Genomic DNA, 144,179 nt, shown 5'->3' with positions numbered 1-144,179 from the left:
CCTGCCCCGCATGGCGTCAAGGTGAATTTAAACGCAAATGACCAGAAAATGAAAAATTTACCCCAAGGGTCTAATGTCATCCCTGAACCGGACTCTCTAGACAGGGACGCCAACCCGGGCATTTCGTATCCAATTTCACAACAAACCAAGTTGTCCGAAAAACTCAGCAAATTGTCGGATATTATTCAAGGAATTCAGTGGACTGGAAAATTGGAGAAATTGTGCCCCTCGGGATTTACTGAGTCAGCGGTGTCGACCTGGAAAAAGCAAGTTGCTGAGGGCAAAGTCGTCCATCTTCAAGATGGTTGCGGTCGGATGCAAAATCGTCTGCTTACACTTCAAGATTCCAGCAAAGCGTGCGCCAGATACCGACCGAACACGGATCAGATTCAAGGAGAAGTCTACTCCTACCACTTGAGCAGAGTTCTAGGGATGACCAATGTCCCTCCAACTGTCCTAGCCCGTGTGAAGAGCGTAGAGCCCCAGTGGTCTCACGTCAATCAAGAGATCGCCATGTCACAGTGGGCAGACGACAAGCTGGTGGTGCTAACCAGGTGGATTGAAAACCTGGAACCGGCTTACATTCCGAAAGAGTTCCGCGAAGACACTCGGTTATTACAACCCACTGACTCCCATCTTACAAACAAGTCAGTGGCTGAATTGTGCGAGCTCGTCCAATGGTCAGATTTAATCGTGTTCGATTATCTGACGGCAAATTTGGACAGAATTGTAAATAATATGTTTAATCAACAATGGAACTCTCAGATGATGGAGAGTCCAGCTCATAATTTAGAAAAAGACAAAAATTCCGGAAGACTGGTTTTTCTGGACAACGAATCGGGCCTGTTACATGGCTACCGGTTGTTGGACAAATACGCTTCCTACCACGAAGCGCTCTTAGAATCGGTGTGCGTGTTTAGACAGTCGACAATTGACAACGTGGAAAAACTTTTTTTGGAGGATAATATTGGAGCGGTATTGCACCAGTCTTTCGTGCTCAACGAGAAATTTCACCAAGAACTTCCAGGGCTTCCTGAGGCAAATGTGAAAGTTCTTAATCAGAGACTAGGTAAAGTGTACGACAAAATGCAAAGATGTCGTCTACAGAATACGAAGAGATAGTACTGGCTATAAAACCTAGATAGCAGGGACTATTTTTTTGAAATATGTTAAATTTTATTTATTTAATATAAAAAAATCTAAGGTGTTCGCAGGTTAATTGTTGTTATGTATTTGAATTGACTACGCACTGATTTGTCGTTGCAAAGTAGGTTTTTTCTTGCCCGTTAGAGCCACACTCCAGGGGTTATTAATGGATTTAGCTCCACGTGAAATGTGCATCCATTCATATGGTAATACCAAAGCAGAAAGATCTAACTAAGAGAATGTATGGAAACGGAAGTGTTCCTAATATCATTTTTATGCTCATGTCATGATCAAAGTCCACATTTTTCATTACAATTACATTTCAGCAATATTCATAAACAGACGCCACATACCATTCAGTCTTCATGCTAATGTGTATCAATTTTTCCAATGTCTCTGCTTTTTTTTTGGCATAATTGTAATATTTTCCTGCTCCGTTTTTTGCTCTATTTTCCTGAAGAAGAAAAAAAATGCACTCAACCTGTTAACTACATTTGCTATGTAGATTTATATTTCTATTCAGCACCAAAATGACCGGCTCAAAATTTACTGGATTTTAATTTAATGACAACCATCTTTATTTATTCCTCAATTCTTGTAATGTCATTACAATATTTGTTAAAAGATTTTCACAAAGGTGCTCTGAATAACTGTTTTGACCAGCCTTTGGTCTGTGTTTGCTTGTTTTAGAATCGTCACATGTATTAAGAAGGTTCTAAATGCTCCTTGTTGTAATCCATTTTATTGTGAGATCAACATTCCAAGACTATGATATATGCGTGCAGCTGATCCTCAGCAAACGTTTTGCCATTTTGCTCCAATACTGAACGAATGGGGTGTATTTACAGGGCATGCTTATATGACATCTTGGGTTTTCTATTAATTAAAAAAAGTTGCATTTTATCTATTTCATAGTGCATAATGAACTGAGCTGTACAAGTCGGCTCTATTCAGCGTCACAATTATACAGGGTTAAGTTGTTGTAGAAGTGAACTCTCTATGTGCAATTTTCTAAGAGACACTGTTCTTTCATCTTGAGTGCATGAAATTGTGAAATGATGTATATGACTAAAAGAGTGTATATGCGTGTATGATTGTGCGTGTTTGCGTCTGAATGTTGAGTGCCAGAGTGTGTGTTGGGTCTCATTGTTTGCATGCCAATGCAGTGTTATACAAAGTTGTATATATTGTTTGTGAATCTCCAAATGAATTCCATGCTCCTAATGTTATATTGTACAAAGATTTGTGATACGAACAGAAGAGGCACTGTGAAACAGTGTTTAATGTTGCCAAGGAGTCAGTGAATCACACCACTGAAATAATAATTAATAAACAAAAACATCTGTGAAAGAATGAACTATAAATTATGTATTTTGCCTACTTTTATTGCTTTCTGCATTTATTTGTGTCGGTTTTGGGTTTGTTCGCAAAACATAAAACTTGCAGCCATTAATTCTGAAGACTCTTTTTTTGGTTTAATCTATAAAATTCTTATCAAAATTTGCAAAATCGACGTGCTTGAATATTCGCGTGAAAATGTTACGATTTGTTCCTCAGAGAAATCAACATAGTGACATCTTATCTATTTTTGGTGCAAAGAGAACATTACTGTTGCCGTCGTCATATACATATCTCTGGAGATTAAATTATCGCTTGGCACCTGTGTTCGCCATTACACTTGAACTATATTTGCCATTCGCAGAAGTATTTACGTATGAGTGTGGCATATATAGGCCACTGTGGTTTCTATGGTGATCTAATGGCCTACTATATACAGTTGCCATGCTAGCGTTAATCAGGTATGTCATGTCTAAGACCTGTATAATCTTCTTTTTCTCTCCAACGTACATGACACCAAATGTGTCCTCCAGATTATATCCGGTCTGTCTTCCACCCTCAAGGAAATGCACCATTCTGTCTTCCAAACTCAGGGAACAGTACCTTTCCACCTGGATAGGTATATATAAGCTTTACTCCATGACATGTTTCCTGTTTTCCGGAACCCGTTATCTTTCTTGTCTTAGGTTTCGCCTCACTTCATATGGTTTCATCTGGATTGACTTATTATACGTCAAATTGCATTACAGTATACCTATTGACCAGTTTCCTTTATACGCGTATCTCTGTAAAACAAACCGCAGTTTGCAAGCGTGTGCATATGGCGCCAAAATGTGCTAAATGTCTAATATCCAATCAGCCAACCAAGTTTTAAAGTTATTCTCCTGCAGATTTGATTTTATAGGCCTCCAAATATAAGGTCTCAGTGACTAAGACCTTCCTTATATTTGTTTCCTGCTCATGGTTTGATCCAATGCCATGCATACGGCTAGGAACTACTTTCGTAGTTCTTTGGTAATTTGTGTTATACGTTGTATTGGGAATTGGCTTTGCTATTATTGACCTGGTATACGAATGCAACATGTTAAACCACACGAATGTTGTATACATACATAATGTATATAAAATTAGAATGTATGTTGTAATTTCAAGTGTCACTGAGAACAGAGAAACCCAGTTTAATGACAAAAAAATTAAGACATAACATGCTCAGTGTTAACAGGTTCATTTAGGACATTATACTCCTTAATGTGATAATTGTATTACGACACTAGCATGATGGCTGTAAAACACGTACGTGTATAACGTATGTGTTATGGTTGTAAGATTGTTGTTAGACCACTGTAAATATTCAAGGCAGCATACACTGCCCTTATGGCCTCGCACGCGTGCGTACCAGAAAGCAGACACGCATAGGCTATGCAACGTCTTACTGTCGACTTTTTACATTTCATAATCATGCTAAGATGTCAGGCATTCACATGGGCTGAAAACCCTATATATAATGCACCTACGTTTATCAGCATGGATACACAACTAATGTTACGGAATGCTCTCAATGGCATTTTTATTATTTATTATATACGATCCAAAAACCTACAAAATTATCTCGCCTAAATATGCATTATGTACCATGGTCTCACTTATATAGGGTATATAGCTTTATTCAAAACCTTATACTGTAGCCTAGACAGTATGCAGTACATGCATGCGGCGAGCGTCTACAGCACTTAGTTATTCATTGTCTATACTAAATACATATATTTAGCTCGTGCTACTATTCAGCAGAGCACAAGCTGCGCATTAGATCGTGACAGTTACGTATGACAGATCTGTACTGTATTGGCCCAAAAATACGCCTTGAAGAAAGCATTTTAGAGGAAAGCAAATGCCATAAAATATCACTTATGATCCTACACCTCACAGTTTCCCAAAAGGATATCACCTTATTTCTGAAACAAACCACTGAAGCGTCTTACTAATTGAATAGATCTGTCGGAATCTGGCTAAATGTGTATCTTAGTCATGGTCCAAATTTTAGGTCATTTACGGTATATAGTTCACACATGAAAGATCCGCAGTGGTATAGTGTGTACAATATGTGGGTTGGAGAATTTCAAAAGAAACATTGCAAACCCATTTATTCTCATTTCTATTTATCTGACACAGTATTACACGGGGTGTTGGTTTGAATCATTGCTTGAAATATAAGTGAAAATTAATCAATACAATATTAAATATTGTACACACAATGTATAACGGTTTAGCGTGTAATGTAAATTATTACGGTTTGTGTATACAGGTATCGCTCTCCACAAATGTGGGTCACATACACGTTACGCCTCCGTTTAAAGCATTTTTTTTCAGAAGCACAACAAAAATTTTGTCATCAAAATGAAATCTAATTATGAAGATGCTTTCAACCCGGCCGTCATACGAAAAGTAAAAAAGGCGTGAACGTTTCGTCGTTCCCCTCGGCTATATAAATGTTGATATGATTTGTCGCTCTGTTTGAAAGTCGACCCTCACAAATGTAGCCTAGATACATGCTGGGTAATTTGTGAAAATATAAACAGTTTGGGAGAGGTACTGTAACAAGTTTTAATAATTCTTTAGCTAAGCATATTTCAGCGATTATGGTTATCATGAACTGTAATACTATGGCAATAAAGATATATTATGCTTACTTTGTACATAATATAATATAGACCAAGACAACTAAATACTCACTTAAAGATATGTGTGAAATATAGTAGAGATGCAACACGCTTCACTCAAATGTTTTCAAGGCTTTAAAGAATTACCCGTGTCTGCAGTCTTTCCAGCGCTGGCAGTTTATGTAGACAACATTCAAAGCATTTTAAATTTAAGTATGTGAGTTTTAGTTACATTGTTATGAAAAAAAAAATCGATTTTTCTAGTCGCTTTCCTTATAGGTATAGTTTTATTAAAATCTGAATGTGACATTAAATAGATGACATTAAAACACACGAAATTTAAGCACAGATTTTGCGGACATGTATACCAATATATACAATGTATAGATAGACTGTAAATGTATTTATAGCATAGAAGGCTTACATTTATTACATGAAATTAATAAAGAGCTCGCGCATATTCGCACGAGACAAGCCTAACATGAACTCTGCGCGACATACATAACAAAAATAAACAACGTCACCCCATTTCTTTTAAACCACCCATAGAATGGAGTGTGCCAAAGCGAAAATCTGACAGCCTACAAATCCAACTTTATTTCTTATACATGCCGGATTTCATTGGTGATTAAAGTAAGGTCTGCGTTAGTCTATAGCACTGGCTGATGCAAAGTAAAACATCATTTATCTTCTTTTTTCAGTTTCAGTCATTGCAATAGCCGAGACTTTGTATACTACATCCATCATGCAGTTGATCTAAACGAGTGACAAAGTGGATGAAAGCAAAACCATACGTCTTACTTCTTCGTGAATTATCTTCAATATTGATTACCTCATATCCTGTGACGCTGTTTTTCTGGTGCCACTGAGTATTTAATTTTAGAACTATTTTCACTTGTGATATAGACTGTTGGAGAGAAATGGATGACTTTGGTTTCATTACAAAGGTTTATTGGTTACCGGGTATTATTGGTCAAGCGTCTATGTCGTAAAAGAGACCCACAGACTAAAACAGAAAATGTTGACATTTTGCCTATGTGCAAATGATCGATTGATTTCATTGGTTGATTGTTGACATTTTGCCTATGTGCAAATGATCGATTGATTTCATTGGTTGATTGATGGAGTGCGTGTACACGTATTTAATACAGGTGTACCACATGGTTTAATGGTCCCCATCATGTACAAATCTCTGCCCCCCCCCCCCCCCCACCTGCGCACCCACCCCCATCACTCCCCCACTTTTATAAAAGAGTGTTCACTTGCATACGGTGGAGACACATACTTGAGAGCGTACGAGTATACTCACAAATACCATGATAAGATATTCTGTCTTAGTATTACACTTCTGAGAGGCAACATATGGACTTGCCCAAATTCGAACCGTCTAGTCTATAGAATCGATTATAATTTGACACAAGCCATGTATAGCTCTAAAGTGATTTATCAGCACGTTGGGTCCCAAAAAAGGTAAACGATATATTCCCATATCCATCGTTACCCATACACGTTACCGTAGCTGAATTGTTACATAATCACTGGTATGGCGAAATCTATCGAGATTACAGGTTGTTTCGCTTTTACGAAAGAGTTCGAGCGAATTTCACAAGGATCTCATATTAGTAAAATGTGGTGTGAGATAGAGAAACATGTGTAAGGGGGTGAGAAACTACGTATAAACTATATAGGCATCTATAATACACCGTAGCCATAAATGTCTCACCTACACACTTCCTCGCCTGTCTAGAGTATAACAAGTTAATTTATCAAACCCAGAAAGGCGAATTACGAAAATATACCTGCCCTTCACTTCTGACAAAGACAAAGATCGCAACTCTGCCCATACAGCCTCACTGATTCACCTTCTCATTGTCAACATTGTTCTCGTTCACCTTAGAATTTTTTAAAAAACCTTTTGCAATCCGCATGCTGTTATATTACAGAAAACAGGTTTCACAGAGCCCAGGATAAGTTGACGAGTGTCTGTTGAGACGTTCACTGACTGTATCTATTAATAATTATGTATATGTCTAAAAGTACTGGGAATAATTATATAATTGGCGTATCACTTATCTTACGACTATACATCACCGTATAATCGCGGGGGGGGAGGGGTTGGTGGTCGGGAATGTCCATGAGATAGCTTGTAGCAAGGATGAGCGATTGTGGTCGGACCTGTTACCACAGATGAATGAAGGGAGCTCGTTGTAAAGTGGATTTAGCAGCAGGTCAATCTTGATGATCACGGAATCAAATTAGGACAGTATACCATGTGTGCATAGGGCCTACTATAAAAATAGGCTACTTGGAAAGTCCTGTAACAACAACAACAACAGCTGTAAAATATCTCTGTATTCAGTTGTATAATATCTCTGTATTTAGCTGTATAATATCTCAGTCAGTATCCAGCTGTTTTCAACTGTTGTCCAGCTACCTGCACAATGATCCCCGATTAAAATGGTATATGCCTTTTTCAATATATAACTTAATATAAGTGTTATATACATCATCTATAATTCTAAATATGAATGAACCTTATCAGCTGTCCGGGGTATAACTGTAATGGTGTATACTACCTTTTGACACGCAGTGGCAAATCTGGTCCAAGCCAGATTGACAAGTGTCCTCTGGCAATACATGAATACTATACGTTATAACGTTTCACATAGTATCTATTATTTTATTTCATTTTAAACCACCAACAACTGGCAAGTTACTGACGATATTTCTGACCTGTGACGTGCATGTATACACACCGCATTGTTGGGAGGCAACGTGGTCTTCAACGAATGTAAAAAATGCGTCCACATTTGTAATTTTGAGAAATGAAATAACATGAAGTGACAGCATCTGTTGGAGAGTAGCTTAGACACATGCTGTTTACATGTGCATGCGTGTCTATGTGCAGTTTAACTCCAGATGTTCGCTGCAAAACTGGACACATGTCCATGCATGTGGATGACATCTGGCAAACCAGCGTACGTATAGAACAAAAACAATTAATGTCTAATAGAAGAGAAAAAATGCATTGTACGCGATGGACAATTAATTACCAATGTAATGTTCATTTTGTAGGCAAAATTATCATGTCCAGACAACATGCGCCTTTTTTTTCACCACGGCAATTTACTAACACATTAACAGAATGGTCTACTACAATGGTTGTGGATGTTGGGGCGGGGGAAGAGGGGTGTTGCATTTATGCACGGTTTTGTTTAAAACGATTTTTTCCCTAAGGTGGACTTTTCATGTAATGTGAGGAAAATGATTGTTCAGTCACAAGAGAGGTCAGGTAGGATACAGATGGTTCTTGTGTTGTGTCTGATGTCGATATACCATATTAGAATAAGCGTCGTCGATATACTATTTCAGGCAAGCAGCACTTCGTATTATGACAATGAGGAAAGTGTATCACCAGTACACATTCTTCTGGTCTCCCTTTTAACAAAGATATTCTGTTACCTTCAGTTTATGATGTTATTATTTCTGTTTTTTATGAATAACATTTATTCCATGCTGTTTGTGCAAAGCAGACAAACTCTGTAACAAGTATAGAAAAAAACACAGATATACAATCTAGCACATACAGTAAACTGTAAACAGTAAACAGTAAACATGCACGTGCATAAATGCTCGATAGACACTGGAACGTTAAGTTACATTTCTGTGATGACTTCCGGTTCCTTTCCTAATAAGGTGTTCCATACGTTTCGGTCATAGATGCTTTGCAGCCCTTGATCTGTTGTTCTGTCTTGGTTGCATTGAACAGGGCACAGTATAGTTATTTGATGGGTGTTTGACAATAGTTTGCATGCACTTTTTGTAAAACGTTTGTTAAATTTAGACGCAAAAAAAAATCGACACAATGACAAGCAGTTTTAGAATGATATACTTTGGAGGTAATGTAGTGACTACATATACGTTCATTAGAATTACTAGTTATCATCAGAGGTTTATGAATGTCTTAACTTCCTACGAACAACACCAGGAAAATAAACGTGGAATTTCCGCTTTGCAAAATAGTCTATTCCCCGAAAAAGGAATGAAAGTTGTAAAAAGTAAAAAGATGAAGAAGAAAAGAAAAGAAAACATGAACACAAACTCCAACTTGATGAATCAGACGTGCTTTTATTTATTCTTTGCTAAAAAGACATAACTGAATGGGATTTGACATGAGGTATTTGTACCTGGCGAAATTATTTTAAAAAAACAAAGCCACGTCCAGATGTCATTGATAAATCTTATAGTTGTAGATGTTTTTAGGGACCACTGTAAACGACCGCGACGTGTAGATGTCAAATGTGAATGACCATAATAGATAACAAATGGCTATTTCATTGTTTTTGTCTAAAAACACTACGGACGTATCACATAAAGATCGGGCCACACAGAGCGAGTGTAGGACTGACGGTCATTTAGTTGTGTGTTTAGAACTGGTTTACATACCAGGCATGCAGTCATTTAAAACGACTCATCAACGTATTATTGTGAAAAAATAAAAATACTAAATTCAGCGCATTGTCACTAGGTATAAACGACAGCCTCGGGCTATGTCAGTATTCCCCTTAAAATTATAAGGTGTGAACGTTTATCACTTCTCGCTGTACCTCGAGGAGATGTCACGTGAATGTGGTTTACACCGCGGGAATGTCTTATGAATCTTCTGAAGAACTGTACGCTTAAAAAGGAAAATAGTTTAAGAAGACTCAGACGGATGTATATTAAATGTACAACGACCGTTTTGGCTTTGAGTTATTTTCACCCATTAGCCACAGCTATATCGTGGTGGTTTCTGGAAGTGCGCACCTTTACGTGGTGAAGTCCATCGCCATCCTACCCAAGCCCATAAGTGACTAAACCACACATCCTGTTGGGTCTTTTTTTTTTTTTAAGGCATAAATAAACTATGCACAGATGTGGACCTAAATATCTCTCCACATATTACTAGCGGAGAAAACAAATGAGAAACAAATGTTAGATTGGTTTTATAACCGGTTAAATCATGTCGCACAATACCCAAGATTGCCAGTCCTTTAATGTTATATAGATGTGAGAGAGTAGCCGCGAAAGTTAATTCCTATCTGATCGAATCGCCATTCATTTAATGAATTGATGTTAGAAAGTAGCCATGAAGTTAAACACGACTGGACGAAGTATCCAATTTTTTAATGTGATAGATATTGGAGAGTAGCTGCGAAGGTTAAACGCTATAGCTGATGCAAAGAGCCAACCTTCTAATATAAAGTTGACATTAGGGAGTGGCCGCGAAAATTATATTAGCTGACCCAAATAGTCTATCCTATAATGTAAAATCGATGTTAGAGTATTGCGCAGGTTACACACTAGTGGACCCATTGAGTCAATTCTTTAAAGTGAATTTGATGCAAGAGAGTAGCCGCGAAAATCAAACACTATAGCTGAACCAAATCGCTAATCCTGTAAAGTGAAATTATTGCTAGAAAGTACCTGTGTAAGTTAGACAAATTCGTTGACCAAAATCGTCAGTCAATCCAAAATGTACGTTAGAGAGTAGCCGCAAATGTTAAGCACTATGTGACCCAAATCGCCAATCCCTTAATGTAAAGTTGATGCTAAAGAGTAGCCGAGGAAGCGAAACACAAGATGACTCAGATTTTGAATCAGTTTAGTAGCTGACAAAACTAATTTTTCTCCAGACTTCAAGCAATCAAATAAACAAACTATCTGATTGATTATAATATTGTTTAAGTCTGATTAATTGATTGGACAATCGTTAATTCAGTGACTGGTTAAATGATTTGTTTGCTGTCTACTTCATTTTCTTCCAGTATTTGTTATTACTTATGGCTATCCGTCAGATTTGTGCAGATGAAGGAAACCCGACAGTGACGCGGGATACCACTCGTACCTTGCCTAGGTACATGGTGACAGTCAGCATGACTTAACGGTTCCAGTGGATGAGGGCAATTCTACGTTCGGATTTGCTACCTCACTGGTCAAGGACCACGGGACTATTTACAGAAACCCAATCCGCTGGCGAGGGGAGGACTGTCTACTTCATTAGTTCATTTACATCTCCTTTATGCCCGTGTGGAATCGAAAACTTAAAGTTTAATCAATAAGTGCATGTCAAATGTAACGAATCGTTCAAAAACCTTTAGCTATTGTTCCTTTTGCTGTTGGGGTTTCCAAAAGAGGAACGAAAGGAAAAGAAATTATGCAACATGTATTAAAAATTAAATTTTAATGCAAGCTAAACGAAGACTGTCACTGGCGAATATTTAAATAAAACCAAAAGAAAAGCCACAAATATTTCTGGATTCAAAGACTCTGGAGGAATCTTAAAATTCCATGCATGCTATAAGGTTTAGTCGCGAAACATACAGAGTGACACGTCGGGATAATTTTATAATTGATGCTTAAGAAAGATTGGTAAAAAGCCTTGCTAAATTCTTCTATGCCTCAGGGAGGGACAAAAGCTCAGCCCTTTGTCGGATTTATCAACAAAAAAACAATTTTACTATCTCTGTATAACTTCTTTTCTTGGTCCCCTTGGTCACCATAGCCGGAAGTCTTACCGTTTAGTTGAGGTCCTAATTGACCTCGACCGTTGGCAGATGTATGTTGGACAATTGAAAAAAAAGGGAAAATGTTAATACAGAAATAATATTCATATATGAGAGGCACACGATTGTGGAAAAGATCAAAGGAAGTACATTGTTTTCGCGTGTCCCTCTGCATGAACGGCGTTTGTTTCTGAGTCACGTGACAATCCCTAATGGCATTATAATATCAGACAGACGTCGGCAGCTATTTGATCTTGCGGTTTCAGAGCTTGTCTTATAGAGCTCTCAGAGAAAATGCACCCTCAAGGTTAAACTTTTGTTACCCCAATTTCTAGCACGCTAGTAATTTAAATGTCGGCTGTCCTTGCCTGTAGTGTTGAGAGAGAAAGGTGTCAGATTTGCAACATTCTTTTACAGAACGTAACAGCCGCCATGAAACCCAGTCGACCGTGGAAGAGAGTTTGACAATTCAAAGCGCGAATCTTATAGCAGACAAAAAAATGTGCCCATTACGTCACCAGCATCACACATCTTTTTATCCATGCCTAATTAGGGAGTTGAAGTTCTACCACCCAAGACGTTGTGACGAGGAACGCCTCGGAGGAAGATGGTATAATAGAAGCAAAGCTGTTGACAGTATTTGAGAGGCTCCCTTGTGGTCTCGTCCCTAGACGATAACCACATTGCCAGGCGAATGACTTTATAAAAACACAGTGCCATTTGTCTTTAAACAAAATCGCGAGCGCGGAGCTAGTACTTTTGTAACACGTGTTCACCGCTTCAAACAACCTTCTCGTGCATTTCAATGCATATACCACCTGAAGAGGGAAAGAGCCGATTCTCCAGCTCTCACCCTTCCCTGGCGCCTTGGTAACAATACGAGGTCGACGAAGCTCCTGTGTCCATTTGCATTTTATCGTTGGTTGAAGGACACTTGGTTTTATTCCAACTATATATGGGTATGTCTACGTCACACGTGAGAAAGTTCTTCAGGAAGCTGCCAAAGGTCGGTTGTTTATCCGGCTCCTCTGTTCCCTCCACCAATGAATCGTCCAATAAATCCAATAAAAAAGCCATCATGAGTTGAACTTGAACTCACTACGAATGCATTGGTGAAACGCGCCTGAGTCATTGTGCTGCGATAGCCCGCTAACCATTTGGTTACTGAGGCCTTTTGATCGCACCAAATAATTTTTTAAATAATATATAAATATTTGAGGTATATTTCTTCGTGTTTTGTTTGATATGTGATTTACGCTGTTCTGAAGATTATTTTACTGTTACGATGAGAGAAGTCCGGTAGAAGCCATCCGATCTTGCCTTATTTCTATTCATGTTAAGCTACCTTAATGAAACAAAAAGTCACACAATTACGAATGTACTGAATAACAGAAAGAAGAACAACACCCCATGTAGTTGACTTCATATACAGATAGACGTATAATACATCGTAATTTTTAATAGTTGAAAATAACAATCGATAATATCACAAACTTTACTATAATTTCTGATCAATATTTGTATGGTTTTCTTGCCTTTCGACAAATCACAAGTCGAAAAAAAATGAAGAGGTATCATGCTGATAATTCTCTATCTTTTTGTATATATTTTAAAACACTTATGTTGTTGATCAGTTGGTCTAACACTTGAATGTATTTAGAAAATTGATATGCAATCTGGGTTTTACCGCTGAAGTTTATTACATGCACATTTTATTCTGAATACATGGTGTATGTCCCAGTGGAGCGTAAAGATAGTATAAGATTCAATTACACAATAATTCCACTCACGTGAAAACCAAATATCTCACGCCTTATTTTGTTTTGCAAATGATCATATATTTGCCTGAAGCCACTGTTTTAAATCTAAAGCAGTTATTAATTTACCTGGCATATATATCTAGTCAACATAACCAGTGCTTCTCCTTAGCTTATCCATTAAAATTTTTTTTTGCAAAATTTGTTCCTTATCGCATTTGAATGAATTAGGGGGCATAACGTCAAAGTTCAAACACGCCTGGCTTTTTCAATACACACAAACAATTATACTTTTCGTCATGAACCGAAAATGTTGTATATATTTCATGTAACTTGTTAACATCCTCCCAACTTAAATTTAGAGAAACAACCTTATTTTAAGGTTTTTGTGTCCCTGGCTTGTAACATATATAGTTGCCTTCTTATAGCGTCTAAAATGTCTAACACCTTGTCTTTGCAATCATAGTTAACGACGTTCCGCCATACGTCGGTATGCCTCAATATGCCGTCTCGCACAGCTCTCATCACAGTTCATGTAACCATCTAAACTTTCCAGGTAAACACCTAACAATAAACAATCGTCGTATTCATTAATCACGACTCCACTGATTAACTAATCAGACTATTGCGAAGACTTCAGGTGTTTTTCATCGGCTACTTAAGTCGGAAATGACAAAAATTAACATGCATGAGTATTATACATGTATTTATAGACATGCAGAACTGCATTGTAAGGAACGTTACCAATATCCGGTTTCAAGGCATATATATTTAATTCGCTGCATCAGAAATAAGACGTCATCGCCATCTTTGTTGTATTTATTAGTTTCAAAACGACGCTGTCGTTGTAAGTTTAGTGGATTCTCGTGCAAGCACCTGAAATTCACCCATCTGCTGTCAAATCACGTTCTGACAAAAATTCATATCTTTTACTTTGACTCCTGCGTTGTACGCTGCTGTTATTTTAAATCATGCCCCGAGGGTTGACACTGTACGACATTAAGGGCACTGGGTGCAGTCTTCCGTTGAGGTACAGCTAAGAGCTAACATTATCAGTTATGATCAGTCATGGTGACTTCGGATAAATAGACAAACGGTGCGTTTGTAATACAGTCACGTCTCCAGCCGTCATTGTCGGCTGGCTTTACGCAATCAATTAGGACGGTTTGTAATCATCTCTATGAGCTTTGTTTTTTTTTTAATGTTCTTGATGCGGTTTCGTTTAGTTTAATAGAATATATATGGCAAGCGTATGTCATCACTGAGTAACAATACGTGTAGTAAATTTAATAGCTTTTGACCTTTCGAAATCCTATTAAAATTCCTGTTTGTCTGTACAAGTATTTCTCAATTTCCACAGCCTATTACCTAGATGCCTCATGAAACCAAATATCCCGTCAGGTTGCGGTATAGATGCATCAACAAGATCAATAGAGATTACATCTGTGGTTTCAATCGTTAATGAACACATCTGCAATGCATAATTAATTAACGTCTGAAACGATCTGCACGACAATAGATCAACGGATAACCCAGTGGAATAAATGCATTACCATACCGCTCAAAAACGTCGAATTAATATTGATACAATCTTAAATAAATGATGTTGTCACGTATTATCATAACGCTTGCTTCAGGGGTTTTGTACAGTGTATCATTATATAACGTTCAGTTTTTCTTCGTGTCTGGATAACGGATTATTGCGGAGATTTACATAATATATTAACGATAATCATTGCGCCAGAACGCCATATGCATCTACACGGACATTAAACCTATAACACAATTTTTATAAACTTGTTTTCCTTCTGAGTTCCCTTTCTTGGCGCATACATGTATGTTTACTCCAAACTGCCATCTTCATGGTTTGGAGATAGAGCGTTTCCAGGACTCTCCTTGGCCGAGTGTTATTAAATGGGTTCCCTTGGTAGCTCTTGACTGACCCTCGTGACCACATGTATCGTAATCATGCGTTTTCGAAGCTTCCACATGGTTATCCCCTACCTGAATGAGCAGGTTCGCGGGAACGTGGTTCTCTGCACTCTGCATGGCTCTACACATAAACCCAGTTTTCAACAAATGTGTTAGATTTTTAAACATCTACATGTACATTCTATACAGTTTATTCGAATCGCAAAATTCTGAGCTGATCGTAGACATAAGTGCGTGAAAGTGTATTTTTGACACAGCTTAAGTACCATACTACTTTGCATGCAGCAGTACAGATCTGTGTTAAGTTATCGATAATCTCCAAACAATATTAATATTTTGTGAGAAGGTGTTCATGGTAACAACATTTGACAGCACTGTGAACTTGCTACTCAAGTAGCACTTGGGGATTTCTTCGTCGCGACGAACAGCTAGTTGGAGGAGTATAATTACTGTTTTTTTGTTGGGAATTAGCTTTCTTGTTCTCGATTGTGGGGTACATCTTCGAAGTGTACATGCTTCGCAGTCTGTGCAATTATTTCGTCTCAAGTAATATGCCGAACAGAGGTGCTGACAACAGATGAAGGGATTAAACGCGTGTGAATATAACAGGGCTTTACCACATTCCATACACGCATAAGATGAACGTGCGTTTTCCAATTTAGCGTTAACCACGTACAAATGTATTCAATTCAACATTGGCATGCCTTTAAGGGCTTTATATACAACGCTTAATTCAGCCAGTAATTGTCGGATTACAGACTTTAGACCCGTATAATGTACTGAAGAGTAGGCCTATAACAATGCTGTCAAGAAATGATGGGTAGCACGAGGTTAGGGATAAGAAGTTAAGACTCGAGACTTCTTATAGCAACACCTTAAGAAGGACCTGTCATAAACAGGGCCTACTTGGCACTTGAAACACACCCATCTAAGCTCTCTGTTTTATCTATGACAATATATACCAGGCCAAAACCATTCGTGTTAACAGTGGCACGCTTTCAAGGATAATCCACAGCTCTTCAAGCTAGCATTTGTTAGATTACATGCACTAGACACACATTCAAGAAGGACTTACATCTTAGTAGCATAAGCTTTACAATGGTGTCAACAAATGATGGGGGACCTAAGAGGTTTATTTTCACTTCGGTACATTAAGAGACACTGGGCAACGTCTTTTCTGTATAGGCTTACAGACATTGTCATTTGAATTACCTTTGTCACATGACCCTTGATTAAAGGTAAGATCTCGAATGACGTAACAATTACATGTAACTAGATCTCAATCCCCTGCGTGCAGCGAAGGTGTTTTCCCCCCTCTTACAGCCTTAATTTGGCTCATTACGTGGGAATGGAAAGGCCATGACCCATGCGTGTGTAGTCAGGATTTGTGTAAGGGTGTCAGTTTTTATAAGATTCTTTCTTATTTTCTAACTCTAACCTACATGTAACAGGTAACAGGTATATGACATGAGCCTAGCGTGTGAACGGTCCCCTCACCCAACGGATTAGACACCAGTGCCTTGTGACACATCTTTTACGTTCTATTCGCCTCCCATTAGCTTAATCAGCCAGAAATTCACTTCAATTAAAATCGTCCACGTACTGAGATTTGACATGTGTTTTCAGAGACGTTACTGTGAACGCGGTCTATCAATTATCCAACCCCCTTTTGTGGTCGTTGAAGGAAACGAAACCAATTTACAGAAGATAAATTAAAGACGCTCTTCTTGGAGAAAGTTTCTTAACAATCGCTATAGCACAGCATGATATAAACCTTGTTCAGGTCTTCACGTGTTGCTTCCTGACTTTTCGACAAGTAGAAAGAACTGAAACGAAGATGAAAAGATCTACTATTCTAGATAACCCAGTGGTATTTTGCTCATACATGCCAATGCCCCTTTCAGTTTACACATGAGGTTGACCATTCCCACGGAAATTGTAGCAGGCCGTTGTAACATAATGAAAGAAGTGCAACATGAAAGTACCATAAAGTTTATGTGAAGAAAAAGCATCTTTCACGGTTCAGTACAATGCTATGGGATCATGTTCCACTTGGAAATGCAGTTAGAATCATGTTTTGTTTTACTTTATAAATATAGCACAAGGCTACGTCTATTTTCGTTGGGCGGGTACTTGTCAAAGCATACGCAGCTCTTTGCTTCAAAGACGTTGAGTTGTTGACCTCCTATCAAACACGAGCCCACAAAAAATATATACGCCGAATGTTAAAAACGCCAATAAAACTGTATTTCCGTCAAAAATCGCCTTTGTTAGTGTGGATATAAAATTTGTATCACCTTTGATCGATGCCGATGTCTCCAGTATATGATGGTCACTTCTGTAACTTGACACCCTAAAAGAGCGTCCGTTTTAATAGGTCCATATATCTATTGCCAATATTAGTTTTTCAGCGAGGTGGACACTTTGTCCACCGCAATGAAAGCTGTTTTATGGACGATAGTTCGTGTTAATCATACAGTCATTAATGTTTACGCCTTGTTTACCGCAGAAAACACGTGCAATGACCGATTGGTGCAGATGGTGCCAATTCAAGCACAATAGACTACGAACCATAAATCAAGATTTTATTGCCTCCGCTACAGAAGAACGGTGTTCCAGTCATGTTGTCAAGCATGCCGGCTGGATGTTCTTAAACGTTTATGACCGCATTCTTTATACCCTTTTGAAGCTGTTTATCGTCCATGAAAAGATGTTTAATGGCGGTCATGCTTAGTTTGCCTTGCAATCTATTAAGCTGTTCGGAAGACTCAGGAAGCTGTGTTTGTTTCCGTGATCTCTTTAGCCTGGTCGGACAAATGTACCATGCTTTGTTTCACTCTAAGCAGCTGGGACGATGATGTTGATAATTATAGAGGAAAATAGAAAAATCTTGATATCAAATCCACACATGCGTAAACGTCAAACGTTACATTCCATTGCCCTAATAACATTTTTCTTTATCACATAACATTAGTCAAATAGCTCTTCGGATTTGGCAGATAGACAGCAAATTTTGCGTTAAAATATATTCATTCGGGTGTTCACAAGATTATTATCCATAATAGTGTCAACAAAACAGAATAATTAGTCTTTTTTGTTTTATGTATCCCCTGAAACAAAATGATTGCCAAACGGACAATAAGAACGCATATATACTAATAAAATCTATGATTGTTTCAACATTAATAATATAAATGCAAACGTCTTTAAAACAGAAGTTATCCATTCCTCATTATGGTTCATTATATATATTATAGTAAACGGTATATTCTATGGTATAAACAACTGAACAGGTTAAAAAACCTATACACTCGTAATATTATTTATTTTTTTATTTATTAATTTGATGTTTTACGCCGAACCAACAGTATATTAGGAGGCATTTGTAATCTCCTTCTCAGTATATATTACTGAATGTGAAACCACAAGAATCTTCTAGTCAAAAATCATATTTCTAGCCAGTATATCATCATTGCACGGTTTGGAATAAAAGTTTTTTCTAATGCGTGAATTTTCTGTCCTTATTACTAAACTTAGGCTGCTGTGTTTATACAAAGAGCACGCTATGGGTGTGCTGGTAGGTTTGACACACAGACGCATGTGGGCAGGTGTAAATGGATTTGCTTCGAGCTCGGCAATTACTTTAATGGTAACGTGAAGTCTTTGTGTGTAATTCCATTGTCACTGAAATGTCCAAGGGAGGAGTTAAGATCGCCACGAGAATAGATAACGCTTGTCATGATGCAATCGAGCAAGTCATTATATTGCCAAGATTCTGTGAATAAAGAGGTAGTTGTATTTGTAAGCCCAGCCATTAGCGGAAACTTTAAATATGTTGACGGCAGTTCCTCCAGAGTTACTGTATTTACCCGAGAGGACGTTAATTAGGAAACGTTACTAATCGATACGGTTACTTTGGATGAATTTGACGCCATAGGTGAAAACGGTATCCTTCTAAACCATAAGGGTTTACCAAAGCAAGAGTTCCACTGATAAGTTTTACGATGTTCACAATATAGTCTTCATTTAAGACCACATGTCTTCCACCAATACTTGCTGATCATATTTGTACTTCACAAAGTTTGTCAGAAACTTTTAAAGTTCCGTGGTTTACCCCTGGTAATTCGGTTTCCTCCATCCTTAATATTGACCTTCATCGTGTAAATGAAAAAATATTGTATGGCGTTAAACAAAAATCAAATCCACGATGTTGTAAGTTTTCGTGACATTTCGTTCATAGGGCTGAGATCAGGTATATTAAAGGAGGAAACCAGACAGAGCCCAGCCGAAACCAACGACGAAATCACCTTGGTCGATCTCCCCCGAACTAGACTAAGACAAACATACATTTCATACTCTCATCAAAGTGCAACAAAATTCAAAATGAAATCATCTGCCGTATACATACTTTCATTTTAAATTTGTTAGTGTTAACTATATAACTTTGTTTAAATGACAAAGTCCTCTCAGAGGGAAGCTTATGTGGTTTTCAGCTGAACAAATTTCACTGTGCTAATTATAAAAATTACATTCAAGCGGTTGAAATAGTGATTACGATTGCTATGATTACCAGTTCAACGAAGATTTCATTGCTCTTGTTTCGAAGGGAACCACTTGGATGAGTTGCATTTGATTTATTGAAATTCTGGCACTAAATGGGAAAGCATCAAGAAGTTTCATTCACTCCAGAATGAGAGAAAAATTCTTGAAAAAGGCTTTAAACAGCAACCAAACAAATTCGTTTGTGGGAGTGTTGTAATTACAATGGCAATCAATGTCTCGTGTGAGACACGTATATATATGAGACGGGTGTATCCATAATGGCGTCACGTGCCCTGGCAATGGACAATGGAGAACAGTAAAGTTGTGAATGACCACTCCTAAGGCCTGACGGTCAGTACCACCCAGTGTTTGACAACTACACTCAGATAACAATCTGACACATGCCGTAATAGTCAACAAAATTACAGAAAATCAACTTTATCGCACCATCTGCAGTTAATTCGCTGGGTTCGGCAATTCCTGTTGTGGGACAGGAGTGACCAACAACGGGCCGTGAGAGATTAGGAGCTGTATTGTAGTCCTACTCACAGGTTATTCGGTCAATACGACATGATAATCAACTCGTGGACCAAGCACTATAAGTCATGATTTCTATTCGCAACAGCGGGGCATCAGTCGTGACTTTCATTCTTATCACAGGCTTAGAGAGTGTTGTTAGAAGGATGGGTAGAAATGTAATTGTACTACAGACCCAAGGCAAAGTTTAACATTTTATATGCACACGAGCATAGTATGATTCTCATCAATGTGAGACTCATAAAAGGACATCGATATTTCTGGGCTTTAATTTACCAATAGGATCATCAATACTTTCAAAGTGGAATATGAGAAATATATTTATTTATTTATTTATTTTTATATACGACGGCGGCCAGCATTATGGTGGGAGGAAACCAGACAGAGCCCTGGGGAAACTCACGACCATTCGCAGGCTGATGACAGAAAGAATATATATGTACATGTTACAACAAAGCCAGGAGAAGAGAAAAATATTTGGTGCTAAAAATGTTTTGGGCAATTAAAGTACCTTTCAACATAATAAAGCAGTAAAGGGTCGAAAAACAAATGGAGCGTTTAGACATGCCCAAAACTAAATGTACATGACAATAATTCCAAAGTTCTTTTGGTTCCTGAAAACTTAACGTTGATCCACAATTTCGAATTGGTTAGGCTTTTTGCATGATGAAGATAGGCCACCGGTGAGGCGCCTCAGTTATAGGGAAAATAATGGTAAGCAGGTTTAGGTCTAACAGGACGATGTGTAAGTGAGGAAGAAATAGGAAACTGGTGGGGCGCCTCAGTTACAGGTTACATGATGGTAAGCAGGTTTACGTCTAATAGGACGATTTGTAAGCGACGATGAGATAGGCCAACCATTTTAACATCGTACATGATTTGGGTATCAGGGGCCGATCACAAAAAGCTCTTTCTAGACTTTGAAAACATGTTTTAAAAGATGATTTTAGATCATACACGAAATAAAAATACGAGACTACAGTATGGATTATGATCAGGCCTATCTATCACTAAACTTGTTGTAAACAAGCGCATCGTGATATTGGTCATACACAACAGATCTGAAGACTTTCCCCTAATACGAAATGCCGGCGTATGATCTTGGACGGATATAACAGATCTGACATAGTCGTTCAAGGTATGATACACATATTTGCAGATTCATGTTGAACGTTCATTTCAAACTAATAGACTATCTATAGCAGACTCATAGGGGCCAAATATAAAGGCCCTATAGAGTAAATCGGATGTGGCTTGTTTCGATCATCTATTTTAAGGGACTGTGTTTGAATCTGGTGGCGGCCGTTTCGCCTGAGTGATCACAAAGAACGATTCGACTCACCCTTCCGTGGCATTTAACGAGCTGCACTTTAGGCCTATAGCAACTACAACAACAGGAGAGATGTTACTTCCCGTTTTATGTGTTTAAAATTTCTCTCGAAGCGCCTGTACAGTTCATAAAACTGCAATTCAATCTGCCAAATGCCAAGTGGCTTCTTTTGAAGAAAGATAAACTGATTCGACTCTTAAAAATTCTCGGACTTGTCCACCGGTTGGGCCTGTTCCCTATGATACAAATTTCATGCCTCGTGTGGTCTAGCTTGAAAAAAATGGCTTAATCAAACGATTGTTCTGTTTGGAGAACTTACTTCGAAAAAAAGATAAAAGAAGAATTACTTTCGGCCATTTTCCTTACAACAACGGGTGAAGGGTTTATATCGATCGAGGTTGTAGAGTAAGAGCATGGTACCGCATGTCAACAAAAGAAATAGCCAACAAGGTTTCACTCTAATTACACGAAAATAATTCTGCCCGTGACAATACATGCGCACATTTCCATATGAAGTCAAGTCCGGGATAATCTGTGAGCGTCTGGCCTGGTCATGGCGGAATAAAAGCCTCTAAACATAATGGCTGGTAGGAGCGCGCGCAGCGTTCTATTACCGTGTTGCACATAGTCCGTGTTTTAGCCTCAGTCAGTGTGAGGACAGATGGCTAGTCTGATCAGAGAGAATTGCTTGAGCAAACAAAACAGCCAAAAGTTCACGGTAGCTACAAAGAGTGTGATTATATATCAGATATTGCTGGACGTTCGATCGACATGTCGATAACAACTTTGATTGACAGAAGAGCATGGAATGGGGAAGCAGACGACAGAAGATCGGCGGTGCAGTTACTATAGAGACGCGTGCAAAGTCAAGGTGAAGCATTAGCGTGACAACAACAGAAAATTTTGTGATTGATTTACTTTTGATACAAGAAAGTCAATATTTAGGATGATTAAATCAAAATGTATTATCACAGCTTTATAATCATTTTATCCCAATGAGTTATTCCACGAATTCCACCTGCAGTTCTAACCGTTTTTTTCATCAGTAAACCAGCAGAGATTTGAAAGAAAATGTTTCAATCGACTTTTGATCAACTATGAATTTCAGCAATAGCTAATACATTGAGATCAACTGATTTGATACGGAACTGTATCTGACAGCTGTTAAAATCTGGCAAGTTGTTATAAATTTTTTCACGCAAAATGGACGACTCAAAAAACAATTAGTAGACAATCTTCCACACACCAGGAATAATCAGTTTCATGCGACTGACATTTAGATTCAAGAACAAAAGCTCGCAACGAAAAAAGCATTTTTTTTTTCAAAAGAACAAATACATACGCACGCGCAGCTAAACAACACATCTTTGTATGCGCTGAATTGACGAAAACATTTTTCTCCTTTTTTTCTGTACTCATCAAAGGCAAGGCGTGAAGAAATGCAGACATGCATTCAAGATAGCCCCAGAGTGATGTGCCGCATTTTCAGTATATACATATATATGCACAACTACTTTTAACATTTTAAAATTTGGGATGAAACGTTCAAAGACAGGCGAGATCGATTAACATAACTTTCCCATAAACTTATTAAGTGGGTGGGAATCACAGGGCTAAAGTGTACGTAGTCTTTTTTTTTTTGTTAGGAGGTTCAAAAGCTCGTCCTAGCACGCGAAGCACAGAGAGTGAGCGTAAAGTGCAGTTAGCGGCTGTCACATGTTCGCTGCTCGCCAATGTCCCACTGTTCCCAATCGCACCTCTTATTTGCAGCGGTCAATCCAAACTACATTGTGACTTGACCAGGGCCCGAGGGGTCATTTCTCAGCACGGACATGTCACCTGTCTCCAGACACCAACAGAGTCTCTGCTTGACCGATTCCCCTGAATAAAAGCTCGCCATTGTTACATTCTCAGCGGAACTGTGGGACTCGCAGAGGCCTATTCAGTTTTTGATAAAGATTTACAGATTTACCTGATAAGCACAATGGCATGATTTGGCTTGTCGATGAACACCTCAACAATTCCATTTCATAAAATAACAAGTTAATGCAAAGGAATTTAAAATTGCATAATACTAAATTCTTTGTCGGACTTTTCCAGTATCGAGAGACAGTTCGTGATGACAGCCACTTATCCCTCAAATAGTTCTTTCCGGACTAAGACACGTGGGGGGTCTTCACACTTTTCAAACTTTCTTGAAATACGTATACACCTACGTCAAATTACATATTTGCATTAAATTATTACTAAACCGAAATTTTGTGAATTATATTTTTTATGGCGAAATGAACATATAAGTCATTTTGAAAATGTAATGTGAATGACCACGTCATAGACAGTAAAACCGGAGCAGCCGTGACATAGTAGCGTGACAGTTGGCAAATAGTCACACGTAACCGCTATATTACGGTCTCTGGTCAATTTACCTCAGTCAGGATGTTATTCTAGCTGTTCATGTAATTTCTTAAACAGAAGTCACGTATAGCACCATGGCTGAAGTAGAATTAGGTAAAAATATGCGCTCCTGATGATGACATAACAAAATGCTGAAATATTGAATCAAAATGAAGCCTTCGTTTTTACACTCCTTGTGTATTACGTGAAACTTATCAGTGTGTCTACTTGATTTTGGAATATGTAGTGATGTTTCTTGCAATGCATTAGACGTCATTGGTCAAGAATTACTCAAAATGCTGCTGCGCTGTCATCACATTTAGTAAACGGTAACTTAGCAACTCTGCAAAGCGACAATTGGACTTCAGTGTAGACGCCCGTACAGGAATGTCTGCACATAGTAACGTTTTTATGACTGCAGCTTTCGTGCATTTTTTCTTTACCCAAACGTAGTAATAAAAACAAATATACAAGGCGTGAGTTACTTGATATACCAGTTCACTTTTCCGTAACATGTCCTTTGCAAACCCATATGATGATAATATAAAAATGAAATGTTCGTGTTGGATAGAAAATGCTTTTTAAAAAGATATTAATGACGGCATTTTTCCAAATAGTTTGTAGACTGTGGCAAGTCACTGGGAAAATGTTGAGAGATGTGTTAAGTTTCCATCGTCGTATTGGGAACGTATGGTTTAAACTGTTCGACATTTTGGTTTTCTGTTCGTACTGGACAAAGGTTTAGGTGATGTCCTTTAGTTTGTAGTCAGTCATTGGGAAAGAGAAATCCCCTCGTCGATGTTATTACTGGTTTAATCCTATTTGAAAGCTCGATCCTTAAGCTGACACACCTGTTCAGTTAACAATCAGAAGTACTGCTAATTATAATAATCCGATTAGCTCCCGAAATTAAAACCAAAGCAGAAACTTTGCTCAGATTATTTTGGTCCCCGGTTGAATGACTGGAGACAAAAGGTGATTCGCAAGTTTCGAAATGGATTCTAAAGAAGATTAAAGAATCGAGAGGTTTTAATGAGGTTCAGTCTTCTAAACTCGGACTTCTTCGTGTACACAAGATTCACTAGACTCTTCAAAATACAGTAGTTAATTAAGACGGGACACTGCATGCTTGGAAATTCTAATAATAAGGCGTGCAGCGCCCACCAAATACTCATTCGAATTGACATAGACTAATTCAACACGCTTTCTATATGTGCAAGCATCGTTCAAGTTGCGTGTATAGAGTGAATTTAATACGTAATATATAGAAGGATATTAAGAAAGTGTTTGTGGTTATTCGTTATTTCCTTTAATTGCTGTGTAAAATAAACGAATTGCTGATGTTGTTACAAACCCCAGGTGGAAGATGCAATCTCTCGACCCTGTGGAAGGTATACACGTATTATATGTACGGTTCGTGAGATTGTTAGTGGTTTTACATACATTACGTACATGTTTCTTATTTGATGTTTGTTTACAAATACTGTTTCAGTCTATTGGAAGCCGAAGATCGCTGATGCAGGACTGGACCAGCGTTTCCATAGAAACACATGCACCATATGATCAATATAAACCAGTATATAAACACGTTTATAATACAAAGGAATGAAAAACGTGTGGTCAAAAACTAAAGACAGTGTTATTAGACAGAACACTTAAGTGTGTTTTCAGCAATATGAAATACGTGTTTAGTAAAACGGAAGAAAGAGTGCTTGGGACGATTTCAGTCGGTATTGTAACATTTATCAGATGCAATTTCACGAACGTGCAGACATTTTACTGGGTGACTGAATGAAAAGGTGAACCATTTTGTAATGGTTCACTGACTGTTTAATTGGTGGAACAATTCAAGCTGAATCTCTGACAAAGGTACCTTTCCCGCATGGCATCCAAAATAACAAAAAGTCAGCGATGTGTGACGCATGAAGTACAGAGGAATTCAGATCTGAGACTTCACGTAAAAACGTATTTGATAACTATGGCACGTGGAAAGCCAAAGTTCTCAATTCTTTCTAAAAAAAACAAACAAACAAAAATAAGATAATATCAATCGAAAGGCGTAATCCGTAACAATGTACATGTAGCTCAAAGACGAAAGCTGAAATGTATGCACGGCCAAATATTGCATGATGCATGACTGCTGATGACACCACCTTGGAATCATTACGCATGCGTGGATATCAATATAAAGATCTGCTTTCTTTGGCAGCATGATCTGCACAAATATGACTTTTACCTATAATTTTTTGCACCTTGGGCTGTGTGTTTTTACTAATGTACGGAAAGCTATGGTACTCTAAGACATATATCTTGTTTGGGTAGTGTTGTAATTAAAACAAAGATCTTTATCAACTTTCATCGTTTTTTTTTTACTCTTCTTTTACAGCATTCTAAAGCAGGGTGGTTTCTGCTAAACATGTGAATGATGTATGGGATCCAAATTCAAAATAATCGGATTTAATTTTGCGCTTTGACAAGGTCAACACTTAAACGCCTAGACATATTTTATGTTACCCAGATGTTTGTAAGACTATATGACAAACAATATAATACAATATGCTACATATAAAAATTATTTGCAGATACGCTATAATGGATATCAAGCAAGTATAATTTTGTTCGATTTAAGCTATTCGGTTCGTACCTCTCTTGCGAGAAGTCTTCCTGTATCGTTTTATATACCCACAATAAACTGTCGACGTAAAAAAAAAGAAGAAAAAAAAATGTGTTGAGCTCATTTAGTCTGCACAAACAGATCCTGATTCCCTTCTGGTGAAAGAAGTTACCTGCTCCATAAAAAATTCACAAAACGCTACAGAAGATGTCGCATTTAAACAGAATAAGGGCAAACTCAACTTGTATCCTCAACTAGCAATCATCATTATGAAGGAACTTCACACGTGTCCAACTTTCTTAGTTTGATTTTAATCAGTGTAGCAAACGCTTTAACTGTCCCGCTGCACATCCAACTGAACAAAATAAACTTTCAACCATGTCTAGGAATCGTTCATTGTACGAGCTTAACATATGGCCAACAGTCGAATGTGCTTAATAACTTAATTTTAATACCTATGATAAAATGGCTTTGGTGTCCCAGTGTACATGCGGTATAGGATGGGATAGTATATGCCTATAGAGAATTTCTCATTTCATTATAATAAGGTGAAACTTTTCCCACCTTTGATCGGGAACTGGTATATAGGACTCATATATAGGAGTCTTTATGCACCTGGCCAGCAGTAGAATTATACCTTGGACACCTTACAGTTGATTTGAATTCCTGTAACAAACGGCTTATCTACCCAAATACGCTGTTATGGTATAATATATGTATATATCACAATTGAAAAGTGTGCTCTTAAAATGTGATTTGGCGTACCCAGTCTTTGTACGTGTGTCCAACAACAAAGGATGTCTTGGATGCCTTAGTTGCACGATACGTACGAGTACGGTATGATGAGTCGCGGGTATTATTATCAATAAGACGTATTGACAGGGTTTACATTGTATTTGTTGAAATAAGGACAAGGCGGTAACTTCTCATAATGAGTCGTAATGAGCGAAAAGCACAGCACCGTGAAAACGTAAGGTTATTAGATAAACCGATAACCCTCTGGCGCAACAGGACCTCCATGCATAACAGCCCACACAGTAAACACTTTAGAGCCGCTGAATTAAATGAAGGCCATCTTGATGAAAGGGCATCAATTCTGGAGTTACAACATGCATGATGATAGACAAGCAAAAATTTGCACAAAATGGCGACCATCTGTAATAGGGATTGCTTTGGTGGCAGACAAATCTCACAGGAAGAGAATGACCATAAATGTCATTATACCCACCATCCCTCCAAGTTAAGAGTTATAGGGCTGTGTACAGAAGATTCATTGGGAATTTACTGACCTGAAAATGTATTCTCTGTTTTTTAGTTTTTTCTTAACTCATAAACAACACCTGCGCTTACAGAACAAATAATTTACGATGACATCGAGATACAACTTGCATTAAATGTGGCACTTTTTGTAATACTTCCTGAGTCTATGTCAACATGAAATTAAAGCCCCTTAGGTATTTCACAAGAAAGCAAACACCTATGAAAGTGAGCATGGAAAGTCTTGAATGCACACAATTAGAAGCTTTACTTTGCTGTATACTTTCACAGTGCTTGAGAAGTCAGTGTTGCCTGTTTCTCTATTTATACAGCAAGCATTTGCCATGGGCGAGGAAACAACCCAGTGGTATGTGATGTAAAATATTTAGTATTCAGTGGATTGACAACTTGTTTAGGGATTCATAATTTTACCATTTTTACCATGAAGAACAGAATTAAATATAATCAACGTTTGTTATATAAGAAGGCGATCTTAATTTTGTGAAAAGCAGACGAGACCACCCTATATCAACGGAAACTCGTGAGTTGAAAACGGCGGCTTGCTAGGTTTGGAGGTTTGGATGTCCCGGTTATAGTTGTGTTAACTGATGGTCTCTATTATTGACATATAATAGGGTGATACGAGGCAGCGAGACTGCAAGAAGTACCATTTTAATGCCCTTGATGATGCTAACACAAAGCACATAACTTCAACTAACATTGGTCTTGTGCTGACACGTCTCTGTGTATAAGCCAAAGCGACCACGTGGAACCAGACAGGGATGGAACATTGGTTTTCAACACAAAGGAAATCAGTGTGCATGTAAATAGATTTGGTGATAACATACGAGGTCCTCTATTCCCTGTCAACAGGAGTTTAATAAGTGACACTATATATATATATATATATATATATATTGAACATGTGAACTATTTTAACTGAAACTGGTTGTGTTCAAATGAGGTAATGCTATATTTCTCATAATGAGAAATACATAACTCAAGCTGACATTCAGCAATGCTTCTTTGATGTAAGAAATAATTGGACAATTTTAGAACATCTGAAATGGGACAATAGCTCAAAGGCAATTCCGTACAAAGAGCTCACAGTTCAAAGAAGAGAAACGCACTTTCTTGAACTCGCAGGTGAAATTGATATAAACATGATATACATAGAACAGCGGTTTAATGCACAAGTTAATTTAGTTTGCACAAGATAATGTTAAAGGGTTTCAATCTATGTAAAGTACAATGCGAAGGACAGCGGACAGTACTTTTCATCCAATCAAGTACAGCGTATACAGTGCATCCTAACCCGGTGCGAGGTCTCCCATGATCGGCTGGTTAGCGGGCTATAGCGCAACAGAACGAATCCGGAGCCTATCACCAATGCGGTCGATTCTGTAAGACGGACCGGAAGATAGAGACCACTTGATCTCCTCAGTAACAAACGACGTGGGTGAAGAAAAGTTATTGTACAGGAAAATGCCTATTTTGAATAACTGTCAGCGATCTTGTATCCGTTGGATTTGTATAATTTTCAGCTTTCCAGACAGTCTGAGTATTTCTGCAGAGTTTTTGTGACATTATTTTTGTACAACTAGGCCTTACTGATCGTTTAGCGAAGTGGCAATAAGTGACTTTTTCCTCAATGCTTTAACATTGGGCGACCGCTTGGGCGGCGCGAAAGGGTGGTCACGTGACCCCCAACTTCCGACCCGTCTTACAGAATGTGAGTTAAAGTTCAGCTCATGCTGGGTTCCTGTCCGGTTGTAAGGTAGGAAGGTCCTTCAGCAAAATTAATGTTTTGAGCAAATGAGCATAATATTTACAGGGAGATATGGTGAGATCAAGTGCTTGCACGTAATGCGTACTATATATACATAACAGACAGACAGCATGAGGTGTCACAACGAACATACAGTCTCGTCTGTCAACAATGTATGAACTCTCGCGGGATTTTATGTTATTTTATGTTACCCACCAGACCTTGCCAGACTTGAGATTCTCCAGGCGGCCAGACTTGAGATTCTCCAGGCGACCACACACCTTTCTCGCTTTTGTTCATATTTTCACACCTTTTTAATGTGCCAGGTACGAATTTGCAACAGGATGCCAGTTAATCGAACTAACCTTGCACATCACTGCACGCGTCCGTTACTGTGATGTGCAAAACACCGCAAGGATACGGTCTCCTGTTAAATGTCAGAAGGAGTTGTCTACAGCCAACAATGCGGAACATCCCCTTGTATAATTGCCGACAGACAACTCGTGTTGTGACATTTATTAAATTCTCATTTTAATGAGGCGGAGAGGAACTTTATTACAGTTTTTCTGACAGCCAAGCCGTGTGACAGATACGAGCCATAACCAAATAACTAATGACAGCTCCGCTTGACGTCTTTCAGACAGCCACCTCTCGTAATTATTCACATCTGCGCAGATCTTTGAGATGGGTTGGACATGTTCCCTGCTCAACTTCCATATTAATCGCTCTGAATCGCTACATTCGCTAATCTCGTAATCTCGTCTACCAATAACCTGCAGATGGTCTTGGGTTCCCCCCGGGCTCTGCCCAGTTTCCTTCCTCCATAATGCTGGTCGTCGTCGTGTAACTGAAATATTCTTGAGTATACGTTCGGCATAAAACTCCGATCAAATAAATATAAATAAATCAAATCATTAACTTGGAAATTATATTGTCTGCATATATATGCACTGTCCTCAAAGTGTGAAAGATGTAGGCGACAAGTAATTTCCAACTGATATCAACTCATCAATGAAGAGCAATAAATATCATAACATCGCGATTAACAAAAATATAATCGAAGCATCCACTTATAAAGAAATTGCCAGGCGTAGTCTTCTTCGTTTCAACCCACTGGCAAACGATGTAAGAGTTTATTCTTTCCCAGACAATGTTGACTTTGCCCAACTTGTAGGGGAAATGGTGGTTAGCCAAGTTTGTTTGCAAGGTACCCTGTGTTTGTGTAAATTGTGACGATATGATCTTTATTATTCAATAATATTTAATACTATTAATAACTAGGTAGTATGGAATAAGCATTAACGTACAGGAAATATTTTCTTGTAGCTTATACAGCTTTGGAATCTTTCCGGTTAATGAGTTCCAGGTTAGTGAATGAGTATTCAGAACTGTATTTTTGAAAGCTATGTGGGAAAAATGAAACAAATCTCTGATCTAAGTACTGAAGGCATCCTGATATACACGTCATCTGAACAATTCATTTAGCGTGCTCGTTTTAATTTACTTGTTTTACAAAGGACGCTTTTAACACGACTTTCTCGAGTGTTTCGCTGAGAGTAACCAATTTATTCGTGATCGACAGGTTATAGTTGTACTGGTGTCACATCATCATAGACCACACAATGGTGTCCATCATGTTAAAGACACCAAACACGACACCTACACAGAACTCTCACAGTCCCACCTCCCATCTGGTTATTAATATAATTGAAGACTAAACCAATAGCACAGTTGTCTCAGGTTGGCCGTGGGTATCCTCTGAACTTTGTTCGGTTTCCTCCCACCACAATGCTGGCCGCCGACCTAAGAGTAAAACGTTCTTGATTACGGTGTAAAACACCAATCAAATAAATAAATAAATAAATGAACAACATTGTTGAGAAACATGACCATAAGTCACCAGCTTCAAGTCAGGAGGTTTGTCAGGTAGCAGGCGACTTTAGTTTAGGCCTACTCTAATAGAAGCTTACGTGATAAATTTGAGTATGTATACCCTTAAGCACCTTTCAAATAAATAAATAAATAAACAAAAAATATTACATTCCTCATAGACCAACTGTCTTAAGTTTTATGTTATTTATAGTTAAGCACATACATGCTCATTTCCAGACAAACGGCCTCACAAATACTTAGCTTCATACTCACACAACATTTTGAGAAGGGCTTTGAAAAATTAAATATCACGCTTTAAATTTCTGGTATCTTCTTTGTTATATCCGTGTACGCCTCGGTGGGATCGGTGACTTGCGTAGACTGTCTGTACAGGAGTTTAGACGGAAGTCGGCGTGAGGGGTTGTATCCTTAAGGCATTAAAATTGCTCTCATCCAGAGAGGGATCAACCATATCTGGTTATCACCTCAAATGCAACATTCCTTTGGTGTAACTACTGTCACAAAATGTAGTCTATATATACATGTACATATATATAGCAATAGCAAGACATGTCACCAAACGGAAAGGCCTCCAGCAACTACGACAACACCTTTATATGTACCGATATGTACATATAAACATATGTATTTCACAGATAGAGAAACTTCTGGTCACAGCACTGCATTGTGTCAAGAAGTCCCGTTCGGGGAATCCCCATATAAGCTTGGGGGGGGGGGGGGGGGGGGTGCCGCGAGGGTAACATGGACACCCCTCCCGCGATGAGTTATCAACAAGCTTGTCATTTCGAGTTGTACACTTGTATCCCACACAGGTGGGCCTACCCAAAAGCATTTTACTTTGATACACATCTATGAAAGGCACTCCATACGTGCCAGTTAAACGCAAAGGTTTAAGAATGTGAAAACCCCATGACTATTTCAATCAAAGGGACAATACTCCAGTCACTATTTCCACATGTAAGAAAAAATATATTGTGTCTCATTTGGTAATGGTCAATGTTCGATTAAAACGGAATGATGCTTCGTCCTTAGCTAACCAGTCCAGAAATTTTCACCCAAAACCCTGTTTAATTATTACTTTCCATAAAGTGGTAGACAGATAGACGGACAAATACGCGCCGACATAAACATAATCCTCTGGTTATTATAAAGTTCTACGTAAAGTTCTAAGTATGACCGACTTGATATTTAACCCACATCATCATGACGACGAACGCTAAAAAGTATTCACAGATGTCATACAGTTATTCACAGATGTCATACAGTTATTCACAGATGTCATACAATTATTCAAGATGTTTTGAACGTACGAGTTGGATGCTCCACAGACATTATTCCATAGATATTGGACACAATTCATAAAAATTTCAGCATCATTGGTGCAATATTATTAAATCATTAATAAAGTGCCTGCCTGCCAGAAATGCGTTATTTCGCTTGACTGTACCTAGACTGACATGTGGTAGACCTGTACGTTGCTTTGACAATATATATATATATATATATATATATATATATATATATATATATATATATATATATATATATATATATGTACCGTGTTTATAAACAGTTAAAGACTTAAATCATAAATTGGATTTAAGACTTTAAAGGAAAGACTTCAAAAGGTGGTTGGTACATTGTTCTGGACTAAAGAATCAGTGTACACATTTTAAACTTCCTAGATCTAAACATTTTAATTGTAACTATGTTTGAATTTTTACTTATAATACTTTTCAGGTATTGGTTAGGTGTAGATCGGGTTTGCCGTCAAAGGAATAATTGCATGGTGGTCAAGGGGAAGCTACTCCAATAACAAACGGCGGAAAAATAATTTCTACCACACGTAGACCGCAGATATGTTAAAAGCACCATGCTTATGTAAAGCTATAAAAGGGGATAAAGGCTTATAAAGTGTGTATACAATCCTGTGAATCCGGTATACAATTCCAACGTAATGCATTTAAACTAAAGTCAATCTATGATACAACCTAGACTATTTATGTACATGTACCAGCGATATCGAATAGATGAACACATGAAGATCGACTAAGGTCTAAAGGTAATTATACCTGTGTGTGCTAAGACAATGTCCTAAACTACAACGTGCAGATATCCCTTTTAACAAGATTTCTAAAACAACATCTCTTATATGTATCATTAGGAAATATGTCGATAAAGATGAATTCTAAACCTAGAGAACTTGAGGCATATTAGTAAAGAACCACGTAGACGGTGTTACATTTTCGGGTAACTTCTCACAAATTTTAGTCGGTTTGCCTGTTTGCATATTCGGGTAATTTGTTTACATTTTCTGGTAAAAAAAATCTACATTTTTTGGATATATTATTTTGTATAGATTCATGCGATTTTACAAATCTTGCAAATTATTTTACATTTTCGGGTGATTAACATTTTCGAAATCTACAATTCCCTTTAAGCCAATATAGCTGAAAGTGTTTAAGAATAGAACAACGTTATGTTTGTTTCAATTTATTTCATTTATTTATTTGCTTGGTGTTTTACGCCGTACTCTATTTCACTTATTAGTATATCACAGCGGCCAGCATTATGGTGGGGGGAAACCGGGCAGAACCCATGGAAACTCACGACCATCCGCAGGTTGCGTGCAGACCTTCCCGCGTACGGCTAGAGATGAAGCCAGCAGGAGCTGGATGTTTGCTTCAAAGAAAATGAATTGTGCACCTCACGTAACATGTGCAGTGCGCACAACGTGTTTTGGAACATATGATGCATTGAGGGGGATTCAGTGCATGGTCAAGGTTGTTTGGTGTGCCAACTCGGCGCAAATCACTCCGGAGTCACTTCACCAATGTGGTCGCTGTGAGTTCACTCTCACCATAATGCTGGCCGCCGTGTTAAAAGTCAAATAGTCTTGAGCACGGCGTAAAACATCAATCAAATAAAGAAATAAATACAATACTGTGAAATTCTGGATAATCCTGTTTGAGAGGCCTTGGTGACAATGTCATCGAAACTCGTGTGTCCGTTTGAGCAGTCGTCGAAGACCACTTGTTATCCCCCGGTAACTTTCTAAAGTCTTAAAAGTGCAACACTCAAGTTTGAAGAGAGCATATATACTGATAATGGTCATGGGTAGGCTATATATAGACGACCTTACAGAAACGTCTTCATTGGATACAACTTCTTTGAAATCGGCTGTAAGATTTAATTTATTTATCTATTTATTTAATCATCTCGTTTGTGTTTTACGCCGTACTAAAGAATATTTGACTTATACGACAGCCGTCCGCAGTCCGGTGGGAAGTCGGTTTTGAGAAACTAAATACAAAATGTTAACCCTTTCACCAGGTACTAGTGTTTCTTAAATACAGGTAGGCCTATATACAGAGCAAACGGCTCTCCAGGCTGGCATAGAATACAAGACCAAATGCAGATAACATAGCATATATCGTCTAGACGAAAGATACTCCAAAAACAACATATTTAACAGAAAGTCTGTTGTCTGAGTGATGATAGAAATATTTCAGCGTATTCTTCTGTTAAATATACCACATATATTCTATAGAACAATAGATTATCTTGAATATGACAGTGTTACATACTGTAGTATCACTAAGACAACAGACTTTCTGTTGAAATTAACACTATTGTGGCTGAATGGTATAGGCCCTATATACCAATGTACATGTATTTTGCATGTAACGAAAGGAAGGCTAAGGCAAACTTGTTGCATGAACCTGTCTTGATTTATTTTAAAACAAGTTTTGATATGTACATGTTTATTGCACACTGCAAATCAACCCATCATCACAGAAAATGTTGAACAGTTCATATTCACACATAATAATTGTATGTACACAGTTAATTCGATGTACAGCAAGATTCTAATTTCCATTGGTCAGCCATTCGACAAAATCAACGCATATGCATGCGTAACTGTATACAATACACGGAATAATCGGTCACATTGTGAAACTAAACTATGAAATCAAACTGCAGTTCTGTTTGGTGGCTTTCTTTGTTACAATTAATTGAAGAAACATACGTTAAAACACGAGTAATTTTATATATGTATATTGGAAAAGCGTAAAATTTATGATTTAATGTAGCATGTATATGTCGTGTGGTTTTGCCCGCCAGTTCCATTTTGATCATGTAGGTATCGTATATATATGTATGAACTGGCCATGCTTTGTGAAGTATTTGTATATAGGCGTTTCCCGACAACAGGAAAAAAGACTGTGAGGTTTAACTTCCAAAACGACCTCATTTGACACGTAAAATATTATTGTAAACCTGAGAATACAGCATTGGAGAACCACCTGAACAACAACAACAACCCCATTCTCAGTTCAGCCGTTGTGAAGGCCTATATAGGCCTATATATCGTATGTGTACGTACATATTCCTACTAACGGTTCGTTGACTTTCCTATCCAGAAGTTCCCCTAAAGCCTCTTGGCGAAGTTGAGAAATTATGGGAAACTTTCTTTGAATCTCAAATAAATGTACAGTCCTTCACGACAAGCATCATAAGGTCCAAGTGTTCTCCATGTAACGTCAAACTTTTTACACACACTTTTTATAAAGAACGTTCCACAGATTATGACTTCATTGTGCACACACTTTCAATATATAGTCAAGTTAACACATATTATTAGTTCCCCACAAACAATAAACTGCATGGGAAATCTGTGACAAACTCCAAGGGTGACAACTTCGCCACAAAGTTATTTGCCGTGCTTGCAGTTCTAAAACAGCAGTCTTAATTCCAAAGCAAGTCATACAAAATCCGCTTTTAGATAGGCGTAATTCTTAACTTTGAAACAAAAAAACAGCAGTCTGTTTATGCAACATACATGTACAAAATTTGGAATGGTTTCTGGGCTCATCTAGAAAATGTCACATCCGAAGACCTCTAAAAAACACAAACAAATAACATTAAAGGTGAACTGCAATGCTTTGAATCTTTACAAATATTGTTATCAATTTGTAGTCGTTTTCTTTGTGAAAATAATTCATGAAGTATTTTTAATATGAATATTTACAATTATCCCATGTAACCTTGTATGGAAAGTGGTGATCGCTTATCTCTCGTTTTTATTAACCTACCGACCTCAATCATGTGTACAAAAATATTGAACGTGCTTTCGTGGCGTGGTTGACAGTTAGATAAATGAACCATGGCCGTTGTGGCTTCACCACATTCCGAAATCGAAGTGGGGAACAGTCCAAATATATTCAGTTCATTTTAGATCAAAAACATAATACAGCTACAAATTGCTATAATCAGGTATAAAAAATGTAACACAATCATCATGTATTTTATACTCGGATAGCTTTGAATTTCAGACCGAAAGTATTTGCAGTTCATCTTTAATTGCTAATACTCTAAAATACAAACAAGATACACCCATAAGAATGTAGTAATAAACAGAATAAGCTACATGTATTTGTATTTACATCATCAAAGCAATGTTAGATGAAAGAAATCTACATGTACCATGTATCTATAGTTCTGTATCATCTACTGCCATACTGAAGCATATACTGCACTGTGTATGTATATTTAAAAAAAGTCATTATTGTTTACAAAGTCTAAAATGAAGATAAATAAAATTACGAGAGATATTAGATAGACTTGTCCCTGGGGACGCCTCAAACACCTGCCCGCAGGCCTCGATTCCATTTTACTGATGTCAATTGTTCCTTGCCCACTATTATGAGGTCAGACTGAAGACAGGACAAAGTTACTGTTACATCGTAAACTGTGCGCTGCGATTGTAACAATGACCCAAGGGCCTGCTGCACACCAGCGCCACCTGACAAGTTTAAAAAATATGCCGTCTCCCCTGTTTTCATTGGCGTACTATAATGAGAGTATCACAAAAATTATTATGACCAATCTTAACTGTAAGTCATCTTCTTCTAAATGACCATGATCTAACAAGGGTCGGTTGTTATAACCCATATTTAGTAAATTATCACAATAACCTGTTGTAAATTACCACTATTATAATCCACACTGGAAATTATCACTAAATTGACTCACTTTGTAAATTATCACTATGATGATCCGTATTGGATATTATCATAATATAGACCCTTTTTACAAGTTCATTATGGCTTAAAGGCATAGACAATCGATGCTGATTGGCTGGCAGTGGAGATAGGGCTGCCTAGGTTAAACTGTGCAGTTTTGGTCACACCTGGATAAATCTGCCATACCTAACATTCAGCTTAGGCTGGGAATAGCATGGATTTGCTTATCTATAACACCAGCCGATCAGGATCGATTCTGTATCCCTTTAACCAGTAATACTGTTTTGCCTTTTAGCCTCTTTAATGCAATTTCGAGGAGCCCTTGTCAATCATGGTCTAACCTATGCATAAGTAGGTAAGGTATTTCAAACAATTTTTATTGGTCAATCCAATGATGCTTCATTTTAATAATTTCTTTCAACACAGCCTTCAGTACACTCTAGCCCACATTACAAATACAATGTATGTAATTGGTAATATGAAATTCATCATTGTGAGATATGGCCTAAAATGTCAATAAGCCTGGACAATATTTATTTATTTATTTTGACTGGAGTTTTATGCCATGCTCAAGAATACTTCACTTAAACCCTTGGAGATAATGTAATGTAGCCTGGGATATTTTTATGGTTTTCATACACAATATAACATCGGAATTGCCCACAAAGGGTGATGCGTAGTTTCCTCTGGTTTCTCCCTGCTTTCCTCTGCACACATAATTTAACCTGACCACTATGACTCTTAAATAGATTTAATACAAACAAAATGTGACCTACAGTATAATTACGGAAGACCTCAAATACCGGGGAGCAGATATTCACTTGCATGGCCCAAATGACAATGTTTACATTACATAAAGCTAGATGTCACTTTACAAAAATAACACAGGCTGGTATGTCATCCCTGATGCCCATGAGCGCGTAGTACGAGGATGAAATCAGTTAAACTCAACCGACTGTGACCGGCTACTGAACTGTTACATCATGCCAGAGCTGGTACACAGTCATACACTATAGTAACCCTGACTTAACACTGTATGTACACATATACCGCTGTACACAAAACATGTGACTATTCATTAGTGTTATTTCTGCACACATGGGCACTATAACCTCTTTTGATTTACAATCTCAAAACGCCAACTGGCAATAATGCTCTGCAATGATAATGACTACAACTGAAGTCTAACACTGCCTATTGATAACATATATGATTACATCTGAAAATGTCACACTTTTCCTGTTCCATCTGTATGTGCAGCTGTGATGAAGAAAACAAGAAACTCACTATTATACTCAATACAACAATACAGGCGCTAGCCACTGTATTGCAAAATGTGCCTTGGTGACCAAAGTGAAAACACACATGTTTACTTATCTACAAACCTCTAATAATTTACTGGTATTTCTTCTTTTTGGTAAACTCTCTTAAAATTCTGTTATCTTGGTATTACTGTTTAAAAACAATTTTGCAATATTTACAAAGTACATGTATGGTACATATAATACAGCCTGCCATTGTGACCATGGATACCATATGTATGTATATAATAAGGGCAAACCAGATGTGAATATTTGTTTTACAAATGTACATTAATATGCATAAAAATAATAATAATAATGATGTCACAATAATAATTTCTTTAACTTTATGCAACAATTACTTCAATAATGTGCAAAAAAAAAAATGTATGATTCAAACATTCAGATCTTTGTCAAGTTTTCAACATTAAAACATTTACAGTATATATGATCTAGAAACTGTAAAACCGTTTAACAATTTAAGCTTATAGGGGACTAGCATTATTTTATGGAAATCTACCAGACTAGGGAGACTGAGGAAAATCTTATTTATGCTTACTTATATGTGTTTTTACAATCAACGGCTCAACACAACACAGGCCTGATCGACTTTGCTTTAGAGTTAAGATGTGTGACAATCATAACAATAAATGCAAAGACGACTTTTGGCGTGTATGATTTCTACACCTAAATTCATACTCCCCAAGCTTTTAACTATGTCAGGTGCTGACATACTATATTTCTCAGATGCGACAAGACATGGGAATGTGATGACACGCCTTAACTTTGAAAGCTTACAACAATGGTAACATATATAAGGTGACACCAGTCTTATTTGTGTTTTAGAGGCAAGTCAACACCAAGCAGTTGAAAAACGAATTACTCACAAAACTGAAAATCCAGGGTTTTTTTTTTTTTTTATAAATTTGTCTGATCTGAATGATCTGATGATTTTTTTCAAGACATTCCAAACATGTAAATATGTGTTGGATTTTGCTTGGAAAATTGCTTGGATGGTCCACACCTCCCACATCAGATGATTTTCAGGTTTTATTTTTATTCCCTTCTCCAATATTGAAAAAAAAGATTAATTCTACAACAAAAAGATGGTGTGGCCTATAGCCTACAAAACTTCATGATGAGGCCAGTCTGACCCACAAATGATTAGCTTTAAACTCCACACAGCTGGCATCTATAAACTACGTTTTCTTCAAAAGAGAAAATTGCTGGATATGTAGCACTGATAGCCTTCAGCGAACAAATAATCATTAATATTTTTTTCAACTTTCGACAAAATTGCCTTCTGTAAATTTTTTAAAAAATTTGTCATAATTCTTTTTTTATTTTCTTTCTAAATAAAACAGTTCAGTCTAAAGCCATATACGCTGCAGCTGTCAAATCTCATGCTGGCATAAAATGCATTAAGTGTTAAATAAAAAACATGTCACTACTTATCTATAATGTCTAATGATATACATGTATCTGACCTGATGCAAACGACTAAAATATCCAAATCCTGTATCCTGTAATGATCATATCACTTATAATTATCATTTTCACAGATAAAACATTTAACATAAATGCATATTTTTGAGGCGAATAACAATGGGTGAAAAACAGAAACAAAACATTTTTTGCTAAATCTTGATGACAGGTTTCTCAATACTGGAAAGAGGGACCTAATATGTGTAAATCAATGCTTTCAAAATGGATAGTTACAGGTGTTTTGATCATGATGAGCTAGCCCAAGAATGCATGAAATTGGTCCTCTGAAACTCCCAAATCTGTTGACAATCTGAAAAAAAGAAAGCAAATAAACCATTAGTAACTACTTACTACTGAAGTAAAAATAGCATGAAAAGTACAGATTTTGTGCGATATACATTGAGTATTCTTAAATTTATTTATTTGATAGGGGTTTTACGGCGTACTCAAGAATATTTCACTTATAAAACAGCACTCGGCATTATGGTAGAAGGAAACTGGGAGTATTGTTAAAGGGATATAGAATCAATTCTGATTGGCTGATGTGAGAGAAAGGCATCTCCAGGCTAGGCCATATGGTACATTTAACCAAGCGTGACCAAGGCTGCAAGATTTAACCCAGGGAACCGTAACTCCATTGTCCGCTAAACAGCACTGATTCGGTATAACTTTGCATGTTATAAGTCACTCTCTCCTTCAGTCAGTCGATTGGCTGGTTGATCAAATGTTTGTTGTCCTTACATTTAACTTACAGCGTATGACTTATAAAACATTTTGCATGATTCTATTCTACCTGTTTCTGGGAGTTCTATTACCCTAGAAAGGAGTTTTGCGGTTTGTTTAGATGAAGTAGGATGAAGAAGGTTGGACGAAATCGTCCAGGGCAATGACACTTTCATTGCCTCTCACAGTAACTTTTTGGGGAAAATTTTTATGTCATTCACGGTAATTATTAACAATATAACCACTGACACTGGTCACTACAACAGCCTTACCGGATAGCCTCCTTGGTGAAAGGTGTGGGTCCACAGGCACAGACCAGAAGTTTCTCTGTCTCAGACTCAGTAGGAATGAACGACTTCAGCAGCGCCTCTGAGATTCTCCCAGTTAACCCAGACCAGTTCTCATCAGGCTCAGAGAGAACGTACTCCACAGTAAACCTGTAATAGATACACCTTCCTTTACAAAAGGGACCTTAACATTTACCTTTAAAGATTTTATGAAATGCTTCACATTTATTTCTTAATATGAAGTTTTGGATGTGGTGTAGTATATAAAAAAGTTCTCAGCTTTCTCCTTGGTGGGTAAAAGAAAAAAAAGTTCAGAAAATAAAATGGCCTGCTATTGTTATAACAACAGTAATAGCTGTCAAAGCAACTTTATGTGGGGAGAGAGAACTTGAATTGAAGGAACTAATCTGGTTCCCCGTTCCCACTATGTTTATCAATGATGTCATTTCCAAATATTCCTGACTATTGACTGAAAGCATGCATAAAATAGAGGGCTTATTTAATCATATACAATATACCTCAAAAACGAAAAAAAAAAAATTTCTCATCTATCTTTCTTCATTTTCCTTAGAACCATACTCTTCGTTTTATAGTAGCTTTTTTGTATCCTTTGATTTCGACACACAAGAAGCGAAGTCAAGGAATTTGAAATTTATGGTAAATAAATGTGCACATTAGGGTTTCAATGACAGATGACTTCCCCTGAGTCACATTCATTGTTTTTAATTAAATACATGCATGCAAAACATGAGCTCGGCACATGCAGTACTAATCCCGCATGTTAGGATATCACCTTTAAAAACTTTAGCACTGATTTAATTTATATTGGACGCTAACCACTCTCGGTGTGACATAAACCATGGCTGTGCTCAAAATGAAATCTTTGACTTACCGGACATTTTCCTTGGATAAAACATCTAGCTGATCTTTCCACAATATATCTTCTGTCTTCTTATTGAAAAACATCAGCTTTAAACACCTTTAAATAGAAGTGAAAATTCTTTGATGAGGATTTACCACTATTATTATCCAACCTGATTCTTAATGATATGTTTATCATTACCCATTTGAGTGGGTAGTATCATTTACATGTAGAAAGTATATGCATAAACACATACAATAAGTTCACAATAATTCTACGGAATTTTTCACCAAATAATCATTCTGCTGTATTCACTGTACTACAGAAAGATGACTAGATGGTGAAAAATCATGTGAAGTTATGTATCATATCACATATCAAAGGACTTGAACTTTTCTACATCTTAGTGCAGAGTGTTGATTTATAGTTGGTATCCAAATGTAAGCTTGGGAGTGAGTGAGTGCTTGGGGTGCTCAACAGTTTTTCAGTCATATGACGACGAAGGAATCATTAGGGTGCATGTACGTGCAATGTGCCTCCTTGTTGCAGGACGGATTTCCACCTCTCTTTTATTTAGTGCTGCTTCACTGAGACGACTTACCGAAGGCAAGTAAGCCGCCCCGCCCAAGCCATTATACTGATACGGGTCAACCAGTTGTTACACTATCCCCTTCATGCTGAACGCCAAGCGAGAAAGATACAACTTTCTCTTTTAAAGTCTTAAGTGTGACTCGATCAAGGATTGATCCTGGATCTACCAAAGCAGACGCTTTACCAACTGTGCTATCCGGGCCGGTTGTAAGCTTGAGTTTTTACATGGTACCGTACTTGACAATTTTTCAGTCATGTCAATGAAGAGTCATTAGTGGTATGTGTATATACTGTGTCTCCTTATGCCGTTAAAGTGTGGTTGCCATTGAAGTATCATGCAGAAGACACCATGTGTGACACCTGTTAATATCACCAGGTGAGAACAGTCTGTCAGACAGAAGTCACAATCACAGTCACTACTCACCTGTTAGCATTACTGTCATTAACTAGGGCCTCCTGTATCAGTCCGACCATTGGTGTGAAACCCGTCCCTGCTGCTAACATGACCAGGTGAGAACAGTTTGTCATGCACAAGTCACAATCACAGTCACTACTCACCTGTTAGCATTTCTGTCATTAACTAGGGCCTCCTGTATCAGTCTGACCATTGGTGTGAAACCTGTCCCTGCTGCTAACATGACCAGGTGAGAACAGTTCGTTAGTCGGGACACCAGGAAGTTACCGTCGTAGTCACTGACTTCAAGGGTATCACCTGTGGTTTAGAGTACAGAAAATTCCTTGTATAATTTTTTTTTTTTTACATATTTGAAAACAGTAAAAAAAGGTCAAATTTACACTTACATTACCATCATTAAAATGGGCCTCCGAAAAAAATGACTCTAGAAATTAGCAAAGGTATCAAAAAAAGAAGTATCATAAATTTAACAACCATGCATATGTACTGTACATGTACATGTAGGGTTCTTAAACATGTACATTTCTCAAATGTGAAATTTTAAACGTTACAGATGTTAAAAAAATATGATGGCTTGGAATGTCAATTTCTCAATAGCATTAAAATTTAAACAAATATTATAAATGCTAGCAGAATGTCATATCTAGGCTCATTATTCTGAAGACCCTTTTTTTGTTGTTACCTTCACTGAGTTTCCCTATCCAAGGAGTTAGCGCCCCCTGCTGGTAGATTTTTATCATGAGATAGAAGACTTTCCCCTGTTTAACTCTCTCATCCTGCTCATTTTCACTAAAGGAAGGGGAGACAACTGTGTAGCTCCGTACCACCTCCACACCTGAAAAAAAGGGGAACAGAAAATATTAATACATTATGTATCTAATACTGGTACTCATCCCTATTTTTATTTTTTTAAATGCTACAGGTTTGGGTCATTGTTGTAGGGTTGGCTTGACATGCTGTTTTGTTTTTTATGTTACTGCACAGAATCCCACACCCATTTTGTACAGATAAAGAATGCAACATAGATATCATACAAAGTTAACACTACATGAAAAATCATACAAAATTACACGCATGTAAAATAGTCATATTTATGAAAAATACGACAAAAACTTGTGAAATCTTGTGAATTATGGAGATTTGTGAGTTAAAACTTATCATATTAAAACTTGAAATTCATTTCACATTTAGCTTAAGTTTTCAATGCTTCCACCCTTCAAGGGTATGTTATCACATTTTAAAACTTTTAATGAAAGTCTTCAAAATTAAATGTCTGTATTCAGGATTTTCTGATACAGGAAGGCACAGCAAAAGTGCTCACATATCTATTTCAAGAGGATCAGGTATTAAATCACAAGAGATTGATACAAAGCTACTGTCATACTGCTTGTACCTTCAATTTCATGGCGTATGTGGATGTGATATCCCAGTGGTACTGACATACGGGACCCCTCAGGGAGAGCCACACACAGTAACTTGGTATCATGAGTTACTGGCGACACACTCAGCAGTTTACACTGCCTGTAGGCTATGGCTGAAAAACAAAGCAAAAACAGAGAAATTATAACAAATGCACAAGCATATTAATTTTCAATTCTTTTGAGCTTTTTAGAGTTTGTGATATTTCAAATATACCCAAAAACGTGTGACAGGTGTGTGCAAGATAACACTATTTATATCCCAACCTGTACACCTGTTCCAAATCAGTCCCAAGGTACATTTTGGGAATGATTTGGATCACGATCCAAATTATCCACGATATGTCTATACGCACCAAGAAACGCAGCTAGTTCACAAATATTAGAGCATTACAGATGAAAGAGAATCAAATTATAGCATTTACATAGGAGAATGTTATTTTAGCGTTTATAGGGGAACAATATTACAGTGTTACAAGGAGAATGACATTACAATGTTACAGAAGAGAATGCTATTACAGCCTTACAGGGTGGAATGCTATTACAGCATTACAGAGGAAAATGCTATTACAGCATTACAGAAGAGAATGATACCTCACCATTACACAGGAGAATGCTATTACAGCATTATACAGGAGAATGATATTACAGTATTTCATAGTCAATGATATTACAATTTAACAAAGAAGAAAAATATTACAGAGATATAGATACAGAGAATGTATCTCACTTAGAAAACAACCAATCACATGGGAACTTAGGCACTCACTAAAGCTGAACTCACTAAAACAAACTCAACAAAAAAGTTGTGGCACATGTCTTTGCATATTAGAGATATGTAAATACGGACTGGTTTCTAGAATTCTGTTAAGTTCACATGTGTTCCTACCTGAACAACACATTTTTATAGTAACTCAAGTGTTTAGCAATATATCGTTAATCTGCAAGTTTGATACAGTTTATTGATCAAGTTTGTCTATTTGTCAGATTTAAACTACACTTGGTTCATGCATACATGTACACGAATCAGGCATCTCTCTGTGTACAAAGTTTGATACAGTTTATTGATCAAGTTTGTCTATTTGTCAGATTTAAACTACACCTAGTTCATGCATACATGTACACGTATCAGGCCTCTCTCTGTGTACAAAGTTTGATACAGTTTATTGATCAAGTTTGCCTATTTGTCAGATTTAAACTACACTTGGTTCATGCATACATGTACACGAATCAGGCATCTCTCTGTGTACAAAGTTTGATACAGTTTATTGATCCAATTTGTCTATTTGTCAGATTTAAACTACACTTGGTTCATGCATACATGTACACGAATCAGGCATCTCTCTGTGTACAAAGTTTGATACAGTTTATTGATCCAATTTGTCTATTTGTCAGATTTAAACTACACCTGGTTCATGCATACATGTACACGTATCAGGCATCTCTCTGTGTAAAAGATTAACACTTACTTCTGTCTTTGGTGGATATAAATGTGTTGTTCCTGGATAATGGGCTTCCTAACGATGACCAGTGTTTCCCTGATACAGTTTTCTGTGCCATGATGTCCACTTTACCCGTGTCTTGTTGGACTTTGACTGAAACAAAGGCGCAAAACCCATGGATGAGCTGGTGACTGCTAACTATGAGCCATAAGCAAACTGGAAGGTACACGTATAAGCATCAATCTACACTGAGTGTGATCAAGCTTTCCTCATCTCACTAAAACGATGGAAAAAAAATAGTCAATCCTCCAAACCATCATCACGAAGTAAGTTTGCATCAGCTTCGTGTAGATGTAGATTTAACGTCACTGCCAAGGGTCTCACATTACTGACCAGCAAATCTGTCCATGCATAAAAGCACGGCTCAACATCAACTGATATATGAACCACTTTACTATTATGAGAAGTAGTAACAGATAAATAATAGTGGTCAGTATACTTTTAGTATACATTTTCACCTTAAGTGTGCAAAAATCATGTGATCAAATAATATCAAATATTTCTCATCTAATGAAGTGGTACATGAAAGCAAAATGAGCAACAAACCTTCATAATCACTGTCAACCTCTGCCTGAAGTTCTGCAAAGGTAAACATGCATATTTATATTGACAGAAATTTTAATCTATGCCTGTAATAATGAACACTTTGATATTTTATTAGACTGATGTTAACCGTGCACTGACAAATTTTTGACTTACATGTATTTGATGGTTGACAAGTTAATGGGGGAAAGAAACCAGAGTACTGGATGTAAACCACCAACCTCTGCCAGGTACATGTACCTGACAAACCTCCTGACTTAAAACCTGAATTAAAACAGAGCCAGTTAAGTTCACACTTGCAGCCTCTTTGGGCAAAGGGCCTGATAGTCGCAGCAAACCAGCACATGAACACGAACACGAACAGAATCAGTATACTATCACAAAACTACGCCTATATCAGACCCCTAAACTTCCACATCTTTCAACCTTTCCTTTTCCAGGGACCCAAACCATTCACTGATACACAATACATGTACCAACCAGGCTGAAGGTTTTCCATGGCAAGCCACAAGCCAGCCAGTTGCACATATTTACATGTAGTATTCGGGCGCCTCCGTGGCTCAGTTGGTTAGCGCACTAGCACAGTGTAATGACCCAGGAGCCTCACACCAATGCGGTCGTGGGTTTCCCCCCAGGCTCTGCCCGGTTTCCACCCATCATAAAGCTGGCCGCTGTCATATAAGTGACATATTCTTGAGTACAGTGTAAAACAGCCAACAAATAAATAAATACATACATGTACATGCAGTATTCCATCGCTATGCCTGGACCAGTACATTCATCAATTTAGTGCTGAAGAGTAATATGCTGATATCGTGACCAGGCACACACATACACATACATCTCTGCATCTAGACTATGTCACAGCCTCACTATATTTGATTCTTTATTTATTATTTATATAATGGTTAAATGTCAGGATTTCCTTCACTGATAAAAACGACATCTCACTGGCTTTTTTTCACAACACCCTGCTGCCATGATGTTACAAAGACACATTTTGTTTTATGATGATCCAATCCAAGTTTAGCAGAATGACATCATAATACAAGTTCAGTCAACATTAAAGAGCTGCTTTTGTGTTAAGGCATGTATGTCTTAAAGGCAAAGTTAAATGATAAGGATCGAGATAGTGGGAATTACTTTCTTAAACTGTAGAAACACCGCATTGTATTAAAGCCATTGTTGTTAGTTCGAAAGGATAATATGGAAACAATAGTTTTCTGCCGTTTCCAATTTTGCCTGGTGTGACGTCATGCAATAACACTTGATGTTGCCCATCACTGACTTATAGTAACAAATGATGTACTTTCAAATGCACATGAGGTCATTCCAGCCTAACTGCCTCACGTGACGTCACATCAGCCTGATTCATCGTCACATTAGGCGTTCAGCATGAAGGGGATAGTGCAACGACTGGTTGACCTGTATCAGTATAGTGGCTGGGGCGGGGCGGCTTATTTGCCTTCGGTAAGTCGTCTCAGTGAAGCAGCACTAGATAAAAGAGCGGTGGAAATCCGTCCTGCTACAAGGAGGCACATTACACGTACATGCACCCTAAGGATTCCTTTGTCGTCACATGACTGAAAAATTGTCACATCAGGAATATTACTTCGTCACACCAGGAAAATTTTATGGAAACTACCGAAGATTTTGTTTTTCATGACTCTTGACTTATAGCGTTATTCAGTGAATTTTTTGAATTGTGATTCCACAGAGTATCCTTCATATCAGCTTCTCTCAGGACTGAAGTAACACTTTAACATTTCTTACATCACGCAACAAGACACGGCATCATACAAGACGTCATGTACGGCGTCAGGCTGTGAGAGCCAACAGGTAAAAACATTGCTTACATTTGTTCAAATACACAAAATAATGATACTGTCAAAATATAAATAATAAATAGAATACTGCAGAGTATAGGTTGAATATCATAAACATTTTTCTCACGAAAGATGGAAATAATAACTTACTTGACATTTTGTGTCTCATGGCTTATCATTTTCACCTGCCATCTGCCACATAACAATATTTACGATATTCAACCTTCACTGTACAGTATCCTCCATTCATCCAGTTAGTGTTTCACTTCACACTCAAGGACATTTCACTTATGCAACAGCAGCCAGAATCATTGTGGAAGGAACCCCTGCTCTGGGAAACTCCCAAGCATCCACAAGTTTGGTCTCACTATGCAAGTAGTAACATCCAGTTCTCCATTAGCATTCAGCAATTGGCAATTAGCATTCTCTTGCTACACCTTGCACTAGGTGAGATGAGAGATTGCCATCTCTGGCTGTGGTTGATTTAAACTGTGTCAAGGTGCATTCTTTTTTGATAAACACAGCGCTACAGATAACTTTTGTCAGAGGGAGTACGGTACTCCCGATTTTGAAAGAGACGGAGTACGTTACTTTCGACATTCCAAATATGCTGTACTGCAGAACATTTTCTTCAAATACTCAGTGCTTCACTATTTTGGGTCACCAGTAATACACCTGGGGAGTTTGAAGTTGACTGAGTGAAAAGAGATGAAGAAAAGACATACACCAACATGTGCATACATGTATACATATACATGTACAGAGGTTCTTTCCTATGTATGCAGGACTAACCGGTATACTAACAGATGTAGGCCTACATATAAACTGCCACACATTCTAGAATAAAGTAATTATTTCATGTCTTCCACAAGAGGAATGAATTTGAATGAAATTAATACATTTATTTCTCATCAACCTGTGTGGGGTTTATTTCAATAACTCCCTCACTGCCAATTTTATTCCGTACTTTTCCTTCCTTGTGCTTTGACAGCAGGGTTTGCAGAATTATTTTTGTCTATGGTAACCTGCCCGATGCGACAGGTAAATTTTCTTTTACCTTTCTAAACATTTCTTGACCCATACAAACTTGTTAACAACTGCTGTCTTTGGGCCAAAAGATGATAAAACAGTTGTTGATATAGGCTGAAAACTAACACATGCTGGAGAACGTCAAGCACACAGTTCGCTGTGGAAATTTAAGTTTGATTTTGGCAGGGCTGGCTGCTTTAAATCTCGCATGTACACTAGCTTTTGGGAACTTCGGCATGCAAACAAGTCTTCGGGCGTATACAGTACGCTCTGTTTTAATTTTAGAAGCGTATCATCTGATTGTCTAAGCGTATTTCCACCTGTACGCCCCTTATCTGTAGCTTTATAAACAACTGTCATTAACACTACAAGCAAAGTGTCTTTCCTGTACCTGTGTGTAAGGTGAAGGTATGGTCATTAATAAATGCAGTCAGCAGGAGTTCTCTCCCCTTGAGATCCACTATCACATGCTCTGGTTTCATCTCCTTAGACTTGGTGTATACTACGATGGTCACTCGGTCATCATTCTGGAACCAGTCATGTCTGCAACCAGAGAACAATCAGTCACTCAGGTGATATATAACATGAGATGAACAACTGTGCATGCAATGTGAGTAATATCCTGCATGAGATGGCTATTGGATGAATACTATAATGCAGTGGTGTCAACAATTACACCACTTACTGTAAATGACGGTAAACAATTAAACCACCAAAGAACTGGAAACGTATACAAAGTATGAAATTAGGAGGGAATCATGGAAGCAGCTAACTGCCACCAGTATTCAATGATGTTCGACCAGCCTAGATAGAGATAGCACAGTTGGTACAGCATCTGCTTTGGGAGCATCAACGGTAGATCCAGGGTAAATCCTGGGTCAAGTCACACCTAAGACCTTAAAAGATGAAGTTTTAACTTCCTTCACTGGCGTTCAGCATGACAGGGATAGTGACTAACGACTGGTTGACTCGATCAATGTAATGGCTCGGGTGGGGCTGCTTACTTGCTTTCGGTAAGGCGTTTCAGTGAAGCAGCACTAGATAAAAGCGAGTTGGAAATCCGTCCTGCAACAAGGAGGCACATTACACGCACTCTAAGGATTCCTTCATCATCATATGACTGAAAAATTGTGAACAGGTTGAAGAAATACCTATGGTAAACATTTAAACCATAATTCACTGTGACATGTGAGAGTACCTTGGAGGTGTGGGTCCAGATGGAGGTTTTAAACCGTTCAAGTTTGGTAAGGCAGCTGGACCTGTAGGAGAGAAAACCAGACCATGAAACCAATGTATTATCCTGTACAACTGTTTGTTCATTTATTTATTCTTACGCCGTACTGAAGAATACTTCACTTATATGACGGTGGCCAGCATCATGTTCGGAAAGAACCAGGAAGTGTCCAGGGGAAACCCGTGAGTATTAGCAGGTTGCTGGCAGATCTGCGTACATCATATGATCACAAAGTTAACATATACAGGTCAATATACATAGTATTGTAAATACATATATATATATATACATATATATATATATACGAGAATCAAAAAAAGTTTGAAACAGGTTTAATCACGTTAATGTCTTGATTGCACTCAACATGCACTGCCACACTAACACAGGAAGTTTTCACTGAACTTTATACTTTATAGCCAGAAAATATGCCAACCATGTTATGCACCAACTTAACTAATTCAATTATTTCAGTAACAAATTACTAATCTGATTCACAGATACTACTCACCATTGGGTATTGTTAAACTTTTTCTTGAAGCCGAACTTCCTGCTAAATAAACAAAAAAAAACACGAACGTATATAATACATGTAGCACTATTCATAGTATGCTATTTGTTTATTAAGTTGTCCTTAACACCCTGAAAGGTTTATGTTGGGGTTTAACATCTTTTCAATAACATTTCGGTCATATCATAGGCATGAGGATTTCAGAAACAATTTCTGCAATAGGAACCGCTTTACCTGTAATAATTTTAGTATTAATGGCATTTCATCAAATAAATTTTGGTGTCTGGTGTTTCTTACAGATCTAATTTTTTCATTTATTCTGCGCTCAGACAATTAACTCTATTGAGTGTTTAATACGCAGGGCAGTTGTAAAGGTTAGAGTGACCTTATTGTTAGTCAATGAGCTCTCTCTCAGATGTTCATTGTGAAAAGCTGATTCTTCAAAGGATTGATGTCACTTTACCACATTACACCACCTTCAAGTTTAAAATTCCCCTGAGCAGTACTGAGTGAGGAGCCAAGTCTTTTTTTGTGGGAAATGGACTTTTCATTCCATGAATTTTTAACCTAGGAACCGACACGGAAACAGAACGATCGTTTCCGTGAAATCCTCAAGCCTGACATCACTATGGTGTGTCCTTCTTGCAGACCAGACCCAGTGTCAAATTTAATATTTATGGTGCTGCCTCACTGGAACACCATGCCAGATACAATGCAGCACTAAGTCACATTATATGGACATTGAGCCAACCACTACCGGCACTTTATAGCTTACTGCTGAAATCAAAGATAGGCTGTACTAAGGTTACTGATTTTAAATCTTTTTGGTGCGTAACCATGGATTTAAATGACTGTTTTCGTAAGGCCCCAATCGTCAGTTCAGAAATTAAGTAGCCTCCTGGGGAGATGTCAAAACAACTTTACTGTGGGGGGTAATTGAAATGGGGGCATGAAGTCCTAGTTACAGTTAACATATACATGCATGTAAGTATGTTTTAATGTATGTGAACAAATTAATGGATGGAAAATATCCACAATACTTAAAATCAACTTTTACAGCTGAGTTATGACATATACTAACTTAATTACGTGGGCATAATGTGGGTAATGTGTAATGTTCTCACTTATCAAATGCTTAAGTAGACTTAGACGTGTAGCATATAAAGATGTCAAAAGCAAATTGAATGCAAAAGTGCATGAATAATAAAGTGAGCCAAAACAGACAGATTAAATGAAAAGCACAATTTACGGCCCACATGTATAAGTGTCAACCACTCGAATTTGTGAAAAATCTTCTGAAATGTATTTCTGGAAGCTAACAAATAATAACCCTACATGTAAATGGAGAAATGCACCAATTATGTGAATAAGCTGTCAGAGTTATGCTAAAAATTATGAATTTATGGCCTACTGGATAAGCCTCACAAATGCTTTCTTGTAAAATTAATCATCGAATAAAGTGTTGCATTATATGATTGGCTTGTCGTGACTAACAAGGTTTCACATGCAAATGAATAATCTCAAAATCACAAAAGCGAGCCCCCTGCGGCTATCTGAGACAAATTGGACAGGAAAGTGTTTCTTTTTTTTCAGCTTGTTCCTTTTTTTAAAAATTTTTAACCATATTCCAATAACATCACAGATGCATTAACTGATATTCATACGTGCTTGTACATGCATATGTATAAGGGCAATATAGCTGGTTTACAATCTAGCAAGTATACATAACAAATCCATAGAAGTGCAGGGACAAAAGTCTACAAAAAAGAAAACAACAAGAGGTAATGGATCAGGGCCAATTTGATTACCTGACATGCTAAATACAGACTTAACCCCTGATTGATTTCTCTGAGACTGAAAACCTAACTATTTTTTATGGCAATCTGTCTTAAGTTGCTCTCCAAGGACTGAGTGAGATCAAGAAAATCTATGTTTTTTAATTTGAACTCTAATGACCTTCACATAGATTGATGAAACCCAACATGCTGGCAGCATACATAACTTCTCTATAGCTTGCTACGAAGGTTAAATTTCCACCTGCGAAATGCTTTTTAAGGACTCTGAATCAAAAAAACTAGCAATTTATACATAATTCATAAATAATAATAATTATTTATAAATAATTCCAAGACTAATTGTTAACCAATTAGGATCCAATATTGCATCCCAGGTAAAATGTATTGTTCAGGCAAAGAGGACAGATGAACTCCTCAGAAACCATGAAATAACCTACTCAAATCATATAACATTGTCTAATGTGGTAAACCATGATTTTGTCTGAGGTCAGATTTGTTGGGGATTCAGACAACGTCTGAGGCACATAAATCCAAAGCTATATATGCCCAGCACAACGGTCTGCCAAAGCAGACTCTTATTCAAAACCAGCTGTCAATTAGATGGCACCGATTTGGGTCAATCGTTCATCATCGCCAATTGCCTCAGGAGTAAACTGTCTACTATGAGATTGAAAGAGTTGGCAACTGTTGCCAAAACTAGGACAAAGTAACTGTACCAGAATTAAGTCTCACAGTTAATCTTCAGTAGCAAGAGTCTGTTGCTGACAAGATTGTTGAAAATACCAAGCACATACATATAGTTGGTCATTGCTACGTATTTAGTTTCAACTCAGCAGATGTACATTACTAAATTTGGTCACTCTGTTTGCCAATTGGTTCGTTGATTGGTAGATCAGTTGAAATCTTGGACATTTTTTAACATCAGCTATTCACTTGATTATAGCATGACTAGGTACAGAGGCTTGACAGCAAGAAGTGACATAACCTTATCCGAAGGGTGTTGTTCACTATATTTTCAGGTATAGTCTCTTCAGGACTGATCATGCTGGAAGCAATCTTTATTGCATAGTATTATTTATTTCATTCTGTTTATGTATAATCCTTGGTATAAAACATAACCCACATTTAAAACACATTTCACAAGATACCTGTCTCATGTTACCACTTGACTTCAGAAAATATCCACAGTTCACATTTGCACAGATGAGTCACATGCTGAAAAATTAAAATTTATGGGTTCCACAGTGCAGGAGTTCATATGATATGTAGCAATATATTATCAGCCTTGACACAGTCTTCTTCTGCTCAACAGATGTCAAAATGAAGCGACTTTTTGCAGAAACTATAATCAATTTAGGATTTCATTTCCTAAATCGTCTTTTAATTCTACAACGACTACTTAAGTCTTCATGTGTATGGCGGTGAAATGGTCTTCAGCTGGACGAATTTGTTCCACATTAAATCACATCTTGCGAACCAAATGCAAACGTAACAGTTTTGCGATGACAAAGAAATGATGATTTTAAGTCAAAGAAATAAAAAAAACCTGTCAGAAGTGATGATTTATTTTGCAGAGAAACTTCCATTTGAAAGATTCGGTTGAGTGTGAGTGCGAGTGCATTGGGTTTAACGCTGTACTTAACAATTTTTGAGTCATATGACGACAAAGAAGACCTTAGAGTGCATGTAATGTACCTCCTTGCTGCAGGACGGATCTCCACCACTCTTTTATGTAGTGCTGCGCTTTACTGAGACAACTTATAGGGTCTGCTGAAGGCAATTATACGCCACTCCATCCGAGCTATTACACAGATATCGGTCAACCAGTCGTTGCACTATCCTCTTCATGCTGAACGCTGAAGTTACATGTACAACTTTCTCTTTCAAAGTCTTAGGTGTGACTTAACCCACGATTGGTCTAAAATTCTCAAGATGGCTGCCTCGACCCACACCAGCTATTCGTGCAGTATTATTATTTTGTTCTACATGTTATTCGGTGAAATCTCCTACAACGACTGGGAGCATAAAACACTGCTCAAAAAGAGGCGTTGTTCTTCAAGACGGCCTCTGGCTGTATGTAACTCATAAGGTTGGACTGGTAGTGGTGGCCAGTTACGGACATTATCCTATGTATTCCAACACCAGCGTCGCTCAGAACAATGGCTGCGGCGGAGACAGTGCTTTGTGTACTGCCGACTGAGTCCTGCATCACGGGAGATGTCTGCCATCATCAAGCACAAGCTGTTCACTCCCATCACTTGCTTGTAATACCAGCAATCCTTTTAATACCAGCAGGGGTTACTAGTAAGAGGACGCTGAAAAAATGCATTGCTGTCCATCTAGAAATTACCCAGATAAAGTACCAAGATGTTTGTTTTGGATGTCACCTCTTTATATCTCATACACGGGATAAGTGCCTACTGGCCACATGATGTTGGTAATGGTAAATATTTTACCTTTAAACTTAACTGCTTGACCCATTATATGTTCTCACAACACAACCCAGCTCCCATATTTCATTAGCGAAATGGAACCGTCCAAGCATCCATAAAACATAAACGGCAACTGTGTATAGATTGTCAACTTGAGCACACCTCGCTCACCATTGTTTTTACAGGTACATTAGAATAATTAATCAAATGGACAAAAAAAATTCAGTTATCTGTACTATCAGGGATACCACTAAAATTAAACTCACAGCTGTTTACTGTTCTGAGTATGACGTAAAAACCAATCAAATAAATAAATAAATCAAATAAGTTTAGTGTTCTGAAATGAAATAACTAAAAAAAAAAAAAAACAACATATACATGTATATTATGATTATTTCAAAACCATGAAGCTTTGAGCTTTCCACACGGACAGGCAACACACTAGCCTGCTCCACCTTTTCCTTTATCTACAGAATTGTCGCACCTGTTCATGTGAAGCTTTAACTGTCTGTATATATTATGTTGTCTGTGATTTATCTGGAAACAAAACTCATCTGTTTGTCTATGCCGTTTCATGAAAATGCCACGGGCAACTACTGGACAGTCTAGCCAGCACATTTATCCTCAGGTGACGTATGTATAGCATCAAGCTAAAATACATATCACGTCATCTCTAATTTCAGAAGTTCCAGACTTTGGTAATAGCAAAAGAGGTTGATGGTACAAAATATCCCCTACACTTCCAATACATGATTTGGAGGCAAATTTGATAACATTTATCTAGCAGACTGACAAGGCAAAGACCTTTACTCAAAGACCTTTCTCAAGCCAACTGTTTTGACCTTTGTTAAACGTAAACTGACGTTCTGTCTTTGCACCTCTTGGTCCACCGCTCTAGCCGGCAATGGTGGTTATATTGCAATAAATCGTCCCAAGCTGACCTGATCTGTAGGCGTGAGTCCGGCCTAATGGCAAGCTGCTGGACTATCCCCTGCCAAACATTTACTCAGAGATAGATTGTTTATTGATTTTTTACTTGAGGCAGCACTCCACGACAAAGATACGCACCTACAGCGCACATCTGCATAAGCATTATCTCTTGTTTCCAGTTGATGTGGTCAGGCTTCCATTAATTTCTGTCTATTGCCAAGCGTGAGCACTATAAAGGACTTAGAAATTGCCAGTGATCTGCCTTGGCCTAATCCGTTCCTTATTCCACGCATGCATTTGCTGTTTCCATAAAAATGACAAAATGGTAAACAGCTCTCCTTGAGAACAATAGGCATGGGCTCCTGTTGTGATAAAGTCTTTTTTCATTCTACGCTGCTTGTTGGATAGTGTTATCTCTGATAAATGATGCCAATGGACTTGTTCTAGCCTTCAAACTAGCCTCAATGGTAGGTTTCAGAATGGTGACAAGATTGGTCTGTTTTCCAGGAACAATATTAACAACATTGTCAACCTTTAGAGAGAGGCATTAAATATACTTTATGTCCCTCATATATATCAGGCAGAGTAAAGCACAATCTATTAACCGTATCTTCTCAATAATTGCAGACACTTGCTAACTGAGACACATTGAAAGTAAGATCAGACAAGTCTCCCGCCAAGTGCTCACTGCGTTCAACATCGCCGTGCCAGCTGACCCAGCTGGGTATTGGCCTACTCTGGCCTAGAAAGTCATGAACATTCATCTATGTGTGTCATCAAATTAGCTTAACCAGGCTTTAAATTTTACCAGATAAATGCCTTCAAAACCCAGTGATATACGTACCAGACGACCTTGAGAGAATATTGAGCTCTGAGAAGTGGGTTTTGCTGTGAATGGCATCGGTTATTTTGCAGAAAATATATAAACAATGTTCGCTCAGAAAAGAAACTCCATGTGGTTAGATCCAACTGAAAAGATGACAGGCCTGATTTCCCACTTTCCCGACCAGAATACAAACCATGTAGATTTCATCTGGCACCTGCAGGTCTGGGACATGCGAGGTTCTGGAAGGTCGTTTGCAGACACAAATAAATGTCCTAATAAATGTCTACATTAAAGAGAAGAATGGTCAAATTCCCAGGTGTAATTATCTATTAATCATTCTAAAGGTATGCTCAAAAGTTACGAATGATGCACGATATGACGCGGCCTCAGTAAATACAATACCGAGTACCTCAACACCCATCCCTGGGAAATATGCCTCAGTTCATTCTGACTTCAATTAAACTGAAGTATCTTGTCAAACTCACAGTTGAATGTGAGTGACACAAAATATAAAATGTGTACGTGGATTACAAAAATCAAAACCCATGCACAACAGCCTCTACAGGAACTGGTTTTACAAATTACTTCCAGATTATAACAAAAAGCAGAATTAAAATATTACAGAAATTCATAGCTTGTATGTATCCTGCTGATAATATATTTTTAAGAAGCTTTCCCAAATCGTCGGTGGGCTTACAGGTACATAAAATGGCTAATGGATGAATGATTACCTACTGTGAAAAAAACTTTTGAACCAGGTTTTATTTTTAATGTGGCAAAAAAAGCTTTTAAACAGGGCTTCATCAGCAGGAGCCAACACCCCATGCCTCTGGCCACATCAAGAGTCCCAAGAATGGACACAAACTATTAACATTGATATTCTTCATTAAATTTCTCGTATTTGGGCAAAAACACAGTACACAATACAGAATTTAACACTGAGCGAACTTTGACACTGGCCCGTAGGCTATAAAATCTCCACAACTGTCCAAGCCTGGCATGCCTGGAAACACGTATATCCGTTTCTGACGTAGGCCTACATGCATAAAGTATGTCACACACCACATATAAAGGTTGGTATTATGGGCTCTGGAGTATCGTGAAATAAGTAAGTAGCCGTGTATGTATGTCAAACTGTGCCAAACTCTGATTTTCTTTAAGAAAGGTGTGTACTGAGTCAATGTTATCGTTGTTTCTGGAGAAACAACGATAACATTGACTCAGTATTTATTTCTCGCGTGAGCTCATATAGTGTTTTACTGCCAGCCAGTTTACACAACGAAATGAACTCCAGTTTTCCAGACAGTCTTTGTGTAAGTTGTAAATGCCCCTAGTTGTTATGAATGACAAATAATTAGCTTTCAAATTTCCAGAACCACATTTTGTGACAAAGTCATGTGTATCCAACGAGAGAGAATCTCCAACCTTCAGTTGAACACATGTGTTACAAGCAAAAATTTCGGAAACGTCTGTTTTTCTGTAATTTTGTAGTTTGTATATAGGTCTACCAATGTGTACAAAGTTTTAAACTACATTGGCATGACTGAAAAATAGCCGTCCAATCACAACAAGTTATATCTTTTCAAAACCTGGCTGATTGCCTCTCCCTGTCTTGCCAAGCTGGTGAGCCTCACTGAGGTGTGACAAAGATGTGAACTTCTGTCATTGATTTACTATCGATAATCCACTACTCCCCCCAGAGAGTGTACAACTTAAGACAACAGCCCCTGCAAAGCATCATGGTATGCATTTTCTAAAAATGCGTCTGAAATTATTGAGACCGTACAGGATTTATTTATTTGACTTCCATTTTACGCTATACTGACTCCAGTATATTTCACTTATACGACGGCTGCCAAAATTATGAAGGGAGATACACTGTATATACCGGTATGTATGCTTGGGGTTTAACATCGTACTTAACAATTTTTCAGTCCTTTGAAGACGGGGAGTCATTATGTGTGTGTGTACCTGTATTGTGTCCTCTTGTGGCAGGGCAAGTCCATGCTGCCACTGAAGTATCATGAAGACACCCGACATGATGTTGAAAGTTCAATGTGTTTCTACATGTATGCATGTCAGGGGTTTAATGGCATATTTAGCAATTTTTCAGTCATATGAAGACGAGGAGTCATTAGGTATATGCACAATGTACCTATACTGGTAATGCGCTTCTTGTGGTAGGGGTCCATGTAAAGTCCATGCTGCCAAAGTGCTGCCACCACTGAAGTATCATGCCGAAGACACCAGACATGACACCTCACGCAGCCACATTATATTGACAATGGAACAACCAGTCGTGTTTCCTTACTCTACAGCCTCTCAGTGCTGAGTGCCAAGCGAGGTAGCAGTAAGTCTTTGGTATGGTCGGACCCGGCTTTGACCTCACATCTTCAAAATGGATGCTTTAATCATTAGACGATCAAAGAAATCCATTATAATAATACATGTATATCCACTGTATACTGTACAGTACATGTAGTTACACAACCAATACCAAGCCTGACATGCTTATATGGGCATTCTCTTAAAGGTCATTGCAATCTGACAATTCCTTGTCTTGTCATCAGGTAATATTATGTTGGCTCTGGTATCCAGTGATTCTAAAAACAGGGTTAAATACTAAGCGAAGCTGTGACCAGCATCTCTGCTCTAGGGCAAAGAGGCCATGAAACAGTGGTAGAGTCCCGAGAAGTCAGTCAGACAGCTGACAGATGGATAATTACGACAACATCTATCAACCCGAAACGACAAGACAAAAGATAATGGGCCAATGTAACTAAGAATAACAAAATAAGAAGAGCAATGGCAATGTGTACTCTTCACATGTAGATAACATATACATGTAAAGAAATGAGATAGATGGAGAATGAATTGAACTGGGCAGCTTATCAATACAAGGTTCATATCTTTGCTAAATATTCACAATCTGCTTATTACATCTACATGTAACTACATGTAGGCTTCATTTGGTACTTCAGGATATTTTCTTAAAGACAGCTGACAGATTGATTTTTATACTTATACTTGTATGCTAGAGTGACCTTGACCCTTGAAATACATATATGTACACATTCAATTGATAAAGGTCAAGGTAGCCTCCACTCAAATACAGGGAACCTAAAATTCTATATACATACATACATATGTAAGTGTGATTAATACTAACATATAAATTAAACCACAACAAACTGGTGGTAATCTTAACCATCATGTGATCAAACATTAATTTATTTAATTTATTCAAATCAATGACTGTCCTATGATGTGAAGAGACCAATGGTGTACAGGTACAGATTACACCTAAAGAGACGGCATGACACATTGCACAACTTGCTAGACCCGCTGATTTTTGTATGTGATGAAGGTCGTTTCTTATGCAGCATGACAAAAAAAATCACCATGCAGACAAAAACATATAATTGCACAAGTAGTTATCCCCTTTCCCTTCCCAAAGTCACTTTGTTTCACATGATCAAGTAGAAGTAGAAGTTTCTAGTGTTTTGTCTTATGTATATATCTTTTTATTTGATTGCTTGATGACATCCTGTTGTTTTCGCACATGAAAGAGCAACTTTCAATGCAATTTATGTACATTTATAATTAGATTTTGGAGACAAATAACTACATTGATTGGAGTGGCCAATTTCAAGGCTTCACAAAAAGTATGATTTTATCAGTCTACACAAAATAATATAATAATTGTAGAATATGCTTGAATAAACACCTTGCAAATATGTGAAAAGGTTGAAGAATTACAACAGTATAATACAGGAACAGTGTAACCCAAGAATTCTGTATTAACATGACACCAGGCAGGTTCATGGATGGGGGATTCCCCAGTACCTAGAGTACACTATCATCCTTCATCAGGTACATGACAAATACCCAGCCTCAATAGCCTCAGGCAAACCAGCCAGAGCTGGCTTCGCACAGATGAAGACCTCTTTGGTCCAGGGCTTGACTTTCGCAGCCTGGGCTTTCTTTAACCCTCTGATGAGCCACTCAGAATCATACAATTTGCACAGCAGTTTTTTTTTTGTTTATACCCCAATAAACCTAAAAAATATTACATTCAATCCTTGAAACAATTCTGAAAAAAAAAAAAAAAAAGAACAAGGTAATTATCTATACCAGGGATTGTTTTCAATGTATTTTGCATGATCAACGTGTTATTTGTTCATGTATCTCAGTTTGCTACTCACGAACCTGCTTATGCATAAAGAGATGCTACAATCATAAATCACAGTTGTAATGATCACAATGATAAGCACTGCTTTTGCAACCTTTGAGGTGATATATGATATATTTATGATTCATATTAGTCAGAGCTGCATGTCTCATACCCGCAGTGTTTATATCCTTCTGAAGATAAACCGCAGCACTCTACTCGAGACTGATACAGTCAATATGTCCATGCCTGCCAGCAATATAACCATTACATAATTTATGGCTGAAATCTTTGGTCTAGCAAACAGACTATAGAGCTCACAACAACCGGAAGCAATCAGTCCAATTGATATCCTGTGTAAGGAGGTCTCTGAGTCAACTGAAGCATATGGTTTACCCTGGGTAAGCATGCCCATCATTAAGATAATGGACCTCAAGACAACTGTCCTTGCTCGCTTCTGCTTTGACTATCATCATTTGCCAACAAAGCAGCTCATTGCATATGCCATGAGCATATGGACATGTTGTAACCTAGCAAAGGCTGGTGGTTTATACTTTGAGCAGTCAGATTTCTGCCACCCGGAAACATAATTGCCCTAAAATACTGTATTTCACCTAAACATTGATACGTAAAAAGGCACATTCAAAAGCAAGTGAAGACCTTAAAATCAAAGCATAAATAAACATGTCAGTGGTGAAAACTTTTATTGCAAGAAATAAATTAAACGTAGGCATAAATTGGTAAAACTGCTTGCAAGAATGTCATAAGAAGTTAGTATCCTATAAAAAATCCAGGCTTTCCTTGTGTTCAGTGAATGCCAACTTTGAATAACGTTAATGAATGGATGACATTTTCCTTACCTCTTTTCCTGGGTGATTCTGTGTTCAGTTTTCCAACGAAACATTTCTCCAGCATGGATTCAGCGTTTACCCACTTGTGGATCTGTTTAAAATAAAACAGAAATGGAATTGGTTAACAGCTCAGCTCATTACATGGAAACTTTTCAACGAGCAAAGACTAGTTTAGAATTTATTTATTTCATTGTTGTTCATAACACCATATTCAGGAATATTTCATTTATGCGATGGCTGTCAGTTTTATATGGATGGAGGGAACAAGAGTGCAAAGGTTAATTAAACTGCTAGGATAATAAAGAGAAATGGTATTGTTAAACACTCTCTTGAACAACTTTGGCAAGTTAAAGACAAACTGTCCCACTTGTGGATTATAAGCACACCATGTAAATTGGTGGAAGACAAGTGAGCTTTGAGAAGAATGTGGGATTCTACGAATTCCCTGTCCACATCTGGGTTTGAATCCACATCTCATGAGTTCTAGCAACTGAAATGCAAGAGCCTCAACCATTCACTACGGCCTGTTCCCGGTTAATTTATAGTCAAAACCCCACATCCTTATCCAAGAAGTCAGTTCAATGTCCAGTGTATAATTTGCATGCTTATCGAGAGATTATTTCATAATAAATCTTACAGTCATGCTTTTCTTAAAGTGGTTTTGATGCTTCGGTGCAGATTTGGTCATTTAGTTCCAATTATTATTAATGATATAAATGAGTCAAATCAGTTTGTATGATGACTGGAAAGGTGCAGCTCATCTTCACTTGAACCCACCTAAATTATCTAAGCCAAAATTAACAGGCACATGTAATTTGTAAAAATTACTCAAACATTCCAGAATCTTTTAATGGGTTATCAAAGTAGCAGATACATATATACAGAAGATCATCTTGGTCTGTACAAAAAGATTTTAACACTGGAATATTCAGGTTTATGTATCAATAAAGTTACAAGTATCTAGGGCATACATATGGACTTAGTTTTTGTCCTCTACCCGTATTGTATGTTTTGACAGGTTTGAGTCTGAGACGCTATATTTTCTACAAAAGGTGATCAAGAACATACGATTTACTATTATTAGCAGTAATTCGAGCTTCAATACTGCCGATGTGTCACCCAGCAATATATTGCCAAGTACACGTGTGTAACAGTAATTACATGTATTTCCGACATACGTTTTCACAAGTAAAAACTAGCATCAAATTTCTTTATTTCACTGTGGCACTGAACATGTAATAGCACTAATCTTGGAATCGATTTCTTTGCTTAATGTGTGAAAATACTGAGATGATCAATACACAGATTCTGAAATCTCCTTTTAACCATGACACTGTCTTCAGACACATCAACATGCATCAGATTCTACAAGAGATCTGCTTCTATATAAAGCTCAGGGTTCTTTTTCTATCTTTTTTTTTTTTTTCCACTGGCAGCCTTGAGTTTGCCAAACCTAAATTTAACCAGATGAATGCTTCAACAGGGTTGGTCTGAAACCAATCAATGAACCATACGCTGTCAGGCATCTATTCTGACGCCCAGCACCTGAAGGAACCAGATATCAGTCAGACAATGTCAGAAGGGAAGCTGTCAGACGTGGCATGTCCTTACCACTTTGGTAAAGCCAAATCTGGGTTTATTGGGCAAATTCTTTGAAAAAGGTCATAGTGGCAGCCAACCGAGAATGCCACGCTTAGTAAAGAAATTCACGGGGTTTGAAATTGAGGGGGATAAAGACGTTCTCACCTTAATTCTCAGACAACATATTGAGAAAATTGTGAGAGTCATGAATTATATTGCCCAATAGGGCGATTTGTACAAGGAGTAACAAAAACAGATTCATTTTCTTTGCTCTTTTAAAACATAAACAAAATTAAATAAATTGGCTATACCGAGTTTATACCTTCAACCTTGTGATCATTCAATCTTGTGACAATGACTCAAGTACAAGAAGTAACAAAAACAGATTCATTTTCTTTGCTCTTTTAAAACATAAACAAAATCAAATAAATTGGCTATACCGAGTTTATACCTTCAACCTTGTGATCATTTAATCTTGTGACAATGACTCAAGCACAAGGAGTAACAAAAACAGATTCATTTTCTTTGCTCTTTTAAAACATAAACAAAATTAAATAAATTGGTTATACCGAGTTTATACCTTCAACCTTGTGATCATTCAATCTTGTGACAATGACTCAAGTACAAGGAGTAACAAAAACAGATTCATTTTCTTTGCTCTTTTAAAACATAAACAAAATTAAATAAATTGGCTATACCGAGTTTATACCTTCAACCTTGTGATCATTCAATCTTGTGACAATGACTCAAGTACAAGGAGTAACAAAAACAGATTCATTTTCTTTGCTCTTTTAAAACATAAACAAAATCAAATAAATTGGCTATACCGAGTTTACAAAAACAGATTCATTTTCTTTGCTCTTTTAAAACATAAACAAAATTAAATAAATTGGTTATACCGAGTTTATACCTTCAACCTTGTGATCATTCAATCTTGTGACAATGACTCAAGTACAAGGAGTAACAAAAACAGATTCATTTTCTTTGCTCTTTTAAAACATAAACAAAATTAAATAAATTGGTTATACCGAGTTTATACCTTCAACCTTGTGATCATTTAATCTTGTGACAATGACTCAAGTACATTCCTCTGGGTTCCAAATTACATGATCTAGATGCATACAAATTTTAGACCAGTGATGCGTCTGTGCCAGTAGTCAGAGGGAGCAAATGAAAAATTCTTACACATATGTGAGTTGCTTATTCTGGCCATAGCAGCTATAAATTAGACCAATAATGTGGTACATGTGAACCGCCCGCTGCGGGCAAATTTTACTTGTAACAGTCGTTTTCTATGTCACAATGAACCTACAAAATGTTCTCTACAAAAAAATATCACGTCCGTTTCACAGAAAATTAGTTTCCTTGGCATAAAGAATACTGGTACTGTCTATAATCAATAGAATAAAATGTGCTCCCTACATCCATGAAAAAACATAACTGGTATCTTACACTCTGGCTATATAGAAGATTCCAACAAGACCAGAAAATCTTTGCTTAAATTTTCATGAGTTTTTACAGTGAATGACTCATTGAACTATGCATTAGCTATTAAATAATCATGTACAAGGGGTAGCATAGCATCATTTTAATACATATAGATCTCCAATACAGCTACCAATTTACTCTTTGAAATAATGACATCTTGTGCAAACTCTCCCTATTGTACACGTACATGTAAATTTTATAACGCTTCTCTGGCCCAGTCAGCTACTTGATCCTGCCACAGTCAAAATGGCCATCCTGCATGACCGCTGTGGTGACAGTTCAAATCACCACTGTCACTGGTTAGGCTGAGGCTTAAAGGCAAAGAGTATACTAGCATGAAGTACATGTCAGATGAAAGACCACTAAATATTGTCCAGGAAAATAGCATGATTTTCCTGAACAAAAAAAAACAAAAGAACTTTTTTCGAATTAGTAAAATGTATTTAAAACTTTGGATTCTACCGTGGGATTTTCTGACCATCCTAGACCCAGTGATGTTACTTCAGCTTTTTGTGACTTGACACATATAAATTGCCATATTTTACCATTCAAAATGCATCTTATTTTAACGGATCTATGAATGCATTCAAAAAATGTACTATTTCAAGCAAAGATATTTCTGTGGCATAAACAGATACCCTCAGGGCCCCAACAGACCACCATAGAATCCTATGCTTTTAAAGGCATTCTACTTGTTTAAAAAAATTGTAAAAAAATGTTTCGGTGGTCTTTCATCTAATAAATACTTTATTTCAGAGTTTCCTTTGCCTTTAATAGCCAAAAGGTTTGTTAGAAACTTGGTTCAAGATGGTGGTTGATGATAATAACTCGAGCTTCCTTAATTCTGACTGCTATCATATGGGTAAAAAATCAATGAGGTATTAAATGCAACGCCACTGGCATTCCCAATTATAATGCATCAGTGTTCAACTGATAAATACATACACATAATAAAACATGACTTTGAAGGTACAAGTATAAATGATTCAAAATGCTAACGACTTTTTGATATAAATGTTGTTTTCAAGATCAAAGTCTCTGGGAACACATATAACGCTTCTAGTTTCTTGATCCAGAAATCAAAATGCATGCATGTTCAAATCTTACACACTGACAAATGACTTTCAAGGTGTAAATTCTGAAATGCAACCTCATATTTGATACAAGGTTTTCAAGGTCAACAGAATCTTTTTGCATAAAAAAAATGCTTATGGTTTCTTGATTACCAATCATAATCCATGCAACTGCAGGCTCAAACCATACACACACTGACAAATGATTCTGAAGGTGTAAATTCTTTAAACTACAGACTAATCCTTGATACAAAGGTTGGTTGTTTTCAAGGTCAATGTCTTTGGGGATATATACAATATGCTCTTGTGTTTCCCATTCATAATGATTGCACGCTCAAATCCTATACACACTGACAAATGACTCTGAAGGTGTAAATTCTTTAAAATACAGACTACTCTTTGACATAGAGATCTCTTGTTTTCAAGGTCAATGTCTCTGGGCAATGGTTGTGAGTGCAGCGGTTTAAGAAGTGTTTGTAAACTGATGGTTTTATAGCGCCAGTAATTACTGTACTCTTGGGCAGATGTCTTCACCATTATGTTCCAACACCAGGCCCAATTTAACCATTGGCCCAGCAAAGGTTATCTTAACACGCATCAAAAGAAACCAATCTCGTTCGAGAGGAGGTTGTGGGAAGAGATCCTATAGCCATTCAATTCTGGTAGTCTTCCTGCACCAATATTTCCCAGGTAGCTGATTACCGGAAGGCCGAACGTGCCTAAGGGGTTCAAATTGGGCTTATTAATCTTCCACTGGGTGCCGAGGACTATAAGGTCGGACGGAGAGCTTTTAGACAGGTCAGGAATTGCACTGAACCTGTAAAAGAAAGGCCGGCTTCGTGGCTGCCACTACCGCGATTTAGAAACCATTCAATAGTATACATGCACAACCATCCCTACCATAAAACAAGAACATCATGTTTTTTGATGTCCTATAATCCACCAGAACTTAAAAATTCGCCAGTCTACAAATTGAATTGCCCTTCTTCCCTCTGCCATAAAAAGTATGCCAAGATGGTTTGTTTTGGATGTTGAATTTGCCAGCATGAGTTACAAAAGTATTCATTTTTTTACAAAATCAGCCTCTCCACAAATTAAATTGCCTCCATGTTACTTTTTTTTTCACTGATCAACACAAGTACTTCAATCCAGTCCTGTGTTCCAACACATCTTTGCCAGACGAATGGACACAACACTGACTATGTCTACATGGTGTACATTCTGACATATATATGGTATATTTAGATAAAGGTAAATCCATAAAATGTCCACATGTGTATCGACTTGCAATCTTTTGAACAGGATCAGATTCCACAAAGCCTTTTCTGACTTAAAGGATTAGTGTCCAGATTGGTAATTTTTTCATAAATAGCAAACCCTGTATATATTGTTAAATTGAGCATAAAAAAAGATACTGATAAAAAGTACAGTAATCTGAGTAAAATGGTATTAAAATCACTAGATAATGAGGCTGGATTTATGCCTTTTTTCCACCATTACTCAGTAGTCTCCACAGAATGACGTCATACAAGTCCAACCCTTATGAGCTGTCAGAGCTTTAGTTAGTTCAGTGTTAAAAAGCCACACAAGTTACAGGAAGCATAGGAAATGTCTCTACAAAATGATTTGCTAATCTGCATATGGTTGTAAAAACAGGTCAGTGAAGAAACCTGCAGTTAGTTCAGTTTCTAGATGATTTTGCCCTAAGTAAAGCATGGGTTCACAGCATAAGACAAAAGGGTTTTATACCCACCAAACAGCCAAATCTTTGCAGGGCTGGCAGGAGCTGGGATAAGAAATCCTGGCGGGGAGATAAATTTTAACAGCAGGGAAGAAAAATTAGGCTTTAAATGTATGTATATATTCTCTGCTGACAGGGCTTGGTGGGTGTAAAACAAAGCGGGAATTTATTCACCATTAGTTTGATCAATCTTCGGTATGCCAGTAAAGTGAAAGTAAAGTAGATATGACCACGTGATGGTTTCTAATGAATGTCGCTGTTCCATTGCCTGCGTCTCTCCTGTGGACCAATGAGTTAACTTCTAACAAATTGTGAACTGTGTACAACAATGCGATGGATGTTTGACAGCTACGGCAATGCTAGCGGTGTCTGACCTGCCACAGAGGACGATTAAAACCGAAAACAATCCAAGGCTAATTGTGTTGTTTGACTGCGTTAATCAAGAATTAATGACTGGGGTTAAAATACTGGTTGTTGATTAAAATTACTCATCAAAGGTGTAAAAAAATGTGACATCCCTTTGCATACTGTTCTGGGTAGGAGCGAAAGCAATCTTACATAATGATACTCCATCCCCAATTGTTTTAATCTCTGATCCACATTACAGGGATTTCCGACACCCCAGGGAACAAAAGAGGATTCAAGCCGCCCTTCATCATAACTGTTTGATGAGTTTGAGTAACTCCGGCCATAATATAACTAGGAAAATTAACCAGTTGTAAGAATTTTTTTTTCAGTATTGCCTTGATTAAATGCACAAAAATTAATTTCCGCAAACCCATTTTTTTTTTAAGTAAATCCACTTGGGGAGTAGAATATTTATTGCGAAGCGGACAGAAGGAAAGAATGGTAAATATTAAATGTTATATACACACAAAATGTAGACTGACAGTGTAACACAGGATAAAGCTATAGCTTATCAGTCCATATTGTCAGTGCCGTTGAAAATGCCTGGACAAAGATCAAATTGAATTTCTGAAAACTCGAAATCTGAAGTCTAACCAGAGATGCCAGAGAACTTCAAAATCGTCCACTATGGGTTCAAATTAACATGACAGTATATTTGCTTCCGTGTAGATAGAATCCATCTTGAAAATGACATCGATTTGATACAAATTCCCAGATGGTTTGTATTTTAATACCAAGAACAGCTTGATTTATTGCCATTCACTAAATGTCAGCCTGGTTCATGTACTATTTACAGTGTTAAAATGATTCTAAAGTTTGAAAGGCTTATAATATGCAACCCCTTTATAAATTTTAGGGTCTCTATTACCAACTTTGAATTGTGGCACTTGAACACATAAGGGTGATATTACTTGTTAAAGGTATAATTATTTGAGCTGTTCTTAATAATACCAAAAATTTAATTGGATTCATGGTCAATATTTTGCCCCAAAACTCAAGTATAGCCCTATTAATGTAACATTAATGAGGTAGTTAATATTCCTGGGCCCCCCATAAATAAGCCTTAAAACTGTATTTTAACTTTGGCTTTGTGGAATTGGCTCTACAGGCCTGATCCAAATCAGGTTGATGATGTTTTTTAAGGTACAACTAAGCCCTTAATGTACTCCACAGACTAAAACAGTTTCATAATTATCTGAAATGGCCGAATCATTTAAAATTGTTACACATGTATAAAGAGGGATGGTAATGAGGTGAACAAAAATTCCTCATTAGACAAAGGAGTCCATAGGATACAGACCAGCAAGATATTAAAAACAGAAGGCATCACACGGAAAAAAATACAGCACACCATATATATTTTCCCTTTAGCTTGAGTATAGCCAAATAAGCTCTAACATCAATGCCATCAATGCTCTAACATCTAACTTGGTCAAAACATTATAAACACAAAATGAAAGAAATTTTGTTCATCAATTGCTCTCAGTAAAATGGCAGACAGAATGCATGGAGACTGGCTAAATGTCTTGTAAATGAACAGATATGACTTAAAGCTGGACTTTAATTGCTTGAGTGGTACTGTCCAAAAATTCAGGAAACAATTAACAGTTTGCCGTCATGTGTCAATTTTTACCCCCAAAATCCCACTGATTCATCTCTGCTTGCCTGTAAGTGACAATGGATGTTTGAGTTGGAGAAAGGATAATAATAGGTCTCCTATGTCCCCTATGAGAAGCTTTCAGTAACATGTTATAAATGCATAGGCACTGCTGGATTATCCATGCCATTTGCAGGCTATTGCTCTCTTAAGCATATGATTGAGGGGGAAATAAAATGAGAGAGTGTATTAAGACAGACAAGATTAGGGAAAATAAATCATTCCACTCTTGAGTTTACTGCTTTGTAACACGCAAGTCAAGAGGGGGCAAACTAACGCAATAGATCGACCAATGACATAATATAAATGTCATGTGTTAAAGGTAAATACAAAAAGAGCCTTTTCTTAGAATTTGGAAAAAAAAAATATTTCCTGAGCAAAGAGTTCCCATTTTTAATACTCATTACATCTATTCTGGATTATGATCACATGTAACAATGGTTTTTAATGTAACACAAAAAAGACAATTTATTTTGTTTTCTTGCTTTAAAAGCTGATGATCACATTCTTTTTGTTTGCCTTATTATTGCACAACAGATTTTTCTGCCCCATCAGTCTGTTTGTCAACTCTATCTTTTAACATGTGGCTTCAACCGTGGCTGTAACAACAATTTTTATGGTATATATCAGCTATTGTGAATTCAGGCTTAATTGTTTTAATCTAATATTAGTTTAAGAATCAACCCACCCTTTTATCTAGTGCTGCTTCACTGAGATGCCTTACCGAAGGCAGGTAAAGCCACCCTGTCCGAGCCATTTTACTGATACGGGTCAACCAGTCATTGCACTATCTCCTATATGCTGAATGCCACGCGAGGAAGTTACAATTTCCTCTTTTGAAGTCTTAGGTGTGACTTGACCCAGGATTGACCCTGGATCTACCACTCCCGAGGCGGACGCTCTACCAACTGTGCTATCGGGGGCCGGTATTATAACTTGAAACTCTAGGCTACTCTATTACTACTCATTAAACAACCCAAAAAATATGTATACAAGTACAAGTATAGCTCTGAAAGTGAAAAATTTAGTGAAATAGTTCTGAAAGTTTAAAATCACATCTTGAAATGGAGGTGGAAGAATGGACTTAGTTTTAGATTTAGTTTTATAGTTGAATATGCACAATGGGCATATGAGTTTCAGTGTTATCCTCTCGGTTTGAATGGGATTTCTACTGAACAAAATCAATACATCTAGTTGATTCTAAATGGTACATACCTCATCAAACAACTGTGTCCCGTCTTTACCCACACCTCGCATCAGTTCATCCACACCTCCGGGGTGGAAATCCATATATGGAGTCACATTGTACACTTTTCCTGTCAAAGGAAATATCAAAATACACATGTACATGTACGTATTATTTCAGGAAAGGTTTTAAATTTCATTAGGATGCCTGCGTGTTCTAAATTATTCCGGGAAAACAGAACACCAACCCTTTTCCATCTAGTTCACCTTAGTGATACATTATATTTACAGCATCCAAATTCTTTTCTAAAGTATCCAGGTTCACTTATATGGGGGTATCATATGTAAGTAAATATCGAAATGAGCTTTTTTTATCATCTTTCTCGCCGTGTGCCTGAGGCACAAATGATACATCTTAATTTCCTTCTGAACCTTCTTACGTCAATTCACAGAACCTTGATCAGTTCCTTAGCTTTCTCCAAGGTTTGTCCAAGTTAAATAATTTTTTGTGAAATTTTTTCAGATGCTTATGTTATATATAGCAAATTTAATCAAAATTAGTTGCTTAACATTTCAGACAAGTAACACAAAACAGTAGGATGGTTTTACCTTTAGCCATAAAAGAGTTCAAACTTGAAACTTCCCTTTTAAAACTACAATGATATAAAATTTTAACACACATTTTGTCTCATATGCTGTATATACCTATACATGTATGAAATTAAAATTTTAAAGAATTATTGCTACAAGTACTTCCTTGCTTGATATCTGCATATGGTATGGGCCAAATACTGGCAGAGAGACAGACCATCTGGGATTGAACCTGGGATTGTTGAAGTTTGCGTCTCAATATACATCAGAGCTGGCTGTCATTATCTCTGCCTCTCAAGATTAACACTTTGTAGGGTTGCAAAGCCATGGAGAGTATAAATTACCTTTCTAATAAATTAGAGGGATAGACCGAGATTTACAGTAATTACTGCACAACACTCTGCTATTAAGGTTTTACACAACTTCAGATACATGTATAAACCTTTTCTTTGTTAATCAACAGCAAGTATAGTGATAGTGAGTGAGTGAGTGCTTGGGCTTTAACGTCGTACTTAACAATTTTTCAGTCATATGACGACAAAGGAATCCTTATAGTGCATGTAATGTGCCTCCTTGTTGCAGGACGGCTTTCCACCGCTCTTTCATCTAGTGCTGCTTCACTGAGACGCCTTACTGAAGTCAAGTAAGAGTCCCGCCCGAGCCATTATACTGATACGGGTCAACCAGTTGTTGCACTATCCCCTTCGTGCTGAACGCCAAGCGAGGAAGTTAAAACTTCCTCTTTTAAAGTCTTAGGGTTGACTCGACCCAGGACTGACCCTGGATCTACCCCTCCCGAAGCGGACGCTCTACCCACTGTGCTATCAGGGGCTGGTACTTACTTACATGATAGAATGTCATGCAGAATTCAACAGATCACATTGTATGAACAGGGCTTACAAAACAGAAATAAATTGTCCTACTCTCAACTGATTTCGTCCAATTTCACAAGTCGACACATACATTGCACACCATGTGAATACGGTTTTATGCTAGTCTTAGGCTGCTTTTTTAGTTTAATGCAAAATCTACAAAACACAGTAAAGCTTTTAATTCTGACGTTTATTTATAACGTCAATTCTTACAAATTTACAGGGGTCATCTGAGCAGTCAACATGGTGAGAATTTTCTGAGCCATTTTACTTCAGGGGTTAATGAGACAAGGTTTAACACTGACCAAAGGGAACAATTCTGTGTGCTCACATAATACTTTAGGCCTCCCTGGTCGGGCACATGTACCTTGGTCAGTCCTGCAGGGCATTTTACACTGACCAAGCACCCATGCAGACACAATTCAGTTAAGTTATACAGTTGAAGGATTAGTTGGGTTACATGGTATTGGCACAGCTCTCCATCACTGCCATCCACAGCAGGGCTATGTAGACACAAACGTTCAGTTGTAAGCCAATGATTAGCTGGTCCTCATTCAAATCACGCCAGGCCAAACATGAACTTTACTTAATTACGCACTACACCCTGCCTCTAGACTGACTTTCAACATCTTGAATTAATTCAATTTTTGTCGGCTAAATAATAGAATCTTTCTACAGCATCATGGCGCCAGCCAGCTCATTCCTGAGACGACACCAAATACAATTAAGGTCTGGTGTACATGCGTTCCACGGATCTATACCTATACAGTCTGCTCTAGGAAGGAACTGAAAAGGTTGTCTGGCCAAACAAAAGGATCCGCATGTGCTTGGGAGGCAAATTTACCACACACTTTTTCAACTGCCAACACAAATCTTGAAAATTACATGTGTGGTGAAAAAAAACATGAAATAACAAGTCTCCTGTAATCTGAGAAGCCTAAGGTGTATGGTATATCAGACCATATCTTATCAAACCAAACATGCAGCCATAATTAATACACCCGAATATTTGACCGGTGACACGGACAACGTTTCACCAGCACATTAAACGAACTATACAGTACATCGCGTGGTGTTCACTGTAACATAACATACGTGACACCGAGCATGTCGAGGTTCTCAATGGCAGGCGCCACATACATGTACTGTGGACACACACCACATGAGCCAAAAGAAAAAGTAAAATTATTGACAGGAGTGATAAAAATACTAAAAACTACTAATAATCAACATCAAAATCATTTGAATGAATAATTAATGTGATTTAAAACCACATCGGCAGTATTACAGCTATATCAGGGTGACAAAATCATTTGAATATACACATGTAATATTTATTTATCTGATTGGTGTTTTATGCCTTACTCAAGAATACATGTATTTCACTTATGCAAAGGCGGCTGGCCTTATGTTGGGAGGAAACCGGGCAGAGCCTAGGGACCCACAACCATGCATTTGTATATCTGATGTAAATCTATCACACATATTTGTACGGCATGCAATGCTGAAGACAGCTTTAAGTGAAATATTCTTAAGTAACACCAATCAAAAGAAGAAAAAAAAAATTACAAAAACCGCCAGCAAAGATCCAAAACATGAGAAGAGTAAAATATAAAAATGTGAAACTTCCACAAGTGTGGAAATAGTTCTGCAACGGTTTCAGTGATGTCTTAATTCTGTTGCAAATTATTTGAACATTACACCGAATACAGCATACATGTATAATTTCATTTGCTTCAATAAAAAATCTGTGATGAACATTAACTGACACAATAGTAATAATCATTGAATACAGTTAATGAAACTGGGCCCCACATTGATTATGCAGTGCTTTGACAAATAACTTTGCTTTGTCAACAATATTCCATTTTGATAATGGCAAAATTTTTTTTCTCCATTTTCCAAAGTTACAGTAACTTTTTTCTATACATCCATCAATAGTTTACTTCTTTCATATTTGACAGCAAGCCTTCTTTCCAAGAGGCATCTCCTTGCTTTAATTGAAAAATTTCCTCTGTTTGACAGACATTTTCTTTTCTGCTGACACATGTTTGACATTCATATCTTTCCCTTTGACAAATGACATTTTTTTTTCCTTCACCACAAATCTGGACCTTCCCCCACTGTCCACTGAGATCAGTCAGAATCAACGAAATAAGCTTCATGGCCCTTTTCTTGAGTCAATATCAAGAGACTTCGAGGAAGTCATAATTTACCAAGTTCCAAGACATTAATGTTCTCGGAAGGCAAAATTCATTTTTCTCTTGACTTGGTCTACTTCGTGATATTGCTTGTAACTTTACCTAAAGTTTAGCATTTTTACAGTGACACATTCTGAGTGTGGGCATAAAAAGTATCCTTTTAAGGGCTTTATCTTGTGAAAATGCATTTTCACAGGTCAAAATTCATGTGAAATACAGTTTGGTAATTCTTTAATATTTTTGCATGGTGTTTATTCAAGCATACTTTGAAGGCATTATTCTATATATGATACTTTTTTTGAAGCCCAGAAATTTGCCAACCCAACTAATGGAGTTTTGTCTCCAAAATCAATTTAACAAGGTGCATAAGACTGAAAGTTGCTCTTACATATGTGATAAGGCTGAGGAATCATAAGGTACATCTACTTTCATAGCTTCACATCAATGTTGGCAAATTGACTGACATTCTGTAATGTGATGCAAAACATCCTTCGAGAAAGACACAGACAACAATCTGAAGATACAGGCCTCTATCCCACATGTATACCACATTGTCCAATGAGTTGAACAATTCTCTCATGGTTTCACTGAAATTCAAATACGAATATTAAATACATATTTTAACATTATAACTGTACCACCATACATGTACAATTCTAAAAATAAGTGTACTAATGGAACTAACCAATAATTACATGTATGTGCAGTAATTTATTTGATTTCGAGCAGTAACTGGGATTTGCTGTATCAGTTATAGAGCACAAGCAAAATGATAAAGGAAACTGGACTTGAACTCACAGCGACCGCATTGGTGAGTGGCTCCTAGGTCATTACGCTGCGCTAACGTGCTAACCAACTGGGCCACGGAGGCCCCAACTTCATTGTAGGTTTCAATGAAGCCTTTAATCAACAGTTCGTTAGTCACATGTACATGATGTACATCCTAGGCCAAGTTCACCAATTTCTTCCAAGTGTAAAACTGATATTCATGGTATATTAAATGAACAATCGTTCAGTATGGCATTATTACAACATAATACCATTGTAGTGGAATACAACAGTATAGATATACAAGTACAATTGATGTAAAAATGTACTTTGTAGCATAAGGTCTTTAATTTTGATGTTATCCATAGTACGAATAGTTAACAGCTTACATGTACATTACACAATCTGGTTGTTCAAAACTGTTTTAAAATTTCATACCTAATTTAATTTAAGCCAAATCAACAATTTTGTACTTTTCCCAAAACTTATTTATGTAACAGTTAATTAAACACGAGCTTAATCTGCAGCTGGTGAGTTTAGAGACCTGCATTGTCTGCTGAATCTGGTTATAATTCTAAATTTATATAAAATATGACATAATAACAATGTAAGCCAATACATTTTTGCACAATTGGGCCCTGATGTTTACATACTGTCAACCTCAATGACAAATGGGGTGCCATTTTTCAAAGCAACTTCAATAATTGGCTTGATTAGGGTCCAAGATAGATCGACCGATGTTCGCTTGTTACATGAAAGCACTGTATTAGCTGTTAATTTTCCCACAACTGAAATCCTCACTGTAAAGATATAGGAATGAACGATGAACTATACAACTTTAAAGGTCCTGATCATATTATTTTAGGCAGTAAGCAAAGCTTCCCACTGTAGCTTTTCCCAACACAGGCTGCATGAGCACTACATGTTAGAACATATTATATTCCATCGTACATATTTATGCGATTGATGTTTTAACGCCGTACTCAAGAATATTTCACATATACGACAGCGGCCAGCATTACGCAGTCAACCCATGACCATCCACAGGTTGCTGACAGATCAACCGTCCTATGTGCGGCCGGAGAGGAAGCGAGTATATGAGCAGCACTTGAACTCACAGCCACTGCATTAGTGAAAGGCTCATGGGTCATTACACCACGCTGGCAGGAGTCACCTCGGCCACAGATGCCCCTCAATCGTATATGTACATACAAATCCAAAAGATTTCACTCATCATCATAGAGGAGTGTCTAATAGTGGGTGCTATACAATTTCTGTACATGTACACTGACTTCGGTAAAGCTGCCAAGGCAGAAATCTGAGAAGTGCTGGGGATAAGCCTTAGATATATTTATAACATCAATAAGGCCTTTATGGCCATCAGTCCTGCCTCCCGCTATGTTATCAATCAATATTTTGTCTCAACAAGAAAGGAAGTGTCCCGCTAAGCATTCCCACCAGCAACTGTAAAGAGTGCCATAGATTTGGTGGAAAATGAGTCAAGATGACAAGCACACTTTTATAGTAATTAATGCAATAACGTGTATAGAATGGTGACTTGGATGTTCCTCAAATGAAATTATAGATTGGACCTGTTGGATGAGACCTGGCAGATATCCAGTAATTGACCAAAACAGCTTTTCTGTAGACAATATCATGGCCGCCTCTCTCACCCACCCTCACTTCCCAAATCTCAAAGTTCATTGGATTTTCAGCCGGATATTGCCTTGATAAAAAAAGTGTCAATCGATAGCTGAAGAGGTGAACCCCACAGCATAGTGTAACCTGAGCAAAGACAGATGGAAGCATTGAAGATTCACTTGACAGTAAAAATTCTGTTTACCAGATGCCAGAGATTGACACAGATGACAAAACGCAACCTGATAAAAACCTAACCCTGAACTTAACCAAAAAAAAAAAACTATTAGCAGACATACTGACAGCACCAATAAAATTGACAAATAGCTTTGTCATCCATGCACAAAGAAAAGCAGATTGACTGAATGATCGATGGGACTTCAGGGCCATGCAATCAAAATAATCTTTACCGTGTCAGGCTTGGATCAAACAAACCACTTGATGCCAGAGTTTGAAGTGTTTGGTAAACAGCCATCAGAATTAGCCATGCGCAAGTTAACCCGATGTTTCCTACCCCTTGTTTAAAACTCTTACATAATCCTACTTCTCATGTTAAAAAAAAATCTGTGCTGTGCAATTAAAGGTGTGATGTAATTTGACCTTCTGAACTAGTCGCAAGAAAAAATGGCATCAACCCTGATAAGTTCACAGACTACGGATGGTACTCACAAATAAAACATGACTGATTTCGGCAAACTGTTGGTTTTTATAATTGGAAAAAAAAAACTTTATTGCACAATGAATAAGTGAATCTAAAGCAATGTGTTTTTTGATTACACAATTCTGAGCAGAACCCATTCCAGTTTGTGACATTTGAATGCAACAGCCTGTCAAAATCAAACATAGCCACTTTTATCCAATCCAAACCCTATAAATATCAAAACAGGAACTGCATGTACATTTGGATAAAAAATATGAGCATCAGAATTAATGAGAAAAGAAACTTCATTTGATTGTTACTTGTTTAATGCCATAGTCAAGAAAAAATATGGCTTTAATTTTACCTGATGGCGGTCAATTTTATAGATGGAGGAAACCAGAGTGCCAAGGTTACCGACAAACTTTCCCTCAAGTGTGTGATACCAGTGGTATATAAAGACAGTGTCCACATTTGCTTTTTATTCTGTGCATTATAACAACTACACTCACCTGGAGAACTGGAATATGATTTAAAATGTAGAATTTCAATGACACGGATATTGAAGGAAGCAAGCATGTCACCACTAGACTAAAGCATAGGTGAATCTAGTCTTGAAATCTTGCAACATTTCAACTGATTCAGAAATAATAGCCACCGCCTGAAAAGTAAATATGTCTTATTGTTGCAATGCGATATTATTATACAATCAGTGAGAACAGGAAGTTTATAATCAATAAACATCATGATACACATACACCTTGACGCAGAATCTGAATTATGGGCTCTGCTCTGAATTACCTCCCTCAAATTATACCCAAGGTGCAGCTGTATAAGGTCTTGCTCCCTCTCTTGGCAATTGCCTTTGGTAATCTGAATGGATCGAGGCTTCTAGAAATCAGACAAAGTGCGATTTCAATCACACAGGATCATCAGAGTTTGCAGAGATTAAAACATGCGTCAAGATGCAAAGTTTCTCCAGCACACAGATTTCCCATTACCAGCACTTACATAGAGACGATGCCAGACAGATGTTAGTGGTGATCTATCACGCCCGACCAGAAGTGCAATTCTAAGTTACGCTGGATTGGGAGCATTACAATCTGATTCATGTCACAAAACACTGTGAGGAAGTTAAAAATAAATCAAATGTATAGCCATATTTTTTTTTTAAATTTTGCATTAGAAAAAAAACATATCCTCAAATGGTTTTACATGAATTTCAATGGCGACCATTCTGCCTTCCACCAATACGAAGTACATCTCAACCATGGAAAACTTAAATTTCACCAGTATCTTGTCAAAGGTTGATGGTTCATTCTCCACCCTTCAAGATGGCAACTATCATATTAGTACAAAATTCTTCGATATACTGGTAACCATCAATCAAATAAATATACGCATATATATGATAACTATAGCACAGTATATAGATGTATTTTTAATAATAGCAATTATGAAGCATTCTGATCTGCTCATGAATGGCTAAAGATTGTATGGTCATTAAATATATTAAATTTGCAGGAAAACTGAATGGTTTATTTGACATACAGATACAATGAAGTATTAAAATGCACCTGAATTGGTTTGACAATGACACGAGTAAGAATTATCCTGGAAACTATGTTATATATATAGAGCCGCATGGACCGATATACATGCAGCATGTGGGATGTTTAAATTAATCAATCAATAGTGTAATTAAATCTGGTGTGAGACTACACCTTAAGTACTAGATTTATGGCCCGTAAATCTCTCACATGTTCAGATGTGTTGTGAAACGGACCATTGATCCACGGCATACGAAGTCTGTCACCGTGGACACCAGACAAGGCATGGGGCGCTCAGGGAAGTATCTTCATGGCACAGGCATCCATCCAAGAATAGAGAAAGCATTGAAAAAAACATAACACTTTTTAGAGCTCCTAAGCCCTGAACAATTAATTATATACCCCTATTCATAGAATCACATTTGCAATCTACTGATCTACTCCAAATGGTGAAGATTATCTTTAGAAAAAACTAACATCTCTCAAAGAACTTAAGTCCACTGTGGTTTCATGGCGCAACTAAGTTGAATATACCATTAAGAAAAGACAAATTTTTGTACAAATCTCACTTGGCAAAATTTTTTGTGGAATGGTGATTCTTAATACTCAATTGCAGACAATGCCTGAATGGCTTACTTTGATCAAAACTGACAACATCAGTTTTCAAGATAATTATATATGCAAGATGTATACTTACTGAAGCTTAAGCTATATGTACATGTATATTAAATGATCAATCTAAAAACAAATGGCAGCCGGCATACGGTAAATTCTCATCGCACTACTCATCAGAAGCATTGGTTTAAAAGTGAAAGTAAATTTCCAACACCCTGTCCAGTTTAATAATGGCAATAAATCTATATGCCTGGTGAGGGCTCCAGTGCACATGTGACCACGAGAATTAATTACTAGTGCACCTAGCTTCCATGTCAGGACCATTTGTCAGTTTTTCATGCCCAGCTTAAGGTCAAACCATCTTTTCTGTCTATAAAAACTTCCCACTCTGTCCATCATTTTACATGCAGAATACCAGGCAGACTGATAGCTATATAGTCATCTTTGGTTGGACCTATATTTCATATTATTAAGTTTAAACATTTAAACACCTAAAACTAATACTTTTGATGTTAACACTTGAGTTTTTCTGATCAGAAAATGAATCAAACTTTTGCCCCCCCCCTCCCACAATCCCCTTAAAGTGACCATAAGAAGGACGAATGAATCATAAACAAGCAAAATATGTCACTTGAAAAACGCTCAACTTTGGGTGAAATATGGTAGATGTATATTATTAAAATACCAAGAGTGAGTGAGTGAGTGAGTGAGTTTTTGGGGTTTAACATCATACTTAACAATTTTTCAGTCATATGATGACGAAGGAATCCTTAGAGTGCATGTAATGTGCCTCCTTGTTGCAGGACGAATTTCCACCGCTCTTTTCTCTAGTGTTGCTTCACTGATACAACTTACTGAAGGCAAGTAAGCCGCCCCGCTCGAGTCATTATACTGATGTGGGTCAACTAATCGTTACACTATCCCTTTCATGCTGAATGCCAAGCGACAAAGTTACAACTTCCTCTTTTAAGGTCAAAATGCCGAAAAAGGTGGAATTTCACTTCAACACAGCTCAGGCAAGCATTTCTGAGAAAGCATTATAGCATAGAGATGGAACAGTCACATTTGCAGGTACATGTACATGCAATACCCAGTATTTATGTAGCAGTTGGTTTTATGAGAAGAGAAAAACATAGTGGTTATATATGCCCAGGGTTAACCACCAACATACAAAGTCCCTGTCCATTAACTGTTACACTGAGGATAATGCTCAGCAAAGGTTAAAAATTCTATACTGTCTTTAACCAATTGCCATACGTATGGGGATTCAATGACAATAATGAAGTCAAGGCATCAATCACCATGCAAATGTAAAAAGTTGTAACAAGCTTTCAACCCACTTGACAAAGATTCCGGCAAATGGGTTGAAATCTTGTGAAACCTTTTACATTTACATGATGATCGATGCGTTGACTTCCTTATTAAGGCCTAAATATGTTTGCACCAACAAAAGTGTATAAATCGGTTTAGAAACTATCTTAGTAACAGAACACAGACCACAGTACTATGGACAACGGATGCGGCCAATGGAGCCGCGTCTTTTTAATACATGTGGGTCAAGAACTCGAGAGTGGAGATTAACAAAAAACCACGCAGATAAAATCGCGTGATTTTGCCTAATCTTGAACCATGGGTTTTATGAATCGAGAACTACAGAATGCGAGATTACTGAAACCTCGCGATATTATTGCTAATCTCAAGCAGTTTATTAAATATCATGCAAGAATATCTGCAAAAATCCCCCGTTTTTTTGGTCCTTTCGACTCTCATGTTGTCGACCCGTGGGTTTTGTGACGGGACAGTCGAAAGCTCGAGAATGTGCGATTAGCGAAAAATAATATGCTTTTTTTCAGCTATTTTCGCTCGATTTTCGACAAACTGCGTAAGATCAGCAATAACATCACAGAGGTTTATCTAATCTCACATTCTAAAATTCTCGACTTGCGTGTCTTGTTGTAAAACCCGACTCTCGAGTTTTCGACCCACTTGCATTAAAAGACGTGGCTCCAGAATGCGAGTGGCTGCATCCGTCTTCAATACAGTACAGAGACTTTGTACGTGAATATTATCAATCAACCTGAATTTAAAAACAAGAACTGATGTTGTCCAGCTGAGGCCACACGAACCCTCATAATTATGTCCAATAAATCTCTTGTTAACTTCAACCCACCTGGCATCTTGAACATTTTGTCTATAAATGGCCAAAGCCAAGAACATACTGTACTGCGCATGAAAATGAAACTTCTACCATTAAAAACACCACCTGCATTCGAACTAAAATTACAGTAACTCACCTGAATAAATGAGTTTCCTATACAGACTATAGTACGCCTACAGGTGTCAATAAACTGTGCTGTCTGTTTATTTGTGTTTTTTGGATTTTGACATAAGCACTTAAACACTGACACAAAGAAGCTAAAACTTTCACGCGGACACAAATTTATCTTATACCACGTTACAGAAAATCACATATACAAAAGATTCTGCCATCCTCTTAGTCAGATATATTTCTCTACATGATTGAGATCATGTACATCGGCCCAAATACAAAGCCAAAATGACATATGGTAAATAACCAAAAATTTTGCCCATGACTAAATTGTAAATTTTTCCAGATTTCAAGAGTTTGAGATGTGTTTGGAAGGTAGGATGATATCCTACTGAAAATTTTGAATTTCAACACCAAAAGTGATGTTTAGTGAGATTTATTTGCAAATTTGGGGGGAAAATTTTACAGTACTTTACTGCACATGTATACCATAAAGCACTAGAAGAGTACATTGCATTCACCCCAAATCCTTACAGTGTAGCCACATGTACAAGTAAATATGCTTACAGGTATTCAAATTCAACCAATCAAATTTGTCAGTGTAATTAATTACCATATTATGTACATTCAATTTCACAAGCTGAAAACCTAACAGTTGGCAGAGTGGAACATCATTCTATTACTGAGCAATATCAATTTAGAATGGATTCTTAAGCAGGTTTGGCCTCCAAAAGAACTTCTCATGGATTGTCATAATCTATGATTTGCTGAGAGCAAATACTTCAGCAGACGATGATAAAACTGAAGCCAATGGTTGTCAAAGTTATTTATGAAACTAATCTACTTATGTCTGCCAGTCATATACCTTGTCAGGAATAAATAATTATAGCTTAAATGACACTCTGGTCTAGAGTCATATTAATTGTCATGGTTGTATGGAATTCACATTATGAAACTGTGATCTTTATGTGTTTTGGAGTAGTAGAAACACAAACAATCAAGATGCAAGTTCACAGAACAATAGTCTACATGGAAAGGGTTTCATATATGCATGGCCAGGCTACCAAGGCTAGCACCATTTTAACTTTGAAACTATTGAAATACAACACTTCCATTATATACTGTACAAAGAGGACTTTAAACACTGTAACTGTTATCTGTTGCTTTATTTGATTTTTATGTGTGTAAGGTGCTAATGTCTCTATCACTCACCCCCATTTTACACATGGATTTGTGCTCATAGTGCCAGCTTGTGGACAGGTTTTATGCATATAAAGTTACACAGAGTATTTATTGTATGTGCAATCAGACATGACCAATCAATAGCACAGAACAACCCAACAAATCTTCATAAATGTGACTAGTGCTGTGTGATGACCTTCAGGAATCAAAGCAAATGGTCTATGAACTTTTCCACACTGCCAACAACAAAAATACTTCCGGCTTTAGGTATCTTAATTTAATGTGAGACATAAAAGGTATGGTTGCAGCAACAGGAGACGTACATCTCTGGTTCAAAGGCAATTACAGGTACTGGTACCAGTACCGTGCAATAATTGCTGCATGGCCATTGATTACAATGTTTTTCTGCTAACTCAAATTGCATTACACATCAGTTGGGTATCATTTATCACTTATTTGCTTAAATGGTTTCAACCTAACTTTAGAATATCTCACTTGTTGTCTTCCACCTATCCGAAACTAAACTATAGCATTTTTCAAGGGACACCATGCTTAATTCTAACATTCATCGACCCTGACAAAGTTTTTTGAGAATTCTGATTGAACTCTAATCAAAAAAACTTCTGACAATTAAAGCATCACTTTAAGGAATTTAGATGCTTCTGAAATTGAATTGTTACATTAAAAAACTTTAGGTGAAATACAGTACATGTTTACCGCAATGGCCATGTTTGTGGACCAAATGGGAATTTATCAAAGTCCTACACCATGGTCATTCACAGAGATGACATTCATCTGTAACTGTAAATGATGTTGCATGCCTGCACGTGTGTTTATTGTACTTTTTACATTTATGATAAACGCAATAGCTCACTGCGATAAAGTCGTGTGGCTCTGACACTACTAAGATTGGGAAAATACTGATCTGGAATGTCAACTGGCGATACATCCACAAAAGGTACTTTGTAGTCAAGCATTTTCAATGCACACAGAATATAACTTTTCATAATACTGTCAAATTCAAAAGGTAATTTACCGTTCTCTGGAAGCAATCTACTACCAATAACACATAAACAAAATGACTGAATACTGACAAATGATTCAAGACAGAATTTAACAGAACATCTTTGGAATATGGACTAAAATTGGCTATAAGACTGGATTAGACTTGGTCTGTGAACTACATGTACGTAAAGAAATGTGAGAAATTGAGTTCATCTTTTTTTCACTCCAGTAAAGGCAATTACAGACTCAGATGGTCCCCACAAAGGGGTCCAAACTGCCGTAAAGCACTACAATCGTAATGCTGCAGTGCCTCTGTATTGCGTAAGTGGTTAAAGCACGCAATTACACTTAAAAGTGTCAAAAATTACTACACAAAAAAAAAAACACACAGGAACATACGGTTTGGACTCCTTTTCTTAATGCATAGTGGAATGGAGTTTTACACGTTCTCAAATGGGATGAAGTCACAGAAAGATTCAACATACGCACAATATCCATGCATGCGATAGAAATTTAATTGAGGCCTGTTTTCTTGACAGTGTGTTCAGAAACATCCATTAACTGTCTGCCTGTAGTACGGGCATGAAGAATATCATGTGCTACATTTATATAGGTACACGTAGCTTATCGCTCACAGTTATACCTTCAACCTAAAACTTTTAAAACAATCAAGAATAACTGCATACATACATGTACATACAGATGATGTAAATGATTTCCCTGACAAGTACAATATACATTTATTGGCAAAAGACATCTCTAAAATCTTTCGAACACCCTTCTACAGTACACAAGTATAGATTTTAATGAAATAATGGCTTGTTGTACATGCATGCAACTGTTGACTGAATTGGTTAATTGGTTTGCTACAGACTACTGAGGGTCGGGATACCTCTATGTCAATAAAGTTTCAGGGGTGACACAGCGTTCATGCTGGTGAAGAATAAACCTAACAAAAATCCTGTGTACTTATTCATTTGGGGTCTAGCCAGGTTTCCTGTGGGGACAACTACTGAAATCCTAAAGATTATTATTATTTCAATTAATAAAAACTTGTGACCCTGCTACAGCAGGGACCATTTGACATTTCAATCCAAATTTTGTGGATGCTATCCCGTGGATTTGAACTTGTGCCAGCAAAAAAGCTAGTTTTTCTGGGTCTAGAGGTTTGGTGGCCATACTAAATGTTGAGCAAACCCTTTAGATATCGAGACTTTCTTCTCAAGAAACAATCATTAATGGTTATAATACATATGACAAAATCATTCACTTTTCATTGTAACTGTGGAAGATTTCCATTGATTGAATATACATGAATGACATTTTAACTAATTTTCAAATTTTAAGAATATCTAAACCCTTTTAACTGGCAAATGTCAATCAAAATTGAAATTTTATCTGCCAAAACCACTCCCTGAGCTCTCAGCTCTTATAGGTGTACCTGCTTCATTCTAGTTAAAATTAGTAGCCTACCAATCTATCAATAAAATATATTACCTTTTTTTTTTAAATCATGTTCTTGATAATACCTCCTGAATTTATTTCTTCAAACTAACAATTAATTTGTTTCATACTCTATTGTCAAACTTTGAGCCTCTATTTCTTTATTTAACTTGGGGTCAACTGCCCAGTCTATTCGCAGGATAAACTTAGAGCAGTTGTAACTTTGGTAGTGGGAGCAGATGTAGTTATATGCTTTAGAGCAAAAAGAATAATGCACAACAAACAATGTTGACCCCAGCCGAAACTGCTTGCACTTGACCACAGAACACCTGCATGGAGGTTTAATTGAAATGGAAAAATTCCACCAATCTTTGTTTTAATTAGGTCTTGGTAATTCTTAAAATCTTCCATACTGCCATAGTTGCAAAATAACGAAACAAGAAAATGTTCGTTAATAATGCTCTTGGGAATCAGCAGGCATAAAAATCAGGTAAAAGAAGCTTGATTTCCTGGGAGAGCAGTCCCCAATTGCAGTTTAATGCCTGCTCTTGGCATGTTTTATGAGTTCCTCGATGGAAACAGATTACAACTCTATTTGCAGTGGAATTTTCTTTTGGCACGTTTCCACAGCATGGTTTCTTGACCTTTACATGCCAGTTTTATATCATTCGTGTATTGATGTCCTTGTACATATCGGGACACCCCGATCTAAAGTTAACCATTACAACATTTTTATATAATGGTACCTTGTTTTGTCATTCCAAATGTAAAACTGCTGGACCAAGGTTCAAAAAAAGCCAGGGCTACATACACAATGACCTCATCTAAATAAATTTATCATCAATGATCAAAACTTTCTTTGTATGTGGGCCAAGAAACTCTATATAGTTACCATAAACTTATGATATCACTGTTAAACAGTGTCTTTTCATCTGTCATTGCCTATATTACACTTAGTTTATTTATTTACTTATTTAATTGGTGTTTTATGCCGTACTCAAGAATATTTCCCTTATACACGGGAGGCCAGCACTATGGTGGGAGAAAACCGAGTTAAGGGGAAAACCACGACCATCCGAAAGTTGCTGTAAAACCTGCAGCCATGCCAGGCTACATACGCTGCTGCCTGCAGGTTCTTTAAGCAGATTTGATGCATATGTACCTAAAACTGCTGCTTTAATATGCCAAAATTGTGTCCTCAACAATACAAATCCCCTCAGGAATGGAAATACATGACCAAAAATATAATGTACATGTAAGTACAAGTAAATCATAGTACATGTAAATCATAATACATGTATATCATAGTACATGTACATCACAGTACAACTACATCACAGTACATGTACATCACAGTTCAACTACATCACAGTACATGTACATCACAGTACAACTACATCATAGTACATGTACATCACAGTATATGTTACATCATAGTACATGTACATCATAGTATATGTACATCATAGTACATGTACATCATAGTATATGTACATCATAGTATATGTACATCATAGTACACGCACACCATAGTACATGTACATCATAGTACATGTACACCATAGTATATGTACATCATAGTGCATGTACATCACAGTATATGTACATCATAGTACATGTACATCATAGTACATGAACTGGTTTTGTTAATATGTAAATCTGATCATTCTGGACCTTCATAATCATAAACATATCATAACTTGATCAGCTTTACACTTCAAGTTTATTTTATATGACATGTAATTTACAAAAAAAAACCCCACAAAAAACAAATGCATTATTTGCATATTAAAGTTTCAAAAGCAATCTTTTCTGGGGCTTGTCACAATGTATGCCTTTAGAGATCCACTTAATATTTGTACACATGTAAATGTGCCTTAAGCCGAACACTGCCATCAAATTTAATAACTAACAAAAAATCAGATCAGTACCTATACTGTTAAAACAAATAGGGGGCATTCTCATTCATTTGGCAATTTCTTGAAAATATAAATGTGTAAATGCAAATGAACAAGAAATACAGTTTGACGGCTCAATTGTCACTGTAACTGCCAAAACGTAGCACTGATGTGAAGGCATTTACCTGGAAGATACATGAACGCATATGAATTTGATTGTGGTTCAGTCAAACATATAATCGTTTAACAAATTAAATAATGTCTAAAGCCTGTCTATATACACAATTTTCTTCATCAGATATGTCATAGCATCAAGGCGATAAATTGTTTATCTGATTTAATAAAGACATTGAATATTTACAGCTATGGCTAAACTATATAGAATATCATGTACTATTTTTTAACAGTATACACACATAAGGTGGATGGTAAGAAAATTCTAAAAACAAAAAAAAAAATTCTCTGAAATAAATTTACACCATGATCTGAAAACTAAACACTACAATAATGTCTTTTTGGCACCGGTTTACCTGATTGATAGCCATATTACAACTGAAATATTCTTATGTATGGGTGTAAAACACACTGCAATTGAATATTACAACTGAAATATTACAACACAATGCAATTCAATAAACAAACATGAACACGACCACAGTAATTACACATCTGCACCACAGACATGTGCACTGGTTGCATCTGCGTTACTTCACGCGATTACTTCACATATTCTTTTATTACATAATGTGTTGACAAGTGCGATGTCAGTTACTCCACCTCAGCAATAAATCCTCGTCCTATCTGTTCAAAATGGGACATGTTCCATTCACTGTCCGTTAATGTGTGCATTAAAGAGCCAGGTGGAGTCCATGTTAACACTTCAGCATATTTATGTAATTCTTATTCTTAAAAGAATTAACGGAGGAGTACTCAGAAACGCATTCGCATGTCGCATGAAAACACAGCAGTTGGAGACTTACCTCTAACAGCTATCCAGGCATCTTCCTGTTTGTTGTGCTTGGCAAGCTCCTCTGGGGTGACATTCAGGATCTTTCCCCCAGTGCCAGTCAGGTCCTTACCGCTCCGTCCCAGACGTATCCAGTCCATAAGGGAGTGGCCGGGCCTCAAAGCCACCTTGTTGCGCCCCGTGGAGGCTCCGCCCTGGCGCTGCTGGGAGTTGGGGGCGGGGAACTGGGGTGTGAGGAGGGAGCGTGAAGCCATCTTCTCTTTGTCACTTGTACTACTACGGCTAAGTGGTGGCGAGTCCACCTTAGACCTTCCACACCCCAGTTTGATAAACTCTGTAAATAAAGTGTATATGTACACATTACTAAACATTACAGAAAAAAAGGTGCTTTTGAAATTTACAGCTGATGAGCACATCTTCCAAAAGACAGTACATGTATACGTAAACGCACCTAATGACCCCTGTCGTCTGAAAAATTGTTGAGTACAACGTTCATTCAATTTTGGTGTTCTACCTATAGTTAGAGTGCCAATGATACATTAAGAGAAATACTTCCGTCAGCCTTTAATTTTTAAGTCAGGTAACACACTCAGTATATGGACTAACTACAACTTCTATCCCACCCTCCTGTGATCTCTCATTAATAAGAATTCTCATCAAGCTGGCCAAAAACATATCTGATATCATATACATGTATCAACCTTTTCTCATAAACAGCTGTATGTATGTGTGTATAGACATGCATGTAAAGTTTGCATTAATAAATGGATTAAATGTCAACAAGTGACAGTCTGCATATCCCGTTTATTAGGTAAACCTTTTAAAATCAGTCTGCGGTGATGCGAGGCGTACTTGTACATAATCAGATAAAGTGATCTCTTCAAAATTCCCTGCATGCAAAGACAACAAGTGGAAAACAATACTAACCAAACCAAGCTTGGTCTGTCAATAAACATGTATTGCAGGCTATACAATGTTTACGCTTCCAATCATTACAGTCATGAAATATCCCTAATATAGACATGTATGTATTGGATATAGATTCCATCACATAGATCAGATAATTTACAACAGCACCCTTTGCACCAACATGTCGACCAATACATTTGTTTTCATGTCTGTGACATTTTTAGAAAAGAGACAAAACTGTGATATGAAATCTTTTTTTTCCTTAAAAAAAGTAAGTAATTATTTCACTCCTTTGAAAAACTGCAAAGGTTTTTATTGAGGCCAACAAGTATTTCACAACACTGCTATATGTTCCGATACTGTCTTTCCATGTTAACAAATATACCAGAATTTTGTTCACATGTTGATACAAGTATATACAACAGCCTTGCATCACCTATCAGGATGTAAAGGAGTAGGGAAGTCTGGCAAAGCCTTTAGCCAAATCATAGAGCACATACAAGCTAATCATTATCAATGTGTATAATCACAAATCCTGACCGAGCGGAGGCTAGATTGTGACCAGTCATACACAAACATGTGCTTGTAGAAGCCCTGTCAGCCACTTGGCTATAAAAAGGTTCTGATCCTAGTACATTTAACAAGGGACTTTTTTTTAAAGATAACATGAACATTTTGTCACTGTTTGTAATATCAGTGATTTTCTGATTTTTTTAAACGCCAGGAACATTGCCTGAAACAAGTGAGTCCAAGCCTTGTAATCTTTTGTTCTTTTCCGTACTACATCACTGTTTCTGTATATAGTGAAGAGGTAAATGTAGTTCAAGAGCATTACAGCCCGTAAAAACTAGAAAGAGAATTATCTGTTTTCACATAGCTTGGATTCCCAATTTTTTCAGTAAACCACATGTAACAAATTTAGCACCAAACATTAACTACAATGTGCATGTGAAACACATGAAAATAGCGTTGCAAAAAAAAAGTTTTTTTTGACATAAATTTCATGTATGAATTTATGTCAAAACATATGTAGATCAAAGGAATCTGCACCTAATGCTGCTGGATGAACTCCACACATATCTTCTAAAACTAGCGATAACTTTCACGTCTAGAGTGAAGAAATTTACACCAAGACAAAGCCTTACATTATTGTATTACATGACCCTTATTATCCAGCATGTGGCTTTAATCATGAATCGAAGGTACATCCCAAATAATTATCACTGTTCAACATGAGTTGGCAACATGATTGCACCCACATCTCTTTTGCTCTTTGTTTAGCACCAAGCAATAATCTTCCAGAAATTCTTCTTTTCATTCATAGTTAACATAAAAATCACCACAGAAGTGATTTCTACCTGTACATCACAAATAATAATGACTGCTCAGTGTTGACAACATGACTGCACGCACATCCTGTTTATCTTCGGCATAAAGCCACAATCAATCATGCATATTTCTTTTTGTTTAAGGCTAATAATCCATATATTATAATGATCGCCACAGCAGTAATTTCTATCTGTATCTCACATGGCTGCAGCACACCCATGGGTGTACAATTTAAGCACAGCTGGTTGCCTCTAAGTCACCTTAGAACTTTGACAATCTGAAAGTTAATGATGTCATATTTTCCAGTTGCCTGTCAAGACTGTGAAACATTCAGACTTCCTCCACCTGTTCCAGCACCTGATTTACAAGAGAACCTGCTTACTTTATGACAGTCATAATTATATAAAGCCTTAAGGGCTCTGCCTTAAATTGCTACCACAAACCACACGTGTCAAATGCAAAAATATTAAAAAAACAAACAAACAAAACGTACTGGGTTTTTCACACACAATTTCATTTCAAGTCACAAATTCTAAAGAACTTGGAACATTTTACCTTTCGAGATTATAACAGTAAAAAACTTTACTGTATTGTGACATATCCTGCTAATGAATTAAGGCACCAAAGTTTTTGGTCCTGCAGTTGATTCCGCAAGGCTATTTTTTCTAAACTGAATCAATCATTTAATTATTTATATATATGACTGAAATATCCATCGCTGATAAAAGTGTTATTTCACATGTTAGGTATCACTTTTGGCATTACATTTTATTCTTTTTTGCTAGACAACATGACGTGAGAAAGAAACATTTTCATCCATGATATTCCAATCTGAGTTCACTGGGTTAACATCATATAGTACAAGTCTAGTCAAATATCAACACCCCTCACACATCATACGTGTACAAGAACTCACGCTATATACAATTCTATGGACGGCCTACAGATAAGACGGTTTAAATGCACAAAACCATCACACTGTCGATGTATAAACAATACATAGAATATTTCAGAGTGAAACTTGAATACCATAAATATTGCTCTCATGAAAGGTGGAAATGATAACCCACTAACCACTTAATATCACTCGAATATTTATGGTTTTCATACAGCCTGCAATGTGAGATAAATATCCTCCATATATTGAGGATTTAGAGCATGGCTATAACAGTTAAATTGTGATAGATTGTTTTACATACATCCAACATAAACACTTCACTTGTGTTCACAATCTTAACTCTGTGATGTACATTTTAAGCAGCTGATTATATCACATTTCAAATCCTGTTTTTGTTTTTGTTTTGGAATCAGCCTATGGACTAAATTTGTACGGGATTTAACCTTGCATTCAACATTATTTGTGTTCTATTGTAAGCATGTCCCTTTGTAGAAGGCTATTACAAATGTCAACATATCTATAGTGCTGCCTCACTGCAACAACATGCTGAAGACACGAGGCATGATGCACAAACAATGATATTACACATACTACAATGTACTGTAATTCTTCAACTTTTTCCCATGTTTGTAAGGTTTTTATACCAGCAAATTGTAAAAGCATTTTCCTCTGTGGACTGATAAAATTATATTTTTTTGTGAAGTCCTGAATTTGGCCAATCCAATCCATGCAAATTTGTTTCCAAAAATAAATTTAAAATGAGCATAAATTGCAGTGAAAGTTGCTTTCCCATATGTGGAAAGGTTGATGAAGTAGGGCAGCATATTTCCTTCGTCAAGATGTTAAGATTGCACATTTTTAAAGTTCTAAATATGACCTAACTTCGGACTACATGTAAACTTAACAGGTACTGTATCACCAACCTTTCGGTTTGACACTGCTACCAGCATTAATATCCAGTTATAAAGATAAATGTGAAATCATGGTGTAATTTAGGTGTAAATTAGCATATTTCCTTGGTGAAGATGTTAAGATTGCCCATTTCTTTAGGCTCTAAGTATGACCTGACTCCAGACCAATGTTAACTCAACAGGAACTGTATCACCAACCTTTCAGTTTGACACTGCTTTCAGCATTAATATCCAGTTATACAGATAAATTTATGTGAAATCATGGTGCAATTTAGGTATAGAAGACATATGTGTTTACTCTTATCTCACTTAGTAACATGAAAGGTCATATCTGCATCTATTTATTTACGTATTTCATCACACTGGAAGATGTTTTATATCACATTCAAGACTACTCAACTAAACGCTGACAGCCAGGTTTATAAACAATGAAGGAAACCCAGCAAAAAGCATCCTTCTAGTTTGTTAAACAGACTTCATGTGATATTTAGCCACAAACAAGTCATTTATCTGTGTTTAAACACACAAACCACATTTTGAAAACTCCATATTGTCATCTTGGGCTCTTCAATTGAGAGTATTAACATAACCATAATAAAGAAAGCTGTTTGGCACAAATGAAAAGACATTAATTATCGTTAGTATATGACAACCTGACCAGTTATAGTTAAAATGTCTTCACTCTTAGCATAATTCAAATGGAAAACATGCCATCTACATTTACAAAAAACAAATGAATTCATATACAAAACTCTGAATGATCCATGCCAGGAAATTAAAAAATGAATAATTATGCACAGCTAATTGTATACAAGAATGTACTTGTATTTTTAACATCTGTGGCTTTAAAATTGTTGATTTCAAATTTGATGTACATTATAAAACAAAATTTAAATTAAATGTGACAGTGTGGTATTTAAAGGTTTTTAGTCTATAAGCATCATCAGACTGCAGTAATACAGTGTACTACGTGAAGTCCCTTATACATCTTAGTTTGACAGTACGACACAAAACAGAACTTAAAAAACCTCAAACTATGTAACTGATGAAATAATCTGTATGAAGCTTACCTGAAAACACCGAGAAGAAAGGAATAAAAAATCTGGTTTGGTAGTCCAGACAACACTTTGGGGGAACGGTATACAAATATCCAGGAAATCTGATTCCCACTAGAGCATAATGATGCTAGTCAGCCATCGAGACATCCCAAGGAAGAGATAAAATCAACCTCTGAGCCAGAGGAAAACACTGGGTATGGGATCAGCCTGGCCACACAGATCTGGTAAGCTTCCATGGTTCAGCTGGCCTGAAGTCCAGTCCAAAACCGAAGCATGCTAGATATAGCTGGCTTTAGTTCACTCTGACGCAGATAGTTTACATTGGCTCCCACTGTAGAGTCAAGAACTGCATGTACCCGTAGGCCTCAGGACACAAGTAAATGAGTGACCGTGGCTGGCCGAGCATGAGAGCTACCAGAGGAGATGAACAGAGCCTACGTAATCAGCGTTAAATGTTCACCTCATCGCGGAATCCCCCACAGTACACTGCAACGGCCAGTAACCTCCTTGGGGGCTCTGACGTGAAAGCTATAAAACCGGCACCTCGGAATCAATTTGCACTGCACATGGAATCTTGGGCATTGCATATATAGGTCTGATGGATAAAATTCCAATCAGGCATCTATGGGTTTTGAAGAGGGACAGCAGAGACAAGAAAATGGGCACATTTTATCCATCTAAGGATATAGATTCAATCCCGTAGCGGCCTGAACTCGTCCCTTGTTTTTCCTATGAATGATATCAGCAACGGTCCAGTGATGGGACCATTTGGCAACATCTTTCATGTCAAAGCCAATCCCAGAATGGAAAATGCAATTCTGACCGCTGACATGACCACTCTTGACTACTTGACCATTATCTGACGAAGGCATCTACAGAAAAGTGGCACAAGGTCAGCATTAACATATTATAAATGCTGATCGGAAAGCTATAGAGCATGACAAGACCATCCTTGAGTCCACTTTACTACTATTATTTCTTTCATAGAAATCTCTAATGTTTTCCTCAAACTCAAAGTATCTTACTCTTTACATACATGTACATTTATAAATATATAGAACTAAAAACTGCATTTAGGTTTTGAAGTACAACATCGGCCACCCATGACTTTTGCTACATTTCATCTAATACATGTACCTATGTAACAATCTCTGGTCTAACAGTCTCTTGTACTTTCATACTCCTTTATAAGACAGTCTATAATCTTCTCCAAGCTTAATTGATAGTTCCGCCACGATGACTCACCAGGAAAATCTTCTATCTCAAAAGAGTATTTGAGGAAACAGCAAGCTGTGTCGAAGATCTGATTAAATAAAATCCGCTGAGCTATAAACCAGGCTCAATATCATCAATCCAATGTGGTTTCACAAGATAAAAATGGCAAATCTAAAACTGCATCATACAAATTAACACATGTAAAGTCCTAAACAACAATGTGGCAACTGTGTTACGTAGACAAGATTCCACCAACGGAGGCTTAATAGGTTAAATCAGGTTTACATGAGCCACTATCAACATAAACACACAAACAACTTCATCATTTTTTCAATGCTCAAGCAGTTTAAAACAAGTATGCTAATAATAGTAGCATATGTCCCTATACAGCCAAACTTTTGTCAGATTCTTCAATCTTCTGGCTTTAATGCATTAAACAAAAGACATAAATACATCATGTAACCACTGTCCAACAGCATGTCAACATTTCCATCTTTACATTCATAAATAAAACTCTTGTCATCCTAATTCACTTAATGGGTATTCATATATTAAAACAGTTCAGATGACAATGTTGGTATTTTTTGCCACAACTGTGACTGTTTGGTGTGATTTTCAGAGGAAAGAAAGACCAATATTAGTTTGAAAGGAAAATGCCGTTAAAGGTATAGCACATCTATGTGAACATATGCATAGAGATAAGCAATAAGACGAATACTGATTAAAATTTGCTCAATATGTACTGTAATTCTTCAACCCTTTTCACATGTTCACAAGGTGTATATTCTAGCATATTGTGAGAGCATTAGTCTGTGTAGACTGATAAAATCATACTTTTTGTGAAGCGTTGATTTAATTTGGCCCATCCAACTAATGTTACTTTTTCTCCAAAATCAAATTCAAAATGCGCATAAATCGCAGTTGAGGAATTAGGGTACAAGTATATGTCTTAATGCAAGGATATCTTTTTCTATATAGATCCTGACTGACAGACAGACAAACAAACACCTGCAAAAACATAACTTCCTCGGTGGGGGTAATGAAGGTTGATGAAGGAGACAATCTGAAAAGGGCATCAAGAAGCTCAAATGATTACTGCATGGAGACAGCAACTGATCACAAAATTACACACAAGAAAGTTGCAATTATCCTTGCCCAGAGAAAGGGAGCCAGCTATGTGCAAATACAACAGATTTAATTGAGTACATGCACTTGGGATAACAGATGTGCATTAGCTGCTAGACATCTGAGCACGGGTTGTTATTGTCAGTGTGCATATCGATCCGCATATGACATTACATCACATGACTGCTCAAGTCATGGATTCTGGGAAATGCTTTCTTTGATACAGATAAGGAACTGACTACGTAAACATTTCAAAAGGCCTGTCATAGGCTACTTTTAATTTCTTTCACAACCGAACATCCACCATGACATAACACAGAATGTGATTCCACTTTTCATTGCCAATAGTGTAGCAGTATGACAGGGTATCAGTGGGAAATACTGTAGTTTCACCTGATTTATTTATTTATTTGATTGGTGTTTTTATGCCATACTCAAGAATATTTCACTTATACGACAGCGGCCAGCATTATGGTGGGCGGAAACTGGGCAGAGCCCGGGGAGGGGGAAACCCATGACCATCCGCAGGTTACTGAGAGGCCTTCTCACTTACAGCCAGAGAGGAAGCCAGCATGAGCTGGACTTGAACTCACAGCGACCGAGTTTCATCTGAAGTTTGGTATGTAAAAGTGTACTTTTAGAAGCGCATAAAGCCTTAAAATAACACTTCTGATAACAACACTTTCTCAAAGTTTCCTCATAAGAAATTAATAAAGTTCACTTAAAATACACTCCAAGGTAAATGAATCGGAATCAAGAAAAAGGTGTCACTTTACGCTAAATTTTAGGAGACATTTATTTATTTATTTATTTGATTGGTATTTTACGCCGTACTCAAGAATATTTCACTTATACGACGGCAGCCAGCATAATGGTGGGTGGAAACCGGGCAGAGTCCTGGGGAATTTAGGAGACAAGGTTTCACTTGAAAAATGCTTAACTTAAGGAGAAATACGGTAACCATGATTATTACAGGTGTTTGAATTTGAGGTCTGTTACCCACTCCAACACCTACTGAAACAAACTCTAGGTGTGCCAATGACATACATGTACGCCTGACATTTATCATGAGTTTAGGCAGGTGTAAATATCACACTCCTACACCTACAGACTTTTAGAACAGGTCTCTAAAATCACACATGATAATCACACACCTGCTCACAAACAAAAACAAAGATCTGTTTATTAATTACATAGGACAAAACTCATGAATGTGCATATACCAGTATATGAAATGGTTTGAACTCTTGATCCTCCCTGATCGTATATGCACTGGGACAATCTGTCAGCAACCTGTGGATGCTTGGGGGTTTCCCCCGGGTTCTGCCTGGTTTCCTCCCCTCACAATGCTGGCCACCGTCGTACACGTGAAATATTCTTGAGTACAGCATAAATCACAAATCAAATAAATAAAATTAGCTCTCGGCCATTCATATCTGAGATATCCTTTCACTTTCAAGATTGTTGGCCATAGCCATTCTTCACATTGTGGCATCTACTTTTTAATTATTACATGTGCACCTAATCACCTGAAAACATCGCAAATATTTACATCTAGAGAAATTGAGCAAAATGTGTTACTCGAAAAATATTAAACTTTACATGATATGCAGTACTGTAGATATAAACACCAAACAAAAGAATTTTTTATAAATTTATGTACGATGGCGATGAGTATTATTGGTGAAGGATTTCGATTTGACCTGTGACTTTCCTAATTTTCATGTTCACAGAATTTTTATCCACACCATACTGGTGAAAGACAAATGGCCTTCCAATAAAGATATTGTAGGGGGTTCCAGGCAGTGAGGGGGGGGGTTAGGAAGGAGTCAATAATGGGCCGTCTCTCACTATCTTTCTTGTCCTGCTGGTTGGGACAATCGAAGGGACAGCACTATTACTTGTGTTGTTGCTGTTTTGTATGTATGAATGTATATAGCTTCTCTTTTCAAAGTACATGGTGCTTTATCTTGTTTTTTTTATACATATATTGATGTATTTTTTGATTGGGCTTAGATTGAAGTACATGTATCCTATATATATGTTTTCTCTTTGAAAGCCTTGGGGAAGAACAGTTTCATTGTAAATTGACCAAGCTACCTTCGATAAATCAATATATATTATAATATAAAGATGCTGCAAACGGACAGTCATGAACAAACTTTTGCAGATATACCCTAATTCTTCTAATTTTTGGGACACCTGGTCGGCTCTTTTTAGCCAGTATACATGTAACTGCAGCAGGAATATTTAGTTTCTTTTGTTTCATATATGGTTAGTCCATCTAATGAACAGCCTATTCATATCTTCACTTTTCTAAAACACTGCTTTTAGCACAACTAATATCTGTCCTAAAAGGTTATAAGAACAAGTAACACTTTTTCCAGCACTCAGCTGCTAGCCCTGCTCCACAAGGCATAATCTGTGTAGCCGTAGAAGCTGGTTAGATTTTAACCTTAACACTTACGCTGTATTTACTTAACACTTGCCGGTGTCCCTCTCATGATAGCTAGATCAACATAGTCTCATTTCAAGTCACTCATGTCTTAACTCCCACTCTCCTGACTGGGCCAATGGTGATAATGGAGATAAACTCAGCTCCAGACACCTCCTTCCATATAGACCCACACAACTTAAGGATTTTGATACTTTGTGTGAGAGCCCAGAAATTAATATACAGCCAATTAAATCAAACAAAGCTGGCAACAAGTGCTCCTTTGAGTGATTTTCCTCTCAGCAACAGCATGAAATGACTTGTGACAATTTTAAAGATCAGAGTTATTTTGGGAAAAAGAAGAAAGGTTAAGTCATAATACAATGGCATTAAATGTCAAAGTCTGTTGAAGATTACAGCCAGACGTAGCCATTGAAGCGACATGTTGAAGGACATGTTTCAAACATGATCACTCTTTCGGAACTTAAAAGTTACACAATGACACCAATGATCAAATTTATTGAATAATTCTCTGACAGATCATGAATATGATTATTTGTAAACAGTGGATAGGTTTTTGGGTTGTTTGGCAGATAAAATTCCAATACTAAATATATTTAAGGTTTCACTATTATCTAATTTATCTGAAAATGCAAGAATAAAATGTGTGAAGCCAATTTTAGACAAAAAAAATCAGAAAAATTCTCTTTGAAAACGTGATGTCTTTTTCTCTTACTGTACACATTTTAACGAAAAATCATAGATTCATAAACGCAGAACTAAGGATGAAACCTTCACACGAAGATTTTTGTAGTGGCACATGCAACTGCACATATGCAGTGTATCTATTTCTAGAAACACACCTGATCTTCACACAGCACCTGATGTGTACAGATTCCTGGTTTGCATGCTGTTAATGCAATTTGAACTAGGTTATAGCTGATATGCGTGTGTGCTTTACTTTAAACATGCTCATGATTGTACATATAAATCTGTGCACCTTGGCCCCACTGAACAACTACTGACATATTACATGAACCAGGAAGCATTTCCCTGCATCATGCATTGTCTTTGTTTCATTACATCAACACATAAATAGAAGTTAAAACATAGAGCACACAATTCTTTAAATACATTTACCTGCAGCTGTATAATGTAAAATATAAGTCAAAATCAGCTATGCTTTCACCAAAACAAGGGGAGGGGGGGAAGGGACAAATGAAGACTTCAGGTAACTGCATTACAATTCTTCATCTTGAATCAAAATAATCAAACCAAAAAATTTTGTATTTACCTCAATGGTAGGTGTAAAAAAGTTAACTATCACAATGTTGTGACAGTAAATGTGAACTGATTGATGGAGTTACAATTCCATGAATTCTACAGTGTCTTGGAATTAATGATGTTTATCTGCTTTCCACTTGAACTGTTCACATATAAAAGTGACTCAAAAAACACAATCATGACATACATATATATGTACAGAGCCATACATAGAACAAACTTTAATGGTGACACTGTTACTATGCAAAAACAAGTTTAATAAATGGGACTCGAAATGATGCTTTCGAAGAGCTTTTAAGTATGTAAATGAAAGAAATTTGAATACAAACTTAACATTTTATTGGCAACCCATTATATTTTTGTTTAATTTACTTGTTAGTTTTAATACAGGAAGTTTAGTTTGGGAGCCCAAACATTTTCCAGAATTGAATTGACTATAGATATAGCCCTGATGTATAAGGCATATTATAAATAAATTGTGAACACCCAGAAAGAAAGTCTGGAAACACCATCAAAATCTGTGGAATTAACATATAATTGATATTGAATTCAAGCCCACACAGCCTAAGAAAGAAACAGATAAACTTTGCGCATCTGGTATTAAAAATCGTAAGGATTAAAAGGTAAGGAACATGTAGCTTCAGACTTACTCCGGGGAAGACATACACTCATAAGGCAACCACCTCAGATTTTTAAATGTAGCATGCTCTGGCTTGACCTTTTAATTTGAGCCATCTTGGGCTGAACAAATTTATGTTATCAATCCTAATGTCAAAGCAATCTCAAACTAACATTCTGACCACCTGAATGCTAATTAAAACTTTTAGGTATACAAAAGTGGGCCTACATATAGAGCACTGGGCAGCAAGCCGCTAAATTTCACTTGCCTTTACAAATGAAGTCTGTCCTAATGCTTGGTATGCACAGATCCCACAAAATCTGCATTGGTAAACCATCTTTTATTGGTCATTCAGGCTTTGAAATATTTGAGTTGAACATGTCAAACCAACATGTGCTATGTTTTGAATCTGAACCCTCAGCAAAGTACAAGCTTGATTTTTAACACAGACTGTTGACAACGAAATCCAATGACCAGAGTGCCCATATGTTTGAAGAAAAAGAGACCAACACAAAACATACAGCAATTCAGACTGAAAGAAATGTTCGCATCTTGCCAGAGGTTCGAGTATGAAACACTGTGGACATCAGTTTGACATATTAAAAAGTTTCAAAGATTGGAATACTGGTAGTGGAGTGTTAGCCGGTGACAGCTTTAGCACTTTTTGAGAAGGTGGTAATTTGGGGATTAAGTACATACCATTAGTACAGATTTGAGTGGAGTTAAGTAAGCTCAATCGGTGTTTCAGGGGTCTCGCAAGTTCATGCAGATATCTGTGAGACAGGTGGAGGCTCCCCCTAACTAAGGTAGATAAGACGTTATTTTACTGTAATTGCTAGATTGAATGCACATCTGTCTGTCAACTCAATGGCACCATTGGCACCTTTTAGCTGCAGTAGTTTGCAAGAGCCCAAATCTGTCTCGCAATATTGACGAGAACCTTGAAAGACTGATTGGGCTTACAGGCTCTCCATGGAGTCTGGCTAGCTTGTTGACTCATTTTCATTCACAAAACTGAATTTTTGTATGACAATAAGGCTTTTCATTTTGTTACTTATATACAATAAATATGTATTTAGGACCTTCTTCGCTTTAGCATGTTACTATTGCTACAACACTTGTTACTACCAGTGTTGTAATAAACCCATACGCCTTTGGGTGATGAATTTTTGTTCTCATGACAATGCGCCGGCAATAATCCTATTGGCACAAGCTATTCATCTCAGTGCATGCAAAGAACATACACTGAGTTACCCCTATCAAAATCACGGTGAACCAAACATGTTTTGTAATGGCAAATGATATTATTAATGCTACACTGCCTACACATGCACGCCAGCTACAAAATTTCCTGTTGGTGACACTAGGCACATTTGACTTACGTTTTAGTCCTGTACTATCTATGTCCAATGTGACAAAAGATCAGCCATCAGAAATCACTCAGTCCTCGTTTTTACATTAATTTCTGTGACATCGTTTCCCTCAATATCGCCAAGTGCATCTAACAGGCAAATAATTTATCCAGCATTTCCTACCTCCACGCACTGAAGAGCTCCCTGTGTTACCAAGCGGCCAGTACTAGCAGTAGGCACAACTACTGTCCTTAGAGAATGAGAATACGTGAAAAATACTGCACTCTGTAAAACAATGAAATTCTAGCAAAATAATCTGATTACATTTCTCCTTGAATCTTTTTTTCCAAATGCAGTACATTGGAAAGTTCTAATTTCCAAGTAATTTTAAGATAATCTTCATCATACAATGCATCTGAACCAACAAGTGTATCTTTTCTTCTCAATACACAATCAGGGCCAGCCCAGCCATGCCAAGGAAGTCCGCTTTTATAATAAAAAAATACACCCATTTCCCTAATTCCTCAACCTTTTCGCACAGGAAAGAACAACTTTCAGCCCAATTCACATACGTTAAAGTTTATTTTCGACACAAAACTAAATTGGTTGGATTGGCTAATTTCAGGGCACAAAATTCTAATTTCAATGACACAAAAATTGTAATTTTATCAGATCACACAAAATATAAATGCCTTCAGAATATGCTTAAATAAACATCTTGAAAACGTGTGGAAAGGTTGAAGAATTGCAGTAAATAAATAAGTTGAATAAATATGATATTGAGAGTCTTCAAATCCCCAGATGCATACACAGAGTAAAGATAAACCATAAAAATCATGTTTGAAACTTGAATATTTTATTTAATAAAATAAATTACATCACAGGACAAAATATATGTGAATAATACATGAAACAGTAGTCTCATCAGTTTAAGAAATGAAAATTAAAAATTAAAATTAAAGAAAAGAAAATGGGCTTTACATAATACACTGTGTAGCATAATAACAACATTACAGCTACAAACTACACATAAATTAAAATTGCTCCAGAGACACCAGCTGATGGGGTTATTACTACATACTATTGTGACCATGGCGACTAGCAATGATATAGTGATCTTTTCGTGATCATTATATAACACATATTCATTAATTTAATGATGACTTATATATTTTAATAATTTTCAGTCCCCTCTTGAATACCAGACATCACCAATTAACACGCTCATGGTGTATACTTGTATATACAACTGTATGTTATTTTGCTATTATTTTACATTTGCAATATATTTTATATGCATAATGTAGGACAAGGTTGAGAAATAATTTGTATTGTACACATAATGAATTTATATACATGCAATACATACAACCATTACAACATCATCACTGGCTACCCTATGATCTCCTCAACCTTTTCATATAATAACACACAACTTTTGTTGCAGTCTGTGCAATAAACAAATTTTCTTTCTAATATAGATGTTTTTTTAAAAGCAGTTTGCAGACACAGAGTAATTTCCCTCCATCCCATAATTTTCTCACCTCATGTATAAACACTGTGAAACCTGAGAAAAAATGTATATGAACGTAGCTGGTTAATACTTAAATTCATATCTTACATAAATGACTATTTAATTTAAAATTATTCACATTCATCATAGCTGCATCAACTCTCATTATTTACAATTACTTCATTATCAACTACACATATCAAGAATTAACCAAACAATGATTAAAATTTGAATATCAAAATCTCAACAATATTAATATGTTAACATTTGTATTTCAAAAGCAGTGGCTAATTGGTAAATTTATTTGTAAAAGAAGAGTGTTACATGACTAGTGTAAATCTAAAGGTAATTTTTTTTTCGCATATTCAATTTACACTGAGCCAGCTCAACGTTGGTGTTATGTGTACTTCTTTAATTAGCATACTTCATACTTGTTTCACTTTATTTTCATATTGAATTTTTCACATACACAATGGTAATCAGTTTCATCAGTGCAGGAAACTGGGGAACCCTGGGTAGCAAACAAATGACCACATATGATATAATGATGGAAGACAAGAAGTCTAACAAATTTAAAGCTTACATTATCATTTATTGTCACTTAAGGCTCTACAAATAATGCATGGGTGAATCCACAAAGTCTGGAAAATAGAATTGAACTACATCTCATTTCATAGTTTGATAGTCCTTCACTTTCTTTAGTAATATAAAGAAAACTATGCTGCATTCCACTGGCTTTTTTCCAGTATACAAATGTAACAATCTCACAGTACATTGTATTCTGAAATGGTGCAAATCTATATTATTTTCACTCAGTTCAGCTGAATTCTATTTACAAGTAATCACACATGGACTAATTTATAAGACCATCATTTAAATCTGAATTGTGGCAATAAGTGGTTTGGCTCATGAGCAGAAGACCCTCGTGGAAAACGTATGACTACATGTAGCTTTTTTGCAAGGGCCGACAGAACTATTTACGTTGTAACTATTACCATGTATGTAAGTATCATCTTTTTTCATACCCTACCGTCATTAATATATGCAGATCGATTATAACATCACGCAAACATCTGATATATTTTAATATGGGAGAATCATGAAAACAACACACCATATATGGTTCTATATGAACACAAGAGGCTACCAATGTTATCATGAACATTAAATAACATATTTTAAACTACATGTACTTGATTCAAACCCTATGATCCATCTATGGCAAGAATCATAAAAACACACTGCACGTGATCCTAAAATGATGAACAGTCATGGGTAGGTATTATCAACACCAGTGAGATCAGAGATCTTTGCATCGTAAAAATCAGGGAACTTTACATATTATTAACACAAGAGATTCAATGTTATAATCTTCATCATCACCTTATGAAAATCACAAAGGTGATATTTTTTTTTTGACCATTTATAAAACAATAGATTTTGGCCATTATCATGAACACAAGGGACCCAATAAACAACACCAAATCTGCTGTGGTCTTAAGTGTCCAAATGTGTATGCGCTATCTAATTGCCAATATTTCTTGTACTCATACCAGGGAAGCTTTCATGCTAAAATCTTCAGAACTTACAAAGATACATGAACCTGGGATCAGAGGTGCAAAAGCATTTTAAAGATTGTATCAGATTTTAAACTTAATGTTGAATTCATAATAATAATTATAAGCACATGCATATTTTGGTAACTTAACACCTGGCATAAATATGTATACACTTCTGAAAAATCAGTTTAGATCAATCACTTTTAGACAAATTCAACCAGTAAAGTACAGCTTTAGATGCATTTGAGAACATAATTCACACCATTTTTAGAGGTACAAAAATGTATGACTCAATTAAAGGCGCAGAAATGATAAAATAACCTGTCCAGATCAGATAGCATGTCGCTAATGTACCAACTCATGCACTATGTCTGTGGTTGAACTTGTTTATAAATAAATTAAGAGTAGGTAGACTTGGTCGAGGCCTGTCACCGGTTCCATATAGACAGGTGGGGGTGTCTTGTTCTGGAATTGTGAAAGTCATCTGTAGTACCTGCTAGGACATCACCTGTAGCTGAGGCAATTTCCTAGATGAAACAGAAACATGATGAAATTAATCAAGGCTGGTCATGTCATGTTGCTCATCAGAAACCAGTTAAGAAAGGTAAAAGTTCCCTATAAATACATGTAATACAAGAAAACATTCAGGAATGCTAAGAGCACTCAAATGACCTCAACAAATACATGTCTCTTAAAACACAATCAGCTTTTTTTATTTTGGTGATACAGTACCGTCACAATAATTACAGACACTCGCTAATTGAGACACACTGAGAGTAAGCGGGTAGATCAGAGGAGTCTCCCTCGAGACGTTCACAGCGGGTGGTATCAGCACGCCAGTTGGAGTACAGTCCTGACCGGGCCTAGATGTATAAAGCCAACCTTTCCCAACAGCTTATACATGGCAACTTTCAGTAGACACGCTTGTTTAATTGCAACACTCAGTCCATCCCTGCCTCTTACAACCGTTCAATAGCACAAAAAGTGAACCTTTGAAAACCCGGCAGTCTGTCTCGTCTCTCCCAGTCTTGCCAAGCTTGTGAGGCTCACTGATGGAGGCATAGAGAGCTGTCTCTATGCCTCCATCAGTGAGCCTCACAAACGGAAACCAACTACTCCCCACAGACAGTGTACGACATAAGATACAGTAACAGCCCTCTCAAGACATTGTGGTATACATTTTCTGAAAATGCATCTGAAGTTATTGAGAAGGTTCGGTAACTATAAAATTCACAAGCACATTAATTTCATTTTTTGGACTGGTATTACCACTGAGCTAAATAGTTCTTTCACTTTTATAAATAGAGGAATACCAGGCCCCAAGTAAACCACCACTCTTTGCGATACAGACCTCTTGATTTATTGCTTCAGTTGAACCAGCTAAAACTGGATTTAAACGCCCAACCTAACTTGCCAAGTTGCAGACAGTTGCAGGCAGCCAGGGCTTAAAACATCTGAGCACAAGCACATAATCACCTACCATGTTTTGGTCCCACTTTTCCAAACCCCTGAACTGGGGAGTTTTGAACACATACGCTGAGCCTGGTCTGGAAAAATGGGCCACATCAGATCTTGATGCTGCTGGCATACCAGCACAGGGATCGGTAGTCACCTGTTCCAAAAAAAAAAAAAAAATTCACTTTTGTTTTCCATTTATTTATTTATTTAATTAGGGTTTTTACGCTGTACTGAAGAATATTTCACTTAAATGACGAAGCAGTATTGCAGAAGGAGGAAACCGGACAGAGCCCTTGGGAAACCCATGAAAATCCACAGACCAGGATGCTGACAGACCTTTCCACATACGACCAGAGATGAAGCCAGCTTGAGCAAGACTTAAGCTCATAGCCATAGCATTGGTGAGAGGCTCTTTGTCCTTGGGACACCATGCTGCATTAGCACACTAACCATTAATTAGGCCATGAAGGCCCTCTTCCAATTTGTAAGTGTACGTAAAACAAAAGTACTAAACCATACCACAGCAAAAATTACTTGACTGTGTCTTTTGTAATACAGAAGAAGTATATATTAAGTTAGGTATTCATTTAGAACCAATCAAGTGAATTGGTCTGTAAAACAAAAATTATATAATTACAACATCTGATATATTACTTTAGAAAGTCAAGTTTGTTGGTAAATAATAATCATTACCTTGAATACTCTTCCAGAAACAAGTGTACAGGTATGCTCCAGTAACAGTTATGATGGCTTTAGTACAACTTTTACTTCAGTAATACTGCAACTTAGGCCTGAATCCCATATGCTGACATAATTTATTAATAATTTTTCTTAATCATATTGTATCTACTACCTTTTTAACAATGTCCAGGCGTATCAGTTCTGCTTTTGACGTCCGTGTGCATCCTGCGGCTGAAATGTGAAATCATAAGAGAATTAATAGTCAACCAGCTGAAAAAATCTTGAACTGAAATGTTACTGACTAAAAAACATTTTGCTTGGTATTTAACAATACATGGATACCTCAGTTAAAAGAATTAAGAACTTGTAATAAGTTGTTTCAAGTTGACAGTTTTCGCTTGAAGCTTGCAAAAGGGCACGCAGGGGGAGATCACTCCATAAGACAAGGCGCACTAAGGGGAGACAACTGAAGAGGGACATGGAAAAAACATTACCATTTAAAGAGCTACTTCAGTGTTAAGACATGTATTTCTGCCAGGTAAGGTTGAATGATAACGATCCTAATATTCGGAATTGCTGTCTTAAATTATAGAAGAAACACACTGTATTAAAGCCATTGTTGTTGGTTCGGGAGGATAATACGCAAACAAAAGTTTTCCAATTTTGCCTGGTGTGATGTCATGCAAGAACACTTGAAGTCCTTCATCAATGACTTACAGCAACAAATGACATCGTATTTTCAAGCACACATGACATCATCCCAGGGTAACTGTCTTGCACGATGCCATATTAGTTTGATTTATCGTCACATCAGGAATATTACTATGTCGCATCAGGAAAATTTTACAGAAACCGCCGAAGATTTTGTTTTTACACTCATTCTTGTCACCTACAGATCAATGTGGACTAATGCTTTTAAGTCTTTAATGAACAGGCAACTGATTAATGATGACTATTCAAAAATACAATTTCTTTGTTCTTTGTCCTAAATCAATTTTTAGTACAGCCAATATCAAACTTCCAATGATTTTTTCACTTAGCTCCTCTTGCAGGCCATGTACTAGCTGAAATCTCCTTTCGGAAACATCATATTGTGCTTACTTTTAATCTCCTACTTAACTATCCCAGCATGCTCATTCCATCTTGCTTTACGAATAAAAGTTTTTAATAAATATCACAAATATAATTACAAGTATCAATTTCTATACCATTAACATACCATTTGTGAAATTATCTTCATAATACTATTAATATCTACAGAAATGGGCCGGTAAAAAATTTACAATACCTGCAAATATTGGCCATATTGAATCCAGCGCTGAAGCAAAATCAACTGCAGTCCTTTAGAAATAAACAACTTAAAAAATAAAACCAATTAAAAATTCAAACAAATTAAAAAATTAAAACAGAATCAAAACTTAAAACAAAAGTTACTTCTGCGCTCTACAACTCACAACAGGTGACCACTACATTTATTGTCATCATCTAAAAGTACGGGTGAAAAAGCACAAAAAATTAGGATGTTCAAATCCTTCAAACTGAACGTGGTGCTAAAGTAATCTATTCGTCTGTAAATAAATATGCACTTCTGGAGTTACATCATTACCACAACAGGATGACCTATGAGTGTAAAATGATGTTACTTAATACCACCAAGTTAAAGCTACCATGGCTGTATTTGTGTCTTGACAATTTTCTGGAAGAATATCATTATTTCGCATTATTATTTAACACCAAAGCCCATCAAGGAGCACATTTCAAAAGCTTAATCTAATCCTGTTTAATTAATTTTCTATATTCCATACACTATCCCATGTTTAAAATTAGCTCTTTAATTCTTGAGAGTGACATTGTCATGTCACAAAGGGAGATCATCCCATTGTCTCCACTTTCTAAAAACATACGTATTACACAACAGACCTTCCCTGGCTGTCCTTAGTCTTCACATCAGGCCTGTATTCCATCAACTTCATCAGCACCTTTCCATGACCCTGGAAAGCGGCACAATGTAAGGCTGTCCACAACGTGCCCTTGTTACAAATGTTTACGTTAGCACTGAAATAAACATAAAAAATACATTGGCATTAGTCCTGAAATTTTGTGATAAATAAAAATAAACACATAAAAACAATATGTTGAAACTTAGGCATGACCACAAAAAGGTAGGTTATGTCAGTCAGCAATGTAATAGAGAACCATCTGTTTAAGCAATTTCAAATAGATGCTGCCTACTTTTGAGACAATCGCACACAATCATCTGTTGATCAGAGTTGTGTTGGCCAGGAATGATCATCTATTCTACATTGCACCAAAATTGAAAAATTATGTACCAATATCACCATATGGGAAAAACACACTAAACTGAATGTCAAACAATTATGAAAAATACAAATGATTTCATTTGTCCTTTAAAGTTTTCATAACTTTTCAATGCTATGCATGCGCATTCAGCATTTCAATATTGAGTAAACGTTTCTTACACTGGTTCCTAATTTTACACAATAGACCTTGCTATGTTATATTGAAAAAAAAAAAAAAAAGATGTGACCAAATATGACCTCGTAAGATCTATACCATTTTTGACAAATACTTAGTACAGCATCAAATTTTTGCATGAATCTCTTCCTTCCTGTATCTATAGACGTCCTTTTTAAAAACATGGTGGTACACTCTTTAGTCATCAAGTTTGTTATGATTCTCCATTCTCAAATAATATCAACAGTTACGCACCATCAGAGGAGATTCTGTTCTATGTTTACTCATTTTCCAGTAACATCTGTGCCATATAAGCATAGCCCCAAAATGATATAACCTCCAACTGTCACATGCCATCTGAGGAGATTCTGTTTTGTGCTTACCCATTATCTAATAACACCGGCACTATATCAGCATATCCTCAAAATGATGTAACCCCACACTGTCACTTGCTCTCTGAGGAGATTCTGTTTTGTGCTGACCCATTCTGCATTAACACCTGCACTATATCAGCATTCCCCAAAATGATGCAACTGCCAATGGGGACATGCCATCCAAGGAGATTCTGTTCTCTGCTTACGCATTCTCCAATAACACCTGCACTATATTAGCATATCCTCAAAATGATGCAACTGCCAATGGGGACATGCCATCCAAGGAAATTCTGTTCTGCACTTACGCATTCTCCAATAATACCTGCACTATATCATCATATCCCCAAATGATGCAACTGCCAATGATAACATGCCATCCAAGGAGATTCTGTTCTCTGCTTACCCATTCTCCAATAACACCGGCACTATATCAGCATATCCCCAAATGATGCAACTGCCAATGGGGGCATGCCATCCAAGGAGATTCTGTTCTGCACTTGCGCATTCTCCAATAACACCGGCACTATGTCAGCATATCCCCAAAATGATGCAAATGCCAATGGGGACATGCCACCTGAGCAGATTCTATTCTGTTCTTACCCATTCTCCAATAACAGTTGCACTATATCAGCATATCCCCAAAATGATGCAAATGCCAATGGGGACATGCCATCTGAGCAGATTCTATTATGTTCTTACCCATTCTCCAATAACACTTGCACTATATCAGCATATCCCCAAAATGATGCAACTGCCAATGGGGACATGCCATCTGAGGAGATTCTGTTCACGTCAGCATTCCTCTCGAGCAATGCTTTCACTCCCTACAACAAAATTGATTGATGATTTATTTTTACTGGTGCTGAATAAAGAATGAATACAACACTCAGGACCAGGAGATTAACTAGTCTAATTTATAAAATGCTTACTTTGTGTACTCTGATTTTCCCACTCACAAAACTGAGAGCTGCTGTAAAAGTAATACATTCTTTTGCTGCTTGAGTACAGTATTAAACCCCATTCAGGTAAACTGAACACAGGACCGAGTCATACCTAATAAGAAAGTAACCACATTTTTAACAGAATTTGCAATAATCCAGTAATTAGGACTTATACAGACTGATGGGATGCCTCACTCTAGATAGATCTGAAAAGTATAAAATCTACTACCTTCATTCATGCCATCACGCTTTATATTTCGATATTGGCGGGAAGATACTTTGTCAGTAATCTGTTCACATGTATATAATCATTACCTATAGATTAATGAAATATTTCCTGTTTTAAACGTGAGAATTCTGTACATCAGGTAAACAAAGTCACAGAAATGAAATGGTTGGGGTATGAAATAGCTTGGTTTGCACTGGTGATCGTGTGTAAAATGACTAGAAATTCAGAGAACCACATGTGATAAGCACTAACTTTTTTTAAAGATATTAATCACACTACTCTGGTGAATAGGACAAAAAATTCGCCATCGGCCATACATTACTAAGTCTTGTAAAGGTATGAAAATACTAAACCACCAATTACCGACGTTAACATTATGTTGATGTTGTAATTCTGAGTTCGGAATCTAGTCAAAATTGGATGATTCAATCACTCAGTTTTTTAAACACATACAATACCAATAACACTCTCAGAGAAATATTTGTAGCTTGTAACTAGGGTTTTATGCAGTAAATATTGCTCTATCTTGTCATAAAGCCCTCAAACTTACAAAAATATCTCCGCTAGCAGCGGCAGTAGCAACGTCCATGGTAGCCGCCATTATCACGAATGACACATTCCTGTTGGCCAATCAAGTGCCTCGCGCCTTTCCGTCGCACCTGCCGGGCACTGCCGAGTGTGAGGATGTCAATAACAAGTACTCCGGCCACGAGGAGTCTCAAACTGACAGTGAACGATGTTAAGTGGAGCATCTCTGCCCGGGGTGTAAACCAGAGCAAAAGTTTTTTCGCCAGGCAGTGTACTACGATATAATGGAGCCTAATAACAACGTGCGCACAGAGAAGAAACAACTAAAAACAGTGGATTATTTTAAAAGAGACGGATATGCAGCATATGTTTTGACAGTTACAGTATCAGTCCTATGTTTCTTGAACAGTCTGTGTGGAGATTTTGTGCATGATGATATTTTTGCGATTCGTAAAAATGGTGATGTTTCGCAAAGAACTTCTCTCCTCTCTGTTTTTTCCCATGACTTTTGGGGTACACCCATGTCTTATCCTACAAGCCACAAATCCTACAGACCTTTAACCATCCTGTCTTTTAGGTGAGTTATAAAAACTTGTTTACTGGTTATTTGCGGCTTAATACCAAACTTCATTACATTGTCTTTTTGTTCGGCTGTACTTTTGTTTTCGAGCAAATTATACATCCATGACATATGTCAACTGCCATAACAAGTGTTATTATGATGATAAGAAAACAGGAAACAGTATCATGTCACAGTGTTAATGAACACTTCTATACTGTTCAATTAATATACATGCAACATTGTTTCCATGCAGCCTAAGAACAATGAAGAACAGTGACATAGAAATTCAAAATTGATGGATTCTCCAGACAGTGGTTCCAGATAATCTGTTTCATGTGAAATTACATGCATGGTTGACTAAATATAGCTCTGTGGGAGAATAATTACATGTGTGTGTGTATATATATATATATATATATATATATATATATATCAGCTATGGCATATGGGCGCATGTAGCTACTGGTACAACATGTAGGTATTAAGTTAACACTGCCATGTGTAACAATCTATGCATCACTTTAAGTATGTCATTCTTTGCCTCAAATCTCTGCATGCATACTAGTGGTTTACATTAAACTGAATGGGTCCAAATTAACCTAGGTTCATCCAATCTATCATTAATATATGCAGAGTCAAAAGTGAAATATTATAACCCCTCCAGACTTTGCTGGATGGTGAGTTTATATTTATAATAAAAACCGCGAATACCTCTTTAATATTTAAAATAGGTGCCAAAACTATTATGGTGAAAATGAGCAAATTTATCATCTGGTAAAAATAAATTAATATGTCACCAATAATGACAAAAAAACACAGTCTTTACTGAGATTAATATGTGTGCAGTTGAACTACAGGTAAAATTTGGCTTCAGTGAAAAGAACCCATCTGCATATACTGTACAACTTTACTAGATCTGTAAGAAGTTGATAAGTATTTGTGATTTGTGACCTCCCAAAAAATGTTAATTATGCAGTGCATATTTTAAATTGAGAGTCTTACATGATTAGATTGTATATGGACAAAGTTAACTGAGTGGCATATAAGAGAGTACTGGGTTTTGACTGAAGGTTCCTGTAGGGTTATCACCTAAATTAAAAAAAAAAAAAAAAACTGTTTAAAGGAGGAGTGAATGATTCACATGTAAATTCGACATGATAATAGATAACATTGCAGTGAGCAGTGATTAGATTTTATCATTAATTGTGTCTTCCTCTTTGATTTAATTTCTAAATTAATACTCTGCCTGACAGGATTAACAATTAAGTGAATGGACAGCATGTGACCTAGGGTGAGATAGCACATCTGGGGGTGTAATGTTCTAGGGATAAAGTGCTAGTAGGAGGTTTTAAATAAAAACACCCTGGGAAATTGTTAGGATAGATGGTTAGTAATAGCTTGAAGCCAGCAGGTGTCATATACATGTATGGAACTTGATGTACAGCTGGGAGCATAATTGCAAAATGACACCTTTAGAGGTGTGGTAAATCCTGCCCAGTAGGAAACGTTCATAACTATGGGGTATCATTGGTGAGCCGGAATCAAAGAAATTGACACTAAGCTGTCAGACAACTTTCATGTGTGTTGATAGCACATCTTTATGGTCTGTATCCAGGTGCCAGATGTTGGCAGAAACTGTTTAATTTAATATGTTTGTACAGTGCAGGTTTATTAATTGCCATTACTTTTTGTTTCAATTAAACTGTGACTGTTTTAGCACATTTAATGTTACGATGCAATTGTCAGTATACTGTATTTCACCTAATGCTTAGCATTTTTCAAGTGAGACATTTTTCTGGATGCTTATTTAAGCATCCACTTCACAGGTCCACTTAAGAGATTTTTTGTGAGGTTTAATTAATTTCTTATCAGAAAAACTTAATTCTTGGCATCTAAGGTATCATTTTAAGGCCTTTATATACAACTATTGGAAAGTGCCTTGTTATGTATCAAACTTAAGGTGAACTAAAGTAGTTAAGGCATTACACTCATGTTATAATTAAGGAACTAAATTTGTAAACATATATCTGCTGGATTGCTTAATTGCTATATTTTTTTTATTAAATTTAAGTGTAAATGTGAATTTTTTCAGACACCACTTCACATGCGTGTACACGATCTGGGTCATAGCCTGGCTTAAACAAAGAAATGTCGCTTTGTGGTGGCATGAGATATATGTATAGACATACTGTAACACTTTCACAAAAACTGATAAACTCTATACATGTGTCTACTTCATTATTCAGTTTGTTTGTATTGCCGAAGCCCAACTGGGAGCTTTGTACTTGGGAAGTGAAACTCTTTTTTTTTTTTGGTTATTATTATATTTTTTAACATTTTTACACATCAGAAAAGAGCCTTATTAGCATATTTTCTCAGCAAAATTAATATAAAACAGTAAAATCTGGACTTATGTCATTTTCAGTACTTGCTTTATAAATAATAAGATACAGGGTGTATTATTCTTTAAAGGGTACTAGAAAAATGTACATGACCGTATAAGTGAGGATTAAATGTAAGTAAAAGTTCTAGGATTTTTATGTTTATAAACATTTACATATATTCTGATTTTCTTTTTTAAGAATTTCAATACTTTATTTCATTTAATTTATGTGAGATTTATTCAACTTGTTCAGTGTATATTGCTATATGATCGCATGTAGAATGCCTTAGTGCATTATGTACATAGTAGTAACTTATGGAACAACTATGCTTTGTATTTATGCCTGTATAATTAAAGATAAGATAGAGTAAGTATATTCATCTTCAGTACTGATACAAAAATAATGATGATGCTCATTTTGATCAATGTATTGGCTTGAGATAGTGTTATCAAACCGATTTACCTTCAACTCTAAACTCACAGAGATAGCATTATGGTGAATGGCCAGTTTGAACATCAGTCTCTACCATCAGTGTGACTGCATGAAATGATATTTAGGTCAGCATATGTATAGCATGCGTTGTAAACAGCAGAAATGAATAGCAAGATTATGCACATCAGCAAGATGCTATATTAATGTATCCGGAATCAATATTTTCCTCAAGGAAGTTTAAAATTTTATTGTATGTTAGGTTATTGTATGACATCCCACAGCATGTGCTATAAGCAAGTTTTATCAACTTGTGACTTCCGAAAAAACAGTCTAACTGCTCCATTGAAAATGTCTTCATGTCTAACTAATTTTGGTCAGATGTTATTAGTACTGAGAGCAAAACATTACGTTTCCTTACCATTTTTATTTTCGTAAAGTAAACATGAAAGTTTGGTTCATTAGTTGGATAAAAAACATGTAGAACATATTGAAGATAACAATGCTCAAGTTCTTAAATAAAATCCAGTTGACACTAAAAAGGAGGTAAGAATAAGTTGATTTTAAATATTGGGGATTGTACAAAATGATATAGCCTTGTCAAAATGTGTTATCTTAATGATGTTCTATTAAATTATTGACAGAAACATCCATCTCACTATTTTATTCAAAGATATAGGAAAATTTGTTGATAATGGTAGTTCTGAGAGAAGTATGCGATATACAGAATTAAATTGCATAGTTTTGTGAAGCTTGCATCTTTTATGTCACAAACAAATCATTTTAGCATCATTTTCCTGCTAATTATATATAAACAAATTTCACTGAAAATGTGCTTTAGTGGTTGAAAAGGTTGAAGCTATACAGTGCATATACCGTATGTACGGGCCCTGAGGTTGTAGGCTCTACATGTGCTTTTTTAACCTCGGCATATACTGACAGAAATGGGTGAAAGCTTCAGTTGGTAAATTGCCCATTTCACCCCAGCCCTTAAGGTGTTATGCCCGTGGGTGTCCGATTGCAAGATAAAGAAGACCCACGTATGGTGTAAGTCAGGTGACCATTGTCCACTCTTCACCTTACCATTTGAGTAAACTGTTCAACTGACCAGAACACAACCATTATTCCTTACCGTAAAATATCCAACAACTTTAAAGAACCTCTGAGAAAAATAAAATTATGAGAGGTGCCAAAAATTGTTAATAGTACTTAATAGGCTATGTTCGTTGCAATATATACTAGTGACTAAATCTAATATAACACAAATAGCATTTTATAAAACTTTTTTTTATATTTTACAGTGCGTGGTTGATTTTATGTACACATGTCTGGTATTTATCTATTTACTCAGCTGTCTGTATAATGTCCGAAACTGTTGTTATTGGACAATCCGAAGTGCACTTGCAGATCTCCTTCCAACAAAGAAAACTGACCTTGTGTCAACCATGGTATATAATGTCGAAATATTTTTCACCAACCATTTCTTGCATGAACAAAGACGTTTTACTGTTGTAATTTAAATAGGATGTTATTCAGAAGACAGGGGCTGATACTATAACACTGTAATCCTTCTAATTTTTAGGTCAGATATTAGTAGTGCTGAGAGCTGAAAATTGCATTTCTCAACTGTCATTTTTTGTTCTTCAGGAAGTGCATGCAGTCACTACAAGCTGTAGCAATATTATTCAGCCGTTGTATTTGTGCATGTATGTTACAGTTTTTGTTACCGACATGGTTGTTTGTTACAGACCTGGTTGCTTGTTACAGACATGGTTGCTTGTTACCGACATGGTTGCTTGTTACAGACATGGTTATTTCATTGTTGTAATCATGAAATTCTTTGGTTTTATTTCATAATGTGCAGATTGTCATGTGTAATAACATATAACAGTAAAAACAAATTTTTCAACTTTCACATTTTGGGGGGTAAAAATGGCTTCAAAGTACAGTTGTCTTAAGACTCCAGTGGTCAGTCCGGAAATTAAGTAGCTTGTAGCAGTGACGTCAACAATGATCCTTGTTTCAAAAGATCTCTGTGGAGGACAGTCCAAACGGGTCTGGCCGAATGGGGGCGGGGGTGTTTTATTTTGTTTTATAGTTCCTTTCCATGCATCCTTGAAGTTTTATGTTTTGACCTTTGACATGCCTAAGCTCATGACTGGAGTGCCAAATCCTGCGTGTGTGTAAACACATGGTGACTATACTTGTATATGAGACAGACAGTGTGTCAAGTAATGTGACATTCTTCCAAGCTAGTCACGTTCTAAAAGTAAAGATACATGTGAGGCTTTGTATTACCTGAACATACACTGTATTATCTGAAGCTAACGGTTCTGGGTTACATGATGCAGCTTGCTTGATTTAAATGACCTAATCATTCGAGACCTTTAGTTAGAAGTTACACAATGGAACTTGTAATTTGAAAGTACAATTAGTTTACCTATTCTAGCTTGAAGTTACAAGTTGAACTTTTAACTATTAAACAAAGATTTCTAATACCTCAGATTTGCCTGCTGATAAGATATAATGACTAACTGTAATATGTATTGAAATTAAACTTCACAGAAGTCCTTATATATATATATAATGTTTAGAAAGACCAGATTGACCTGTTTTACTTTTAGGTCAGACCAAGATTTATTTTACTGTATTGTGGTTGCAATGGATAATCTGTGCCAAGAAATAAATCATGCTGATGTATACATATGGTAAATGCCACTTAATTTCTTGTTTCTTATCAGCTAGGGTGTTCAGTTTTTAACAATTTATTAACAATTTTGTCATTATTTTATGATGACATCACCTGCTATGACAATAATTTCTGGTAACAAATGAAATCCTGAATGTGGTGGTGGTGATTGAGGGGGAGGGTGAAATAAATTTGCCTGTGGGTGACAGGGAAACAAGGAATCAAGTTTGGTTCACCCATTATATCAGGCTTATTATTTGAAATGTGAAATAGTAATCTATTTAATATGAATCCTAGTTTTCCCAGTTAGCCCATTCATGCAGACTGTTACTGTATTATACATTTACTCTGGTTTTGCCAGATGTTTTGACATACATTTATGTACACTGTATTAACATCATTTCATACTGAATATCACCTGCATGGTGAAAACATATACATGTATATGGACCTCTATCATTAATATACATATATGAATACATTTCAGCACAGGTGGCTGAAGTTAATAGGAATTTTAATAATGAATTCTTGTTGCCTCACTACATGTCTTCTTTGATGGGTACATCAGTGTACCCATTGCCTGTTCTTAATAAACATAGAGCAATCAACCTACAAAAATTAGCTAAACCATTACTAATAATTTATGGTCAACCAAACCAAAAAAATAAATAAGTAAATAAATAAAAACGAAACAAAAAAAAATGAAAAACAACAAGAAAATAAGTTATTCATGCAGTTTGTAAAAATTGCAAATATTCTTATTTATGTATAAGAATATTGCATAGTATAGTTCGAATATGATGGTTAATATTGTTGAGTTGAAAGCTAGTTGATAGATCATACATTCCCATCCTTCACGTTGCCGTGAAGAGATTTTCACATGGAAGCCTCAGCTGAAGTTGCTCAAGATCAAATGCACTCTTTAGCCCAATTGTTTTTATTTATGTCAGCATGTTTGCACGTACATGTTTGCATCAGTTTTGCTTGTGACAGCTTTTTGCTCTTTTCCAGACATCCTGGTATGATGCATTTACGTTTTTTTTTTTAGTTCTAAAACCCTAATTAAGGCATTTGTGTATTCACTATGTATACAAGAAAGTAATTGCATAAAAATGTCTTATCACTTCTTTTTTTTTTTTTTTCAGACTAAACCATTACCTGAGTGAATTCAACCCTGTCAGCTATCACATAGTAAATGTGTTACTTCATGCTGCAGTCACAGGGCTCTTTACACACATATGTCTGTCCGTCATCTGTCTGTCCGTGCAGGGAGCCATAATAGCTGGCCTGCTATTTGCAGTACATCCAATTCACACAGAAGCTGTAAGTACACTAATTATAAATTAACATGTACATGCTTATTTCCCCCAAGATCTGCACTTAATTGCTGTATACGTTTTACTTTTCTACCACTCGCATACTTATTCTTTAGGTTATTTTCTTTGATCTGCTTTTAGTTCACTCAATTTGAAAGCTGTTGTCTGTTTTTTCCCATAGATTTTTCCACAAATGTGACCATAATTTCTCTCATTTGGTTGTAGAGTAATATGCATTTTTTTGTTTAGGCAGTGATATATTTTTGTTTGTACTTTGATGTCACCATTTTAATGCACATTAGGGCTACCTGCCCTTTACCATTGTGTACATGGCTGTATATACAAGTAAATCTGCTACAAATCTAATATATACACATCATGATGTACATATACCAAACCATGTCAAATTTTAAAGATTAATTGACCCTTAATCTTGCTGTTAAGCTGAGACGCTACTCCACAATTTAAGGGACATGCATTCCATTTTTTCATAACATCAATATCTCAAAAAAAAAAATAACAAACATATGAGACAAAATACCAGGAAGTTCAGCTATTAAAGTAAAGGATTTTTGTCACTGCTCAATATTACATGTTATGTAGTTTTTATGACTTGCTTATATAACTTAGCTGTCATTATATATACATACATTCTGATGTTTGGTTCAGGTTTCTGGCCTGGTCGGAAGAGCTGATGTGTTGTCCGGGATGTTTTTCCTTCTGTCCTTCCTCACATATGCTTGGTAAGTCAGTATGCATATAAGACGATATACTACATTGCAGTTATGCAACATGTCATAAGTGTATCATGTAATGTCCATATATGTAAGACCAGAGCACTCCCTGCCGTTAAAATGTGAACTAGCTGCTACCTTTACCATGACAACAGGAGTACAGCAGCCATCTTGTAACTCAGTACAGGATACAAGCTCCTAGTGTCAAGTTCTACATCAGTGTTGATGCCCATCAGTGAGTGCTGTCAAGACATTATATCCTTTTACCATAGTGCTATCAATACATTATATCCTTTAAACATAGTGCTATCAAGACATTATATCCTTTTACCATAGTGCTATCAATACATTATATCCTTTTAACATAGTGCTATCAAGACATTATATCCTTTTACCATAGTGCTATCAATACATTATATCCTTTTAACATAGTGCTATCAAGACATATCCTTTTACCATAGTGCTATCAAGACATTATATCCTTTTACCATAGTGCTATCAATACATTATATCCTTTTAACATAGTGCTATCAAGACATATCCTTTTACCATAGTGCTATCAAGACATTATATCCTTGTACCATAGTGCTATCAATACATTATATCCTTTTAACATAGTGCTATCAAGACATACCCTTTTACCATAGTGCTATCAAGACATTATATCCTTTTACCATTGACTACTGAAGTTTTTTTTCTCAAGAAACCATTATCCCTTTTCACCTTCACCAAAGAGGTTATATGTTTTTTTTTACGAGTGTCTGTCTGTCTGTCTGACTGTCAGCAACATCACAGGAACACTTGTGAACAATGTTTATTAAGTTAGTGGTGATCTTGCTTGATCAGGGTCCAGGCATAAACACATCTTCCTACTCTGTACTGTTAAGAGATAGGACAGAAACTTTGTCACTTAGGTGCCAGTATTCTTGTGGTTGAGGCAGTTTGTACATTTAACTGCGCACGTGGGACAGACGTTTGCACTCTCTACGAGTCTTTTTGTACCAAAACATTTGTACCAGCTTATGTGTAACTGTAATAATGGCTTCATTGATGTATTTTAACTAAATTCTATTTACTTACATGCGATGTGTATGTTTGAAAATGTCCCGTGGAACTCCAATGACCTTTGTTAACATCACATAGTTTCTCCGTGAAATATTTTATGTTCACATGCTAATTGCATGACCCTCACCTAGTATTGTGAACTACCTGTCTACGTGTGTGTTCTAGCTGATACATGTGTAAAGATTAACTGTATACATGGTGTTACACCCATGTGAGAAAACCATATACACATGTAATAAGAACATATCAAACTGTTTGATACATTTATACATCAAGATCATCAAGAAGTAATTATTCAATGCACAGGACAGCGTTATTCTTTGATTTTGTTGCCAATAGTATTGTAAAGATTAAAAAAATGGGTCATAGGGCCTGCAGGAAGGCGGGGAGGGGGGGGGGGAGGGGAGAAAAAAATGATCAGTCAACACTGAACTTTATAACTTGCATATGGAGCTATAGGCATGATAAGCTGTGAACTGTTTTATAATTTAGCTTTTTATAAATCAACAGAATATTCTTTTTGAATTAACTTTTATAGGTAATATGTACTGGCATGCACACTTGTGAACGTTTTATATTAAGACATTAAAACGTTGATTTTTTTTGTTATTTATAACTCTGACATGAGTGATTTACATAGAGGCAAGCAAAATTCGACTACGAATATAAAAAAAAAACGTGGAACTGTAAAACGTAGACTAAAAGGTTTTTAGAAAACTGACCACTGTGTATATGATCCAAGTACAATGTAGGACAAATGACAATACAAGTGTTGACTTAAGAGCTTGACTTTGGGGTAATCTCAGAGTTTGAGGTGAATAGTCCCCACATGACGGGCACTGCATGTCTTATCAAGCAATCTAACGCTCAGGTGAAAAAGGTGACAAGTGTTTGAAGTTTCCCAAGTCAAATATTGGCTTGTTTGCATTAAGCCCTGGTACAGTGAGCAGACGACTGGAATTTTAAGGGCTTTCTGAGCACCAGGTAAACCAACACGCCCTCACATATCTTTTTGTCAACTATATGAAGATTTTTTTTTCTTTTTGAAAGAAGTTAAGAGAGGGTATGTGTTCCATATACAAATGTTAATTAAGTAGTCGTTAAAAGATTTGTGGGAGAAAAAAAAAGCTTGACTCGGTATTGTTTTATACATGTTCTCATAGACTGGCTGGGAAGGATATATAATTTACATATTGAACAGCTGAATATATAATTACGTGTATTTAGATTGCTTGTTGAAATGGTACAAAGTATCTGCGTATTTCTCAGTTTCATCAGAACTTATATATTTTGTGTTCTCATACTTCTTGTTCTAAGTTGGCACTAGGATAGCTCACTACACACAGAAATATTCAGCTTTGTGCTAACATGTGACTGCGTGCACCTATTGTGTGTCCTGGGTTATAGTATCCTCTGTGTGCATTAATACAGCGGGACTGACAATGAATTGTGCACATGCAATTAAACTTTGACCATTTGTAATGGAGTATATATACACATACATGTGACTAGGTCCCCAAAGAAATCTATCCCCAAAGAAATCTATCCACATTTATACTGTTTGTTCTGAGATATGATATACTTGTGTTGCCATGGCAACAGAAATGTGCACAGCACAGGTACTTTGGTTTACATCTGCTTGTGATTTATATACTTTAATGATGAAGACACACACGTGGGAACAAAATTATGAAATGGTTAGAAAAGTTTTAAAAAATATTAAATGAATTGCAGGCATTATTTTTTTTTAATAGATAAAAATTCACAAAAACGACAGATGTAGTAGGAAAGCACAAGGGGAATTCCCTTTGGTATTCCTTAAATTTTTATAAGTTTTATAATGTTGTGTTTATATATAATAGTACAGATATTAATGAATGTAATAATTTTGTGCATATCTGTTCTTTTGATTTTGCACCAGCATTTTTCAGTTGCTGTTCACTGTAGATAATTTACATGTATGAACATGCAGATCCAAAATATGGTGCCTGTCAGCTCGGAAGAGCTATCTGTATATAAATGTGGATATACAGATATTCTCCTATCTATATATAAATCTATATGTCTACCATGTCTACATTGTGAACTTAAAGGGACATTGATGATTTATGTGTCCTGTCTGCCAGTGTTACATGCCTGAGTGAATCATGTGTTCATGTTATTGGGGTGGTCTCCTTAAGACTGGCCAGTGCATGGTGCATGGTGTCACATGTACTTAGTTCAGTAAATGGGCAGTATATAAATATATATATATATATATATATATATATTTATATACTGCCCATTTACTGCGATTCTAGAGGAAACAGTCTTTTTTTTATATATTTTCCCCTATACCAATGTTTGCGGGGCCTTCAGGTGGCAATAAGTGGTACTTCACTGTGCTTATGTGGTCGTTAGCTAGGTCTATAACTGGGAGGGAGTGGGTTGTCGGTTGCCGCAGAGGAACTTCTCAACAGCGAGGCTGCTGTGAGTTCAAGCCCTCTCCAGCTGTATGTGCGAAGGTCTGCCAGCAACCTGTGGGTTTCCCCCTGGGCTTTGCGCAGTCTCCTCCCACCATAATGCCGCTCTCATATAAGTGAAATATTCTTGACTACACCAATGAAATAAATAAATAAAGTCCAACTGAAGACCGCTTATTTTCGACCAATATGATGTGCAAGCATATACATTGCACAGGGGCAAGTTTGTCATGTTTATGGTAAGCATGGTAGTTTAATTAACAAGGACATTCTGGTAGGCTCCACCTATAAAACTGACCCCCCCCCCTCCCCCTCCCCCCTAAATGAACATCATCCAGTTAGTTACATGTAAATTAAACGCTGGAATGATTATTGAATTTGTTAATCAAGAAATATATGTCTGAAGTCATATTATACATGCTTTGACAATGACTGTAGCTATGTTTAATTTAGAATTTCTCAACTGACGTACACACAGTATATATACTGTGATAGATTTCATGTTTGAAAGTTGAAAGTGGGGCGCATAGGCCTACATGAAAATTCAAAACTGAGATATGTGACTCTCGCCTTGCCCTAGGTGGCCTCATCATTGGTCTTACAGTTTATTTCCCAAAGGGTGGTTCTGAGTACAAAATGACATGAAACTCTATATATTGCAGCTATTGCAAAATTGTGCCTTTTTGGCTATGGTTGGCTATATAGTTATAGCCTGTTACACATTAGAGTGAACCACAGTACTAGTATACAAGTATGTACTACGTTTTACAGTACATTGTGTGGTACACTTATCACAGGTATAATCCTCAATGTGAAATTTGATCTACGGCTTGTGCACAGAAAAATGGGGTTTATTTGGCTGGTAAATCTCTATTATTGACTTCATTATCATGAGAATAAAAGCCTGGTGATCCCATTACACCTGTGATGTTGTCCAGGGGTATGGGGGGGAGGGTGTTCTTATGCACAGGTATACCTGTCATCAGACTCTATGGGAAGATAAATGGACTATAGTCAGTCAGGCCTATAATCTGGATCAGTAATACATGTAGGCTTTATTTTCATTGCACATGTGTGGTGTCTTTGAGACTGTACAATATTATCAGAGCATGCTAGCACACTGTACTATTTTTTTTTTTTTTTTTTTGATGTCTTCGTAATGTATGTGTTTTTAATGTTTGTTGATTGTTGCTTAACACCATACTAAAGAAATTTAGTGACATGATGTGGCAACCAGTTGGATGAATGAAGGAAACTTGAGGGCCTAGGGTATTAAATCAGCAGCCTTTTGACATGTAGTTAGTGCTGAACAATATATGGTGTGCACATCATGTTGGTAGAAGTCTTCATGGAACCTTAGACTGCACAAACAGCCGCAAGAACATCACCAATCACTATATTTCCACCAAGATCCCACAAATAGTCAGAGCAGGAGAATTCACAAAAATTATTCAACTTCCTTGCCCAAGGCTGGGATTGAACCCACATTTATGACTTTGTGAAATGCATATAGACTTGTACCTATTTCTTTATCCATTTTGATTTACCTTTTATTCCACACAGGAGTGCAAATACCAGACTGTTACCGGGCAACACTCTCCGCTTCTCTGTGAGTAGACCGGGGTTGTTTGTGGGTAGCCTGCTGTTCGCTGTGTTATCTATGCTGTGTAAGGAACCAGGAATAACAGTCCTGGGGCTGAACCTGCTGTATGATGTTGTTGTGGTTAACAGGCAAGTGATTGACAGGTATGTATGGGATGCGTCTTATAATAAGTATGTGTAGAAATATTCTCTTTATTTTGAGTTTTGATGAGAAAAGTTTGTTTTTGTTGCGTATACGGTTTGGGCTGCTGTGATTGTACTAGTGTATAATCTAAATTGTTTATGTAGCATTAGGAAGTTTTTAAAACAATGTAATTTCACTGTAAGCCTCCCACCCCTGTTGCATGGTTACACAGAAAATTTTTGAATTACCTTGTCTTTTTTAGAGTATTAACATCAATAATAAACTGACACCCACTTGTACAAAGATGAGCTTTCTCCATATCTGTTTTTTCAGTGTGTAGATTTTCATCCATGCATAGCAGCATGCAGAATGAAGCTAAATAAAGCCTTTCTTGCATTAAACTTGTCGCAAATTTCAATTCATTTGACATGTTTGATAGACAGGCAGCATTATAGATTATGAAAAAAGTTCATACATTCCCATTACAAATCCAAGCAATGTTGCCAAGGTTATATTACATATATTATGTAGTTTAGAAATCATGCATATGGAGTCATAATTGTATGAAGTAGAGAAGCACATAAGTGATGCCAGTTTCAAAATTTTGAAATCTTTCAGTCTGATGATGTTTTTTGCCTACAAAACCTACATCAAGTACAATTCAAGTCATATGACAAAATTGCTCTAATTTTACTGCAAACTTACTGCAAAGTAATTTTTACCAGGCATGTCAAGTGTTTATAATATGTTTGCTAGAAGTTTTTGTAAGTACTAGTTTTATAAAAAAAAAAAGATGTTTAAATATTTTGACTTTAGAAAGATAAAGGCAGATGTACAAATAAAAACTATACTGTCCTGTAAAACTAGGCAACAAAGCTGAAAGTGAAGTAACTTTGAATGTTGTCATCCTTAATTTATGTGCCTGGAGGTGTATTTGTGGTACTGAACTTTCCATTTTTTGTGTCACAAATTTTAGATCAATGACATTTGACATGATAATTTGTTCTCACAGTATTATGCTTGAGGCCATCCAGCTTCTATCATTACACTTAATTAACCAAAGAGAATTATACTTGACCTAGTTTCTCAGCTGTATCAGTGACTCATTTTGCCTTAAGAATATGTTGCTTTTAAAGTGCTAATTTAGTTTATGTTTAGATGAAGAAAAGTTTTGTTTCTCTTTAGTAGCGTATAAAATTTAAAATGACTTTCATGGAATATGTAGTAGCTAGATGCATGAAGGATAGCCTTAATTGATAATTAAGAAAGCAACATGGTTTTGCCTTGTCCACTTCTTTAAAAAAAAATACATGTTTGTTTTGACATACTTGGAAATTTGTTTCAGTTTGTCATTATGGGTTTATTTTTTATATTGGTATGTGTTAATGAACAGTTTCATGTATATTTGTATCAGTGCTTTACCCAGCACCATATTATGGACATGTATTTGCAATAATTTTAATTTTGTTTAATACTGTCTCTATACCTACATGTCTGTAAAATGAACACAAGCTACAGTTTATATGTTTCAGAATAGCCACCAGTTAATTGATAATACATGTGTCAGGATTTTTTTAAATTGTGGTAAAATTTCTCTGATATGATAACTAAATTAACACTCGAGGAAGGGATGTTGAAGGCAGGATATATAAAGTAACTGTTATTTGTCAGTTTGAATTGTATGTTTGTCAGTTTGTATTGTATGTATGCCAGTTTGTATTGTATGTTTGACAGTTTGTACATGCAATGGTTACATATTTATTACTTTGTAGGCTTTTTCTACATAAACGATACAACACTGAAGCTGCTCCTTTACTCAAGAGGTTGTGTTGGATTGGATTTACAGTAAGTACACATGTAACATGGTCAGTGTGTAATGGTCATTATACAGCATTTTGATCTGTAATTGCCTAGAGGCCTAGAGCTTGTGTCTGACATTTCCATCATCGCTGCTGCTCTCCACTGTCCCATGTTGTTTATAAACATTTAAAATTTAAATTAACTGTGTCAGTCAGAGTAGATGTATTTCTTGGTACATTTGCATTTTGTGTAAGGTTTGTTATATAGGTTTAATATGACTTGAAGAATTTAAGTCACATTGTGTTTTACATCTGTGTATCTTTATTTTCTGTCATAGATAAAGTTTGCATTTTTCCTCAATATTATAACTCATAAAACAAGGATGTAAACAGAATAGTTGATAGTTGATCTTAGGGATAGTGACTGAAGAAATAAAAATGTCTTTAAACATTATAATCCCAAATGACCCTGGCATTCACTTTTGTGAGAATATATAGTGTGTGTCTTCTTCACTGTAGTTTATCGTGTTTAATGAATGTAACCCTGTAGAATAATGCTGTTGAAGATTTTTCAAATAACAGGTTATATGACCAGATGTTATCCTATGTAAACACACATAGCTATGTAATGTTTATTAATGTACAATTTTAATTTTAAAATGTTATAAATTATAATGATTTTGATTACTATGATCATTGTACATATAAAGTAAAGGAAAATAAATGAACAGATGAGATTTATATGTGGGCTTTTAGAAGACACACCCATATGATAGTGAACTTTAACCTGATAACTGTTGTTAACAGACATGCATGGTTAGTAATGCATTTCTTTATTTGTTTAAATTCACTCACCCTCTACGGGTTAGGTCATGTTTACCCAGGCAAACCACCAGTTAAACGTTTGGCTTGAAAGGCCAAATTTTTATGGTTGAAAAATTTGGCTTCGGCTTGTTTCTTTTCCCTCAGAGCTATTTTGTTTTCTGCATGACATATTTGCATGGCCATTCAAGTTTAGATGATGTACAGGTTTTGAATATTTATGTACAGATTAAAAAAAAAATAATCGGTGAAAGCTAGTTAAGGAAGTTACATGTACGGTGTATTTTTGTGTTCATTAGTACCATAGGACCAGTGCCTTACAGTCATATATGTATACATGTAGCTCTAAACTGCCTATAATATTTATACCGATAGTTTACATTAAAATGATTAAACTATAAACTGCCTATAATATTTATACAGATAGTTTACATTGAAAATGATTAAACTTGGGAAACATTTAAAGACAAAGTTGTTGTGTAAAAATTCTCATTTTCATTATTATTTTTGCACGTTTTGAGTTACACATAGGCTTACACTCTGTGTAGAAATCTCCTTATGCTTGCAAGATTTTTTGCCTTTGTTTTATTAAATGTCAGCTTTCCGTTCAAAATTTCGACCAGTTAAGACACACGAAAACAGTTTTTTCGGCTTAATATTTCTGGTTTTTTTTTTTGGTTTTTTTTTTATAGCTATTCGTTTGCATGGGCTTTCGACTGTGGATGATGGGTGGAGAGTTACCCCCCTTTATGGAGCAGGACAACCCTGCATCATTTTCCTCATCATTCCTGACAAGGTTTGTCACAACAGTTCTGTCTGATATGTAATCATGACCCTGTTAAATATTTCATCTCCCACACAACTAGTCACAAACAGTCTCTCAATTTATCAATATCATAATCATTGTGATTTTCCTAATATCGGTTATACACATTACAACAGAAAGTCGTTTGCAAGAGTTCAAAACTATTTTGTTGGGCAATCAATTATATTGTTACAAAGTTTGCTAAATTTAATGGCACTTCATTTGTTTTATCATTTAGATTTCTGACCTACAACTATTTAGCATGTTTCAACCTGAAGCTACTTTTGGCTCCCATCACCCTGAGCTATGACTGGACGATGGATAGCATCCCCCTGGTGGAGGGACTTGCAGACACTCGAAACATCCTCACAGTGTCTATGTATTTGGGAATTCTGTTTGTAGGCTGTGCTGTTTCAAAGGTCAGTGATCTTGACTGAATTTGTAAAATTACTATTGCACCATTCATCCACATATATACATGTATATAAGTGTGACATATTTTGTGAATTGATTGAGTGTCATATCTGGTGTGTCCATCAGTGCAGCTCTCAGGCTGAAGTGTCGTATTAGGTGTGGCCTACAATGAGGCAGAGCTCAGGCTGGAGTGTCATCCCAGGTGTGGCCTATAGTGAAGCAACACTCAGACTGGAGTGTCATGTCAGGTGTGGACTATTGTAGTGAGGAAGCATTCAGACTGGATTGTCATGTTGGGTATGGCCTATAGTGAAGCAACACTCAGACTGGATTGTCATGTCATGTGTGGTCTATTATAGTGAGGCAGAGCTCAGGCTGGAGTGTTATGCCAGGTGTGGCCTATTATTGTGAGGTAGCATTGAGACTGGATTGTCATGTCAGGTGTGGTCTTTAGTGAAGCAGCGCTCAGACTGAAGTGTTAGGCGTCCCATGTGTCATTTAACAAACAGACATCATTGTGACACAGGTGAAATATTGTTAAACCTAAAGCCCACATACAAACATTTAAACAAGCAAACATTCCATGGAGCTTCATCATCCCAGTGGCTTTCTTTACAGGTATATACAAATTACAATACATCTCTTTGTTAATGTTCGGCCAATCTTTTGTTCACTTAACTCACTGTATTTCTATGTAACCACAGAAACACATACGAAAATTGCAGTTTAACGCTTTAGTTACCAAATTTTTGTAATTGTGTATGCATGCAGAATAATATATTATATATCTCTCACCCTATTTACAGAGGAGGGAAGGCCCTATTGCAGTTGGCCTGCTCTTTCTATGTGTTCCTTTTGTACCGGCCTCCAATTTGCTCTTCCGGGTTGGTTTTGTGGTGGCAGAGCGTCTTCTCTACATTCCCAGGTAATTCGCAGGTGTACCTGATGTGCATTGTTGTATGATACCAAGGCTTCACGCTTGGATAGCTGCATTTTTTATGATGGGTTGTTTATGTGTGTGTGTAATTCTGTTCATGTAATTAAGGAAGAAATTAAAAATGTTATGTCAAGGTAATGTAGGCCTGGGTTTGCCCTACTTTTTTTATAAGTGAAAGAAAAAAATAAACAGCTGGGTTGACTGGCAGATATATTCACCTGTTGCTTAAAAACAACCACAGCCATTAAGGCAAGAATAAATAAATTCTGTATTTACTGTAAATCTTCAACCTTTTCGACCTCTCAAGCACTTTTTTCAGTGGAATTTACGCTTACAATTACTGTAAAAATGACACCTATAATAATTTTTTGTGTGTGTTACTAATGGTACAAGCTTCAAAAAATTGTGCAGATATATTCTCTGCACCCAATAATTCTCTTGGGCTGTTTAAAAATATTGGTTGCAGTAGTGAGTGAATAGGTTGAAGAATTAAAGTACTATTATTATGCTGTATTTGTGATCTGTGCATAAAATAACATGTAGCTGCAGTAAGGTGTCAAAATACAGGCAATTTATAAGGTGTCAAAGGAAAAATACAGACAATTTATCAGGTGTCAAAGTAATAATACAGACAATTTATCAGGTGTCAGAATACAAATACAGACAATTTGTCAGGTGTCTAAAGTAAAAATACTGACTTGGTAAACATTTATTTAGGTTACAAGCTGTTAAATAGAGGACACATGCACACTGTATGCATCAAAGATAAAAAATGCAATATAGAATATGGCTACAAAATTTTTCATCAACAAATCATAAAATCAACATGAAATTGGACTCTTTCTAATTTACATTGATATACTTTTAACACATAGAACACCCAAGAATAATTATGAAAAAAAAAACATTTTGATTTAAAAATGAAGTTATAATGGAAAAAAAATCGTACACTCCAATTAGTTTTTTAATATCATTTAATGAAAGTACTAGATGCAAGTCTTCCTTGACATCATTAATCTGAACAATTTGAGATTATAATACCTGCAAAAGATAGAAATATAACACTGATCAACTTTGAAATAGACACCTTCCTGATTAGTGATCACTTTTCAAAATGCAATCATACAGATCTCATAGACGACATGAATATGGGTGCATTTCAAGATTTTTCATGCTTGAGTTTATATTCCCCTTTAAAATGAAATAAAATAAGAAACCAGATTGACTGCGTGATATTTGATCAGATAGCCAGCTTTTAAATAACGATGAAAAATGACTTCATATCGTATATTCATTTTTCTTTAGCATGTGTGGCAGAACAAGCCACATGTAGGGGTTTTACAATTTGTTAACCAATTGCTAAAATGGTGTATGTTGTGTAGGGAGGTGCGTATGAAGTTTGCTAGAGGCTGTTAGGTACCATAGTTTTGTTTAAAGAGACAGGGTAAAGTTATCTCCTCCTATTTATTTATGCCTGACTTACTTTGCATAATAACTCAGTGATTTACGATGGATTGTACTCTAAAGTGTGTCAGTTTTTTGTGTACAGGTTTAGATGTCCTTTTAAGGTCGGTCAACTGTGAAATTCTTAAATTACAAACAGAACCATCCTTTCTTGGTTTACTTTGTATATTTTATTTTTTTTTAAGTTTGTCAGACATTCTTTCATAATATGTCAGTATACCTTTTTTTACCTGTTTCCATTTTTATTTTTTTTTATATATATATACCCTTATTTTACAGTATGGGTCAGTGCCTTCTGGTTGCCTATGGATATATGTCGCTATGGAGGAGGTTTCCACGGTTACAGTGGCTAATGGTAACCATGATACTACTTACCATTGGAAGCTTTGGATCAAGAACGTTAGTCAGGAACAACGTGTGGCAATCCAGAGAAACACTTTTCAGGTAAGAGCCTTTACCGCTTTCAAAAAAATTTGATTAAAAAAAAATGTAGCAAGGGTATTTCTCTTCATATTTGAGATTGTCCTGGGAAAACATAGTTGGTGGAAAGGATGTATGTATTTTCTCAATACATATTTTCCTTTTTCTATGTGGGAGTAACTGAGAAATCTGTACATCACACATGGGGAAGTTAGACAGTTTCTTGTGGTTTCCTTGATTGATGAAACTGACTGGTGTCATTTAAGTGAAATGTTATTGATTGAAACACCAATCAGTCAATGTTTTTATTTTTGATTGATAGGGGAATTTGAACTTTATTTATTTATTTGATTGGTGTTTTACGCCATACTCAAGAATATTGCACTTATAGGACGTCGGTCAACATTACGGTAGGAGGAAACCGGGCACAACCCGGGGAATCCCACAACCATTTGCTAGTTGCTGCCAGACCTTCCCATGTACATATTTGAACTTTAGCTGCGTATACCTGGATGTAATAAACATTGAATTTAAAGAAAGAATGGAATAATTATTGAAAGAAAATATCAAATAAACCTGTGTGATTTTCTTCATGGTCTGTGTGATTGCATGCTTTTTTTTTATACATGTGAGATGGGCAGTGCATTTTTGGTATCCATAGTGAAGTAAGATGAAAAAGAAATAAAGAAAAAGGAAAATGTATCAATTTATAATTTATACTTTCATGCATATTTTTTGTGTGTGGAGCAAGAATTTATGAACCTCCTGTTTTTTTCGTAGATCTGGACTGGAATCTGTACCACGGAATGCCAAGGTTCATTATAATTATGCGAATTACTTGAAGGATGAAGGTTATACTGAACTTGCCATCAAGTTTTCTAAAAAGGCCATAGAGTGAGTTTATTTGCTACTCACGAACCGTGTTATATAAATATAATTAATTTTGTTAATGCAAGAAAAGCACAGTGCAAGTTAATTTTTCCTTCTTTACTTCAGTGGTTTAGCTTTTGAGGCAGAGACGTAGTGAACGACTCTGTTTTTATTCAAGTGAAACAGTATTTAGTCCCCGATTCTTCAACCTTTTCAACCATCTCTGCAACCGCAAGCTTGAAACATTCTGATAGAACTATGGGGTGTAGAGAAATAATCTGCAGAGTTTGACGAAGCTTCCGTCTTTATCAACACAAGCAAATCCATTTTGGCATCACTTTCATGATAATTGTATACATAGATTCCACTGAAAAATGTGCTCTAGGGCTTGAAAAGGTTGGAGATTTACACTAGTATGGTATAAAATACTAAAGAAATTCAAATAAGCATAAATAGATGTGACATCCTTACATAGGATTTTGCATTGTGTTTCACTCAAGCCACTGAGAGGAGTCCCAGCTTAAAAGATACGTGGTCAATCTTTTACTGACCGACAGAGCAAGCAGATGGGGCAACTGACTTATAGAACTGTGTAATTGCAGTTAACAATAAATAAATTGATTTTAAAGAATTCACAGTGATACAGTTTTTGTAATGCTAAATGTAGGCTATTAATTGTGATGAAAAGACATGATGATTTTCATTTCATCAACAGTCAAAAAAGCAAAGCTGCAGGACTCATGTAGCAGCTAGAAAATGACCTAAAGTTTGCGTTTGTTTTCAGGCTGTACCCATCCTACGCTGTGGCCTGGAATAACCTGGGCACCCTGATGACAGAGGCCACTGAGGCAGAGAGATGTTATACACAGGCTTTGAGATACCAACCCGATCATATTGCAGCTCTGATTAACCTGGGCAGCTTGCATTTGTGAGTACAAGGTCATAAAGAGCAAAATGTTGTTACAAAAACTGTTGGTGGGCATAAGCTTAAAGCCTACATGATTATGAAATGTACAGCTTTAACTGCTATTTGTTAGTGGGTGCAAGTGTATAGATGGCATTGTTTTGACCCAAACCTAAGTTAAGAACTGTCCATAAAAATTCATTTAAATGTATATGATGTATTTGATTCTGAACAGTTTCAGCTTATAGTATATACTGTATCCAAAAGCGGTCACTGTGAGTTCAAGTCCAGCTCATGCTGGCTTCCTCTCTGGCCGTAAGTGGGAAGGTCTGCCAGCAACCTGCGGATGGTCGTGGGTTTCCCCCGGGCTTTGCCCAGTTTCCTCCCACCATAATGCTGGCCGCCGTCGTATAAGTGAAATATTCTTGAGTACGGCGTAAAACACCAATCAAATAAATAAATAAATATATCCAAAAGCATAGATACTTGTTTGTACTGAATGCCTCAGTGTGTTTTCACAGGTCTCTGGTGTTTCGTTTCTTGGAACAAAACCACTTTACTCTCATGAATACATGTTTATTTAGTTAAAATTCTTGTGGGTCAGGATAAACAACTGCTAAGAATGATCAGGACAGTGAAAACTGACAAATTTTACAGGTATTACTGAGTTAAAACAGAGAGCAATTGTTCAAAAGTGTATTTAAGTTAAGCCAGGTTTAAATCTTAATAGCAGTCTCAATCTAATACAAAGCAAATGACACTTTAGTCTGACCTAAATTTAATACCAGGCGTAAATCTTTATACACTTTTGAACAACTGGGCCCAGATTCTAAGAGGTGTGCGCACTAAGGGGGAATAACTCAGGGGAGAAACTTTCATGGTACAACTGTTTTCAAATGCACTTAAGCCTGTGTACTGTCCACATTATTGACAACTGCCAATTGTCATAATAGTTTTCTGTCCCTGTCCCCAGTCAGCAGGGTAGCACACAGAAAGGCTTGTCCATGTTACGTCGTGCAGAAGCCCTGGACCCCCACGACGCTCAGATGTGCATTATGTTGGGGTCTATGTTAGCCCACCTGGGTCAGTCCTCAGAGGCAGGGCAATACTTCAGGAAGGCCATCCAGGAGAAGCCAGACTTTGCTGATGCTTACAACAACTACGGGTCTTATCTCCAGCAAACTGGTAGGGATGGTGCAAGGGATTCTGCCATGGATAAATACTGTTTAAAAAACAGAAGTGAATGTTTTATTTGTAATGAGCCACAGCTATCAGCACTCCATATCTTTAATGAGAGAAAGTATATATGAGAAAACTGAAACATCTGATGAAGTGAATCATATACAGACAAGTTTACTTGTGATTTAACTCTTTGAAAAACAACCGAAATGCACACCAATCAGTTTCATGAGCATGTCGTGAAGGGTATACCCCTGAAGGGCATTACTGTACAGGTTTTGCTAATTGTTATAACACCTCAAGAAGAGCTTAACTGCTAAGTCATTCACATTACTATCACATTTTTTAAAATATAAACACAAAATCGAGCATCCGTTACTTCTCTTGAATAGTATGCATGAATATTAAAATATATAAACAAACAAGTAAAATAATCCTGATTACAGCCTTAGGGAACAAGCAAAAATAAACAAATGAATAAAATGGCTTTGATAGAGTTTGGCCTGAGTGAATAGTGCTTTCATAGTCAAGTATGCTGGTCATCCTGAGAAAGGACTTACCCTAATTCTTTTAAAATGTGGGACAGATATTAGCAATGTTGAAAGTAGAATATTACATTTCTTTACCAGCCTTTTAAAAAAGTAAAGATATGAGTATGTTGTTCAATAGATGGTCTAAGCATGTGAGAAAAAAGAAACTCAATATTCCTGCTAGAATTACATATAAATTGGCTAAAATGAGCAGATCAGATGTCCCAAATTTTAAAAGAAATAGGCTGATAGACATCATTATCTCGACCTTTATTTAGTCATCATCAGGATTATTTGTACTTTCATTCTCTGTATATTAATTTTAGGAGCTAGTAAATGAAAACAAGACAAGAACTTTAACAACAGGTTAAACCTGCATGCTTAGTGTGACACCTGACGACTAAATTTGGCATGGTGTAAAATTTTTGTGTACACATTTCAATTTTTTTTTTTTTCATGTTTTGAAATTGTACTGAAGTGTAAATGTGTAAAAGTTATCTGTGCTGTGTGAAAGTATGAAATATGCTAACATGTGAAGTATTAATTGTACTGTGAACTTCATTACTAGGTCGGTATCAGGAAGCCATTGAGAACTACCGCCATGCCTTTCTCTTGGACACTAGTCATGTGGACGCTATGACAAATGCTGCCCAGTCCTTGAGACACCTGGGCAGATTAGCAGAGGCAGAGTCACTTCTCAAGAGGTAAGAAGTCAGGCTAATATGTAGTATTTGCCTTCAACAACAATTTCATGAGAGCCACAGTCTTTTTTTATGAGTGAGGGTAACAGACTGTTGGATGGTCTGTCGTTTAAATTTTATACAATCAGTTTGCCTGAACCTTTTAATTCTTCTTGTAATTCTCCTGAGTTCTGGGACAGATATTGGCAGCAGGTGCTAAAAGCAAAGAATTACAATTCTTTGTAAGTTTTTCAGAAAAGTAAAGATAAATTGTATTTTGCTAATTAGATGTACATTTATGAAGATAATGTTAATCCCTGGTAGATATTTGAAGTATGAACAAATGGTACCCTAAATCTTCTCAACTGCCTCTGCGACCAATCTTTTGAAACGCTCTCAGAGAACTATGGGGTGCAGAAAAAATAATTTGCTCAGCTTTACGGACTGTAGTGATCTATAATGAAACAAACAAATCAATTTTTCGGCATCATTTTCATAATAATTGTTTGCATAAATTTCTGAAAAAGAAGAGATTTAGTTGAAACGGTTGAATATTACAGTAATGTCATTACAGATTGAAAAAAAAACAATTAAATGTAACAATTATCATCACTATAAGTGATATTTAATAACTAGTTAACACTTTAAACCATCCAACGACCGCCTTCTGTTTTTAAAGTAAGACGTGATGTTACAGGGCTGTAGAGCTGAGACAGTCAGCAGTAACTCTTGATCAGTTGGGAAAGTTTTACCTGACCACTGGACAGGTCAAGGATGCTTTGGCCATCTACAGAGGGATCGAGGAAAAATTACTGAACAGATCTGACATCACTGGACTGAAGAACTATGTAAGTATCATAGTTTTGTAATCTCAGAAATTCGTGGTGTGGCAACTGTATGGGTAGAATATGGAGTAGTACACATTTCTAAATACCAAACAAGGCATAGCTTGCTAAAAGAAACAATGTCACAGCATTATGTGACGATGAGCGTCACTTCATCGTGTCCATCACCACTCAATCACAGCCTGCTCCCAATTTCCAGTTTTGACAGCAGAGTGATGTCCCTTTGTTGTTGTGACATTATCACTTCACAGTTTACTAGGGCTAATCAGTGAATTTCAACATGGACAGATACTCACAGTATTGGAAATTATCCACAGAAAAAATGACTTTAATTTATTGAATTACCTAAAAAAAAAAAATCCAATAAAAACTAAATTTTGGGGGAAAAAATAATTATGGTAGACACAGCACAATGGCTCCACCATGATATCATGATATTGAATCTCTAAACTCCCATATTATGGTATATGTAGGTTGATGCAATACAACATGAGCATCAAGCCTACAGCATATCTCTTAAACAGTGAATTTTGGTTCAAGAGAACAAATGACACTTTTTTTATCATTAAAACATCCAAGATGCTTGTCCTGCAATCGCTAAGTCAGAGATTTAGCTAGCCTGTAAATGACTGAATGTTACTTTTAATCATTGTATTCATGTAGCTTAATCATTGTTTCACTATGTTATTTTTCAGGCCAAAGTTTTGGTGGAGACTAAGAATTTAAATGAAGCGGATGGCGTCCTTCATCGCGTATTACAGGTAGAGCCTGAAGATGTGACAGCATTGCACCAAATGTCTAATGTACAGGGTCTTCTTCAGCAACATACTCAGGTTAGTACATGTAAGTCAGCTCAGGCTGCTCCAGTTCACTCACTGTCGTTAGAGGTTCTGACCCACAAGCACCAATGAGCCATGGGGGCCTGCGTGGCTGAGTTGGTTAGCATGCTAGCGCAGCGTAATGACCCAGGAGCCTCTCAGCAACGCGGTCGCTTTGAGCTCAAGTCCAGCTCATGCTGGCTTCCTCTCCAGCCGTAAGTGGGAAGGTCTGGCAGCAATCTGCGGATGGTCAAGGGTTTCCAACGGGCTCTGCCCAGTTTCCTCCCACCATAATGCTGGCCGCCGTCGTATAAGTGAATTATTCTTGAGTAAGGCGTAAAACACCAAACAAATAGCTGTGATCATGTGGACACGTGTCTTTCAGCCTCTGGGAAATACGAGGGGTGGGTTAAGTAACTAGATCAAGGGATGTAGGTGTTCTCCACTAATATAACTGACCACCACAGAAGGGAAAACTCTTTGAGTGTTTTTCAGATTGATTTATTTCTTAATTTGATTGGTATCTTACACCTTTCTCAAATTGTAATATTAAATTTGAATGGCATGATTCTGTATTTGATTTGTCGGATTTGATTTTTAATGTCTAATGATGTCTAATCCAATGAAATGGATGCTTTTTTCAGTCTTGTCTCTCTTTCTACATGTTGTGGTGTTCAGATCAAATGAAATCTCCCTGCTTTAGTTTAAGGGTTTGGATGTTTCCTGCCGCCAAAAAGGTGTTGAAAATTTTACCTAGATAGCCACCAAGATGGCCACCAAAACAGCACTAGCCTAGCGATACTGCCATCTGACCCAAACTATTGGCACTGCAGGGGTCACAAATGATGCTAACCCATATTTCTATGCTAGAACTTTTATGAAAGTAAATATGAAGTGTATATTTTTTCATTTTCCTTTTCAGGGCCTAACCTATATAGAGAGGGCAATCAAGGTAGCAACTGTGCAAGGAGACAAACATGTCCTCAGTGAACTATTGTTTGCCAAAGCCTCGCACCTGAAAGATCTGAAGAAATATGAAGAAGCTCTTCTTGTAAGTTGTGGCAATATTTCACAATTAAAAATTAGTTTATTTATTTATTTGATTGGTGTTTTACGCCGTGCTCAAGAATATTTCACTTACACGACAGCGGCCAGGATTATGGTGGAAGGAAACCGGGCAGAGCCCTGCGGAGACCCGCGACCATCTGCAGGTTGCTGGCAGACGTTCCCACGTACGGCAGAAGAAGTACTTTATTGAGTAGTTAAACAATGGTGTGTAACAAAAAGCAATATATTACATTTCTCTTGTGCTGCAGGAGTGCGATGTTTACTGGTAGACAAAAGCAGGAATAATCACTAGACTGGATAGCTTGGACCTGAACAACTTATTCTTCAGACTTGGAAACTTCTCCATTGTTGTAGTGTCACAACATGTGTCCAGCTCTCTAGTCTATGTGTTTGTACGATATGTGTTTTTTTTTCCTTTCTTGACAGGCATATTTAGACTCATTGTCCATCAACAACAATCAGCCTAAAGCTCATGTAAACGCTGGAGCCATTTACCATATGAAGGTAAGAAAGAAAAGTATTTATACATATCTGAACAGAAAAAAAACAGGTCAGGTTGACCACGTCGGATGGGTTTAAAGTATGACTCATTCATAATTAATTTTCTTGTATGTGAAATATATGTAACTGTATTGCCTTTTTTTGGCAACTTTTATGGTCTTGTCAGGGTAAAGTAAAATGTTAGTGATCTTTTTGGAAGTAACTTTTTAATGTACACGCACATTGTTTGAAAACTTCAGAATTGTGTCTGAATATGTACATGTGTTTATAAAAAGATAGGATTTATTTATTTCATTGGTGTTTTACGCCGTACTCAAGAATATTTCACTTATACAACGGCGGCCAGCATTATGGTGGGTGGAAACCAGGCACAGTCCGGGGGAAACCCACGACCATCCACAGGTTGCTGACAGACCTTCCCACGTACGGCCGGAGAGGAAGCCAGCATGAGCTGGTCTTGAACTCATAGCGACCGCATTGGTGAGAGGCTTCTGGGTCACTACGCTGCGCTAGCGCGCTAACCGACTGAGCCACGGAGGCCCCAAAAAGATAGAAAATATTATATGCACGGAATACAGATTACCAGAGGATATTTCAGTTAGATATAGGTAGACACAAACATACAGTAAAGTATTCTCTATTGTCATTTTTTTATTATTAATTGCATGAAAATCCTATATTTTTTTACTATGTCTAAAAGCATTTGTCTTCATACTTCACAGCATGAATTGAAGTTAGCCAAACACCATTACATGGAAACACTGAAGCTTGAACCATCCAATCACATTGCTCGAGAGAACTTAGAGAAACTGGAAAAGTTAGCCAAGAAGAAAAGAGTTCCACAGCCTGGCTGAAGGAAGTGTTTGAACAGCAGCCAATGAGAGATGATGTGCCAACCAAGAGGAACCTTTTGGTGGAAGCAGTAAGAATCAGCCAATAAAATGCAGCGTTACATGTGGCTGTATGGCCAAGAGCTGAACAAACTGAGATGTTACATGTAAAAGGCAGCATTTGGGTACATATTTAAAGGCAAAATGAATTTCAAACAACATTCGGATAGGAACTCTCATCGACTTACAATCAGGGAACTGAAAAACATGCCAAGGATGAAAACACATATGCTGTTCAAAGCTAAGTCATTGTGGCATTTTATGCTGGGTATCCCGTTAGGAAATTATGTTCTGTGAACAGAAATATGAATAGAATCTGCTTACAGGAGCAAGATTCGATCAACACTTCAGAGAAAAAAATAGCTGGGGTACTTGTTAAAATACAAACATATAAAATGTCACTCTGACACTGATCAAGACATAGCCACATCCAGTGCAGGCTTCAAAAAGAAGCTCATTACCTAAGTAATGATGAACTATAATATTGCGGTTTTGCAAAGTAGTTCAGGCCTTAATCACCCAGTTTATGTTCCATATTGGTCAACTTTTGTGTTGACCATGCTGGCTACTTAAGAAGATGTGATTCTTATAATAAAGCTTTCAGATCACTGTCAATTACTATGTGTCATGTGCTGATAAATGCACTATCAGTCAGTGTATTTTGTAAATATATATACATATATATTTATTTTTGTGCATATAAATTAATGTCATGTGTTTAATGGTAGTGATTGGTTACTCCTATGAGTTTCCATTAATGAATGTATCTACAAATTCTAATTTTTGATATATACATGTACACATAACTATATTATGTGAGATCTCTTATAAGTGGAGATGTACCCAAGTATATGGCAGCATTTTGTTTACTTATCTTTTATTATGCATAGTGCACTGTAAGTTCTTACATTAGAAATTCCTGCGCAAAATTTTAATTATACAATTTTATACATCCTAATGTTTTAAATTAATTTTAAAGCTGAATTTATGACACTCAAGTATAAATTGTTAACAGATTATATACCAGTGTACACACCAATGGGTTTTTGTGAACTTGCACTTGTGTAAATATGTACAGTTTATTAAAAAAAAGAGCAATAACTTTTTACTGAATTCTTTTACAATATAATAAATCCAAAAACACTTTACAGTATATTTCATTGAAGGTGTACATGGTGTTGTCAAATTGTAACATGCTTGTAAACTTTCAAGTGTGTTTCTGAGCCCCAACTGGGATGAAATTATAATTGTCTTATCATGAAAGTTGTATGATATAGAGTTGTAGTAAAATAACTCTAGTCATTGAATTATTGTTATAATAAAGTTATTAAAATACTAAAATTTTTGTCTTTTGTGCTGATGTAATTTTTGGTTGTAATTTCATTTGCTTGTTGCATCTGTATTGCTCTGTAAATTAATTCTCAGGGATAAGTAAAATGTTAATTTCATAGTGTGGAATTTCTCAGTTCACAAGCTCTAAAGTTCGAGCTGACCGGAAGTTTGTCATAGATCTCAAGCTCACATGAGGTACAAATCCACACAAAGATGGTTTGAATGAAAATGTTAATAAAACCATTATATCTATCTTTTAATTGCTTACAAGGTATCAAAACTACCATTGATGTACAACTGAGGATTTTCCGATTCAAACTTCAGAGTATGTTAGAGGATTAGTTTTAAGATTTAGCTACTTGTCCAAAGTATAAAGATTATAACCTGTTTAACAGTATGTTAGCAGGAGGGCCTCCAGCCGGCCGGCCGCCCGGCCCGCCCGGTAAAGCTCAATGGGCGACGTCATAGATGGCCAACCCAAATCTTGCTGGCGGATATACCCTGGGAATTCCAAACTAAACGATGTCACTTTCCAGATGGATTCTATCTACACAGGAGCAAATGTACTGCCGTTTGAACCCATAGTGGACAAGGTTGAAGTTCCGATTTATGACACTGACATCTCTGGTCAGACTTCAGATTCCGAGTTTTTAGACGTTGAATTTTGTCTTTGTCCAGGCATTTTTAGCCACACTGGCTATACGGACTGATAAGCTATAGCTTTATCCTGTGTTACACTGTAGGTCAACATTTCGTGTGTATATCAGATTTAATATTCACTATTTTTTCCTTCTGTCCGCTTCACAACAAATATCATTCTGTTCCCCGAGAGTATTCACATCAAAAATGGTCTGGAAAATTGAAAACTTAACTCCATGATTCTTCGACGACCTGTATTTACAACTCTGGGCAGAACAGCAATCCATATCGTGGTTAAACTCGATATGCTTGTTGTCGCTTATGTGACTTTTTAACACTGAATTAAATGGCGAAGCTCTAACCGCTCGTAAAGGTTTGACTTGTATGACGACCTTCGGCGGAAACTACCGACCGTTGGCGGAAAAAATGCATAAACCCAGCCTCATTATCTGGTGACCTTAATGTCATATTACTCAGATTACTGTACTTTTTTCAAATATTTTTTTACACTCAATTTAACAATATATACAAGGGTAGCCAAATAGGATTAAATAACCAATCTGTACACTAATATGTTTTTGTAATTTAAATAACATAGGACAACCCAAAATATGGAGAAGTTTCGTTCTTGCGCACACAGTTATATATTTATCTTACAGATGTGGGCAAAGGTCAGTTAGCGGTCAAACATCCAGATTATGAACCCGAAGACCAGAGCACCTCTGACGTGTATTATTTTTAAGGAAACGTCCACTCCTATAATAGGCCATGCATTCCCCATGTGCAGGAGTGTTAGTGTGGGTTGAGCTCAGATAATACTGTATAATGGCACAGTTCAGGTATCGTTCAATGACCCCAGAGGATGTCATTCAAGTTAGAGAACTTTACATTGAGTTCTGGAAGAGGGAAACAATTGCCAAAGCCTTGAAAATGGAGGTGCCGAGAGAATGTGAGAAATTTGTAGAATACGCTCTAGAGGATGCACCCTTCAACCAACTGTCTGTTGTTGCCGAAGATACGTTGACGGGAAAATTAGTTGGAATGAACGCAGTAGTTTTGGCAACACCGGGAGACCGGAAGAGCTGGATTTTCCCACAGGAAGACCCAAACTGCCGAACGATGAAAAGGAGTTACTCAATACTAGATCAGCTGTACGCAATGCCCGATTATTTTTCTCATTTCGGCGTGAAGAATTGTCTTCTGTCTCGTGGAATTGTTGTTCTCGAAGAATACGACCGTCGAGGAATTGGCACCAAATTGATGCAAAAAACACTGGGGATAGCACGTGACCTTGGCGTACAGCTTGTGCTCATGGACTGCACAAGTCCATTTTCCCGAAGAATTTGTGAAAAACTTAGCTTTGAACAGGTAAGCCTGATTGATCTCGCCGACAAAGGTGTGGAGAATCTATCAGACGACAACCGTTTCCGGATAGCCACGCTTCATGCTTTAAACTAAAATAAACCTTACACTTTTTGCAAGAATTAATACCTAATGTATTGATTTGATTTAAGTGTCTTATATTTCGACCTAACCTGGCCACCATTTCCGGAAACTCAAAGACAAACGTTACGATTTTACACCTGGATGGATGTCTAACACGCGAATCAATCTGTTCATATAGGAACAATATGAGCGGTGTAGCGGTGAATCCAGTTTGCCGCATGTACGCCACCAAAACCTTTTATGATGTGCATTTTCCATGTATGTTGAACATGTAAGGGGTAACCCAATTTTTCAAAGAATATTATACAGTCTGAGGTCTCAT

At 36.8% G+C, this 144,179-nt stretch overlaps 5 protein-coding genes across 6 annotated transcripts in view; 3 read left to right on the top strand and 2 right to left on the bottom strand.

The window, feature by feature from the left end:
* LOC135481956 (four-jointed box protein 1-like) overlaps positions 1-1,589 on the top strand; it is a 2,216-nt gene extending 627 nt beyond the window's left edge. The window contains exon 1 of the mRNA XM_064761748.1: positions 1-1,589. This exon is cut by the window's left edge and continues 627 nt beyond it. Within this exon, the coding sequence (XP_064617818.1) occupies positions 1-1,122 (1,122 nt within the window). The 3' untranslated portion in view covers positions 1,123-1,589.
* Positions 1,590-40,332: 38,743 nt separating this feature from the next.
* LOC135482135 (cytochrome b5 reductase 4-like) lies at positions 40,333-102,503 on the bottom strand. 2 transcript variants are annotated; one of them, XM_064761984.1, is made up of 15 exons: positions 102,400-102,503; positions 89,249-89,569; positions 71,630-71,730; positions 62,476-62,557; positions 51,461-51,502; positions 50,917-50,977; positions 50,110-50,261; positions 46,867-46,899; positions 46,288-46,413; positions 44,794-44,934; positions 44,083-44,235; positions 43,544-43,697; positions 42,425-42,511; positions 41,518-41,682; positions 40,333-40,832 (listed from the first exon to the last, which is right to left on the bottom strand). In XM_064761984.1, the coding sequence occupies exons 2-15, from the start codon at positions 89,487-89,489 to the stop codon at positions 40,778-40,780; spliced, it is 1,593 nt and encodes a 530-aa protein (XP_064618054.1). In that variant the 5' UTR covers positions 89,490-89,569; positions 102,400-102,503; the 3' UTR covers positions 40,333-40,777. The 2 variants fall into 2 exon arrangements, with proteins under 2 accessions (XP_064618054.1, XP_064618055.1); XM_064761985.1 differs by having other exon boundaries at positions 51,461-51,499.
* Positions 102,504-105,624: 3,121 nt separating this feature from the next.
* Positions 105,625-112,200, bottom strand: LOC135461334 (cyclin-dependent kinase inhibitor 2A-like). Its single transcript, XM_064738373.1, has 7 exons — positions 112,146-112,200; positions 111,129-111,249; positions 109,501-109,635; positions 108,869-108,921; positions 107,753-107,811; positions 106,922-107,053; positions 105,625-105,968 (listed from the first exon to the last, which is right to left on the bottom strand). Exons 1-7 carry the CDS (start codon positions 112,198-112,200, stop codon positions 105,870-105,872), a joined length of 654 nt encoding a protein of 217 aa, XP_064594443.1. The 3' UTR covers positions 105,625-105,869.
* Positions 112,201-112,407: 207 nt separating this feature from the next.
* Positions 112,408-141,042, top strand: LOC135461555 (protein O-mannosyl-transferase TMTC1-like). Its single transcript, XM_064738708.1, has 18 exons — positions 112,408-112,704; positions 119,337-119,514; positions 120,177-120,250; positions 125,332-125,514; positions 127,267-127,339; positions 128,808-128,911; positions 129,159-129,339; positions 130,141-130,259; positions 132,015-132,179; positions 132,936-133,049; positions 133,810-133,953; positions 134,903-135,114; positions 136,207-136,342; positions 137,016-137,166; positions 137,859-137,996; positions 138,904-139,032; positions 139,476-139,553; positions 140,273-141,042. The coding sequence occupies exons 1-18, from the start codon at positions 112,412-112,414 to the stop codon at positions 140,402-140,404; spliced, it is 2,604 nt and encodes an 867-aa protein (XP_064594778.1). The 5' UTR covers positions 112,408-112,411; the 3' UTR covers positions 140,405-141,042.
* Positions 141,043-143,236: 2,194 nt separating this feature from the next.
* LOC135461549 (arylalkylamine N-acetyltransferase-like 2) lies at positions 143,237-143,869 on the top strand. Its single transcript, XM_064738697.1, has one exon. It carries the CDS (start codon positions 143,237-143,239, stop codon positions 143,867-143,869), a length of 633 nt encoding a protein of 210 aa, XP_064594767.1.
* Positions 143,870-144,179: the final 310 nt, after the last annotated feature.

Source organism: Liolophura sinensis, chromosome 1 (assembly GCF_032854445.1).
Source record: "Liolophura sinensis isolate JHLJ2023 chromosome 1, CUHK_Ljap_v2, whole genome shotgun sequence".
Taxonomy (NCBI): Eukaryota; Metazoa; Mollusca; class Polyplacophora; order Chitonida; family Chitonidae; genus Liolophura; species Liolophura sinensis.
Note: the sequence above shows the minus strand (reverse complement) of the source record. Positions and strands in the feature narration are given on the sequence as shown.

What these genes read in the sequence shown, in the direction of transcription:
- LOC135482135 (XM_064761984.1), bottom strand. Translation starts at nt 89,489, where the DNA reads ATGGCTTCACGCTCCCTCCTCACACCCCAGTTCCCCGCCCCCAACTCC. An exon ending in AGAATCACCCAGGAAAAGAG is followed by an intron (nt 51,503 to 62,475) that starts GTAAGGAAAATG and finishes TTGTTTATTTAG; the next exon opens with CAGGAAGTTCGGCTTCAAGA. An exon ending in TCTGGACCCACACCTCCAAG is followed by an intron (nt 50,262 to 50,916) that starts GTACTCTCACAT and finishes CTCTGGTTGCAG; the next exon opens with ACATGACTGGTTCCAGAATG.
- LOC135461555 (XM_064738708.1), top strand. Translation starts at nt 112,412, where the DNA reads ATGGAGCCTAATAACAACGTGCGCACAGAGAAGAAACAACTAAAAACA. An exon ending in TCCTTCCTCACATATGCTTG is followed by an intron (nt 120,251 to 125,331) that starts GTAAGTCAGTAT and finishes TATTCCACACAG; the next exon opens with GAGTGCAAATACCAGACTGT. An exon ending in AACCTGGGCAGCTTGCATTT is followed by an intron (nt 133,954 to 134,902) that starts GTGAGTACAAGG and finishes CCCTGTCCCCAG; the next exon opens with TCAGCAGGGTAGCACACAGA.
- LOC135461549 (XM_064738697.1), top strand. Translation starts at nt 143,237, where the DNA reads ATGGCACAGTTCAGGTATCGTTCAATGACCCCAGAGGATGTCATTCAA.
- LOC135461334 (XM_064738373.1), bottom strand. Translation starts at nt 112,200, where the DNA reads ATGGCGGCTACCATGGACGTTGCTACTGCCGCTGCTAGCGGAGATATT. An exon ending in TAGCGGAGATATTTTTGTAA is followed by an intron (nt 111,250 to 112,145) that starts GTTTGAGGGCTT and finishes TGTTGTAGGGAG; the next exon opens with TGAAAGCATTGCTCGAGAGG. An exon ending in ACTAAGGACAGCCAGGGAAG is followed by an intron (nt 108,922 to 109,500) that starts GTCTGTTGTGTA and finishes TTATTTCTAAAG; the next exon opens with GACTGCAGTTGATTTTGCTT.